The sequence below is a fragment of the Arachis ipaensis genome, chromosome B9, assembly GCF_059453495.1.
Source record: "Arachis ipaensis isolate K30076 ecotype BB chromosome B9, ASM5945349v1, whole genome shotgun sequence".
Lineage (NCBI taxonomy): Eukaryota > Viridiplantae > Streptophyta > Magnoliopsida > Fabales > Fabaceae > Arachis > Arachis ipaensis.
In genome coordinates this window covers 157,684,983-157,802,984 of record NC_142444.1, presented here as the reverse complement: position 1 = coordinate 157,802,984, position 118,002 = coordinate 157,684,983, and the positions used below count along the sequence as shown (strand labels likewise).

The 118,002-nt window shown below is 33.3% G+C and overlaps 13 protein-coding genes and 1 pseudogene across 22 annotated transcripts; 7 read left to right on the top strand and 7 right to left on the bottom strand.

Annotated features, from left to right (window-relative positions):
* Window positions 1-8,116: 8,116 nt before the first annotated feature.
* Window positions 8,117-13,069, top strand: LOC107616146 (actin-interacting protein 1-2-like). 4 transcript variants are annotated; one of them, XR_015899747.1, is made up of 8 exons: window positions 8,122-8,751; window positions 9,340-9,501; window positions 9,751-9,937; window positions 10,216-10,638; window positions 11,416-11,823; window positions 11,898-12,195; window positions 12,722-12,988; window positions 13,041-13,069. XR_015899747.1 is itself a non-coding variant. In XM_088499316.1 (7 exons), the coding sequence occupies exons 1-6, from the start codon at window positions 8,360-8,362 to the stop codon at window positions 12,153-12,155; spliced, it is 1,830 nt and encodes a 609-aa protein (XP_088355442.1). In that variant the 5' UTR covers window positions 8,117-8,359; the 3' UTR covers window positions 12,156-12,195; window positions 12,698-13,031. The 4 variants fall into 4 exon arrangements, 2 of the variants coding, with proteins under 2 accessions (XP_088355442.1, XP_088355443.1); XR_015899746.1 differs by having other exon boundaries at window positions 8,210-8,751; window positions 12,698-12,988; XM_088499316.1 differs by lacking the exon at window positions 13,041-13,069 and having other exon boundaries at window positions 8,117-8,751; window positions 12,698-13,031.
* Window positions 13,070-14,735: 1,666 nt separating this feature from the next.
* Window positions 14,736-17,364, bottom strand: LOC107617736 (Heavy metal transport/detoxification superfamily protein). Its single transcript, XM_016319580.3, has 3 exons — window positions 17,000-17,364; window positions 16,714-16,789; window positions 14,736-16,200 (listed from the first exon to the last, which is right to left on the bottom strand). Exons 1-3 carry the CDS (start codon window positions 17,036-17,038, stop codon window positions 15,059-15,061), a joined length of 1,257 nt encoding a protein of 418 aa, XP_016175066.1. The 5' UTR covers window positions 17,039-17,364; the 3' UTR covers window positions 14,736-15,058.
* A 15,258-nt stretch (window positions 17,365-32,622) lies between these two features.
* LOC107616585 (heavy metal-associated isoprenylated plant protein 20) lies at window positions 32,623-33,304 on the bottom strand. The gene has a single exon (XM_016318538.3). The coding sequence runs from the start codon at window positions 33,259-33,261 to the stop codon at window positions 32,818-32,820; it is 444 nt and encodes a 147-aa protein (XP_016174024.1). The 5' UTR covers window positions 33,262-33,304; the 3' UTR covers window positions 32,623-32,817.
* A 13,820-nt stretch (window positions 33,305-47,124) lies between these two features.
* Window positions 47,125-48,006, bottom strand: LOC148546914 (uncharacterized). Its single transcript, XM_088499437.1, has one exon. The coding sequence runs from the start codon at window positions 48,004-48,006 to the stop codon at window positions 47,125-47,127; it is 882 nt and encodes a 293-aa protein (XP_088355563.1).
* Window positions 48,007-54,159: 6,153 nt separating this feature from the next.
* Window positions 54,160-54,987, bottom strand: LOC148546913 (uncharacterized). Its single transcript, XM_088499436.1, has one exon. The coding sequence runs from the start codon at window positions 54,985-54,987 to the stop codon at window positions 54,160-54,162; it is 828 nt and encodes a 275-aa protein (XP_088355562.1).
* Window positions 54,988-55,607: 620 nt separating this feature from the next.
* Window positions 55,608-61,300, top strand: LOC107618096 (CwfJ-like family protein). 2 transcript variants are annotated; one of them, XM_016320031.3, is made up of 10 exons: window positions 55,608-55,779; window positions 56,141-56,204; window positions 56,342-56,902; window positions 57,771-57,974; window positions 58,091-58,255; window positions 58,401-58,769; window positions 58,872-58,951; window positions 59,281-59,647; window positions 60,257-60,469; window positions 60,711-61,300. In XM_016320031.3, exons 2-10 carry the CDS (start codon window positions 56,169-56,171, stop codon window positions 61,047-61,049), a joined length of 2,334 nt encoding a protein of 777 aa, XP_016175517.2. In that variant the 5' UTR covers window positions 55,608-55,779; window positions 56,141-56,168; the 3' UTR covers window positions 61,050-61,300. The 2 variants fall into 2 exon arrangements, with proteins under 2 accessions (XP_016175517.2, XP_016175516.2); XM_016320030.3 differs by having other exon boundaries at window positions 58,398-58,769.
* A 3,569-nt stretch (window positions 61,301-64,869) lies between these two features.
* Window positions 64,870-68,869, bottom strand: LOC107617697 (putative splicing factor 3A subunit 1). 6 transcript variants are annotated; one of them, XM_088499313.1, is made up of 6 exons: window positions 68,714-68,865; window positions 66,201-68,474; window positions 65,807-66,104; window positions 65,430-65,634; window positions 65,141-65,203; window positions 64,870-65,033 (listed from the first exon to the last, which is right to left on the bottom strand). In XM_088499313.1, the coding sequence occupies exons 2-3, from the start codon at window positions 68,388-68,390 to the stop codon at window positions 65,835-65,837; spliced, it is 2,460 nt and encodes an 819-aa protein (XP_088355439.1). In that variant the 5' UTR covers window positions 68,391-68,474; window positions 68,714-68,865; the 3' UTR covers window positions 64,870-65,033; window positions 65,141-65,203; window positions 65,430-65,634; window positions 65,807-65,834. The 6 variants fall into 6 exon arrangements, with proteins under 6 accessions (XP_088355439.1, XP_088355440.1, XP_088355438.1 ...); XM_088499314.1 differs by having other exon boundaries at window positions 65,141-65,182; XM_088499312.1 differs by having other exon boundaries at window positions 65,430-66,104; window positions 68,714-68,869.
* Window positions 68,870-69,200: 331 nt separating this feature from the next.
* Window positions 69,201-73,239, bottom strand: LOC107618669 (beta-glucuronosyltransferase GlcAT14A). Its single transcript, XM_016320796.3, has 4 exons — window positions 72,209-73,239; window positions 70,343-70,418; window positions 70,135-70,250; window positions 69,201-70,039 (listed from the first exon to the last, which is right to left on the bottom strand). Exons 1-4 carry the CDS (start codon window positions 72,690-72,692, stop codon window positions 69,525-69,527), a joined length of 1,191 nt encoding a protein of 396 aa, XP_016176282.1. The 5' UTR covers window positions 72,693-73,239; the 3' UTR covers window positions 69,201-69,524.
* Window positions 73,240-77,415: 4,176 nt separating this feature from the next.
* On the top strand, window positions 77,416-83,533 carry ABCG7 (ABC-2 type transporter family protein). The gene is made up of 12 exons (XM_088498115.1): window positions 77,416-77,935; window positions 78,175-78,365; window positions 78,458-78,608; window positions 78,905-79,037; window positions 79,301-79,502; window positions 79,882-80,164; window positions 80,562-80,693; window positions 81,180-81,400; window positions 81,834-82,046; window positions 82,181-82,265; window positions 82,825-83,119; window positions 83,191-83,533. The coding sequence occupies exons 1-12, from the start codon at window positions 77,654-77,656 to the stop codon at window positions 83,199-83,201; spliced, it is 2,199 nt and encodes a 732-aa protein (XP_088354241.1). The 5' UTR covers window positions 77,416-77,653; the 3' UTR covers window positions 83,202-83,533.
* A 507-nt stretch (window positions 83,534-84,040) lies between these two features.
* On the top strand, window positions 84,041-84,687 carry LOC107616149 (uncharacterized). Its single transcript, XM_016318145.3, has one exon. The coding sequence runs from the start codon at window positions 84,129-84,131 to the stop codon at window positions 84,576-84,578; it is 450 nt and encodes a 149-aa protein (XP_016173631.1). The 5' UTR covers window positions 84,041-84,128; the 3' UTR covers window positions 84,579-84,687.
* A 3,325-nt stretch (window positions 84,688-88,012) lies between these two features.
* Window positions 88,013-89,958, top strand: LOC107619721 (uncharacterized). Its single transcript, XM_016322016.3, has one exon. The coding sequence runs from the start codon at window positions 88,321-88,323 to the stop codon at window positions 88,753-88,755; it is 435 nt and encodes a 144-aa protein (XP_016177502.1). The 5' UTR covers window positions 88,013-88,320; the 3' UTR covers window positions 88,756-89,958.
* A 16,199-nt stretch (window positions 89,959-106,157) lies between these two features.
* Window positions 106,158-107,539, top strand: RPI2 (ribose-5-phosphate isomerase 2). Its single transcript, XM_016321143.3, has one exon. The coding sequence runs from the start codon at window positions 106,365-106,367 to the stop codon at window positions 107,163-107,165; it is 801 nt and encodes a 266-aa protein (XP_016176629.1). The 5' UTR covers window positions 106,158-106,364; the 3' UTR covers window positions 107,166-107,539.
* Window positions 107,540-109,190: 1,651 nt separating this feature from the next.
* LOC107616150 (calcium-transporting ATPase 8, plasma membrane-type pseudogene) lies at window positions 109,191-111,125 on the bottom strand (annotated as a pseudogene).
* A 1,218-nt stretch (window positions 111,126-112,343) lies between these two features.
* Window positions 112,344-113,791, top strand: LOC107616650 (exonuclease V, chloroplastic-like). Its single transcript, XM_016318604.3, has one exon. The coding sequence runs from the start codon at window positions 112,474-112,476 to the stop codon at window positions 113,587-113,589; it is 1,116 nt and encodes a 371-aa protein (XP_016174090.1). The 5' UTR covers window positions 112,344-112,473; the 3' UTR covers window positions 113,590-113,791.
* Window positions 113,792-118,002: the final 4,211 nt, after the last annotated feature.

Sequence of the window (118,002 nt, the reverse complement as noted above, 5' to 3'; positions counted from 1 at the left end):
ACAAAATTTTGTATTTTTATATTTTGTTTGGTAAACTAAAATAAATTATAAAAATTTAATTTATTTTTATTTTTTCCATTAAAAAAAATTGAGACGAAAAATATAATAATAAAAAATATAATTATAAAAAATTAACAAAAATAATAAAAGAAAAAATAAAAAATAAATTGTGTTTTTTATTAGTGTTTTTGTGTCCTTCATATTAAGATTGACACAAAATATACTAATTCAATATCTTTAGATACATTATCTTTATTTATGTCTCTTCTATTAAACACAATTTTGTGTCTCTGTATTTCTGTTTTAATATCATATCTCTATAAACAAACGTAGCATTATATATATTGTTCACTCGTTTTTATAGATTCCTACAGATAAAATCGAAACATATACAAAAGGAAAAAAAAAAATCATTTGCCAACATTTATTATTAACATCTACTTCTACCATATATAATATTATATTAATGTATGAGAAATTTGATATACAGTTTGTTTTTAAACATCATCCTTCATATATAATTTATTATACATTTTCTTTAATATATCTGAAACTTAAATCTAAGATTTTATGCTTAAATAAAAAATATTACTTGTTTTAAATAATTTTATATTTATTATTATATACTTTGTGTATATTTAATAAACAAAAATACTTTATATAAAAAATAATTATTAAATCAATCATTATATATTTATATATAAATATATTATTTAAAATTATTTTTAATATATATTTTATATTACAATATATATTTTATAGTAATTATTAATTTAGTGACTATTTTTTAGTATTTAATTGTTACATGTTAATAAATAAAAAGTGAATTAATATGTATGCTATTAATCTATTAGTTTTTATAAACAAAATCAAATTTCGCTAACTCAAATTTCAGTAGGCCTACTTTAATTTTAACCCTTGTTAAAGTCAAGAATAATGATTTACGTGACAATTTTTAATGTGATAACACTCTGAATGCATTTTTTTTTTTTTAAACTTCAACAGTTGGCAGTGATAAAAGGATAATATCCAATTTAATTTCTAAATTTATATGTAAATTTTAATTTAATTTTAATTTTTTTTTAATTTTATGAATATGACCCATTTTAATATCACAAATAATTTTGTAAAATAATATCGTTTTCAAATAGTAAAAAAAATAACATTATAAATGATGTTTATTGAAAATTTGTCTTCTAAAAATAAGTAGTATATGTTATAAAAAAATGATAACGTGGATGCCCATTCATTATGTGCGACTCACATTCTCAAAAGTGAATGATATTAAAGAGGTATTGAAAAAGTAAGTATTTTACCTCTATAAATAGTGAATGTAGTTTTACATACGAACACGCAGAAGCAATAAAATACTCATACTCCTCTCTTCGTATATATATAATATAAGTTTCTTTCTTTTTTCTATTTCTCTATAAGTATAAGCCGAAACATATAATATCAGTAAATATATATAAATTATTTTTATTATAGTGAGATAAGAGTATCGGTGAACATTAATACTAGAGTCTTCTATTTATATTTCTTTATTTTATGTTTATTTTTCTTTCTTATTTATTTATTCTACAACACGTTATCGACATTAGACTCTGATCAAAATTTAAGAAGACTCAGGTAATAAATTTTTATTATGTCAAAGCTCTTTCATCTTGAATTTAATACTCTTGATATATCTGAAAACAACTACTTATCATGGATACTAGATGCTGAAATCCATCTTGATTCAATGGATCTTGGAGATACTATTAAAACTGAAAATAATGCATCCCAAAATGATAAAGCAAAAACCATGATCTACCTTTGTCGTCATCTTGATGAAGGATTGAAAAATAAATATATCACACTAAAAGATCTTGCAGATATGTGGAAAAACTTGAAGAAAAGTATAATCATCAAAAGACAGTGATACTTTCTCAAGCCCAATATGAGTGGAAGCAATTACGTCTACATGATTTTAAATTCATAAATGAATATAATTCAGCAATGTTCCGAATTACCTCACGGATGAAATTATGTGAAAAAAAGATAACTGATAATAACATGTTAGAGAAAACTTTCTCGACCTTACATGCCTCGAATGTGCTCATACAACAACAGTATCGAGAAAAAGAATTTAAAAAACACTCTGAGATAATTTCTCGCCTTCTTGTTGTTAAACGCAACAATTAATTGCTTTTGAAAAATCATGAAGCGCGCGTCTAGCTAGCGCCACCTCATTTCCTGAAACAATTAATGCAGTAAATCATTACCCCAGAAGAGGTAAATGACAAGGTTTTGGTAACAAAAAAAATTACGGAAGGAAAAAAATTATGTTCACAAGAAATGATCTCAGCAGAAGTGGGATAAAGAAAGAAACAATGGGTAAAATAAATCAACAGAGGGTAAATATTTCTATTGTGGTGGAAATGGTCATTGATCACGTACCTATCGTAACGCGAGGCACCCAATTGATCTTTATCAAGCATTCTTGAAAAAGGATGACAAAGAAAAAGAGACAAATTTTGTTTTAAATGATGTTGCTGAAAATTACACCACTCATTATGAAGTATCTAATTTTTTTGAGGATCCTAAAGAGAATATTGATCATTTGATCAATGATTGAATAGTTTAATATGTGAGTTTGTTAAGTACTCATATAAATAAATAATGTAAGAAACTTTTTGTTAAGTTTTATCTTGAGTTTCAAGTATGAATGTATGATATATATAAACAATGATTAATAAAATATTTATATCTGTGAATTTCAAAATTATTAAATGTGCCAAGTTCTAAAATAATAATAATAAAATTTTTAGTATATGATATTATGTACAGTACTTTTTAAAAAAATAATTTCAATCAAGAAAATAATTTTATTGCGCATATACTTTTACTCATTATATTATTATTATTATTTGTCTTTGAAAAAAATGGTAAGGACATATAGTGAAGATGTTTGCCTTGCGGATAGTGTAAGTTCATATACCATTCTCAAAAGTAACATATATTTTACACATCTTGTACCAAAAGAAAAATATGTTAATACTATTATTGTCTCAGACAATGTGATAGAAGACCGGAATAGTTATAATTTTGTTTTTCGATGGAACAAAATTCATAATAAATAATGCACTATTATCTACCAAGTCTCTAAGAATTTGTTGAGTTTTAAATATATTCGCCGAAATGGATATCATATTGAAACAATAAATAAGGAAAATCATGAGTACTTATATATCACAACTCGTGATTTAAATAAAAATGTTATATTAGAAAAGTTACCCTCACTTTCATTTGGGTTATATTATACTAAAATTAGTGCAACTGAATTACATGCAATTGTAAACTAGAAGTTTACTAGCCCAAATGAATTTATAATTTGGCATGATCAATTGTGTCATCCGAAAACAACCATGATGCGGAGAATTATTGAAAACTCCCATTGATATTTATTAAAGAACCAGAAGATTCTTAAATCTAGTAAATTTTGTTGTGCTGCATGTTCTCAAGGAAAGCTAATTTTAAGGCCATCACCAATAAAAGATTGGATTTGAGTCCCCTAAATTCCTATAAAGGATTCAAGGCGATATATGTGAACCAATTCATCCACCATATGGGTCTTTTAGATATTTTATGGTTCTAATAGACGCATCTTCGAGATGGTCACATGTGTGCTTATTGTCTTCTCACAACCTGGCGTTTGTGAGATTACTTGCTCAAATTATTCGATTAAAAGCACAATTCCCAAAACTCCAATCAAAGTAATTTATCTTGATAATGCTGGTGAATTTATTTCCCAAGTATTTGATGCTTATTGTATGGCTAGCGGAATAAGCGTTGAACATCCAGTAGCTCATGTTCACACACAAAATGGGTTAGCAGAATCACTTATTAAACGCCTCCACTTAATTGCTAGACCCTTACTTATGAGAACAAATCTCCCAACCTCATATTGGGGGCATGCTATTTTACATACCGCAGCACTTATTCGTTTGAAGTCGACAAGTTACCATAAGTTCTCTCCTATGCAATTAGTTTTTGACCAGCAGCCAAATGTTTTCCATTTAAGAATATTTGGTGTGAGATATATGTTCTCATTGCACCACCTTTTCGCACCAAAATGGGATCCCAAAGAAAATTGGGGATATATGTTGGATATGATTCTCCCTCCATAGTGATGTATCTCGAGATACAAACAGGGGATTTGTTTAAAACTCGATTTGCAGATTGTCATTTTAATTAATCAAAATTTCTAACATTAAGGGAGAGAGAATAAACTTCTTGAAAAGGAATTTAATTGGAATGCATCAAGGGTTGATGCATTTAGATCCTCGATCAGTGCAATGTGAACTAAAAGTTCAAAAGATTATACATTTGCAAAGAATAGTAAATGAATTATCTGATATATTTTTTGATACAAAGAGAATAACCAAATCTTATATACCAGGAAAAAATACCCCAATTCGAATTGATGTCCCAGTTGAACAAGTGGACACTGAAACAAATTCACGTCAGAAGCGTGGTAGACATGTTGGTTCTAAAGACAAAAATCGTCAAAAAAGAAAATAGGTAAATACTATTCCTGTTGAAAAAGATAAAGACATAGTAAAGACATTTGCAGTTGTTCAAAATTCTGATATAATTTTGGCGCCATAAGACGTTCAGGTATATGAAAATTGTGAAAATGACGAGATTTCGATAAATTATACCTTTATAGGAGAAAAATGGGACCAAAATAAGACAATTATCAATGAAATATTGGCATATAATGTGACATTAAATATCATGCATAAAAGTAAGGATCTTGAGTTAAGAACAGTCAAAGAATGCCGATAAAGGAATGATTGACCAAAATGGGAAGAAGCTATAAAGGCTGAGTTAGATTCACTTGCAAAACGTGAAGTCTTTGGACCTGTTGATACATATGGGTATTTGTGAGAAAACGAAATGAGAAAAATGAAGTTGTACGCTACAAAGCTTGACTTGTGGCACAAGATTTTTCACAAAAGTCCGATATAGATTAGGAAGAAATATATTCTCCTGTAGTGGATGTAATAGCATTGCGTTATTTTGTCAGTTTATTTGCATACCATAAATTACATATGCATTTAATGGATGTGGTAACAGCCTACTTATATGCATCATTAGATCGTGATATGTATATGAAAATCCCTGAAAGATTAAAGATATCTAAATCATCCAATGAATACAGGGGGTTATACTCAGTCAAATCGCAAAGACCTTTATATGATCTAAATCAATTTGGACGAATGTGGTATAATCATATTACTAAGTATCTAGCCAAAAATGAATTCAAGAATGATGATATCTGCCCATGTGTTTTCATAAAAAATCTGCATCTGGATTTATTGCTGTGTACGTTGATAATTTAAATATTATTGGAACTCCTGAAGAGACTTCAACAACTATAAAAGCTCTAAAAGAAGAGTTTGAGATGAAAAATCTTGAAAAGATTAAATTTTGTCTCGGCCTGCAGATCGAACATACAACAAATGAGATCTTTATTCATCAAACAACATATATAGAAAAGATTTTGAAGAGATTTTAGATGGATAAGTCACATCTAATATGTACCTTAATGATCGTAAGGTCTTTGAATGTGGAAAAATATCAATTTCGTCCTAAAAAAGAAAATGAAGATATTCTTAATCATGAAGTACCATATCTTAGTGCCATTGGAGCGCTAATGTATCTTGTTAATAATGCACGACCTAATATATCATTTGCGGTGAATTTACTAGCAAGGTATAGTTCCTCTCCAACCAGAAGACATTGGAATGGAATCAAACAAATATTTCGATATCTTCATGGAACGGTTGATATGGGGTTGTTTTATCCATATGGATCCAAGTCACAATTAGTTGGCTATGTAGATGCAGGATACTTGTTTGATCCACACAAAGAGAGATCTCAAACAGGATACTTGTTCACATATGGTGGTACAGCTATATCATGGAGGTCCACAAAACAGACAATTGCAGCAGCATCCTCTAATCATGCTAAAATACTAGCGATATATGAAGCCAGTCGCGATTGTTTTTGGCTTAGGAGTTTGATCTAATATATTCTGTCATCATATGTACTGATTGATCATAAGATAGCTCCAATTGTTCTATTTGAAGATAATACAGCATGTGTTGCGCAACTTAAAAGTGATACATCAAAGGTGATAGAACAAAGCATATTTCTCCCAAATTCTTCTTCACTCATGATCTTCAAAATCAAGGAACAATTGATGTCCAACAGATCCGTTCAAGCGATAATTTGGCAGATTTATTTACAAAGTCACTTCCAAAATCCTCCTTTGAAAAATTGGTACATTAGATTAGGATGCGCCGATTTCGAGATATTAAATGATGTCGACAAGAGGGGGAGATTGTACTCTTTTTTCCTTGATCAGGTTTTTTTTCTACTGGGTTTTTCTTGACAAGGTTTTTAATAAGGTAGTCCCCATCAAAGGATGTTGTACTCTTTTTCCTTTACTAAAGTTTTTTCCGATTGAATTTTTCTTCAGTAAAATTTTAACAAGGTATAATCTTAAATGGTTATCAAAGGAGAAGTGTTGTGATAAAGATGATGATGTGGATGCCCATTTATTATGGGCGGCTCACATTCTCAAAAATGAATGATATTACAGAGGTATTGAAAAAGTAAGCATTTTACCGCTATAAATAGTGAAATGTAGTTTTATATACGTACACACAGAAGCAATAAAATACTCCTCTCTTCATGTATATAGTATAAATTTCTTTCTTTTCTCTATCTCTCAGTAAGTATAAGCTGCAACCTATGAAGCATGGACACTTCGCTGAATTGTCGTGTATGTATGTCGGACACGATACTCACTGACACTCGTCCGACACGCGTGTCTGCTGTGTCCAACCGTATCTTAATAAAAAGCAAAAAAATTCTTCTCCGAATATGATTGGACACACCTAAATACCATCACGTGTTAACGTGTCCAGTCTTATTCTTAACATATATTCTTGAAATAAATTTAGATATAGTATATATTATTATTTATTAAAATAAAAAATATTTTAAATACTTGATATAATTAAAATAAGACATTAAAAATAAGGGGTGAAAACTCAGGTGCAGTCAATTTCATGTGAAGTTGATAGTTGAGAGCTGTTAGATGACAATTCAGTCAAATCTGTCAAATTATTTAACGGTTTTCAACTATCAACTTCACATGAAATAGACTGCACTTGAGTTTTCACTTAAAAATAATTAAAAAATTAATTTATATTTTAATATCAATAAAATATCAAAATATCATTACGATTTATCTAAAAAAATACTTTATATTTTATATGTATGTGTGTCCTGGTGTCTTATAAGATTTTAAAATTCGCGTGTCGGCGTGTCTCGTGTCGTGTCCCGTATCCGTGCATCATAAGCTGCAACATATATAATATCAGTAAATATATATAAATTACTTTTATTATAGTAAGATAAGAGTATTGGTGAACATTAATTCTAGAGTTTTTTATTTATATTTATATTTTATATTTATTTTTTTCCTTATTTATATATTATTATATTCTACAATAGTATAACCTAATTTTTGAACTCCAAAATTAAAATTTTGTTATTTTAGGCTGCATTTTTTTTATAGAGACAGGACACTGAGAATCTGAGACATGGACACTGAGACATAAAATCATGTTTGACAGAGAAAATATAGATAGAGACTGTGTGTCCAAAGACACTAAATTAGTGTATTTTGTGTCCATTCTGATAGGAAGGACACGAGACACTAACAAGGAATACAACTTATTTTTCATTCTTTTTTTCATTATTTTTGTTAATTTTTCATAATTATATTTTTTTATTATTATATTTTTTATTTCAAATATTTTGAATGAAAAAAAATGAGAATAAATTAGATTTTTATAATTTGTTCTAATTTATCACAAAAAAAATACAAAAACACAAAAATTTGTATCTCTATCCATCAGTACTTATTCTGTCCTATTTTAAAAAACAAACGCAGCCTCACTGATTTTAACGGGACAACATTCTATTAATATTTATGTATTTTAAATTATATTAAAATTAATATGAGTCATATTTATAAAATTTTGAGTACTAAACCGAGACAATTAAAATTTTAATAACTAAATTAAAAATAGCCTGCAAAGTTTGCAGGAACCAAATTTAAAAAAAAAAAAAAAGTAAAAAAAGGGGAAATCTGAAATGCCATGGAGTTTTGAGCAGAAGAAGAAAAGTGATACAACTCGTTCAAAATCCATTCCTCCATTTCCGCACTTTGATTCACACATATTTCACTAACACTCGCACCACAGATCCGATCCATCACTACCACAACCCCAACACAATGCCCACTCTCTCGGAGACCTATGCCTGCGTCCCCACCACCGAGCGCGGCCGCGGCATCCTCATCTCCGGCGACCCCAAAACCAACAACTTCCTCTACTGCACCGCTCGCTCCGTCGTCATCCGCAACCTCGACAACCCCCTCAAAGTCTCCGTCTATGGCGAGCACGCCTATCCCGTCACCGTCGCCCGCTACTCTCCCAACGGCGAATGGATCGCCTCCGCCGACGTCTCCGGCACCATCCGAATCTGGGGAACACACAACGATTACGTTCTTAAGAACGAGTTTCGGGTTCTATCGGGTCGGATCGATGATCTCCAGTGGTCTGCCGACGGCATGAGGATCGTTGCCTGTGGTGATGGCAAGGGCAAGTCCTTCGTTCGCGCTTTCATGTATGTGTCTCTCTCATTCATCATTCTCGATCTGATTCTAATTTATTTTTATCGATCTATTTTTTTCTATTTGCTTAGTATCTAATTATGTTCCATTAATCAAACCTTTATATGTAATTAAAAAAGATAAAATGTTTGGTGACATAAGCACATGATGCTTGTAAATTGTAATGCGATCGTGGTAAGCTCGCACCAGTTGCATACAAACTTGTGTGTGGAGTGAGCAATACACACAGCGGGCACGCGCGCTTATTATAGTATTTGGTGATTGTATTGCCATTTGGTTTGGAATTTATTCTCTTCGAATAAATTGATTAGTTCACACTTGCTTTGGAGCTTTCAGATGAATAAAAGAAAGATGTAGTGCACGAGATCAGATATTCCACTCATGGAATTTGGGTCAGGGTAGATGTTCACGACTAAATGTTATATCTGAGTTATTTCTTTTGAAATTTAAAACAATTTTGGTAGAGACACATGAATAATTTTAAATTTATCAGTAATTTAACAGTAATTAGCATCTTCTGGGCTTCCAACGTTTCACCACCTTACCCCATTTTTCAATTTCATTTGTTTTGTAATTTCAAGGTGGGATTCGGGTTCTACTGTTGGTGACTTTGATGGCCATTCCCGGCGGGTTTTGAGTTGTGCATTTAAGCCAACAAGGCCATTCCGCATTGTCACTTGTGGAGAGGACTTTTTAGCCAATTTTTATGAAGGTCCACCATTCAAGTTCAACATGTCAATCAGGTAAGTATTATTTGCTATATGGCATTGCATATTTATCTTTCTTATTCAACAATAGATACATACTACAAGCTATCTATGAGCTTTTCCCTTCTTTATCATTTTCTCTTGGGTGCAGCACACACGAAAAATAATGCACATTATTAGTTATTTACATTTGATTTGAAAATAGTTCATAGTTTAACCATATTTTACTTTTTTTTTTTTTTTTGAGTTGAGTAGAACATAGTGATACTGTGTATTTATCTGCAGGGACCATTCGAATTTTGTCAACTGTGTTAGATATTCGCCAGATGGGAGCAAGTTTATTACAGTGAGCTCTGATAGGAAGGGAATTGTATATGAAGGAAAGACAGGGGCCAAACTTGCAGAGTTGCCTTCAGGGGATGGTCACAAGGGCAGCATATATGCTGCTAGTTGGAGTCCTGATAGCAAACAGGTCAGCTTTCAAGTTTACTCATTTTCTATTTTCCCTTTTCCCTCAGAACTGTGGTTTTAATGGTTAATGTTGTTTCCTTACGACTTGTCAAGCATTGTTAAGACTTAAGAGCTTAATCACTATATGTTGAATAGATTTTAATGGTGACACAAATGCTATTTATTTATTTATTTTTCTAATGACTTCTGCGCAATTGCCCATCTCAATAGAGTGTTTTGACGTTATGATTATGCTATTTGATTATATTTTAAATTTCATTACATTACAATCAATACCAGGTAGTAACTGTGTCTGCTGATAAGACTGCAAAAATATGGGACATTCTTGAGGATGGTAGTGCAAAGTTAAATAAGACTCTGTCTTTTACGGAAACTGGTGGAGTGGAAGACATGCTTGTTGGTTGCCTTTGGCAGAATGCTCATCTGATTACTGTCTCTCTTGGTGGCACCATTAACTTATATGACGCTAAGGATCTAGATAAAAGCCCTTTATCCTTATCTGGCCACATGAAGAATGTTACTGTTTTGAATCTGCTTCACAGAAGTGAAAAGATGCTGTTGTCCAGCAGCTACGATGGAGTGATCATTAGATGGATTCCTGGCGTTGGGTATAGTGGTAAGTTTGAGAGTAAACAATTTGGATTAATCAAATTGTTAGCAGCTGGCGAAGAAGAAATTATTACTGCTGGATTTGACAACAAGGTAACAGCTTTGCACCATTAAAAATATCATCAATATTTCTTCAAACACTGAGATTTTACCTGTGATAAGCTTAATAACCAATGAAACCAAGAACTAAAAGTAAATATTAACAGTTCTGCTATCAGCTAATGATCTAAGGTAGCGTTTGTTTTGAGGTATTGAGACAGAGACCGAGAGACTGAGACTCAGTATTATGTTTGTTGGTTCAGAGACTGGTACTAAAATTTCTGTCTCTGTCTCTAAAATTTCAGTATTTCAGTATTTCAGTACCTCCAAAAAGTAGGGATACAGGGGACTAAAATTTTTAGAGATGGAAACTGAAACTTTAATAACATTTTATACCTAAAATATCATCATTTTAATTAGTTAATTCCAATTTTACCCTTTGTACAAATTAAATTAGAGTTTCATTTTTGTTTCAATTTCTGTCTCCTATTTTGCACCAAACAAAATACTGGAATTTATTTTAATCTCTGTCTCTTAGTCTCAATCTTTCCGTCTCTGTCTCTCTACCAAACGCTACCTAAGTGTTGTAAAATTTAACTTTGTATTTTATTTCTTTTATCTTTACTCGAGAATAATACAAGCAAAATTGTTGACATCTTGATTTTGATAATTTAATCTGTTGAGGCAGCTGATCATCATTGGATGGTCAGACTTGTCACCAGCCAATTGTTTGTATATTTATTATTATTATTGAGCTTACTTTTGGTTCCAAAGCACGATGGTTATTGCCTTCAATTGATATGATATGAAATTCCATGGTATTAACTAAAGGTATCCAGAGTTCCTCTTCACGGGGATGATTTTGGTCCTGCTAAGCAAGTTGATATTGGAAGTCAGCCTAAGGATGTGAGTCTTGCAGTTAAAATCCCTGAACTTGCTCTCATTGCAATTGAATCTGGGGTTGTCTTACTCAAAGATTCAACAATTTTGTCAACTGTAAACCTGGGGTTTGTTGTGACTGCCTGTGCAATTTCACCTGATGGTAGTGAAGCAATTGTAGGCGGCCAAGATGGTAAGTTGCACATCTATTCTGTCTCAGGTGATACACTTACAGAAAAAAGTGTCCTTGAGAAGCACCGAGGTGCCATCAGTGTAATCCGATATTCTCCAGATGTTACCATGTTTGCATCTGCTGATTTGAATCGTGAAGCTGTTGTGTGGGATCATGAATCCAAAGAGGTAACTTGAGCCCAACATGATTACTGCTTCCTTAATCTGGCTTTATAAATATAACCAAAACATTTCTATTTCAGGTGAAACTTAATAACATGTTGTTTCACACTGCACGTATTAACTGCCTATCTTGGTCACCTGATAGCAGACTGATAGCTACCGGTTCACTTGATACATGCGTTATTATATATGAAATTGGAAAGCCAGCAGCAAGCCGCAGAACCATAAAAGGTGCTCATTTAGGTGGAGTTTATGGGTTAACTTTTGTTGATAATGACAGAGTTGCCAGTTCAGGCGAAGACGGTTGTATTCGTATGTGGACTTTAACTTCCGAGTAATCTTAGCTTCAGAACCTTCCCATACTTAATGCAGTTTGCGGTAAGAAATTCACAGTTCAGCTATCTTATGATCATATTCAGTATTCTGCAATGATTTTGGAGTGGTAAGGAGAGTTTAATCTGGGTGTATCATCCCCTCCTAGATTTCTAATAGGACTAGAAGTCGAGTCTATCCAAGCTAGATTTATATATGCAGATTGCATAGGCAACTCCTAAGAAATTAGAATTAACTCTTAGCAAAATACCATCATTAGTTGATGAATAGCACTTTTGGTTCGTTCATTTAGCTTAGACCAATCTTATTCCCTGTAGGTATTACAGTAGCAATCGAACTCCTGGCCTCAGTAATGGAGGGAACTCTTAATGGTTTGAGTAGCTATATATATATATAACACGAGGAGAGAGGATGGGAATGAATATTAACTTTTTAATTTTTTGGGACACAATATTAACTTACTTTAATCAACCTTGTCTATATCTTATTTATTTGCTACATAGTACATAGTATGCAAGTCATCATTAAAATTATGGTCTGAGTGCAGGAGATTGGCTTTCTTGTGTGGCAGATAAAGGTGAGCCCCCATATTGGAGAGAACAGTAGGGAGATGAAGACATAAGATAATGTCATTCTCATGGAGATGGAAGTGAGTCGCAGATGCTGTAGCATTACCATTGTTGTTTCTTCACTGTGTTTCCTTCTTAAGCCTATGGAATGGGCTTGAGAAATTCTCATCAGTTTTGTAATTTACGTAGAAAAGTCCGCATTACACACATTTCTAGACTAGACAGAGAGGCCTAATTCCATGAAACTAGACAGTTCTGCAAGTGTAGAGGTGAATTCAATTTGAATTTGAATTTGATTTTGTTTTCTGTATCTATTTGCAGTCTTTACTACTGATTAGTTGGCGCAGCAAGATCTTCTGTTTCAACGTTCTATAATACTACAACTCTAACGGTAAGAATAAGATGCGTTGAAATGGTACATGACCCCTGGTCAAAAGTCAAAACTCGTCAACATACCACTTAAAATCCAGTTAAACTTTTTCTTTTCTTGGGCACAATAAAACAAGTTCTAAATTATACTAAAACTCTTGAAAGTTAATTTTGTCGAGTGTTTTTAAAAAGATCTACTCTTTTCGGACAAGTTCTAAGAAAACTCTGTTTTCTCTTTTGAAAAGTTATAATGTGATCCCTCCCTGTGTCGCCATATAGAGAGAGAGAGAGAGAGAGAGAGAACTCTTAATTGGCGCTGATTTCTAGAAAAGTAAGGTTGGTATGGTATTGGGGCAAGGTTCTTAATTGAGAGCTGAGAAGAATAAGGATTTGGACTAGCAAGAAGATATTTATCAAACAACATTCAAATGTTTGTACATTCTGAGAACAGTTCCAGTGAGTGAAAAAGTGTGTTTTTCTCATGTCATTGTTGTCCCCCTCCCTGGCCCCCCAAACTTTATGGAGTAACCACTAGCCATCAAGTTATAATTCAGCATTTCAGCCTAGCGTTGCCCCAAAAATAAATAAATATTCATCTTTTCAAATTTTACAGTAATCTAGCTCAAAACAAATTGAACAGTACAAGACAATGGTTTATGCGTATGACAACCCCATTCCACTGAATGATTATTATTTATTTCTCTTTTTCATGGATTCCCCTTGTCTTGAGGGTACTGTTCTGTATTTCTTACAATCTTTTATACCAAACCAACCCTTCTACCAAACTGCTCGTATTTTTTTTTTATTTTTACATGTTTGTTCACCTTCCTTCATTGACCTCAAAACAGCTTGAGCTTTTTCATCCACGAATTATACCATACACAGTTGCTCCACGTACCAATATTCCAAAAGGGGCCCCTTTTATCGGATATTGTAAAGGGAAATCTCTTTTTTATAGACATATATTCTTCAACGGACCTTAAGTCCTTAACACAAACACAATTCTTATTTTGAAAATTTGAAGTGGCTATTTAGTATTTACTTTACAACATGCTTTATCCCTTGACCCCCCAAATTTGATGAGTACTAGATATATTGGCAAAAGTAGCTGTTCTAAAATCCAATGCTGTGTTTCAACTTTCAAGCTCCTTTTTTCCTAATTAGAAAAAGAAAAAGAAAAAAGGGTATGCTCAACTAATATAGTGCATGTGGTTTGGGTGTGCATATGAGCATCATGTGTGCATAATTAGCATAACTAGCTTAACAAATATTATATTGTATTACTATTATCATATCACAAAGCTTCAAGTTGCAATGTGGTCCTGTCGGTTACAGCATTACAAGATTACACACGTGACATACGCGTGCTTACCCACCTTATGTTTGCACAATACAATATTGAAAATTCAGAGAGCTATGAACATTGTCAACCCAACTGTTCCTACACACACTGTCATCATGTCTTCTTTGTGCACGGAAAAAAGTAACTCATGTCACCTTTGTCTATTTTGAGAATATCCCTATTAATGTTCTAATCCAATATAATAAAACTAGACCCATTTCTTAATGTATCCCAGACCCCAAAGTTAGGCTTATTAATTATATATTTAGCATCTAAGTTGGGAATTAGGATAAACTCAGAGGATATTCATTCATCAATTCCAAATAGTACTAAATACATTGATATGATGAAGTTAGTCATGAGATAGAACAAGCCACAAGACATGTATGTCTTTTCTTAAAAAAATAAAAATAAAAAAGGCAAACATAATCTTCTCAACTACTACACAGGACACTGATATGACTCAGTCACACATCCATGATCCTCCACCACCAAACACACACATCTGCCACACCCAAATCACACACGGTCAAACTCTATACTAGTTGGAACACAAAGGTCAAATAACATGCCTTGTTCCTCTTTTTCCTTTTTCTTTTTTCAACCTTTCTGGCTCTACACAATCCTATTACATTATGGAACAACTACTAGTATTGTCATCACTGAACATATGTGCTGCAGAGTTATCATCAGTTGCTGGACACTGGTGTGGGTAATAATTAGGCAAAGCATAAGAGTAATTTGCAGGGCTGTAGTTATTACTATGGTTGTAGTAATAGCCAGTGTTGGGAGGAACAAACGGGGATCTGTGATACATCATCTGAGGTTGTTGCTGCATGGCTTGTCTTGCCTGCATGTTCATGTTCATCATTAATGGGGATGGAGATGGGTGGTTATTGAAGCCATTCATGTTCATTAGCAGTGATGATGGGTATTGGCCGGTAGAAAAAGCACCATTTGGGAGAACAGCAGCTGTAGAACCTGGAGCCATGTTGTTAGACAGAACAGGAAATCCACCCAAACCATTGGAATTTGCCCCAAGAACAGTGGCATTGCCAACATTATTAGCAACATTGTTGTTATTATTCCCATTGAAACCAGCTAGATTCATCATTGCACCAATGTCACTAGCCCTTTTGGCTTCTCCAAGATTGAGTCCTTCACCACCCCCCATGTGGCCATTGTTCAATTTCAGTGCTGCCATGGTTTTCTGATCAAGAACACCACCATGACCATCCTTAAGTCCCATGTTATTACCAGGTCCTCCCTTTTTACCAACATTGTTGTTATTGCCAGCATTGTTGTTCATTTTAACATTGTTGGAACCACCAGAAATTGCTCCAACACCTTTCTTCAAGTTGTTTGCTTCTGCTGCTGCTGCTGCTGCTGCCTGCTGCCTCAGCAAATGAAGTTGGTTGGCTTTTTCCCTAATGAATCGCATCTCTTCGTCATCGTCTTCGTCCTCATCATCGTAGTCGTAGTAATCATCATCCTCTTCAGAACTAAAGGCAGATGGGAACTTCTGCTGCTGATTCTTGAAGGCCTCAAGACCCTTCACCAGTCCTTGCTGCTTTTGCCCCCCTTTGTTCTTGTCATCTTTGACAATATTGTTGTTGTTCTTCTGCTTTGGATTCTGATTTGTTTTCTGCTGAGACCATGGCTCAGCATATTTGCCAGCTCTGACCAGTTTCTTAATCAAAGTTGCAGCATCCACACTTCCTGAAACTGTTACTTTCTGCTGATCTGCATCTATTTGAACTTGGTAGACACCTGTAGAGACCAAAACTATTATTCCAAAATTTCATATTAACCAAAAGAACAACTCCAAAATATTATGTCCACCTAGTAGGAAGTGTATAAAGATGCAAGTTACTCCACTTTTCAGAGCATTCCAAAGTGACACAAAGCTTAAATTGTTAACCATTTGTAAGAGCACTTCAAATTGATTATTATATAGCTTAACTTTACACCTCTCTACATTTAATACACCAAGGTAAACTAAGACAGGCAAAGACAATTTTCGCTTTCAGTTTTACTATTATTTCCATAACTCCCAATAGAGTTGCCTTTGGAAGTGAGTAAATAATATTCCCACACTCAGTTTGATTATGATTAATAAACTATAAAATGTGCTATATAAGAAATATTTACCCAATGCTTTATGGACCGTACATCTTATCCTCAAGAATGAGGATAGTGAGAGCAATGTGAGTAAATAGTAAGGACAAGACAGAATATGGGAAATACTAAAAGAGATGAAAAGAAAGTGAGTGAGTGTGAGACCTTCAATTCTCTGAAGGAGTTTCTTCACTTTCTGCTTACACCCATCACAGTGAATGTTCACTTTGAGAACACAAGTCTGTAGATGTTAAAAATAAAAAATAAAAAGCAACAAAAGAAGAAAATAAATAAATAAGTAAAGATTCCTGAGGAAAAGACCAATGCCAAACTTTGCAGTGTTGATAGGAAACTAAAAACTAGAATAAAAAGGAAAGGGGGCATAAAAATGAACGAAAAGAGGTTCTCTCAAAAGACAGAAAGCATGTGAATGAATGGAATGGAGAAAGACCTGGATTTTAAGGAGCTTAAAGTCTTCTTCTTTAGTCATTTCTTCAGTGCTGTTTGCAATGAAACAAGTTCCCTCTTTTCTCTCTCTAACCCCCACCACTACTTCTGTTTGCAACCAAAAAATAAGGTTAAGCAGCAGGAGCCTATTTCCAAAACCAAAAGGGGTTGTTGCATGTGAGTTTCTACAAACTTATAGATTCTATGTTCTCTCTCTCTCTCTCTCTCTACTAAGTTAAGTAGCTAAGAAGCTTAAAGCTAGTAGCCACTCTTGTTCACTTCTTTTCAGTTTTCTCTCTCAAAAGCAAACAAACAAAAAACATTGGCACATGGGACCTGGGACTCTCTCCCATCTATTAAAATAATAACCAAAAAAGGTTGCAATCTAAAGACATGAGTGAAGTAAAAAACTAAAAAGAATTGGAGCCAAACGCCAAGGAAAACAGTTAAACCACCAATAGAAAATTGAGAGAGAAAAAAAAGTCAAGGTGTCAAGTCAAGAACAAAAGAAAAGTTGGAACTCAAATAGTAAAAAAAAAAAAGAAAATAAGAAAAAAGATAGTAGGAGAGAGAGAGAATTGCGGGATAGCTCTGAGTTTCTGAAATGGATGTGATTTAACGTTAAATACTGAGTGAGAGACAATAAAAAGAAGAACAGCGACTTGACATGCCTATTTCATACTCTGTACCCTTTGTCACATCTTAAATCGTACTCTCGTGATGATATTTCATTCACTTAATTATGCTTAGCATTAATTAAAGCAATACAAATAACTCTATGTTCTGCTAATTCTATTAAATTGAAAAAAGTACAAATTAAAGCATGGTTGGTACTTGGTTGATATCATGCTTATTAGTTAGTTTTGAATGATGCTCCACCGACAGAACTTGTTCTTCTTCCAATTGAATGCAGAAATTTCTTAACATGTTCTAACTTCTAAGAAAAATCAAATTGTTACTGTTTGTAATCATTTATGAAAAATAAGTAAATAACCAGGGCAAGGTGAGTGACATGATATATCTATGAACGGTAAATAATGTAATATCAATGATGTTGTTACATTCAGGAACGGAGCTAGATGAAATATTAGAGGAGCCAAAAATATTTACACAATAAAATAAGATTAAAATAAAATTTTAAGAAAAGATAAACTAAAATTTATATATAATTTACATGTAAAAAATTAAAATTAGGAGAGTCATTATCCTTTTTTATGTAAGTAGCTTCGCCCCTGGTTACATTCCTCTATGATCATGTTACACTTTCTGATAAGATTTTAAGTCCAAGTTTATTCTCTATTCATATTCATTGCTTAAGCTCAAAAATAAAGATGTGCTAATAATAATAATAATAATAATAATAATAATAATCTATGCACTCAGCCACTCATCATCAATAGATCAGAAACAGTTCAATGATGATAGTCATCATGCAGGGCAAGAATCTCAATTAATTAAATTTTTATAGCTTCAGAAAAATAATGTTTTTTCTTTAATTAATTTTGCCTTGGAATGAATCTTAGAACTGTTATTATGATGTACGAATATTAGACACGTCAACACACAATTTTAAAATTTTACAATTATAGGTTCATATATATATATATAATATAAAATATTTTTTTAAATAAATCATAATGATATTTTAATATTTTGTTGATATTAAAATATAAAATAATTTTTAAATTATTTTAATATATAATATTATATATTATTTTTAAAATCATTTCAACAATACTAAGAATAAGGCTTGACTTAAACATGTTAACATGTGATGGTCCAAACGTATTCGAAAAAGTTCTGATATCATATTATGAAATTACTCATCCCAAAAACTTAAACCGATGAAAAAATGTAACACTAATGGTTATATCTCTAATGTTACCCTAAACCTCTATTATATACATTGTACAACTATTCTATTAACTCCCTATACTTCCTCTTAATGAATATAATATTCAAAATGTATCCGACACACAAATACAATAACTCACTATAAAATGTCAGTGCTTAATATGTTATTATTAGTTTTCTTAGAACTTTCGTATGATATATATCAATCTTTTTAGTGTTAGAGTAATGATTTGTAAACACACAAATAAAGTTTTGTTAAATTAAATAATAAGGTATACTTAGGTGGTGATGATGACTTCACTAGTTATATAAGGATGGTGAAGAGTGAAGGAGCATCACCGTACATTGGAAGCAGTAGTCAATCCTTACTTTGCGATCTGTGTCTGAGACAAGTTATTCGCCATTGTCACGACTCGTTTGTCTTTCGGAATTGGGACTTACTTTGCTAATCATTCTCTACCAAATCAATCCATCGTTTTCCTACGCTGGACTTTGATGACACATATATATGTGACCAACTTTGAGACTGTTACCCTTACTTTGATTATATGCGTCACCATAATATATATAATCTTTCCAACTTAGAACAAATATGTGACATAATCATAGTATTTAGATGGATCAACCATGCTGGAACTAGCAAATGATAGTGTTTCAAATGAGCATGTTATGTTAACAACTTTTTCACTCAAGTGAATATGGTCTTGTTCTGCTTTTTTTTTTTTGTATAATTTAATTTTTTATTTGTTTATATTTTGGTTAAATTTTATTAAAATAATTTTGTATTAATTTTGTTAGATTATTTTTTTTAATAATATTTGTTATATTAAATTTGTTATTTAGTTTTAGATTTTTAATTATAATTATTTGGTTGAGACGGTGCTTGAATTGTTGATGGTGGTGGTTTGGTTAATATAGTAACTGTGTAGTGGTGACACTTATAATAGTTTGCAATAAGGATAATATTAAAATTTTAATAAGATTGAGATTTGTGTGTTTTGTCCATTTTTTATTTTTATTTTTGAGATTTTGGTGGTATTTTTAAATAAGAGTAAAGTATTGTTTTGTTCTTAACGTTTGGGGTAAGTCATATTTATGTCCTTAACGTTTAAATCCTCCTATTTGTATCCCTAACATTTATAAAAATGATTCAATGTTATCCTACTATTAATTATACTAACAAATCAGATTATATTTTTCAATTATTCTCACTTAGATATATTCATTCTCAATTAGGTCTCACTTGGATGTGTTCGATTTTAATATTATACCCACTATTTGTGTATAGATTCAATTATGTCCCTAAAAGAGTGAATTATATAAATGTTGTAGGAATTAGTTTCAACTTTGATGAGTTATATTTCGGAGTGGATCGTCGATTCTATCTCAGACATTTGTATTCTAACTTCAAGAAGAGATTTTTAAAATTCAAACTAAAGCGCATATGATGTGTAATTGACGGCAGAATAATATTGAATCACTTTTACAAACGTTAGGGATACAAATATGACGATTTAAATGTTAGAGACACAAATAAGATTTATCCCAAACGTTGGAGACAAAAACGATACTTTACTCTTTAAATAATGTGAAGAGTTGGTGTGTTTTTTGTGTGTAGATTATCATAAATGTGGATTTTAAAATTTTTTTATGCCACAAATTTGAGGGGGTTAGATTTGTGGTTTTTAATTTTTTTTAAATGCAAATTTGAGGGTTAAATTTGCATGTTAGTGTTAAAAAATATTTTAAACCTACAAATCGGACTCTTCAATTTGTTTGAAAGCGAAAAAAATTTATCTCACCACAATTTTAATTTGTGCACTATGAAAATCTGACCTTACGATTTATCAAATTTGAGGGTCTAATTTGTTATTTAAACTAAAATAAAAAATTTTAAATTTATATAAAAAAAAATACACCAATTAACTATGATACTGAATTATACATCATTTTTTTAATTTTAAAAAAATTAGCCTGTCTTGTACTTAAATACTAAACAAGTTAAAAAAATTTGTGTTTGTGTCTATATCTCTATGTTTATGTTTCAAAATAAACACAAAACAAACATAACTTTATATTCACGTACTTGAATTTTTATGCACCTTTTTATTGTGTGTATGTTTTATTTTCAATTCATAGTTTGAGAATCATGGACGCTAAAGTAGATGAATAATAATGTTAATAAGTCAAAGGGTATATTTAGTTTAATGTTTGAGTTACAAAACGCACGTTAGTAATTATCAGAAATAAAAATAATAAAATTTTTTAATTGTGATATAAAAAATTTTTTAATCATTACACATGAAATTTTTTAATCAATTAAAAGTTATCAAAAACAAAAAAAATATCAAAATTCTTTGAAAATAACACAAAAAAATTTTAACTATAACATAAAAAAATTTAACCAATTAAAAATTATCAAAAATAAAATAACATCAAAATTTTTTAATCATAGCGTAAAAAATTTTTTAATTACAACAGAAAATACAAAAAATAAATTTTAATAAAACAAAACAACACATAAATTTCGTAAAAGTAATACAGAAATCTCAATAGGATGAACAAAATATAAAAAATAAATCTCTAGTGGTCAAAATATATAAATAACAGAAAAAAAATTTTTATGACACAATATCTATGACAAAATATATAACATTCTATGACAAATAAATATATATGTTGTTTTCTCTTAATTTATATATCTATTTTTTATTCCTTTAAATTTTTGAATTGATGATAAATAATTTGTTCATCATAAAAATGTATCATGAGTTTTATTTTTTTTTGTTATTATTTTTTTAGTGAAAGAGAAAAAACAAAATAAAAAAAATGCAGGATAATAATGTAAAAAAAGACAAAGGTGAAAGAAAAGAAGAAAAAGGGAGACAAAGAAGACGCAAACAAAGAAAGAAAAGGCTATGCAGATTAAGATTGTATACAAGAAAAAAAATACGTGTATGCAAGTGTAATTTGATTCAACTTAGTTTAAAAATTATTATATTATGTTTGGTTGCAGAGAAAATGAATAAAAAAAATTGAATGAAAAATAATATTTTTTTGTTTGATTATCAAAGAAAATAGGAAGTAAAAAAAATTTGTGTATCCTACTAATCAAATTTTCTTTTGATCACAAGTAAGAAAATAAGAAAGAAAATGCTATATTTTTGTATTTCTAATACTATCCTTAGTTATATTATTATTAACAATTATTAATATAAATTTAGTTTTAATATATTATTATAATAGAGATTTATATTTAAATATTATATGTATTAAATAAATAATTTAAATCAAATATATAAAATTATAATATTTATAAAATGTAACAAAATATAAATAAATAAAAATATTTATACTTTATCAAAAGTATTGATATAATTTTATACTATTTTTTATTTATCCAAATAACATATAAATAATTATTTTTTTCTTATTTTTTTTTCATTTTCTTTTTTACATCCAAACAGGTTTAGGCTCACTTTTGGATATGCAGATTCTGTGTGTGTTGTGCATAGATATGGAGGTAGATGGTGCTAGACATGAATGTGGAATAATTGTTTTCTAAACCATAAAGTAAAGAAATTGGACTGTCCAATTTTTTTTGTTTTGAAAACAAAAATCGGATAATCCGATTTCATTATTAAATTTTTTTAAATTGTTTAAAATTAAAATCGGACGGTCCGATTTGTGTAATGCAATTTTTTTTAATTTTTTAAACACAAATTAGAGATTCCAATTTGCTCTTGACACTACAATTATATAAAACACTCATACACTCCATAACTATGTCCTACATCATTCCTCATTCCATACCTAAATTAAAAAGTGACAGGATTACGTTTCTGAACTAAAAAAATATTACTGAATGAATAACATGACACTCAAAGTTCAAACCAATAATATCAAAGCTATGCAACTGAAATTACTGAATCAACTAAACATTTTGATAAAAATCAGGTGCATGTAAAATATATGAATTATTATAATTTCTCGTTTATGGGTGACCAAGACCACTGATCATCCCCGCATGCAAAATCAGCCAGTGTCAACCACAGGAGCCCATCAAGGCATCAACGTAACTAAACATAAGAGCAATAATTCACCATATTAGAACTCTGCACCATTTTGTTAATGTTCTTTCACACTTTCAGTTTTCTTGTATTCCAAGGTAGACCACTTGGCCCACGATATGATATTATGATATCAGAAGGATCCTTACCTTTTATATTTAATTAAAAAATATATTTTAGGACACTTGTTAATCTCCTAAATTGTATTAAAATCTCTATTTTTTCATTATTTTATTTTAATTTTACACTTAGATCCAGTTTGGATAAACAGGTTAATTAAATTCTTTTTAAAAAAATTAGCTTAAATAATAAATTGCTATATTAAAAATAGTTTATAAATAAGTTATTTTATATTTGAATTTTTAGTTCTAAAAATGCTTATTTTATAGAAATGTGATAAAAAATAGTAATATTATGAGACCAAGTCATTTTTTTAACTTCTCTATAAACTCATAAATAGCTTCTTAGAAAGTTACAATTTAATTTTAAAAATTGTACCAGACATTAATACTACTAATTTTCATAAGTCAAAAAACTCAAAAAATTATTTTTAAAACTTTTCAAACAGGCCTTTATTATGCCTTTCATATTCTTGCTTTCCTTACATATTTTCAATACCTATTCCAAAATATTGTTTCTATTTTAAGTAGTTAAAAAGATGTAGCATCACTTTGTGTAATTTCATGATACAAAATAAATGAAAAATCAAATGCAGTTAACTTCATATGAAACTGATAATTGAGAATCATTAAATAATTTAACAAGTTTGACTAAATTATCATTTAATAACTCTAAACTATTAGCTTCACACGAAAAAACTGCACCAGAACTCACCTACAAAATACACAAGAGAAGAATGTTGTTGCCTTGTTGGGTTGTAAAATTGGAAACTGAACTACTTGAAAAGAGGCAGAGACTAAGAATATAGTGGGAAAAGAGAAGAGGTTAAAATACAAAGAATAAAATTGAAATTTTAACCTTATAAGGCCCTAGTTTCAAAACATACTTCCTGGTTATAAAGCCAATTATGGTAGGGATATGCATAGGAAATGAGTAATGGTGTTGGGCCTGTATGTGACACAAGTCACAAGGGCCAATTTTGTTTGATAGTTTGATAGATAGTGTGTTATAGGGTGATGCACGCAATCACACAAAGTGTAGGGTGGGGTTTGAGTCACCAATACGAGGGGCTTGTTAGGTCATCATTACTTGCTAGTCCCAACCACCTGCATCTGCATCTGCATGCTGTTGCACTTTCTTTTCTCTTCTTTTCTAACCAGTCACTACTATGTCTTTGCTTCTCCATCAAGTCTCATTTTTCTTCTGCCATATCAAATTAACTTTAACTGCCACTCAAATGCTACCACCCTTTTCATAAATATTTTATACAATTATTTAATTGTATTTATTATTTAAATTTAGATTAGATTACTATTAGTGTAATATTTTAAATATATTTTTAATAAAAAATTTAATTTATAATAAAAAAATTTTAATTTATAATCTTAATATATATTTTTAAAATATAAAATAACTAAATTTTTATTTTTTTAAATAATTATTTATACAAATAATATAAAAATAATTATTTTTATTAATATAATATTATATAATTAAATTTACATATAAAATTATCTGGATCAAAATTAAATTCATATTTAAAATAGCATTACACATATTTATTAGTAGATAAATAAATGCAATTGTTGCAGTGGAGCGGAATAGCTGCATAGGGCACTACCTCGTGTCTTCTGGTCTGCTCTGTTAAGAAGGCTAATGGCCAATGCTATGCTACATTGCATGTACCTGTTTATAGAATAAAGTTGTGATGAAAATATAAATGTTAATATGTTGTGATTAATTAAGATACTAATTTGTTATTGAAAAAATAGTAGATGAACAAATAATTTTGGTAAGTAAATTTAATTATATTTTTTTTATTTATCTCTTTCTTATTTTTAATTAAATTTTTATTATATTAATAAATTATTAGATCAATTTAATTAAATTTAATTATTAAAATAATTTGTTCAACGGTTTAGAAAGTGAGACTTTTACAATTAAGCACTATATTTACGTTTAAAATACTTTACTAGCATCGGATTTTTATTCTTCCCATGTGTGTGATAACTACTTATATAAAATTATCTCTATCTATATATATAAATATGGTAATTAAATAATTTAATATATTTAATCAAATTACATTCTAAAGATTCTTTACTAGCATTTTTATATAAGGATAAGTAATATAACCTCTTGTCTTGTTTAATAATAAAAGATAAAAAAGTGTCTTAGGTCAGCATGTGGGAAGGGTGGTAGTAATAGGGTGGGGTGGCACTAAGTTGAGTAGGGGTGAGTTTTTTTTAATAAAGGCTACACTTGATTTTAAAAATAAAATAAAATAAAATATAAAAAATAAAATATAAAAAATAAATTTATTTAGTAATAAATTAAAATAAATTATAAAATTTTAATTTATTTTTATTTAAAAAATTTAAAAAATATATAATAATAAAATATATAATTATTAAAAAATAATAAAAATAATAATAGAAAATAAAAAATAAATTATATTTTCTATCAGTGTTTCTGTATTTTTTTATTAGAATAAATACAAAATATACTAATAGTATCTTTAGACATAATATTTCTATTCATATCTCATATACCAAACATAATTTTATAGTTTTATGTCTCTGTTTCAATATTTTGTGTCTAAAAATAAATAGTCTTTAATCCATCTTCTCTTATAATAATCTACCTAAAATTTGTTTCATTTCTATTTGTAAGTAGTATAAAATTGACCCTAACCCATTTTTGTAAACATTCGTCTTTTTTCTATAATTATTATTTTATATATATAACATAAATAAAAATAAAAATTTAAATATAATATTATTAATTATTTTATATATATTATATATATCAAAACAAGTAAAACGAATATACTTAAATTTAATTTCATTCCACTAAAAATCTAACCCAATGTAAATAAAAATAAAATAAGTATCTGCAAATTCAGATAATATTGCCATTCTTAGTAATAAAATAGGGGAGGGATTTTGGGTGGCCTTGGAAGGGAGGATTGTTATATGAAAAAGTGATAAATGAGAAGAGATGGAGGGGTCCCCTGTCCCTTGTCCCCAGTAATGCCAGGTTTGAATGTGATGTGTCCATTTGTTTTCTTTTAGCATCTTTTTATGGGGAAAGAGAGGTGCATTTCTGGACACCACATTTTCCTTATTTTCACTCTTCCTAAATCCCACCTACCTGCCTCTCATCACACGATTTTAATCACCTTTGATATTCACTTTGTGTTTAGATTAACCTTTACAATTAGATTATAGATACTTGCTTTAACTTATTCTAGGAAAGTTAATCCAATAACGGATCTCACTTATTTCAACTCATGCCCTTTTTAATAATCAATCTATCCATTCATATTTTCAAATTTTACATCGGACTACTACATTATTATGCGCTACTAAGTACTAACATATGTAATGTGACCAATGAAAAATGATAACATGGATTTTTTGAGCGATTGCAATTTAAAGGTCGTGATTTTCAATTGGCAAATTATATAGGTAAAGTTTGGAAGAGAGACGGAGATTAAGAAATAAAGATTGAGATTGAAATAAATTTTAGTATTATATTTGGTATAAAGTAGAAGACAGATATCGAAATAAGAATGAAATTCTAATTTAATTTGCACAAAGGATAAAATTAAAATTAATTAATTAAAACGGTGATATTTTAGGTATAAAATATTATTAAAGTTTCAATATTTATCTCTAAAAATTTTAGTCTCCTATGTTCTCACTTTTTAGAGGTATTGAAATACTCAAATTTTATAGACAAAAACTAAAATTTTAATATCAATCTCTGAGCCAACAAACATGATACTGAATTTCGGTATTTTAGTCTCCATCCCAATATCTCAAAACAAACACTACCTTAATTATTGAATGTTGCTTAAACTACAATACATACAAAATGAAAAATCTACTTGTATAACAAAATTCAACCTTTATTTAGTCTTTAAATCTAATATTTTATTATTTTAATTTTTTAATTAATCATATTTTCTATTTTTAAGGAACTACTTTTATTTTAAATACTTATCACCGTAAAATTTGTAACCACTTGCAATACATTAATTTTTTGCAAACCAAACCATAAAACTCGTAACAACTTTTCGTGTACTAATTTTTAAAAAATTAGTGAAGTTTTCAAAATCAATTAAACTCACTTCAAATTTTTTTTATTCAAAACATTCAAAATTCATGTCAAAAACACATCTAAAATTAAATAAACATAAACATTCAAAATTATGTATTAACACATTTAAATTATTGTCATTGTAGTTCTAAATTACAAATTGAACATAGAAAAAATAAAACTCAAATACACATATAAAATTATAAGAATGCACTCTAAATATTTTATCAGCACATCCAAAACTTATGTAAAAAAAACTTATATATGTACATAAGAACATAATGAACAACATAAACACATCCAAAATTAAGTATTGACACATCCAAATTAGGTTAACATTACAACTTCCAAATCAAATATATGAGTGCAAACAAAATTATAATCACAATACATTAAAAAAAAAAGAAAAAAAAACACAGACACTTCCAATATTATACATAAATTTAAAAAAATAGAACTTTTTATTAAGCGAAAAAAAAGGGATAACATATCTTCATGAATTAACTCAACCAATTTTTTTTAGAATTTTGCAAGCAGAACTACCAGAGACAGAGGGAGTGCGACGTGGGGAGGAGACAGGGGGAGGCGCGGGAGAAGGGGGCTGTTGTGCGTGGCGCGAGAGAGGAGACCAGGGATGGGGAGGAGCCCATCGATGGAGGAGGCGCGGAGGTGTGCGCAGGGGAAGTGCGCGTCGTGGGGAGAAGCACGTCGTCGAAGGAGGAGACCGTCACAGAGGAGTGCGCAACGCGGGAGAAGACGAAAGCGGCCATAAATGAGGAGAGGGAGGCGCTGCAGGTCTGGATTTTACGGAGCGAAGATTTAAGATGATTTAAGATTTATTTTAGAATTTTAAATTCGAAATTTTAAATTCTAACTAATTTGATTTTTGGATGTGTATTTAAATTGTAATATATTAATAATTAAATATATTAAATCTGAAACAAAAATTTAAAATTGAAATTAAAATTTTAAATTTAAGTTTTATTTAGTTTGTATTTTGAATGTGTATTTAATTTTAAAAAGATACTAAATCTATTTATAATTTTTAGATGTGTTTGTTTTATTTTTTTTAAATTATTATAATAAAAAGCTGAATATTGTACAACTTTTAAAAGAAACGTAGTTAAATTGATACAACATAAGTGAGTAGTGATTTCACTGATTAATGATTATGAAGTTAACTTTTTTTTGTCTACGGTATCTTTCATTTACCTTCATAATAGTTTGATATGAAATGTTGGTTTTTTTTATTTTTTAGGCCTAAGAGCCCACCAAAAACTACTTGATTAGAAGTGATTGGACTGGGCTAACCAGTGGGCTTGGGCTCTTGTGTCTAGAGATTAGAGACTATGCTATTTTCCAAAATTTCATCCAAGAGCAATTTTGAATGTACTCAGACCAAAAACAAATGCTATCTTCTATTTATTTATTTTATATTAATATGAGAATCTACAAAAGGCAATTCCTTTATGAAAGAGTGGGGCTACTTTGTTATTCTACCTCCTACCCACACCCACAAAACTCTTTAACAATTGGAATCAAAGCATTTAAAAAAACCACTTTCTGCTGTTTCTTTTTGAATATCTAAAGTTGAAAATTATCAATGCCTATGCCAATAAATTCTCTCTCTCTCTCTACTATTCTGATTTATTTTATTTGGATTGCTTGCTTCTGTTTTCTTTATCCCAATGCTGTTTCTTTTTGGAAGAAAGGAAAGAATATGAAGGTTCTGAAATATTGTGGCTAAAAAAAAGGAACGAATTCATATTATAATTGCAAAATGAAAATAATTGATATACCGTTGGCATTCTATGAATTAAGAAATTATTATATATGAGTGTTATTGAACAACAATCTTAATAAAGTACTATATACTTGTGATTACGTGCGATTTATTTATTTATTTATATATTCAACATCTATATATGTTTGTATATGACTTGATCTTCTTTATTTATATATTTCTTGCAGATTAACATATATGTTAATCTTTGTTGATTGGTATGAATTTTTTCCCAAAAAAGTATATATATATAAGCGTGGTCACAAAATTGAAGTCCAAATCAAAGTTATATATCTCTATATATTTTTTTCTTCCTTGCTAAGACAAAGTTCATTCATGCATTGGCCAAAGAAGTCACAATAACTCTTAGTTGCGGTTCATGTTCCTTAGTGGGGGTATATATCCTGTGCTAAAAATCATAACTAGCTACTTTTTTTTTTTTTTTTTGAAGAGTAGCTAAATTGGACCCCTACTCTCCTTTTCACTCCATACCCAAAAGAAAATCATATAAAAATCAAAGCTTAACTTAATAAAGATGGATTGAAGCAATGTTATAATGTTGTAATGTAATAGTAATAATAACCCTTTAATTTACGGGATGCTCCATAAAGATGTATAAAATATCTTTTTTTTAATATATTTTTTAATAATTAAAATTTAACACATATAATTACTTAATAAATTGTGTTATTTTTGTTAAAATTATGTCAGATAAATTAATTTGATCAAAAAATAGTAAATTAAATTTTGAATCGGTCTAAATTAATATTTTTTTATAAAAAGTGATTACAATACCGTTATTATATAAAATGACTAAAATACTCATTATATATATATATATATATATATATATATATATATATATATAATAGGGATATTTTAGCTGTATTTTATAATAGGGATATTGTAATAATTTTTTATAAAAAATATTAATTTATACCGGTTCAAAATTTAATTTATTAATTTTTTTTTGCTAAATTGATTTGTCCAGTCTAATTTTTAATAAAAATAATACAATTTAATTGATTATATATGTTAAATTTTAATTTTTAAAAAATATCTTTTAAAAAAAATATTTTTAACATCTTTATGTAAGTGATTCTCTTAATTTATTACCATAAAAAATTAATAGCAAGAAACTATAATATAATCCACTTGGTTGAGTATATTCATCTGTTTAAATAAATATTGAATATTAAATTATATTTTGTGTAGATAAATTTTTAAATAAAATTTATATGAATAATGGATTAATGGTTCACCTGTCGAATTTAAAAAATATTATAAAAAAAATCAGATACTATGCATGGCACTTTGAATACCAACCTCATCATATTACTTGATGCTTATCATCAAATTCTTTTTGCCTTCACCTTTTAATTTATTAAGGCTGATCAACAATATGCATCTTATAATTATAGTGAATATGACATTGACAAAAAGATAAACAGCCTGCGGTAAGTAAGTGCAAAAAGATAAGTTTCATTTGAATCTCTAAAAGCTACTTTCATTAAAAAAAAAATATTAACTAATAATTTCATGCCAAGTGGAAGTCCCAATACTTCTATTTTCACATCACTTATTATCTATCCTAACATGTAATTATAGTAAGGTTTTACTAAGAAAAACTTGTTAAGGTATATAGGAGAATTTTAAAATTATTTGTATTTAAATAATAAAACTTTTAGTTTAATAGTAAAAAACATTTATATTATTAGTAATAAGTAACCTTATTAACTTAACAAATTAAACACTATTACTAACAAATTAATACCCATGCATGTTAATTAGTTCTTGTTGAACAAGGAAAAACCAAATTCGTTTTGTATGATAATAGAGTCTACACGTGTAATATATTGACATGCAGAAACCTATTTTAGAGACACAAGCTAGCTAGGTAAATTATAACCACATCCATAAGTTAGCTCACTCATCTATCATTGTCAATATGTGTGTTTATTTTCTTTTGTTATTATTAACACTCATTGCCAATTTTTAAGATAAGCTTGTGTCTAGGAATAATAATAATATGAGTGCTATGCAAATCGATAAAATAGACCATAAATCGAGCAAAGTCTAATATATGTGATAAAATTGCTTATTCTAAAAATTTTAATTAATAAAAAATAGATATGAATAATTATATTTTTAATATATTTTTTTATATAATTTTTTTTTTGAATTTGTCTAAATTTTGTATAGGTGTTTTTCTTTCTTTTTTTTATACTGTTTATTTTTTTTTTTAGAATTAAACAAAATCGAATTTTAAATCTTTTAATTACAAAAACTTTAATATTATATTATAAATTTTTTTAAATAAAATTAATAAAAAATTAAATAAATAATTATATCTCTAACAATACAATACCCTTTTTCAATCATAATATCTCTTACAACGTTTCCTTAATTTATATTCTGTAAGAGATTGGGTATGCAGTTTTGTGTTATCTAGGAAAATATAATATTAAAAGATATCTTTGGACTTTGAAAAGAATGAAATATTTTTGTCACAACCTCTAAATTCAAATAAAAAGGTGACTAATATTTGAAAATATTTGATAATTTAAAAAATTAATTAAAAATAACCATAATTTATCTTATTTAATATTTATTAATTGTTATAATAATTAATAAATATTAAATAAAATAAATTGTGACTTTTTTTTTTCCTTCCTAATATTATCTAAGAGAATCCTACTTTAGTAATGTATGTAATAATTTAGTAATTCTTGATTGATGTGGTCGTATGTTAATTGCTGTGATGAGATTTTACAGAATCAACCATCACCAGTGCATTAAAATTCCATCTTATTGCCTAACCCTCATTGTCCCTTTTGTTGTAGAATCTTAAGATTAAAGGAAATGAAAGATATGATGATGTTCACTGTTTGACAAACATGACAACAAATTGTTATTTTATTTTATTTGATGAAAGGAAACCTATTGTAACATGATGGTATGATCATAATTAAATTATTTTTATGCATAATAATCGATGAGGGTAAAAAGTCTAATTATTTTACACCTAGCTACATGCACGCTATTAATAAATCAGTGTATATGTTTAATGATTAATTTGATCCTCTGCCATCAATCATGGTTACTTGCTTTATGGTGGAATCAAAATATATCCTTTTGGGTATTGGATGTCTATTTTAAGAATCGTTTATTGGTTAAAGTGCTTTTGCTCTTGCAATTAAGTGCTTGTTGCTGCATGGCCCTATCTAGCTTCTATATTCTATTTGGCAGATACAGTAACAATCATATATATAGTTTGTTTGAATCATTACTAACTAAATAGTAAATACTGTCACTTATAAAAGACTTAGACATTTTCTCTCTTCTGCTTTTCATTCATCAGTTGTGACTTTAATTATTGCTTTGTAGATTTTGTATGTTGTTGTTAAATATATATAATTAGTTATTTATCTTTTTTTATCAATTTAAATATTTAGAAGAAATGAATTTACGATATATTATAATAATTTTTATAATAAAAAAATTATAGTTTAATTTTTATTAAATTCTAAAAGAAATTTTTAGTACAAGATAAATGAAAAAGAAAAGAAAGTGGATATAAATTTTATGTAAACACAAAAAAAAAATATAAATAGACGCATAAAAAATATAATTATTTATATACCTTCTTTAATCAGCTTAAATTTTTTTAAAAAATAATTTAGTTACAGAATAGTATTCATAACTTTCTCAATTAACTTAATAATATATATTCTCAAAGATATTAATACATATATATAAAGATGGATATTATAATAAGAATACTGCTAAGGAGCCAATGGCCTAAGCGTAGTAATAACTAAGAAAATGATGAGCAATAATATTAGAGTGGTTACTAGTAATAATAAGGAAGGATGGATAATTAAGAAGAGATTACATGATGGAACAGGAATTAGGATTATCATCACTGAAGAGAGTAGCAAGCTTCTCATGGGGAGCATTGGGGTTAGGGAGGGCGAGATCAGTGTTCTTGACATAACCAGAAGGAGCCTTCTTGTCATAAGCTTGAGAAATAAAAGGGTATGCAACCAAGTTATATTGAATGTATGGCCAGAACTCTGCTCTCTTCCCTGTGCTCTGCACTTTCTTCAGAACCCTGTTTCTATCCACATACCCTGTCACTGTTACCTTGCTCTGTTTCCTATTCACCTCCACTTGTTTCACTCCTTTCATGTTTGCAACTGAGTTTCTTACTCTCCTCTCACACCCATCACAGTCCATCTTCACCTTTATTTCCACCGTCTGCATTGGCTTCCGTTTCTTTCTTGGGGTCCTCGTCACTGAGAAGTAATCTGAAAGGAAATCAAGAGCACCCATTTTTATTTCTTCAACAACACAAGACTTGAGTTATTGTTTTCCACAAGCTATGGGAAATGCTCTTATTCCTTTATATATATAGCGCAAAGTTGTGTGCGCAAATTCTGCTCAATTTTAGGTTAATAATATTATAAAATCGACTATACTACGTGTACATTAAAATTAGTTACCAAAATTAGTTATTATTGTAAAATACATGTTAAAATATAAATACAAATTAAAATAAATTAAACGTACAAATAATAATTAAAAAAATATATAGAACCAAGAGGTGATCAGCTAAAAAGTAAACAATTTAACTAATTTATAATTATATTTAATTAATTTTATTTGTTTTTAATTTATAATATTTGATATTAATTGTTTCTTACCCCAAATTAAAATTCTGAATGATACATTGAAAAAATAGGGGTGGAGATCACGAAACTTCCAACAATCCCGATTCTTAGTATATAAAAGAATTTATAAAATATATAAAAAAATATCCATTTAATATAAAAAAGAAATATTCTGATATTTAGTAGAAGAAATATCTTAATATCTAATATAAACATCATCTACGTAAAAATTTTAGATTCATCAAAAAATATTTGACTGATTTTTTTACTGATACCGTCTTGGTTCCATTGTTGATAATAATTTTGTTATAAAATATAGTGGCTTAGATATTCACATTATTTATGTCGCTAATCATGTCCCTCTCCTAAGCAAGAGTATATATCAATCATAAAGGACAACTTGGTATTATTCACCTCCAAGCTAGCTATCTTATATTATTATTTTCAACTATGCTATGTTAGTATAAAATATATTTAAAATATAAATATATATTAAAAATAAATTAAACTACATATATTAATATACAAATATATTTAGTGACTAATTTTAGTATACGAATAATATTTTTGTATTTTTTTATATATTTGACAACAATAAACAAAAATGATTGAATTCAACACGTTAATTAATTAATTCGTGTGATATATTCTCATGTCGTATATAGCTTAGCTGTTTTCTTTTGCTCAAAGTAACGTGGCAATAACATACAGTTGTTAATAGAGTTGGTTTTGAAAAAAATATTTTTTTTTTTCTCTAAGTTGATTTTTCTCTTGGTAGTGATTAACAATTATTTAAATAACGTGTTCTAAAAAGCTTAAGTTAATATTAAAAGTATAAGATTGAATCAACAAGTAAATTAAAAAATTTAAGAGAAAATATAATTAAAATTTTTTAAACTAATAGATAAAAAATTAATGATTCTAATTATTATTAATTAAAATGATACTGAATTTCTTAAACTAATAGAAAATATATTTTTTTATAAATTTAATTTAAAAAATTCAAAAATAAAATAAGAATTATTAAACTAAAAATAGAACAATTAGTAATAAAAATTAATAAATTAAAATACAAATCTTCAAAATTTAGAAGAAAAAAATTATTAAAAAAATTATAAAATTATAAATAAAAATTTAACTCATAAAAAATTATTAAATTCACAAAATAAAAATAAAACAAAAGTAAAAAAATAATTTTATAAAATTTATAAAAAATGATAAAAAATAAAACAATACTCTATTAATTTTTTTAACAAATTTTAAAATTGGTATCGGAGTTAAGGTAATGATTTCAAGGATACAACAACACTTTATAATAAGAATAACACTTTTAATTATGCCACATATCAAAAGTTTAATACATGATAATTTATTTAATAGGCGAGATTAAATATTTTTATTTAAAAATATTTTAAAAAAAAATCTAGAGAGTTAGCACTCAACCAATAAAAAAAAAATAAGTAATTTCATACTATTAAAAACAATAATAATAACTAATTGATAACTATAAATTATAAAATTTACTAAACTCTTCTATTTTAAACATCTTTACTTGAATCTCCACAGTTTAATTAACCACATACACCAGCTGTAAATACCCCCTGCAAACACGCATGCATACAAAAAAAAAAAAAAGTTGGAAAAGGAAAAATAAATTACTAGCATTAATCAATCATTATCGAGTGGTATTATCTTTACCTAATCACGGCAAGGGGACGAAAACGATGAATAATGTTTCTAATCAGTAAATCCCACGTAAACTAATATTTTGAAGTGGCCGCCAATTCAAGGTCTTCATGCTAAACGTGTGAAGAAACGGAGTTAATATTGTTTTAAGAGAAAAACTATGACTAAAACAAGAGAAATCATCGTTCAATAATAATAATATACACATTAAAAATCAGTATTTATTTACATATTTTAATATATATTCTACGTTATAATTGAATTGAGATTAAATAAATCTAATTCAACTTAGATCTAATTAAAAAATAGTTTATATTTATAAATTATTTTACAGATTTTATTTTTAAAAGAGTAGAAATTGTAACAAGAGTAGTTAAGAGCAAAAGAACCCTCAATAATTATTTTCATCATCTACGGTGAGAAACTATAGAAAATTAGGACCGTCAAAATGGGCTAAACCCATCAGGCTAACTTATTTATTCATCTAAATGGGCGAACTTTGTCTTTAAAATTAAGCATGTTTAAATTATGGGCTAAACGGGCTGAAAAATGACGGGTTAAACGGGCTAGCCTGTGGGTTAAACAGGTGGTCCGTTTATTTTTTTTTACATTTTTTCAAAAAAAAGTAACATTTTTAGCCGATATTTCTTATGACCCGACCCGAAAATCTGACTCATCAACTAAAAAAATATATATTTTTAAAGGTTTTTATCTAAAAGTGGTATTTTTTATCAAAATATTTTTCAAAAAATAAAATAAAATGATAAACGGGCTGGCCCGTTTGACTCATCGGACTAACCATAAACAGTCCGAACTAAAAAATGTTGGACCGCGAATAAAATGGAATTAAACGGATCAACCCATTTAACCTACAAATTTAACGGACTGGGCCTAAATGGACCGGACTAACCCGTTTGACAGCCCTATAGAAAATCACGTCTATCCACGCGCTTAATTCAAAATATTTGTGGTGATTATTATGTTTTGATATACGTAGATTGATATGTATGTTGATGTTGCTTTCAAAAATTAATAGTTGAATCACAGCTGGTTAATGATGTGGAGGATCCGCAGATATCAAGTATGTTGCATTTGCATGCATGAGACGCCAGGGCACAATGAAAGGTTGCCACCACTTCAATTTTGATGGCTATTATTCCACCTTTTAATTTGAGTTGTAACTATGTTAGTAGCTACCTACATTTCATACTAACACAAAGTCTTCGTAACATAAATGCCAGCATTTTCCTATTATATATTTATATACCATATAGTATTAATACTCCATACAACTTGAATCGGAGTAGGTAAAAATGATTTGACTTTAATTACGTTTGATCATCTTGTAGTTGCGGCTTTGGCTCCAATAATTAATTTTTTTAATTAGAAGATTAAAAAAATTACTATACTAGTATATACAAAGCAATAGACTCTGTATGCCAGGTGCATTACGTAATCATTATCACCATTGAATCAAACAAAATGTTACTACTCATTCGGATTTTGGACTTTAATAAATTGAGAACACGTCAAAGCCATTGAATTGAAATGCATATATACATCTAATATGATATATGATTGTTGATTTTTGTTGTAACTTATCCCATGTATGTATATATTATGATATTATATATTTTGCTTATTATTGAAGAAAAAATTATTGATTAGAGATGGGTCCGTCTCTCTCCGTGCATTATATGCAGACACAAAAATACAGAATGGCAATCATTCAACTACATATGATTGTTGTTGTCACTGTCTCTTGTTGTGGCCTCAATTATTTATCAAAGTGTCACAATCCAATTACATACTGATATACATATTTCTGTACAGTATAGTATATAAGATAGAGCAACCTTCTAGGTGGTTCTATCAATCTATGTTTTGTTCTTCCCTCCGTATATCACAAATGTTATTAGGAGCATGATTAAATGTGTGAATAGGTGTGGCTAGCGCGGTGCCATTAAAGCAGCTTCTTATTCAACAATTCAACGATTCATATCATTATTGAATGAATGAATGAATGATCGATAGTACTATGCGTGAATATGATCCAAGAAGAATTCAAAATATATAGCACTACTTGCGATAAATATTTGTATGTATTATGTTCGTGTTTTAGAAACATTTACAACTACTTATTTATAATTTTATGGCTTAAAATTGAGTCATATTTTTCTATAATAATTGCATAATCGTATAGTTAACCAATTTCTCATATGTTCATTGAAGATATTGTGTGAATGCACAATACTAAAACAGTTATATTTAATGAATTTGTAAAACAGTTTATACGAATATTTAATAACATAATGTCATATCATAAAAAAAAATAATTAGTTTTATTGGCTGCGTAAATAGTTATTTAAAAAGATGCATCAAAATTAAATTCATATTTAATTTGCTAACTTGACAAAAATTAAAATACCTACTCAATTATAAATACTAGATTACATTTTTTTTTTAGATAGAAACCTGGGCCATCAGATCAGCCCAGGCCAAAACAAAGAATCCATGCCCTCAAATCAACCCGGTACTTGTAACACCCTAAGTTTTATACTATCGTGGGGGTCTTTAAAATAAGGTGTCACACTCGATTAAGCAAAGAAATGACTAAATCGTTACGCAAGGAAGAAGTAAATGCGCGTAGAGCGAAAAATGGGTAGCACTAAAACGTTGGAATTTTAATAAAAATGAAATAGCATCTTAACCGTGAGTATGAAATACTTATAGTAAACTAAAACAAGAAAGGAAACTAATACGTCCTAAACTAATCTCGTCGAAGAGGCTCCCATACTTGCATCCTATCCCATCCTTGATCAGGACTCTTCAGTTATTTATGAATCGAGGTACCAGGGGTCTCCCTCCAACACCCTTTCGCGCAGTGAAGACCCGGTTCCGTTGCGTGGGATGAACCAAAACTCGACGGGGTGCCGAAATGGGGGAGTAGGGCACGTATTCCACCTTTGGACTTCCACCAGGGTTCAACTTCTCCTCTGGGTCCTCCTCCATGGTGTCTTCCTTCTGGCCAGGGTTGTCGGATTTCTCTTCCTCGGTCTCGGGGTCGGACTCAAGGTGTACCACCTTGGATGACCGCTTCCTAGATGTTGAAGCGTCCCTATCTAGGAAGGTTATGACGGGCAGCTGGGGTTCTTCTTCTACGAGTTCTCGACCTAAGTAGATAGTTTGGAGCACGGTAGTAGTGGTCGCAACTACCCACGCGTGCTTCGAGGGGTCATACTCAGAAGTTACCCTCAGGGGCACTGCGTCGTCTCTATCCGCTGTGCCATGTTCCTCTGGAGATAGTATGGGAAAAGGAAAGGGAGTGAGAACCTAACGTCTCAGTAGGAGTGCTATGTAACACCTCCATATCCATCTCCAGCCCACGTGCGGGATTTTAAAAACAAGCGTATAACATGGCATGTAATATGCATCTTCTTTTTTTGTAAAACATGTGTGTAAAAGAAAGGGGAAACATATAGGAAAATAGAAGGATAATAACATCAACATAATCATAATTATATCTAAGAAAAACATAGAACTCAAGCTTTCATTCGTGCCTTCTTTCTTTCTTAATTTATAACTTATATGGAGGGTATTGAGCTCAAACCGGTATAAGTGGGAGTCCCCCTTCCCTTACCGAAGGTTCTTATTCCAAACGTTTTGGCGATCACCTTCCCTTACCGAAGGATCATCTCGATCGATCACCCTCCCTTACCGAGGGATCATCTCGATATCTTGTCTTTGGGGGTCACCTTCCCTTACCGAAGGATCATTCCCTCAGTTCAATTTACAATCAAGGTTATTTAGACATACACAAAAAAAGAGTTATATCAACAAAGGTATCTTTATTATATAAAATTGATGGGAGTCCCCTTCCCTTACCGAAGGTTCCCAAAGGTTTGCCGATCACCTTCCCTTACCGAAGGATCATCTCGATTCGATCACCTTCCCTTACCGAAGGATCATCTCGATTATCTTGTCTTTGGGGGTCACCTTCCCTTACCGAAGGATCATTCCCTCAATTCTTTAACAAGTACGGTTATTTAGGCATATACAAAAATGAACCATGCGAGAGGAGAGGCATATATCATGATAAAATAAGCATGTTTGAATAAGATTTTATACGAAAGTAGGTACTCTCGTCCCTAGAGGGGTATAAATTAAAAAAAATAGGATATTAATTAGCTGAATAAAACAATTATAAGAAAACATGTACTCTTGACCCTAAGAAGATATTAATGATATAATGTAAAAAGTATAATCTAAGTGCATATAGTAAGAAAGTGAGTATTTGAAATACTTGGATTAGATATTATAAGAAGTATGTACCCTTGATCTTTAAAATAAAGGAGCAATAATGATATAAGGGGTCATTTAGTTGCATATAATAAAATAGGGTTCCTTGAACAAGATATAAAAAGGAGCATGTATTCTCAATATAAAAGGAATAATAATAATGTAACGGTATCAAAGGTCATGTAAGGGCACATAGTAAAATTAGGAAAGGTTAAATAATTTAATAAAACGTTATAAAGGGGCATGTACTCTCAACATAAAAGGAATAATAATAATGTAACGGTATCAAAGGTCATGTAACGGTATCAAAGGTCATGTAAGAGCACATAGTAAAATTAGGAAAGGTTAAATAATTTAATAAAACGTTATAAAGGGGCATGTACTCTCAACATAAAAGGAATAGTGATTAAAGGGTCATGTAAATGCACATAGAAAAGATATGGGATGCATATTAATGGATTCAAGAGGGTATAATTGACAAAATAGATAATCATGCTCAATGTAGATGAGAGATAAGCAAAGAATAATTCATGCCATAAAATACATGAAAGGTGGTAGCCATGCATGGATGGAAGAAAACAAAATAAAGCATACTACATGCCAACATAAGTAAGAAAGGCATAATTCCCTACCTTCTTTTCTAACGCTTCTTTGAGCTTGCCTCTTGTGTTTGCCCACAGAATGTTATTTCTTTGTAGAGAGAGAAGGGAGAGGATAAGTGTTTGAGAGAAGTGATTTTCTACTTATGGGTGCTCCCCTATTTATATACATTTGGGGATGGGGTAGTTAGGATATTTTAAATTTCAAACTGAGGATGGTTACCAGGTTCCTATCCAAAATTTCAAAATTCTAAACTTATCTCCTAACTGATTTTCAAACTTCAAATTTAATTTTGTTTCTAGAAGGGGCGGTTGTTACATTATCACCCCCGTAAGAAAAGAATTTGTCCCCAAATTCCATGTCTGAACTTGGTCGATAAGGGTCATCTTAATTAACTTAGGGGCCTTACTGAAATTTTCTATTGTTGGGGAGAAAAGGAAATCCTCACCACGATTGTTACCTGTAAACAAATTCGGGAACTTCTGTCTCATGTCTGCCTCTTTTTCCCATGTGTAGTCTCTGGAATTGCCGCTACCCCATGCCACTTTTACCAGTTGTATCGTCTTGCTCCTTAGTTGCTTCATGCTTCTGTCTACAATCTCCATGGCTAGTAGTTCAAAAGTCAGGTCGTCTTTGAGTGTTACATCCTCTTGCTGCAACACATGGCTTGGATCGTGCTGGTATTTTCGGAGTTGGGACACGTGGAACACGTTGTGTAGTCTTGATAGATTTAGTGGTAGGGCAAGCTGGTATGCCGACTTTCCTATACGCCGGAGGATTTGGAATGGACCCAGGTACCAGGGGCTTAGTTTTCGTACCTTGAGAGCCCTCCCTACCCCGGTGGTGGGGGTGATTTTTAGGAATACGTGATCGCCTTCCTGAAATTCGAGGGGTTTTTTTTTTTTTATCGTTGATCTGCATAACTCTTTTGTCGACTTTGGGCGGTGCGTATTCTTTCTCTTATCCTCTTGATATCTTCTGTGGTCTGTCTTACTAACTCCGGTCCTAAGTAGCCTTTATCTTCTGGTCCGTACCAACATAAAGGAGATTGGCATCTTCGCCCGTACAGTGCCTCATATGGTGCCATCCCGATGCGACCACGGTAACTGTTGTTATAAGCAAACTCGATCAGTGGTAGGTGACTCTCCCACTTTCCTGGTCTGTCCAGGACACAAGCTCATAACATGTCTTCCAACGTCTGGATGGTCCTCTCCGTTTGTCCATCTGTTTGCGGGTGGTACGATGTGCTCAGGCACAATTTTGTCCCGAATGCCTTCTGTAGTGCGTTCCAAAACCTCGAGGTAAATCTTGGGTCTCTGTCCGAGACTATGGTTGTTGTAACCTCACGATCTCTTTGATATATAGCGTGGCTAGTCTTTCCAATGAGTCGGTCGCCTTGACTGGTAGAAAATGGGCAGTCTTTGTAAGTCGGTCCACGATGACCCATATAGCGTCACGCCCTGTTTGAGTACGAGGTAGTCCCATGACGAAATCCATCGATATGTCCTCCCATTTCCACTCTGGGATGCCAAGGGGTTGCAATACCCCTGATGGTTTCTGATGTTCAATTTTTACCTTCTGACAAACCAGACATTTATTCACGATCGTAGCTAAATCTCTTTTCATTCCTGGCCACCAGAACATCTTTTTCAAATCATGGTACATCTTTGTCATGCCAGGATGAATGGTAAAATCTCTTTTGTGGGCTTCTTCCGCAATCTTGCTTTGAAGATCGCCTTCCTTTGGGACACAGATTCGACCTTGGTATCTCCACACCTTGTCCTCTCCTTCGATGAAGCCTTTCAATTTTCCTTCTTTGACAAGGCTCAGGGTTTCTTGAAAATCGGGATCGGAACTCTGCGCCTTAGTTATTTGTTCTTTGAATTGACTTGTCACTGTTAGGTGGTTCAGACGTATGCTTTTTGGAGCGAGGGTGACTTGTAGGTTCATGTCTCTGAAATTCTTTATCAACTCTGCCTCTTTTATCATTAGTCATGATGCCTTGAGTACCTTCCGACTCAAAGCGTCAGCCACCAAGTTAGCCTTTTCTGGGTGGTAATTTAGAACAAAGTCATAATCTTTAAGAAACTTCATCCACCTCCTTTGTCGCATGTTGAGTTCCTTCTGGTCGAACAGGTACTTTAAGCTCTTATGATCAGAGAATACTTGAAAACCCAACTCCGTACAAATGATGCCTCCATGTCTTCAGCGCAAATACTATCGCGGCTAGTTCAAGGTCGTGAGTTGGATAGTTGGCTTCGTGGGTCTTCAGTTGTCTTGACGCATACGCCACTACCTTATTGCATTAGTACGCAACCCAATCCTTGTCCTGAGGCGTCGCAGTAAACTTCGAAGGCCATGTCGGGGTTAGGTAAGACTAGTATTGGGGCGGATGTCAAGCGACACTTTAACTCTTGGAAGCTTCTTTCGCAGTCTGGCGTCCAAGCAAACGGAGTATCCTTCCTGGTTACACGGGTTAACGGCAGGGCTAGTTGAGAAAACCCTCTTATGAACCTTCTATAGTAGCCCGCCAATCCTAAAAAACTCCTTATTTCTGTGACTGACGTTGGCCTTTCCCAGTTTAGTACCGAGTCTATCTTACTGGGATCCACTGATATTCCGTTGCCAGAAACCATGTGTCCAAGAAATTGTACCTCCTTCATCCAAAACTCACACTTGGATAGTTTTGCGTACAACTTTTTCTCTCGAAGGGTTCCCAGTATTACACGCAAGTGCTCCCTGTGTTCTTCTTCTGTCTTGGAGAAAATCAAAATATCATCTATGAATACCACCACGAAACTGTCGAGGTAAGGTAAAAAAATTCTATTCATGTAGTCCATAAAGACGGCGGGGGCATTGGTCAACCCAAAAGACATTACTGTGAACTCGTCGTGTCCGTATCTCGTTCGAAATGCTGTCTTCAGAATGTCTTCCTCTCTTACCCTTATCTGATGATACCCTGATCTCAGGTCGATCTTTGAGAACACTGTTGCACCTTGTAGTTGGTCCATCAAGTCCTCGATTCTTGGGAGGGAATACTTGTTCTTCACCGTGATTTTGTTGAGTTGCCTATAGTCCACGCAGAGACGCATGCTGCCGTCTTCTTTCTTCACAAACAATACTGCAGCTCCTCTAGTTAGTTCTTTAGTTCAGTGAGCTCCACTGGAGCCATCCGGTAAGGGGCTATGGAGATTGGCCCTGTCCCAGGCATCAATTCTATGGAGAACTTAACCTCTCGTGTTGGGGGAAACGAGGGTATATCTTCGGGGAAGACATCTGAAAAGTCGTGTACTACTGGTACAGAACTCCTGATAGGAGTCTGCTTCTACCGAATTTAGCAAGGCATATTCTTGTCTCGTACTGGTGTCTTCGGAGGATCTGGGAAGGTCACGTGGGTCTCGTATGGATTGAGAAGGGAAGATGACTTTTCTCTCAAAACAATCTAACAAGACTCGGTTTTCGTTGAGCCAGTCCATTCCTAGGATGATGTCTAATCCTACTAAAGGGAGGCACATTAGGTTAGCAAGGTATGATCTACCTGAAATGAGGATGCAAACCCTCTGGCAGACCTGCTAAGGGCAAAGACTCGTCCTTGACGTTGGGGTGCATCGGCAGAGGGTGGGAGAACTGTTGGACATTTCCTGTTTATGGATCACCATAGGAAGAGGCTTCATTAGTCATATCTCCTAGGATCGACTTTGCTCTGATACCAATAATGTAACACCCTAAGTTTTATACTATCGTGGGGGTCTTTAAAATAAGGTGTCACACTCGATTAAGCAAAGAAATGACTAAATCGTTACGCAAGGAAGGAGTAAATGCGCGTAGAGCGAAAAATGGGTAACACTAAAACGTTGGAATTTTAATAAAAATGAAATAGCATCTTAACCGTGAGTATGAAATACTTATAGTAAACTAAAACAAGAAAGGAAACTAATACGTCCTAAACTAATCTCGTCGAAGAGGCTCCCATACTTGCATCCTATCACATCCTTGATCAGGACTCTTCAGTTATTTATGAATCGAGGTACCAGGGGTCTCCCTCCAACACCCTTTCGCGCAGTGAAGACCCGGTTCCGTTGCGTGGGATGAACCAAAACTCGACGGGGTGCCGAAATGGGGGAGTAGGGCACGTATTCCACCTTTGGGCTTCCACCAGGGTTCAACTTCTCCTCTGGGTCCTCCTCCATGGTGTCTTCCTTCTGGCCAGGGTTGTCGGATTTCTCTTCCTCGGTCTCGGGGTCGGACTTAAGGTGTACCACCTTGGATGACCGCTTCCTAGATGTTGAAGCGTCCCTATCTAGGAAGGTTATGACGGGCAGCTGGGGTTCTTCTTCTACGAGTTCTCGACCTAAGTAGATAGTTTGGAGCACGGTAGTAGTGGTCGCAACTACCCACGCGTGCTTCGAGGGGTCATACTCAGAAGTTACCCTCAGGGGGGCACTGCGTCGTCTCTCTCCGCTGTGCCATGTTCCTCTGGAGATAGTATGGGAAAAGGAAAGGGAGTGAGAACCTAACGTCTCAGTAGGAGTGCTATGTAACACCTCCATATCCATCTCCAGCCCACGTGCGGGATTTTAAAAACAAGCGTATAACATGGCATGTAATATGCATCTTCTTTTTTTGTAAAACATGTGTGTAAAAGAAAGGGGAAACATATAGGAAAATAGAAGGATAATAACATCAACATAATCATAATTAAATCTAAGGAAAACATAGAACTCAAGCTTTCATTCGTGCCTTCTTTCTTTCTTAATTTATAACTTATATGGAGGGTATTGAGTTCAAACCGGTATAAGTGGGAGTCCCCCTTCCCTTACCGAAGGTTCTTATCCCAAACGTTTTGGCGATCACCTTCCCTTACCGAAGGATCATCTCGATCGATCACCCTCCCTTACCGAGGGATCATCTCGATATCTTGTCTTTGGGGGTCACCTTCCCTTACCGAAGGATCATTCCCTCAGTTCAATTTACAATCAAGGTTATTTAGACATACACAAGAAAAGAGTTATATCAACAAAGGTATCTTTATTATATAAAATTGATGGGAGTCCCCTTCCCTTACCGAAGGTTCCCAAAGGTTTGCCGATCACCTTCCCTTACCGAAGGATCATCTCGATTCGATCACCTTCCATTACCGAAGGATCATCTCGATTATCTTGTCTTTGGGGGTCACCTTCCCTTACCGAAGGATCATTCCCTCAGTTCTTTAACAAGTACGGTTATTTAGGCATATACAAAAATGAACCATGCGAGAGGAGAGGCATATATCATGATAAAATAAGCATGTTTGAATAAGATTTTATACGAAAGTAGGTACTCTCGTCCCTAGAGGGGTATAAATTAAAAAAAATAGGATATTAATTAGCTGAATAAAACAATTATAAGAAAACATGTACTCTTGACCCTAAGAAGATATTAATGATATAATGTAAAAAGTATAATCTAAGTGCATATAGTAAGAAAGTGAGTATTTGAAATACTTGGATTAGATATTATAAGAAGTATGTACCCTTGATCTTTAAAATAAAGGAGCAATAATAATATAAGGGGTCATTTAGTTGCATATAATAAAATAGGGTTCCTTGAACAAGATATAAAAAGGAGCATGTATTCTCAATATAAAATGAATAATAATAATGTAACGGTATCAAAGGTCATGTAAGGGCACATAGTAAAATTAGGAAAGGTTAAATAATTTAATAAAACGTTATAAAGGGGCATGTACTCTCAACATAAAAGGAATAATAATAATGTAACAGTATCAAAGGTCATGTAACGGTATCAAAGGTCATGTAAGGGCACATAGTAAAATTAGGAAAGGTTAAATAATTTAATAAAACGTTATAAAGGGGCATGTACTCTCAACATAAAAGGAATAGTGATTAAAGGGTCATGTAAATGCACATAGAAAAGATATGGGATGCATATTAATGGATTCAAGAGGGTATAATTGACAAAATAGATAATCATGCTCAATGTAGATGAGAGATAAGCAAAGAATAATTCATGCCATAAAATACATGAAAGGTGGTAGCCATGCATGGATGGAAGAAAACAAAATAAAGCATACTACATGCCAACATAAGTAAGAAAGGCATAATTCCCTACCTTCTTTTCTAACGCTTCTTTGAGCTTGCCTCTTGTGTTTGCCCACAGAATGTTATTTCTTTGTAGAGAGAGAAGGGAGAGGATAAGTGTTTGAGAGAAGTGATTTTCTACTTATGGGTGCTCCCCTATTTATATACATTTGGGGATGGGGTAGTTAGGATATTTTAAATTTCAAACTGAGGGTGGTTACCAGGTTCCTATCCAAAATTTCAAAATTCTAAACTTATCTCCTAACTGATTTTCAAACTTCAAATTTAATTTTGTTTCTAGAAGGGGAGGTTGTTACAGTACTCACTCCGCCTACCCATCTGTTGCACTAGAGAAACGGCTAAATTTTACATGTTTTGAAGCATCTTCTTCATTGCTGAACTGGCGTGGGAACCAGAAATCTGAGCGATGGTGGCGCCTTGTGGACAGCTCGCTGTCAGAGACTAAATTTTTTGGAGCCTCCAGTGTAGCCCATCTAGTCACCGCAGCAGTTTTCACCATTGCCCAGGAGGTTCGATTCACAACGCCCAGAAACCCCTGCCTCTTGTACCGCAGCCAATTCCTTCGGCATCTTCTTCTCCCGCATCGTCTTTTCCTTCTGTATCTCCGATTTTAATTTCAACCCCAACCTGTGGAGATGTGGTTGAAACTCAAACCTGGATATTTGCCCGTGAGACTGCATCGCCGTTGGATGCATGCAGGCTCTCTGCCTCAGATCATAATGATCCGGATTTAACTCATATTTTGCTGCCTCAAGACTGGTGCGAGCTTCTTCAAATTAGCCTCTTTTTTTCTTTTTTTTCCCCTTTTTGTTCTTTCTTTAATCTTTGGCATTCTTAATTTATGTTCGAATCTCACTCCTAAGGATGCTTCGTGTTTCTGCAGGTGGTTGACAGCTCCAGGTCGAATGTAACGTTTCTGATTCCGCAGCTTTTGCCACTGCATGAGCAAGCCGATTTCCATTCCTGGGAGTCCAAGTCATTCCTTTTTCAGGTAATTTTTCCATTAAAATTTGAATATCTTGGATGATAGCCGATGCTTCTCCAATGGTTGTCTTGGATTTGATTGTTTGAATGAGCTTTAAATTATCCGATTCTATTAGCATTTTACCCATATTCAAATTGTTCACTATGATTAAAGCTTGTCTTATTGCTTGGGCCTCAGCCACAGTGCTTGATTTAGCTTGAATCTTCCCTAAAAATCCTAATACCATGTTTCCTTTGCTATCTCTGATCACCACAGCTATTGCACCTGTCTCATTCTCCTTTCGAAAGGCAGCATCAACATTTGCTTTCAGCCAATCTTCAGGAGGAGGTCTCCATGTCACCGGGTAAGTTCTGCTCCTATTGGCTTCTCTTTTTTGTGTCTGCTGTTTTTCTGCTAGTTTCCCATAAACTGTCTCTAGTGTTCTTGCTTTGCTGATTGTCCAACTTGGATTCACTTCCTGTTGTTGAAATAGTTTGTTATTCCTGATTTTCCATATCTCCCACAAGAGAAATCCGAGCTTACTAATCCTCTTATCTTGATCGTCTCCGCCTCCTTCTCTTATCCTCCTTATACACTTTACCATCCAACTTTCAATTGAGTTCACTGTCTCCGGTGTTGGGGTCCATTGGCATTCCGCCCTGAACCATGTTGCTCTCGCCCAATCACATCGCAGTAAAGCATGTTCGACCGTCTCCATCCCATTTAAGCATATCTGACACAATGGATCTTGTGCCATCCTCCGTTTATACAAATTTGAGCCCACTGATATGTCCTGGCAAGCTTTCCATAAAAACATTTTGATTTTTTGTGAAACCTCCATTCTCCAAACCTCTTTCCAAATCTCCCTTTTGTCTTTACTTGTTGATGGATTTCCATTTTTCGAGTCATGCTCTATTTTTTTGCAGCATAATATCCAGTTTTTATGGAATAACTTCTGTCCTCCTTCCATGGCCAGTATAAGTAGTCATCTCTATTCACTACACTAACAGGAGTGCTAAGAATCTCTTTGCAGACTTCCTGGGAAAATTTGTTTACAATTATTTCTCTGTTCCACCCTTCCCCGTTTTTAATGAGATTTTTTACCTTCGAATCATCTGTACTGTTCGCATCCAGGAGCTTGCTTCTCCCAGTGATCCAATTGTCTTTCCAGATACTTACTTTGGACCCATCCCCTATGCTCCACTTAGCTTTTTCCTTTAATAGTTCTCTTCCATGCAATATGCTTCTCCAAACCCAAGATGCGCCTTTTTTACATTTTGCTGTCCAAAAGTTTTCATCCGGAAAATATATTGATTTGAGTACCTGGACCCAGATTGCATCTGAATTCTTCATTGCTCTCCACGCTTGTTTTGCAAGGTAAGCAGTATTATGTTTTTTGAGATCCTTAAATCCCAACCCCCCGCTGCTCTTGCTATCCGTAATGCAGTCCCATTTTTTCCAATGAATGCCCCTTTCTTTCCCGGTGGTTGCCCACCAGAATCGCGCCACCTTTGAGAAAATTCTCCTGCAGAAGCTATTGGGAAACTTTATAATATTCATGGCATATGATGGAATTGCTTGTATAACTGATTTTATTAATGTTTCTGTGCCTGCCTGATTCAACAACTTTTCTTTCTATCCCTCCATTTTACTCGTGATTTTCTCTTCAATCCATGCTAGCGTCCTGTTCTGAGACCTTCCTCATATAGCTGGTAGCCCTAGGTATTTCTCTGGCATGTCCCATGCTATCATTCCTAAAATTTCTTCAATATCTACCCTTGTCTTTATCGACACCTGGCTTCCAAAGGTGATACCTGACTTGTTTAAGTTTATCCTTTGTCCGGATGCCTCTGTGTATTCATTAAGAACGGTGATGATCTGAAAAATCTCATCCTCCCTTGCTTTGGTGAATATGATGCAATCATCTGCGAACAACAAGTGAGTGAGGACCGGAGTCGTTGAAGCTATCTGTAGATCGGTTATATGGCCTTTCTCCTGAGCCTCTTGCATTAGAATCGTGAATACTTCAGCTGCTAAGATGAAAAGGTAGGGAGACAGTGGGTCCCCTTGTCGAAGACCTCTTTGTGGTTTGATCCTCTTAGACAACTCTCCATTGACCTTTACCCTATAGTTTGCACTTCTGACATACGTCATTACCAATTCAACCAAACTTTCGATAAATCCTAATTTCAGAAGCACCTTCTCGATAAAATCCCACTCTAGTCTATCATATGCCTTGTTCATATCCAACTTGATCGCTATATTCTGGGATCCCTCTCTTCCTTTCTTGTTTAGGCTGTGATACACTTCTTGGACGATCACTACATTATCTTGTATGAGTCTTCCCCCCACAAAGGTGTTTTGAGTTGGTGACACTATATCCTCCAATATCCCTTTCAATCTTAACACTATAATCCTTGTTATAATCTTGTAGATAAAGTTACAGCAACTGATTGGTCTTAACTGATTAAGTCTTTCCTGATTCTTGACTTTTGGAATTAGAACAACTGTGGTTTCGCTAATTTCTTCTGGAAAACTCCCATTTCGAAAGAATTCTTTAACAACTGCACATACCTCCTTCTTAATTATCTCCCAGTGTTTTTGGTAGAATAACCCATTCAGACTAGGGGTATTCGCGGTGCGATTTGGTTCGGTTTTTTAGAGAAAAGTCATCCGATCCAATCGTTTAATTAATATGCGGTTCGGTTTGTTCGGTTTTTCAATCAAGGTAGGTTTTCAAGATTACACATCTTCCGGCAGTCACATAATTCTTGGACAGAGCATCTCCTAAGCTTTTCAAGTTCTACCTGATTAATAAAGCCACAAATTTACAACACGGAAAGCAGTCAATTGCAAGATTCTGACCACTGTTTATGCATCCCGCAGCTGCTTGTACCATCTCAAAACAATTACCTCGCTTCGTTCCATTAATGAAAGATACTTGATCACAGCATTATGCCAACAGTAGTGGCAGTGATAGTTCTCAACATGCTCACCAACAATGAACAAATACATTGAACAATCAGAAGCAATTTTCCTAAACAAATACATTGAACAGTGAACCACAGAACCAATTTCTCTAAACAAATACATTGATCAATCATAAGCAATTTCCCTAATCAAATAAATATACACATTCATAAGCTAAAACCCCCAAATACAACAATTAGAACCTAGAAACCTAACAATAAAAAACACACCTCCTTTAACAATCAGAACCTATAACCCTAACAATTAGAAATAATACACATTCATAAGCTAAAACTTCCAAATACAACAAACTGCATAAACAAATACAACCATCAAAAACAATTAGCGATTTCAAAATACACTGAATATAGAACATAAATTATTCAAACAGAAGCAGAAATTCAAACAAATCCAGCCGGTTGCGACATTCATGACTATCTGAGATACCATGAGAGCCGGCTAGAGCTGTAGATAAACCAGGAGATAGAGCTGGAGTTCGAGGATATATGCATTAAAAATCAAAATTGGAAACAAAGAATCATATAAAAGTTTAACAGAAGCAGCAGAACAACAAAATAAAATAGGTTCAACAAATAATCAATAACATTTCCAAAAAATCAACAATAAATACTCAATATGGAATAATAATCAATAAAAAACAAATCAACAATAAAAGAGGTTTAACACCAAGTCCCATAACTACATAATTATAACAGATTTTGAAAATACAATAAAAAATCATAATCCTAAACACAGAATTTGAATGACAGAATCATCAAAATAGAAATAAAAATTCAGAATCATAAACACAAGTTGAAACCCAAAATCATCAGAATTAAAAAAATCCTACTAAAGAAGACGGAGATGCTGGACAGGGAGACACGGTGGGTCGGCGGCTGCTACAGAGGGGACGAGACTAGACTGAGAAGGACGACGACACTCTTGGACTGGACTGGACTGAGATGTATGGCAGAGTAGTGGAGGACGATTATGACGCTGCAATCAGCAACCTGTGATGTCGAAGACACCACTGCAATATCAGAGACAGCGCTGTGCAGGGGAAAGGGAGGGGAGCTATGGGGTCTGGGCTCGCTATCTAACTGAGGGTTAGTGTGCGACGACGAGAAGGAAGCGCGGCGAGGAAGGGAGGGAGAGAAAGGACCACGCCGAGAAGAGGGAGCGCGATGCGGAAGGGCCGCCACGACGGTGCTGTCCGGCGAGTCAGATGCAGAGAGGAGGGTGGGAGGAGGAGTTTTGGCACTGTGGAGTGGTCGAGTGGTGAGAGTGGCGGCTAGCTAGGTTATTTGCTTGGGGGAGGAAGCTTTAAATATTAGGGTTTTTAAGTGAACCAGTTTGGTTCGGTTCGGTTAGGATTTTCACTGAAAGAACCGAAAACTAAACCGAACCACTGAAAAAATTGCAAAATATCATTTTTTCAGTTTTTTCGATTTTTGGTTTGTTCGGTTTTCGATTTTTCCGATTCGATTGGTTGGTTTTGTTTAGTTTGGATCGGTTTTGAACACCTCTAATTCAGACCATCTGGCCTTGGAGCTTTGAGGCCGTCCATGCTGAAAACTGCTTTTCTAACCTCCTCTTCAGTGACTTCTGAGATCAGCCCCTTGTTCATATCCTCTGTGACTCTTGCTTGTATTTTATTTAGAGTTTCTGCAAGGTTTCTTTTGCTGTTAGAAGTAAATAACGCTTCAAATTTTTCTTCTATGTGTTTCATGATTTCTTTCCTGTCTTCCATCCATGATCCCGCTTCATTTTTCAGTTTGTCAATTTTGTTCCTTTCTCTTCTTTGAATGGTTGTGGCATGAAAGAAAGATGTATTTTTGTCTCCCCATTTCAACCATTTCAACCTGGCTCTTTGTCCCCAATATTTCTCTTCCTGCTTCTATAGAACTATTATATTCTCCTTTATTAATTGTATCCTCTCCTGCTTTTCTTGTGTTAAGTTCGAATCTTGTAGCTTCTTCAATTCATCCTTCAATTTGTAGATCTCTTTATCTGCACGTTTAAAAGTCTTCTTGCTCCACTTCTTAAGCTCCTCTTTGCAATTTTCTATTTTTCTTGTTATTCCTTCCCAATCGCATCCATGAATATTCTCTTTATCCCAGCCCTTCCTTACTGCATTCTCACACTCGTCATGATCGACCCAAAACGCCTCAAATTTAAAATTCTTCTCCCTTCTTTGAATTTGATTGAGGTTTAAGACTATCGGACAATGGTCATAACTTATTGCTGGTAAAGCTATGAGTGACGCATGCTGGTACAAAGCTCTCCATTCCCAATTGGCTAATGTCCTGTCTATTTTCTCCCTAGTGATGAATCCATTCCTCATGTTGCTAAACCACGTAATCTTCCACCTTTTAGGTCTAAATCCATAAGACAATTCATATCCATAAATTGCCTAAACTCTCTTATCTGGCTTTGTGGCTTTGGATGTAGACCAATTTTCTCCGCTTGACTCAAAATGTCATTAAAGTCTCCTATGAATACATGCGGCTCTTCCTCATTACAATTGTTTGCTGTGATTGCTCTCCATTGCTCCTTTCTTCTTCCAAAGCGTGGGTTTCCATAGTTAAAATTACATGTCCATATCTTCTCTTTCCTATCGTCAATCCGAGCTTTTATATGATTATCACACCAAAAATAAATATCAATATTATATATTTCATTCCACAAAAAACATAGCCCTCTGGACAGTCCCCGGGGTTCTATGTGAAATACATTCTCAAAATGCACCCTTCTTTTCAACTTCTTAATAGTGTCTTCTCTAGCTCTAGTCTCTATTAGGAATATTATTGCAGGCTTTATTTGTTTGCACATGCTATGCAGTTCAGAAACTGTCGCGGGGGCCGCAATCCCGTGGCAGTTCCAACCTATCACACTCATGGTTAAGTTGGGGGCATGTGTAGGCCTGCCTCCTCATCAGCCATTGAGTTTCCCAAGTTGTCTCCTCTGTTCTGTGATTCATCCTCGTTAGCCATCTCTTCCACGAGGCCTCCGACCACCTTGTTCTTCTTGATAGCTCTCCACACCTTCGCAGCTTCCTCTTCTTCTTCCAGGCAATTTCCTATATGTCCCTGCTGGTCGTCTCCTCTTCTTCTTTTGAGTTTCATCTTTTCCTCCATTCTTCGAGCAAGTTCTATTTCATATTCCCTGGCCACTACAATTGCTTTGTTATTTTCCTGCTCTAGTTCTTCTTCTTCTTCAACTAGTTCAACATAGTAGAACCCTCCATCACTTTCTGTGACTAGCTGCTTGCTATTCTGTTCTGGTTTTTCCTCCTTGTTCTGATCTTGGCTTACTATCCCATCAACTTCCCTATTATTTCTATTTTGGGCCTCCTCTTCCACTTCCTCTTCTGTATTTCTCTTCCTTCCTTCTTCCGCCATCTTCTTGTTGAATTCCTTCAATAATTGTCCAATAGTAAGATTCCTTCCTTTTTCAGTTGGCCCACTATTAATTTGCTGGCTGTCCCTGTTGGGCCTTCAGCCCATGCCTTCTTTTTTAATCTGTCCATTCTTCTCCTGCTTGGCCCACCTTTCTCTATATACCTCATAGGGATCTTGTTGTTATCCTTCCCATTCTCCCCATCCTTTCCTAATTCCCTGACATCATTCACGTTTTCCATTGCTACTGATTCACTAGTTTGTTGTTTTTCTAGAATACCCTTTTTATTTTCCCCTTTCTCCTGGTATGCTGTCCCATCACCTAGATCCAATATATTATTGTCTTCATCACCGTCCATTTCTTCATCATCAGCCACTTCCTCCTGATCTTGAGCTTCCTGTGTTGCCACTTGTCTCCCTCCCATTTGCTCCTATGGATTTGCCAATCTGCCCCAAGATTTTGCAAAGGCACTGGCTTGAGAACTTCTTACACTCCCTTAATTTGACCCTCCTTCCTCCCCTTGTGATTGTCTTTTCAGCCACTATCTCCCTTGAAAACTTCTCTCACGCTCCTCCCATAACTCCTCCACCCAGTTGTTGTGTTCTTCCTTTCTCCTCCTAATTCCTGCCTTTCTTGTCTCATTCTCTATTGATCTCAGTCCCGGAGTTGAAAGTTCTGGTCCATATCTAGGAATTGTTGGGTTTACTAATGACATAGCCAGCTCTTCAATACATGCTCTTTTGTCATGCCCAATTTTCGCACATTTATAATAGTAATCATACAATTTTTCATATTTGAACTCAACCCATGAATGACTTCCATCATCTCTTTTGAGCCAAAATCCAGTTTTCAGAGGTGTTTGAATATTTATCTCTACCCTAACCCTCAAAAAGGATCTGAGCATATTCCCTTCAACAAATGGATTCTCAACACTTATGACTCTCCCTACTATTTCTCCTATTTTTTCAGCATTCTTTATATTAATTCTATCATAAGGTAGTCCATGTATTTGAATCCAAATAGGAAGCTGATTGTTGTTTACCTCTTCAATGGACAGGTTTGGACTCCACCACTGCAAGCTCAACATATGTCCTTCTATTCTCCATGGTCCACCATCATACGCTCTTCTTGCTTCCTCCTGACTTTTGAAGTTTAAGATGAAGGAGTTTGGTCCTGCATTGGTAATCACCAGTCCCTGTAGATCTCCCCACATGTTGAGAATCGTTTTACGCACTGTGACTGTATTTAGCACCTTTCCTGTTAATACTCTGCTGACTAGTTTCTGGTCTGGGTTGTCTCCTTGTTGAGCTGGGGACTCCTCCAAGTCTAGAACATCTCTGTCCATGCCTGCATTTCCGATACCTTCCATGCCTTGCTTATTTGTGTTCCTTATTATTGCTTCTCCCTTGGCTGATTTATGATTGTCTTTGTATTTATAACTGAATTGGATTTGAGAAGTTTGTTGACTAATGGCTCCGCTTGTCGAAGCAAAACAACTCCACTGTTGGAGAGCGTAAGGCTCCACTGTTGGAGAAAAGTTGCTTTTACTTCCAGCTTTTTGTTCTCCCTACAATTGGGATTGATGCAGGGTGAAAGTGGCACTGCTAGGTTGCATTTAAATTCTTACTCTGGGACAAAAATCATATAGAGAGAGTATAAATTTTTTTTTTTTACATTTTGCTATGCAGAGTATAACTTTCTTTTGTCTTAATAAAAAAAAGAGTAGTACTAAGAATTTTTTTTTGCCAATTATTATCTCACACAAATGACTAGGCCGAACACCCCAAAGCCCAAAGAAAGTGAAATAATTTTCAGTCCACAAAAATCCACATTTCACAATATTCAATGGGCCGGCTCATCCAAGATATATCATTTGGACAAAGCAAGTTAAAAAAAAGTTAGGTATCCAAGCAAAGAAAGCAAGTTTGTGAACCGGGTCGGGTAGAGGGCAGGGTTTACTTTCGGATCTGGGCCAGCCTATGGTCTCAGCTTTGACCCAAAAAAAAAAAAATATTGTTTGAGAAGTGCTACCCCACGAGCGACGCATCCTTCTTGGGTTCTTCCTTCTGTCTCCGCCCCCGCCAGCTACTGGTGTCTGAATTACAGCACCGCCGCGCTCTCCCCCTCGCAGCCATCTTCTGTGGATGCACATCTCGCAGAGGTATGTCAACTCCCTCCTGCTATTGTTCCTTCATCTTTCTACTACTGTTTTCTTTTTTTTTCAAAATTTTTTTTATCCTTTTTCCTTTGGTAGCATTCGTGCAACTCCGTGATTTTGTGTTTGGTTTTGAACTACTAAGCTCGTCATTTTTGATTGATTCACTTGGATTGGATGTATGGTTGAGAATTTTCATATTTCAATTTGTAACGTTGATGATTCCGAGTTCAGTAAGTTTTGGGAGCTATTGCGTATCTCTTTTTATGTAGTTTTTCTGTTCTACACTATTTTTCATGCTTAATTGTTTTGGTTTGGTGTTATGCAATTGATTGTTTTTGTAATTTTTACCATTGTTCTTATACAGGGATTGCAACAGTCTAACAATTTAGAAAATGCTTTCTGAGGTGAAATTCATTCCTCGTGACCAGGTCGGTAGGGTTTGCTTATCTATCATTGTGCCTTTGTTGTTATTTTCACTATTTCTTCCATTTTCTCGGATTCCATCTGGTGTGTGGCATTTCTGATTGTGTTTGTACTTCTTTTGGCTTAATTATGTGTCTGACAGATGCAAGACGAGGACTTGGTTTCTAAATCAGATATTAGGAGGAGAAAAAATAAGGGAAAAGGGAAGAGTTCTAGGAACAGCTCTTCTGATGATGAAGAACTTGAAAAGATAAAGAAAGGTTCTAGGAAGAAGTGGTATTCATCAGATGAAAGTTCTTCATCAGAGTATGAAAGCAACCAAGATGCAAAGAAGAATACGAAGAAAGCAAAAAAGAAAAGGGATGATGGTTCATCAGATGATTCTTGTAAAAGGTCAAAACGAAGATCAAGATCAAGGAGTGGGAAAAAAGGATATTCATCTGAGGAATTCTCATCATCCTCTTCCGATGTTAGTAAGGATTTCAAAGATCGAAAGGGGAGGCATCAAAAGACAAATAGAAAACACGGGAGTAAAAAGAGCAAGGTAAAAGGTGAAGCTGCAAATATTGCAGCAGATTCTATAAGTGAGAATGAAATTTCAAGAAAAGAAATGGGATTGGATTGGATGCTTAGGCCTGAGAGTAAGGGACCAACAGTTTCAGATACAGTGGAGAAATTGCCAGAGGAAGATCCTGTTGAGGAGGTATGAATCAGTATCGATAATTTTTCGCCCTTAAGCTTCTTGTTCTCCTGTTCAGTTCTTTATTTATCTTCTGATTGTTTGTTGTTTGTTAACATTTTGTTGCTTACTTGAATTTCGTCTTATTGAACAAAGTTTGGTGGTCTCATTTTTTACTATACCATAACAAGAATAAAAATAAAGGATGAACGAAAAGAGAAGGCAACAGGTAAACTAAATAGCATTAAATATGAACAACAAATGCGAGCAAAAAAAACACGTTATTATATTTCATCACCCCAGTATAACTTTTCCTGAAAATAAATATATGAGAAGAGCAAGTTGAAATGAAGAAAGCAAAGAAAGTGTATTAAAAAAAAATGTTGAAAAAGCTTTCAGATAACAGGGTTCAGTAAGAATGTACCTGCTGACCTTTTGGCTTTTCTAAATGAGAACAATGAGTATGTTGACATTTGCTAATATTATTCACAAAAGTAAATTTCCTGATTCTTACATATGATTTGATTTTGCTGTGTGTCTACAACCTATTTGGCTCATCTACTGTTGTATACTTTTATTTGAAGGAATAATGATTGACCAATATTTCACTTTGCTTTTGACACTTGAATACAAACAACAACAACAACAACAACAAAGCCTTGTCCCACTAAGTGGGGTCGGCTACATGAATCAAACGACGCCATTGTGCTCTGTCATGTATCATGTCTATAGAAAGACCGTTTACATGTAGATCTCGTTTGACCAATATTTCACTTTGCTTTTGACACTTGAATAGGTGAAGAATATTTCCATTTTGTTTGCAGCTTGTCTGCTCCTTTTATTCTCATGGCTATTGTAGGATTAAAAAGACTAAATATTTTTTTTCCTTCAGCCAATTAAGGTGAATCCTAAGGAGTTGAATCCATATCTGAAGGATAATGGAAGTGGCTACCCAGAAGAAAGTGATGGGACTAAAGTTGGTGCAGACCGACTTTTATCTGCTTCCCTTGTTGGGGATGGGGGAGCAAGTTGGAGACTTAAAGCTTTAAAGCGTGCACAAGAGCAAGCAGCTCGAGAAGGGCGTAGCTTTCAGGAGGTTTTTTTACATACTTTCCAGATATTTTTCATTTGTTTTGTACTCGCACACGCTAGAAAAATAAATCCTAGTCCATCTTTTAAAATTTTGGCTTTTTGCTATATGGATACACACAGGCTGTAGCTGAGAGGTGGGGTTCTCTTGGTGACTTGACTGCATCTGTTGCATCAAACGCAGCTGCCCCAGCTCGTGCTCATCTACGTGCCATAAGAAGTAGGCAAAGAGGTGAAACAGAAGAGAAATCAGATACCGATAAGCAAAGCCGAAGGGATTATAAAAGGGTAACAAATAAGAGAACTATTGCATTCTTCTTTGTTCAATGACTATTTCTTCAGAAACTTATTATAATATCAAAATCACTTTTGTTGAGACCGTGAAGTATATTCCGTTTCATTTCACTGAATTTTTATAATATAACAATAGCAGGACTACTTGAAGGATGTTTCTGTCCGGCATGGTGAAATGAAAGCACCTAAAGTTCGAGATTCTTTATCTTGGGGAAAGCGAAAAAGTCAACATTCTGCTGAGGGAGCTGCACTCATTTCTGCAGCGGCATCTAGCCTAAATAAATTTTCTAATGATGGAAGCTTCATGCGTGAATTTGTTAGCAACAAGAGTAGCAATTCTGATGGTTCTGCTGTAGAAGGTGTTGAGCCAGTAAATGATTCATCTGAAGCAAATGCACCTGGCAATAGCAGTGAAATGGTGAAGACTGGGATGACTGCAAACCAGCTGGCAGCGAAGGCTATGCAACTTCGTTTGAAAGGAAAGCACGAAGAAGCCGAGAAACTAATGGTGAGACCATAAAGTCATTTAATCGTCAAGGGAGCACGCCTTTCTAGTTTCAGAATTACTTTGACTGTATTGTTTTTTAATTAGTACTCTTTTGGTGGACAGCAAGAAGCAAAGATTATGAACACACAACAGGGAAATCAAGCTCATACAATTAGATCAAGATCTGAAGGGGATTCTAGCAGGTATTTTTACTATCTTGAAATCATACATACTCCCCCCCCCCCCCCCCCCCTTCTTTCCCTTTTCCTGTTTCTCCATATGCATGCAACTTATTCACTTCTGATATTATCAGAACAGAGTCTAAGGGGAAATTTCTATTATAGCAGCAAAAAGAAAAGAAGGGGGGGGGGGGGGGTTGTCATTTCTTTATTTTTCTGTGCAACTTTCTACGAATGTTATTATTTTTATCGGCTGCTAGTGTGTTCTTGTATATATATATATATATATATATATTTGTTTTTTTTTTATTATTTTCTTATGATTTCTTTACTGTGTTTTTATTTTATTCAAGATATGCTACACAAAAAGTATATGCTCAACAGAAAAAAGGAGAGGATGATGCTGACATGCATCTTGCTCGCAAGATCATGCAGAACAAGCAGTTTAAGGTTTCTAGTCGGGCCGATGATGAATATGACTATGATGATGGTCCAAGCAAAAAGAGTAGAAAGACACGTGCAGGTGATGATGATCACAAGATTATTCAGAAAAACAATCGTGAAAATCGATTCTTGACTCAGCAAGAGCGCTGCCTCTTTTGTTTGGAAAATCCAAATCGGCCAATGCATTTGGTGGTATCAATTGCAAATTTCACATATCTTATGTTGCCACAGTGGCAGCCTGTAGCACCTGGCCATTGCTGCATTTTACCCATTCAGGTTAGCTTATTCTACTAGTGTTCGTGTTCCTTTCAAAGGCTAGGCCAATTGAAAGCAGTATTACCTTGGGTTTCACTTGAATCACTTTACAGAAAATAATAATAAATAAATAAATAATGGAGACGATATTTTACTAAGATTCAGCTCTTGGAAGATTTTCCTTTAGGATGATAACCATTCTTAAATAAAAGGTGTGAATGAAATGTTGAAATGATCATAGTAATGAGGAGTGTATTTGATGCATTCTTCTGGAAATTGGGGTGATGACTTGTTCAGATGGATGAAGACCTTCTAAAGTGAGGAAGTTGGTAAAGTGGTAAAGTGAGGAGTTAATCACTCTTAAATTAAGATAGTGGGGCACACACTTCATGAAAATTACAAAATCAATGGTGATTAATTCTTCACTTTACCAACTTCCTCACTTTAGAGGATCCAAATTCGGTACGATTAATTCTTATATCGATCCTAACATTTAAGTATCATATATTTGATGTGAATTTAAAGAAGGTCCATATATTTTTGAGCTAGTTGATTTGTGCCATAAGGTGCTTTTTTCTTTTATTTTATTACTAAACATTTCCAACTTTGTCTTATCCTTTTATATTGCAGCATGAATCAGCTACAAGGACGGTGGATGATAATGTGTGGACTGAAATTCGAAACTTCAAGAAATGCCTAATAATGATGTTTGCAAAGCAAGAGAAGGAGGTGGTGTTTCTTGAAACCGTGATGGGATTGGCACAACAAAGACGACATTGTATGGTCGAGTGCATTCCGTTACCCCAAGATATTGCCAAAGAGGCTCCTTTGTACTTTAAAAAGGTGAGATGTCTAACATCATCTTAAGTTGTAATCAATGCTTTTTCATTTATGTGAAATGATCTGGGTTTCTTCATTAATTTTTTTGAACAAAATTTCCTTGTTTTTCTTAGAGATTATAATTATAATTATAATTCTTCCACAGCATCTATTGAAATCGATTTGATTTATTATCTTGTGTGGTTGCATGCGCTATGTCAAATTGAATATTGTAGAATCTGTCCTGACATTGTGTTCACCATAGGCAATTGATGAAGCTGAAGATGAATGGAGCCAGCACAATGCTAAGAAACTCATCGACACAAGCCAGAAGGGACTGCGGAATTCGATTCCAAAGCACTTTCCATACTTCCATGTTGAGTTTGGACTAAACAAAGGTTTTGTCCATGTTATTGATGACGAGAAGCAGTTCAAGGGCAACCTTGGCTTGAATGTAATAAGAGGGATGCTGAAGTCTGCCGAGGAAGACATGTATCGGCGTCGACGGTATGAAGCGGTGGATGTACAGAAGCAAGCAGTTGCTAGCTTCTCTAAAGAGTGGGAGCCTTTTGACTGGACGAAACAGCTTCAAGAAACATCTTAAAAATGATGTGAGGATCAAATTGCAATTTCTGGATGGAACAATTCCAAATCAACTTTATGATGAAGATCCAACAGGATGAAAGGAATTCTTGATGCACTCGTATGAGTTTGCCCTGATAACTTACCAGCAATTCCTGCACGATCACATTAATCAACCTATGTCTCTGTACAGTGCGTGTAACTATGCATGTGAAATAAAGTGTTCAAGTTAATACATAGAGAGATGAATGAAATTTTATTATATATATAAAAGTCTAAACTCTCTTATCTTTCTAATTTCTATAGGTGCGGCTTGAATGTTTAACCAAAGTGGAATACTCTTTGATCCTGGTCTTGTGATTTGTGAATAGGCTTGACTGACTAATGGGTAATGACTACTTTCAGAGCTGTGTTTTCCCGTTTTCGTGGATAACCATGCAAACCAAACCGTCTCTAAGTGGTTAATAATTTAATGAATGTTAACCCAAGTTTTTAAAATTTCACCTTTTTTTCTAAAAACAAATGGAAGACTTTAATTAGGAGGGTTTGTTTTTTTTGAACAAAAAAATGATTGTAGAAAATTTTTCCGCAGCTAGTTAAAATTAAAATATAGAGTAAATGGTCAAATTAATTTTTAAAAGATCACTCATTTTTTAAATTAGTTCTCGAAAGATTTTTTTAATCAAATTCGTCCTTTGAAGATTTCAAATTAGTCATGTTAGTCCGTCACTTTTTTTTGTTAATGGTGTCAAAATTTGTTAATATGGCATGTTTATTGAAATCCAACACATACCTAGAAGTCTTAACATAATAATTTTACAAAATTAGATCAAATCAAAATCTAATTGAAGAAAGAAATTGAGATATTAAAATATCTCAATTTGAAATTGATTTGATATAATTTCATAAACTAATTATTTTAATAGTCAATTAAGACTCTTAGGTGTCTATTGAGGTGCCACTTAACTTACCACATTAACAAATTTTGACACTATTAACAAAGAAAGTGACGGAATAACTAACATAACTAACTTAAAATCTTTAAACAACGAATTTGATGAAAAAAATCTTTCGAAGACCAATTTAAAAAATGAGTAATCTTTCTGGGACTAATTTGATAATTTATTCTTAAAATGTATATAAAGAAAATCAATGAATTAGAATTTGATATACTATTTTTACATATTCATTTATGTGTTTAGATGATTTTTTGAATAGAGTTGAAAAAATTTTTTTTGGTGGTAAATTGATAGCTATTAATTATCTGTGTAAACAATAACCGTACATGAAAATTAACTTTTTAAGATAATAAGATATTTTTTTTGGTAAACAAGATAGCAATATATGTATTTAACTATTTATTAAATGAAATTCATATTTTGGTCCACTAAAAAAATATTTGGAGGGATTATTGTGCGTGTGATGCTGAACAGCCCGGCCCAAGAAGAAGAAAAAGTAGGGCTCCACTTTGTGGCTATATAAATGCATAGCAAGTAGCGTTCAATTCACTTTTCAGTTTTCACACTAGTTTCTACTTTATAGTTTATACTGTGTTGAGTTGTTTGTGACTTTGTGAGTATAATGATTCATTCCATCCTTTTAATCAAGGGAATCACAGTTGAGTTGAGTTGAGTCTCTCTCCCGCTCAGAATCTCTACTGTGTTCCCTTGATCAAATAGATGTACTGGATCACAATCACTCCTGGTAGAACGGTTCCTTCTGTATTCTCTCGGGGTTATTTTATTTTACTTTACTCTTTCTCCTATGTCGAAACAATTCACGTGCCTCACATTGCAGCTGATCAAAATCTTTAATTTTTTTTTTTAACTTAAACAAAATCTATTTCTTGATGCCAAATCATCATGATCTGCGCGTTGTATTCACATGCGCTCAATCTCTTGTTTGTTTGGGGTGAAATTTTAATCTGGTGTAATAAATTTTTATAAATTTATTGTAAATGAAGTTTTTAATTTGAGTATATTAGTGACCGATGGATAAGAGATGAGCATTTCGAAAATAAATCTAAAATTAATAAATTAAGGATATAAAATATTTCCTGGAGAGAGGATGCTTAAATTTTGTTAAATTAAGCTCGCTTCTCCTTAATTTTTTCTTAGATTTGTTTTTCTTAATTTATTCCTTTTTATTTTAAATGTTAAAAATGCGTTTATGCCGCTATGCGACTCTTATCTTGTTATATTTGTTTAGGCGAGATGTTCTCTTCTCCAAAATGGTTTGTGAACTTTGCTAGCGTACAAGAACTGTGTTTGAAAGTAAAAGACATGGACACGGATTTTGAAGAGTGTACACAGAATTTTTTATAAATTTTGTTTTTTTTTTATTTATAAATATTTTTTATTATTCTATTATTATTTTTTTTATTTTTTTTATAATTAGTCTTAAAATTTTTGAAAAATAAATATTATTAAAAGTAAAATTGATTTTTTAAAATGTTAAAAAATATTTTATAAATTATAATTAATTTTATATAATTTAAAGAAAAATCACTCTTTAGATTAAAAAAAATTAATTTTCTAAATAAAAATAGATTTTATGTGCAAAAACTAATTTTTTTCATGTAAAAACAGATTCTTTTTTAAAACTGATTTTTTATTTAAAATTAATTTGGCATATTAACTTATGTATTCCTCCATATTAATAATAAATTTAAAAATAAAATAAATATATTTATAGTTTTTATTTTAATATAAATATTATTATATATTTTTTTATTAAAATTTTTTTGTCTCTTTTTCAAGTTTTGTCTGTACTCTTATGTATTCTCATTTTCTATTAAATTAATTTGTACTTGATATAGAAAATTTGGAATTATATGATTATTTTAGTCATTTCATATAATATTTTAGTTTTGTCCATGTATATCTAAACATAATACTGGACATTACATTAGTGTCTTGTATATTGTATCCAAACACAATACACAAACAATAATTTTTAGAATTTTTAGTGTTTCGGTCCTATTGTGTCTGTCATACCTGCGCTATTTATAGGATTGCGGATATATCCAAAAATAAATAATTTTTTTATATTTTATTTTAATCATATATGTTGTAATATTTTAATTTTATTGTTTAAGAAAAGTATGTTTAAGAGTAAACATTTTAAAAATATTTTTGTATTTTGCGGATATATTCAATATTCGAGCAAATGTGCAAACTAAATCGTATCCGATCCAAAGTTAAAAATATTGGATCTGATCCCATAACATAATTTTAGGGTGAATCGGATCGAAATTTTAGTTATATCCAATCCGCTTTCACCCTTAAACAACTAGAAAGGTGAGTGTAATTGTATTTTAATAAATTTTCAATTTAAGAATAATCAAAATTACTTCTATCACTGATATTGTCATGGTGATTTATGCATGCATCATCACCACCATTAATCAACACACAACGAAACAAAGGAATCCAAGTAATCGGAATGGAGTAGAAATAGACTTGGAATTGAAATTTTCGTCTGTCACCCAGTTAATACAAGCTAGATCAAAGGAATTGATATGAAATTTTAAAAATTCTTAGTACGATGGTATCTTTATTAAACAACGATATTTATCCAATTTTTTATGTATAAAGTGAACCGCTTTGTATATTTCTCTTTTATCCATAGACTAGAAACAAGGTAGACAAAATCTATAACGAAGACCTATGGAGAACTCCTATTATTAGTACTTAATTTAGAATACCAATAATCATCACGCATAAGTAACACCAATAAAAGCCTACCCATCAGAAATATTAGCACTTAGCAACCCCAATGTGACTCCAATCAAGGGGTCATTAGATAAGATTCAAGCCAATAGACGAGAAATAAATGGACACAGTAAAAGTAGTTTATATAACCCTTTAAAGAACTCATTATAACATAACTACCAGATAAATCTTAATCAAGTTTTGGCATCAAGTAATCCTGAATATTCATAGGCCAGGAAGATTGATTACACATGAACGAGAGCCTTGCTATAAAATACCAAACCATCTTCATTCTGCAATACATTGGCAGGCACAAATTGCCATCAGAATTTAATATTGAAAATAAACTCAATACAAGGATTATTACTGCACCGAGAAGATTGTAGATCATTCTACCTACCTGAACCCATTAAGACATATCAGCCTAGCTGCACAGCACTTCCTACAGTCCAGGTAGAATTTTCTGTTATGACAAAACGCCCAAATCAAAAAGAAAAAAAAAAAACAACCATCCCAATACTGCATGAAATCATCTAGATTATAAAACGACACAAAACTACTCTCATGATTATAGCCAAACAAGGTGGCACTACTCAAAGTAAGATATGGTGACAAAAACTAAACACTAGTAATGGACAACAAGAAACACAAATCTTCACGCTGATAAGTGTTAGAATACTAGGACACACCAGAAATAAACACTCATGATTCCTGTCCCCGACCGCAAAGAAGCTTCATATAAAAATAAATCAGTAACCTTGCAAAAAAACCACATAAACTGAAATGCAAGAGTAAACAATAATCAGTGATGCAAAATGTTTAGCTTGAGCAGGTTAGATAAAGGAACTCCACTACTTCCCATTCCCCTTGAGACCTGCGCCAAGGTGCCAAAATCTGTATTCCAGAATTATCATCAGTTTCTAAGACAACAATAAAAACTTCAAAAAAAACCTCACAATACAGCAAATATAATGTATCCAACATAAAATTCTAAGATAACAACATGTAGTCTATCAATAATATGAGGATCCATATTCCTCAAAGAGGGAGTTAAGGTTACAACAACCTTCTTGAAATGACAACAACTAGTATGCTCATCTCTTTCTACCACCACGCTCTCTTAAGCTGAGAGTAAGTATTTCTCCTCCACCAACATTGTAATGGGCAAGAGACATATTATCCTTGAGAAAGCCTGGTTTTCCGCTTAATTTCTGCTTGTTAGCAGGGAGTTGTATCTCCCCTGCAATCTTTTCCTTCAGACTGCCAACAGTTTCAGACAGAGATTGCACTGTAATTTCCAGAACTTGTCCTTTAAGATTTCCTTCATCATGGTTTGGAACAGACACACTGATCCGGAGAGGTCCCTGCAAAGACAAAACCGGTTAGGAAGGACAAATAGAAATGATGGTACATGGTAAATAAAAATTAAGAGTAAAAAATGAAGATTGTCTAGAAAATACCGGATGTTGAGCCAGAAATTGATCTTCAGGAATCAGTGCAGAATCATCAAGCTTCTGCCTCTTTGGCTCTGGTTCCTCTGGAAGTGGGGGAGGAGCTTCTTCAGGTGGTGGTGGCGGTGGTGGCACTCCTTGAGGCATAGGTGGTGGATGCATCATAGGCATACCTGATGGTGGGACAGAGAAAGGAACAAAAGGTCGGGGAACAGGTATAGGAGTGTACTGAGATCCTGGAGGTGGAGGTATGGGAATTCCTTGGCTATTCATAGGAATTGATGGAGGCATTGGGGGTGGTTGACCAGCCATAACCGACTGCTGCCCAGAAGACATTGGCATAGGAGGAGGTGGGGCTGGCCGAATGTTAGGATTAGATTGCATAGATTGCATCATGGACATTACTGGTGGCCTAGGCGGAGGAACAGAAAGTCCACCACTGTTTGGAGCAGAATACTGGACTACATTGGGAGGAAAACGGGGAAGATGATTCAATGCTAATCCAGCTGGTGGTGGAAGAGGCCGAATTGAAGGCATACCAGGCCTAGGAGGAGGTGCAGCAGGACCAGGAAGGTTCTTGGCTTCATTATTAGATGGATCATTTTGATCCTCACCACCCATATTCTGAGACAAGGCTATATTTGCAGTGCGGCCAATACTACCGGTGTGACCATCCCATATAACTTGCTTAGGTTGCTCGTCATTTTTCTTCTCAATCTCTGCCTTGACCGCATTCGAAACTTCTTCCTCTGTTGTACCAAAGATATCAGGACGGGTTCTAGCAAGTCCGACAATGTTTCTTGAAATTTCATCATCCTGAGCCAGAGTTGTCTCTCGAATTTTGGCAAACATCCTTTCTTTCTGTTCCTTGTACTTGGGATCAATAAGGGAAATTCGCATATGTTCTGACATTTCACTAATAGGAATCAGTTCACCGGTGATAGGAGAAACAACAAACTTGGTTGGATCTCTTTCTGCAGAAATCCTCTCCTCTGGTCTTTTCCAGTTCTTCACAATTTTCATTGGTGGCTCAGGTTCTTCAGTAACCATGGCTTCATTTCTCTCATCATCCTTGTCTTCTAAACTAGCTTTTCCCAAGCCCTCTGCAACAAGCTGTGCCTCCTCCTCGTCCATTTCCATTTCTACCTCCTTTCCTGGCTCTACAATATCTTCTTCTGAGGCTGACACCTTGCTTCTCCTAATAACCTCTTCAATGGTCATTGGAGGAGGTAACTCTTCATCCTCATCATCAACAAAGTCTATCGTTTCAACCACCACAAAGTCATGCCAATCAATCATAGCCATCTGTATCCTTTCCTGCTCTATCTCATCCTCGGCTTTTTGCCTGGCTTGCTCTTGTGAACGCTCCCATTCTAGCCTATTCACACACCTCTCAAGGACAGTTGTCATGTCAGGAACACTCTTCTTCAGCTTCTCTGTCAAACCCTTTGGAGGCATCAAAACCTTTGAATATGCATCCGCAAGGGATGTAAAGAACGTAAACATGCTGTGGGTTGGTTTCAAGAAATGGAACTGTGGGTTATTAACTTCCCTACTAGTTAATCCTGTCAAAAAAGATTTCCCATTTCGAGCCACAAACTGTGCCGTAAGCTTTATGATATCCAGCTCTTCACCTGTAATTCCTTCGGGAAGCCGAACAGTGTACTGCTCGGCTTCAGGGGGTTCAAGCACTTTCTTAACAGGTCTAAACTGGGCAGAAATATCAGGCTTTTCAACTGCCACTGTGCCATTGCTATCAGGGGCCGGTGCAGAGGGTGCAGATTCAGGAACAGACGAGTCAGGAGGCTGCAAAGGTGGTTGGGCACCAGAAGATTGATTCTGAGCACGAAATTCAGCCAAACGGTGTTGATAATACGCATGATAGGGATCTGATGCGTTGAGGAAATTGAACTTGACATTGCCAGTGTTATTTGCAATAATCCTCTTCTCAAATTCGGGACCATTCTTGGCAACAAACTGGGAAGTTTTATCAACGATGGTTCTAATGTCAGGAGGGGGGTGTATAATTCCTATAGTTCTAGTATGGGTAGCAACCGTTGCAGGCGGCGGAGGAGGAGCTGAATTCGACTTGTTCTCCTCCTCCCTATCGTCCTGAGGGAGCTGAGACTCAGGGAGAGGACCGAGATTTCCATCAGAAGGAGGAGCAGGGAGAGGCAGTATCGGCAATGAACCTAACATGATGTGAAAACCCCCTAAAAAGCTCAAATATTTTCTATGCGAATTCACAAAAAACCAAAATCAAAAGGAAGCACCAAAGCAGCCCTGCAAATGAGAAACAGATTTTTAACCTAGCGAAAGCTAAAGGAAATGAAAGCCGCAAAACTAACAAGAGCAACACACGCGTGCCTAGGGTTCATTTCGATGTATTTGAAACCTATTAAAAAAAAACATGATTCTGTAGGAAGCAGAAAGTAAATAAGCTAATAAAGAAAAGTGAATTCAGGAGAGTAATTAGATGAGTGGGTGAGTACGAAGTGGAAGAAAAGGAGGGAAGAGCTTACAGTGAAGGGGCTGGGATCTTGTGAAGCTATTCCGAGAGAGAGAGAGATTGAAAGGGGATGCCCTTTTCTATGCATAGATCGATGATCTATCTCTCATTTCTGGCTGGGTCGGTGTATTCGCTGCCCTTTCTAGCGCTTTAAGGCCCAACCTCTGTTAATTTCGTTTTTTTTTTAAATCAAAGATAGGAGACTCGAATCCGCAACCTCTTAAAATAATTAATCCGCAACCATTTGAACTATAACTCATTGGCTATTTTTATTTTCTTCCCTTAACATAAAATAATTCACTTTATATTTTCATTATATAATTAATCAAATTAAATAATAACTAATTTAATAATTTTTTCCAGTCATACTACATAACAAGGTAAAATAACGATAACATTACAATATATATATATCATTTTCTTAAAAAGAATGAAGTTTATGTTTGTAGTAGTCCAGAATTGAGATTCCCTATGGTAATTTGGAGAAATACAAAACATACAAGATGATGAAAATGGAAGCTGGAGGAATATCCTCCTATTCATTGAATGTATTGGAGCATCAACAACAAACATTAGAGGCCCCTCAAACAATACATATATTCCCTTCCCCACCCTCCAACTCTCGTGTTTGCTATGGACACTCACTAGCAAAAACAAAAAAAAAAAACAAAAGAAAAAGAAAATCCTGCTATCACAGCAGTTCCTCCCCCAACTTCCAAGATCCAAATCAAACTCTGGTGACCAAAGAATGTGTTCTCAATAAATGGCAACTTCTACCGGTCCATGAATAGCGGTTTCCTAAAATGTTTCTATTACCGTGTCGATCAATTGCATACATTGGTCTGCAAGTTCCAGTCATCCAGAAGGCCAGAAATCGAAGCCTCGAGCTTCTTGGCCTGAGGACCCGGCTTCAGTATATTGACGTCGCCCCACTGGGAGCATGGATCTGACCACCAGCTCCTCTGCCCAGAACACCACGCGCCTGGCACGACTTGTTTGCGACCGCGGTGAAGGATCTTTTCATCGATCATGTCCAGCACCGGGTTATCAACTGCGAACTGCCTTGCAAATGCAGCTCCACTATCTACCATCCGATTAAAATCGGATGTATTAAGGTAGTGTGGTTCCATCTTTGGAGGATTGTCCCAGATCATGAATCTTAGGTCCCCATTTACAGTTGTGTTCTTAAACTCTGGTGCATTGCAAATAACTGAATGAAAGTAGCCTTCTTGAGATAACTTCACATTTGTGAAATACATCAGCAGTACTCGAGGTAAATTATCCCAACCAAAAATGCAAAATTCGAGGAAAGATCGGCTCAAAATTACCCAAGATGAACCTGCAAGGAAAGGAAAGCAGTCAACAACAAACATAAGCAAATCTCATAGGCATAGGTAGTGTTGTTACACAGACAGCATGAGAGGAAAGAATTGCCTGTGTAGAGTTTGAACGCATCAGGGGTTGACCGTTTCTCGGTAGCCTGAAAAATTTGACTTCTCCTTGCTAAATATAGCCCTGGATCAACTACTATAGGATGGAATCTATCGCCTCTGCACAAGCAAACAAATAAATGATCTAAGACCAATTGAATAAGTACCACAAAGTACAGGCTAGCAGAGAGAGTTAACAGTAATTGTCATACATTTTCCATCCAAGGTTGCTAGTGTGATCAATGAAATTCAGGTCTCTCCTAACAGAAGAGAAAACATGAGAAAGATCTGGAAAAATAAACAAGCACAGATCAGTAATATAGAAACAAGAGTTGAGAATATGAAAGATCCACAGAAGTTAAAACAGGAAAAAGTATGTAAGGTTCTTGTCACCTATAACAAAATAAAGTGAAAATACTGTAAATGTTATTGGATTTTAAAAGCAAGATGTCTATGATTGAAGGCCACACTGATGAACCCTAAAATGGAGGACTTATTGAGCCTTCAAAAGCCAACCTATGTAGTTACAAACCAGCTTTTTCAGCATACCTCATATTTCAAAATAAAAAATATTGCTTAGTTGCATTCTTTACTGCCTTCTTATTAACAAGATGGTCCAATATCAAAGGATGTACGTCAATGATCGGCACTATGCAATAGCATGTGCATACAAAGAGAAACAGTGCCCCCCCCCCCCCCCCTCCTCTCCTCTTCTTTTTTCCTTTTGGGCACCATAATCACAAAGAAAATGTTTGATATATGAAACTCTTATATATATGCCATAAAGTCCAGCTTGAAACTTGTCAATAGCAAACTGTTATTTTTGTTACTTGTGATAAATTCCAGTAGCTGATGTATATTGGAGTTTAACATACCCATTTCCCTTTTTCTCTAGAAGCATAAGAAAACTGGTTGAAACTTGAAACTAGTATTTAAGCATCTAAATATGCTGTCAGCACCTCCTTTACACTTTAAATCCTAATATTCACATACTATCTTTTGTAAACTTCTTTGGCTCAAAAACTATTGACTGTTTATGCAATAATAGGATTCCAGCATAGAGCCAAACTCTTCAACTCAGACATTGATATGCAATGGCTAAGCAGCTTGTCAAGCAAGCACAGATAATATTGATTTTTTTTTTTCTTTGGTGGGGCTTAGAAATGTAAACTGAACCAGATCACATGACGAATTTCAGCTGAATTTCTTTGGTATGTAGGAAGGCTTGAAGAAGTCCTTAGAATCTGTTGTTTCATTTAAGGAAAGAGCAGTACCTTCTTTCTTTTTACTATAAATCACAACAGGCGTAGCCAATGGGAAAAGTGCACCATCTACACCTCTCCTTCCCCACCCTTGAGGTAGTAAACATTTTACAATCCAAGCCCTCCCTTCCCCTCCAAAATCCTAACTCACAAATAACCATCCCTAATTCCTCACTCCTCTTAACTTTCACATGCCTATGTATGACTAACAAATCAGTTAGAAGACCAATCTTTTCACCTTGTGTCCTATATAAATTCAATTCTACAGCCTAACTCATGATCACCTCCCAGAATAGTGTAAAATTATATGAACAACCAAACTCAGACTAACACAAGGGGGCAGCCCGGTTTAAAAGCATGCTACGCAGGTTCGGGGAAAAGCCACACCAAAGGGGGTAGTGTAACCAGCTTAACTTGACCAATGGCTGATTCCACTCAGAGTAACACAAGAATGATACTAATTACTAAATTGCATTTCATGACCCTATAGCAACCAATTCAAAATTCAACGATAATACCATCTATGAAAGGAAGGTCATTCATTTGGATATTAATTATTAAATCTTAAGTTTCTAATTAATGCCAGATCTCAAACTCCATAAAGCGAGCCTGACTAACAGAAAATGAAAATAAAGCTCCTTAGAATCCGCATAAACTTCCCAACAATAATTACCAAGCCACTACACACAAATCACCTAAGAAGACAGGTCAACTTCATAAAATTGCATTTAAAAGCTTGTTGAATTGAACTTTCTTCTTTCAGTATAATGATTCGGTTATCAAATATAAAAATTCATAACAGAAAATTTGGCATACCATCCTGAGTGATGAGAGGATAATCACGTGCACTCAAAGTAATGAACCAATTCCAACCAGAATCCAATTTCAACATGATGGCAGCAGCACGCAGCGTGAGGGCAACATTGGATGAACCCAAGTACGTGATCCAATCAGCATTTCCAACCACATCAACGTTCCCAAAAGCCCGAATAGCCGGCACCGCCATGACAGCGGAGACAAGGGCCAGCCTCTCGTCATCTCCGGCGTCCCTTCCAAGATGAAGGAGGTACCGATTCCTTGGGTGATAAACCGCCAGCATCAACCGCAAGATCCGATCCTTATCTTGGTGCCCGCCAGAGATAAAGTACGCAAAAGAAGGAGGGTAAGGAGAACCATGCTGAACAAGGGAAGGAAAAGCCTTTGGGGAGCTAAAGGAAGAGAAGGAAGACATTATCAGAACCATGAAAGTGAGGAACACCGCACTGAACAGCGTGAAAAGCCATTTTCTCTCAGCTCCCATGATAGTGGGTGTGGCTTGCGGTGGCGTTGGGGCATATGGCGTGTGGGTGGTTCCGGTGAAAGGAGGGATTTTTGGAATCCGATCGGGTCAAAGCCCGGATTTTGAGATCGTTACGGTTGATGGGGTAGTTCAAGATCTTGGCTTTTCCTAGGTTGGTGTTGTTTGCAGGTTGATGATGATGATGGGCATGGAAGATATCAAACTAACTTACATTAACAACAAATTAAATAAATGGTGGTCGGAACAAACAAATGAAAGCTTAGCTCAGAAAGTTCCAAAATTTTGTTGCAAATAGAGATAGAGAAGTTGCAGTTTGTCACTTAATCAATGATGAAATAAAATCCCAACCTTGCTGTGAGAAAAGGAGGAGCTAGGTTTTCACAAGTTAGATGGGGGAAGATGTTGGGAGTTTCAGAGATCACGGATTCATGCCTCTCTTCTAATGTTTCACATTCTCATTATTGTCATTCATTCATCTCCAAATTCACTATTTTTTTTATTTTTTCCCATGGAATTACTAAGAGAAATGAAACTTTAATATATAACTCTAGCTCAAATAAGACATTAATTATAATAATTAAAATTAATTTTTTTACAAAGACTGTTATGTCTATTGATAGAATTTTGAATTTTCTACTGTTATCCAGGTTTTTTTTTTTTTCTTCAATATGTATATTTTTGTTTAAGGAAAGTTGGTGTGAAAAGGAGATTTATTCCAATAATAAAAGCATTGGATTTTTTGAATGAAAATATAATTTTATTAATGAAATAAAACTGAGATATGTCCAAAACTAAAAAGAGAGATTTATTAAAGCTTCTAGATAAGAAATGAGATTAAACATAAAAATAAGAGAAAAGCTAAAAAATAGCAACTAAGAAAAGATTAAAATGTTATATGTAATAGAACGAGACATATAATTATTTTTTTTTAATGACGTTTTAGGGAATGAATTTTTTTTATTTTTTTAATTATTTAATAAAATATAATTTCTTATCATTTAATATTTTTTTATATATATTTTTTATCAATTTTACTGTTCTACCATTAACCCAATCTTTCTTCTATCTATGGACACTATTTTTAAATACTTTTACAAATCCCAAATTTGGGATGTGATGAAAAATAAGAATGTTATTTATATACTAAAATCGGTCACTAAAATTAGTTATTAATATATTTATGTATAAATATATGTGTAATTTAATTTATTTTTAATATGTATTTATATTTCAATTTATATTTTATACTGATGATTAATTTTAATAACTATTTTTGATATACATTTATTATAGTCAAATAAAAAATTATGTTTTAATATTGTGTTTTTTGTAGATAAACTAAAAAGTTATTATAACTAATTAAATTGATTGAATAATCAATTTACTCGTCTGTTTAAATAAGTATCTAAAATTTTAAGGTGAAAACTTATGTGCAGTCGACTTCACGTGAAGTTGATATTTGAGAGCTGTTAGATGATTTGACTGATTTGACTAAATTTTCATCTAACGACTCTCAGATATCAACTTCACGTGAAGTCGACTTCATCTGAGTTTTCACCAAATTTTAATGATGTATTGTATATATGGCAACTCATTTTTTAAATAAAAAATTTAAACAATACACAAATTTAAAGAGCTAAATAAAATTTTTATTTGTTTATACATTTGATAATAGATATCTAAAATTTGAACATTTTTCATCTTTAAAATTTGGAACATTTACTGGCTGTTAGATTTGTTCAGTTCACTACTAAACATGATAAAATTTAGTTCACTAATAAAAATGGATGAAATTTAGTTGAAATTTATGTAAGGCCAACTTTTTTTTCACCTATAGGATAAAAAGGTTTGATACAGTTAACCAAAAATAAAAGATTCATTTAGTAATCAAGTTGGGTTGGTCTAGTGGTTAGCTCACTAGTCCGCTTAAGCAAGTGTCGGGGGTTCGAATTCCGCCGCTAATCCGCTTAAGCAAGTGTCAGGAGTTCGAATTCCGCCTTGTGCATACAGTAACCCATTGGCCAGCGACAAATCTTTAAATGGAACTCAGTACCGCGATGGATTAGTCCTTGAGTTGGGAGATACCGTGAAAAACAAAAAAAAATTCATTTAGCAGCTTCTTTATTTATTTATTATTATTTTTTCTTTCTTTAAATTTCATTAACGAGTAAAAAGACAAAAGAAATTGTTTGATTCAGGACTTGTTATAATATTCATAAAAAAATAAACCAAAAATTAATAAACTTGTTCTTTTCAAAAAAATAAATTTGTGGTGACGGCTATGCATAGAAAAACCCTATAAAAAGTCAAAGAGAATTTTTATTTTTTTTCTAGTCACCGAAAAAAAAAAGAGATTTTTCCCTCTTATTTCATTTGGATTCACTAAGCACAAATTTTTATCTATTTTATTTATTAAAAGCCACCAACTAATTTCTAAATTTATCATAATTTATTTTTATAAAAAAAATTGAACTTAAAATAAGATCTTTGAATACCCTAAACAACCACATTTTATCAACTATATATTAACTTAAGACACCAAAAAAACTATATATTAACTTCTCTTTCCTTTTTTTATAAACCCAAAAAATCACATGTCCCTGACCAAAATAAAGTAGTTGGGTTAGATAAGTCAAAAAAAGAAAACAAATCAAATATGAGTTGTTGAAATTTGAAAAATCCGTAGGTGATGGTTTCATACTTCATATGTTATAAATTCTAAATTATTTAACTCAAATTTAAGAATAAATATATAACGATCCAAGAGTTTAAAATAACGGAAAGTATTGTTAAAGACGTGTAGCAACGTGGAAGTATTAAAAAAAAAAGCGAGTTCGAAGTTGGTCAGAACATTGTTCCGTACAAATATGAATACGATATATAAGTATTAACTAAGCATAAATCAATCTGATAAAATTAGAATCAAACTAAAATTTTATCATGACTGCATTTTCTTTTATTTTTGTTGACTTTATCAAGTGTCAAGTGATATTTTTCTTGGTAAATGGTGACATTATGGAAGCATAGTTTTTCAAGTTTAAGTATACAAGGGCAAATTGTGATTGGCGAGTTTTTTTTTTTTTTTTTTTTTCCTTTCAAGAAGATAAGTTGGACAACTCCTGATTTTAACCATTACACATAATAACACTCATGCATAGTCGCATACTACACGTTTACACTTTACACACTCAACACCCAAGATTCTCATTTGTTATTAGCTTTAGTTAAGTCTCCAATTCAATTGTATAAATTATAAGAAAAAGATCACTACCATTAGACTTTATTTTTCTTGGGATCTTTTAAATTCGGTAGATTAAAGATTAATTCGTTGTGAATCAAAACTTCATTTAAGAATTTGTTGATAGCCAATGGGTTACTGCATACACAAGGTGGAATCACAGCGGGCAATTTATACCCTATCCGCGGGTACCCAACCCGATCCACTGCGGGTAGGATAGCCTGATAGGGTACAATCCGGGTATATCTGTGGGTAGGGTACGGGTTTAGGGTGTAGGGTGTATCCTACCCTACTCTACCCGCACCTCATATATAACACATTACGGGTATCCAACCCGATCCAAACCGTTTGGGTAGGGTAGACTACCCGATCCGCTGCGGGTAGGATAGGGTACGGTCCGGGTATATCTGCGGGTAGGGTACGGATTTAGGGCACATTTTATAAAAAATAGGTATATATTGAAGGAAGTGAGAGTTAAAACCACAATCTCTCATGTAATAACTTACAATAAATGAATAACCACTAAAACTAATTAGTTAATTTAGTAATTTAAAGCATTAGTTTCTTATTTTTTACAATAAGTGAGATCATTCTATATAGTTTTTTTTTTTTTTTTTTGGTGAATGAGATAATTCTATTAATATTACGGATAAACAAAGATCATTCTTGCCAAGTGAAATTTTTGTGTGTTGTCCTTAATTATTAAAACAAAAATACACAACCATTCCAAGTCCGTCAAGAACTCGAATCGGGCCCAGCCCAAATGACTAACCTCCACATGATCGTTGGGGGCTTATTTCTGGCCTTATTAAAACACAATTATGTTTTTGGACATAGCATCAATTTTTGAAATACCATGGGTTCTTTTGAACCCAACAACGTTTAATTAGAAAGTAAAGTATTTATAATATTTTACCAAAAAAAAAGTATTTATAATATTGTTTTATTTTATATAAGAGTTTATTTATTTTGACACAGATTACAAAATAATTTTTTATTAAAAATATAAATTGTTTTAATCTATTTATTTTATATTCATTAAATAAAAATATTTAAAATTTTTTACTAATAATAAATTTATCATGTATTTTTAAAGGACATATTAACTAAATTCTTTATATAATATTATTATATACACTTAAAAAATAAATAATAATGTAAATTGATAGGCACTCATTACTAGAAATAATAATAACAATTTGGGTGATTACAATTAGTTTCAGTTTAAAAATGAAAAAGTTGATGTCCAAACTGATTTAATTAGTCTGTCTTAAATTAAATCGAGTCATGAAATTTGTTAAATAACTCAAGCCAAACCAATGTAATTACGTTAGTTTAATATCTTAACTACTTCCTCATATAAATATAATTTCACGTAACTATCCAGTTATTTTAAATATAATTAAGTTGGTTTATATCTCTCTTGAGACGTGTTCAGAGAGATAAGAAAATTGCTTTCATCTCAATTTGGAGAACGAAAAAAACAGAACCAATTGCTTTCATGTAAGTTGGAAAAAGAAAAAAAAAAAAAAAAAAACAGCACCATTTCTCCAATCCCACACTATCTTATCTTCAACTAAAACTAGACACGTGTCACGCATGCCATTCACCTCAAAACGCCGTCGTTTTGCACTCAGATATTTTATCTTTTCCTTTTGAACCCATGCACAGTACTGCTGAGTTCACAGTTTCAGTTTCAGAGTGAAGTGAAGGGAAGACGATAATGGTGGCTTTTGGCGGTAAAAAGATGCGCCAAATGGTTGTTGGCTTCGGTGGAAGTGGCATCGGCCAGGTCGTTGCCGCCGTCACCGTTTCCTTCCTCCTCCGCCTCTTCACTTCTCCCGGTCCCGCACTCCCTCCGGACGATGAAGATAATGACGGCGGCTACGATGTGCCGGAGAACGGCATCCACGACGCGGAAGCTCCGCCGTCCGGAAAGGTTACGCCGGTTACAATCCGATGGAACAACATCAATTGCTCCCTTTCCGATAAATCGTCCAAGTCCGTGAGTTCCTGTTTCATCTCTCGTTCATTTTTTCTTCATTTCGTTAATGCTGAGCTACTGTTTGGTTGCTGAGAAATTCTGAGGAAAAAACTAGAGTATATGTCTTTGATATATCGTGATAATTTGAGAACTGAGAATATAATTTGCTGCACTTGTTAGTTCGATCTGTGTAATAGTCATATTGTTTTATTCGTTCTATCTGTTGCTTTATTTGTTGATCATGATGTTTTAATGAGCAGGTGAGGATTTTGCTGAAAAATGTGAGTGGAGAAGCAAAACCTGGAAGGTTGCTAGCTATAATGGGGCCTTCGGGTTCAGGGAAGACAACTCTGCTTAATGTTCTTGCAGGCCAGTTGGCAGCATCGCCTCGGTTGCATTTGTCAGGCCGTTTGGAGTTCAATGGAAAGCCTAGTTCAAGGAACACTTACAAGTATGCTTTTTAGGAAAACTTTGATTGCTGCAATTTGAGTTCATTGAAGTAACCAAAGAAAGAACCATTCGTATACTGTTGTATTGCTGTAGGTTTGCTTATGTGAGGCAGGAGGATCTCTTCTTCTCACAACTCACTGTTCGGGAAACATTGTCTCTTGCTATAGAACTCCAGCTTCCCCACATTTCATCTGCAGAAGAGAGAGATGAATACGTGAACAATCTCCTTTTCAAACTAGGCTTGGTGAGAGTCCCTCATATTCCTTGACTGCTGGGTCGTATATGTTGTTATATAGCAATATTTATTCTTTTCCTAAAACCTTTACAGTTTCGAAGTTTCCTCTTACAATGGATGTTGATTTTTTCTTCTACTCTGACATGTTTTGTAATAAGAATCGCCATTACAAGTTACTTTGTGTCTCTTATATAACTAGTTTTAGCTTTCCGTTTCAAATTTTGATTGAAAAGATGCTACAATTTGGATACCCTATGTTGCTGATATTACACGTTTTGGCAATTGTGTGTTTTTCTATTCAAAAGGTCAGTTGTGCTGATACCAATGTTGGTGATGCGAAAGTTCGTGGAATCAGTGGTGGTGAAAAGAAACGCTTATCCTTGGCATGTGAATTACTTGCAAGCCCATCTGTTATATTTGCTGATGAACCCACAACAGGTAACATGGATCTTTAAAATTTGTTTGCTTCACAGTGAATTTGAACAATATATCTGTAGCATACCTTCCTGCTAGCTCGTACTCAATCTGGATAGCCATTGACATATAAAGTATACAGTTTAAAAGGTGCAAGATAGCACTTCTTTTTTATTAACTCTGGTTTTTATGTGTAAATGGGCTGCTGGCAAATGTGGTCAATTTTCTCACACAATCATAGCATATTATTTTCCCTCTTTTCATAGAGTTACATGATCTGCTTTCAGGACTTGATGCCTTCCAAGCTGAGAAAGTCGTGGAAACTCTTCAACAACTTGCCCAAGATGGTCATACTGTAATTTGCTCTATACATCAGCCAAGAGGTTCAGTGTACAGTAAATTCGATGACATTGTCTTGCTAACAGAGGGTTCACTTGTGTATGCTGGTCCTGCCCATGATGAACCGTTGGCATACTTCTCAAAATTTGGGTAATCATCTCACATTCTGACCCTTCTTTATCTTATGCTGTCTTATACTCTTCACACTTAAGGAATTTTCTCTATGAAATATTATTTCTAGGACCATGTTATAAAACACACATGCATATGAATGCTCTACATTCTTATCTCACAATTATTTTCCGTAAATTTTAGTGATCAAATATGTTTGCCTCCCAAAAGGAGAAAAGGATCTGAGGCATCAAATTTTCAATGTTTGTGTGCTTGATTGTTTAACATCGTCTCTCTAAATTTTATGTTTCATTGTTACAGATAAGAAAAAAGTGGTAATTTGATTTTACTAAAGTTTTATTAATGATCTTATGGCTGTTAGTACCTAGCAATTGGCTGATAATTGTCGATATAACAGGTACCACTGCCCTGATCATGTGAATCCTGCTGAATTTTTGGCTGATCTTATATCTGTAGACTACAGTTCTGCTGATAGTGTTTATTCCTCTCGAAAAAGGATCGATGGTCTTGTCGAGTCATTCTTGCAAAGGCTATCTACATCTTTTATAATATATGCAACTCCAATTACTGTAGATGAGCTCTCAAAAAGTAGAAAGAAAATCAGTAGGAGGACTATTGTGCAGAAGAAAGGAGGTTGGTGGAAGCAATTTTGGTTGCTTCTTAGGCGAGCATGGATGCAGGTCTGCCTTTTTCTTTTCATTGTCTGGCTAGTCATTAGAAACAGGGCCTGAATAAAGTTTCGTTTTTCAATTTTTTGTCATGATGTTTCTTAACAAAAGACTTGCAAGATTCGCTGAAGACATTTGGCAAAACATAATCATAAAACTGGCAATCCAATGTTGTTTATATATCTTGTGTCTGGTGCAGTTTAACTGTTTAATTTCCAATCTGCTTTTAGCTTCAACAGTATCACGTTTGTTTTAATTTCTTCATCCGTATGTGTAAGTGTTGGATTGTTCTTTTGTTTTGGGCACAGAGAAGATGTGTTTGTATAAGTAGTTTATTTCTTTCAGATTGTAAGGAGAGTGAAACTTATATTTCTCATTCTACTTTATTCATGATTCTCTGGCTGATTAGGCTTCCCGAGATGTACCAACAAACAAAGTTCGAGCAAGGATGTCAATAGCATCAGCAATTATCTTCGGTTCAGTTTTCTGGAGAATGGGAAATTCCCAGACTTCAATACAAGACAGAATGGGATTACTTCAGGTTTGTGATGTTCTTGATTCATGTAACCTGTTTCTCATTTGACCTTGTAAAACAATTTTGAAATGTTTGTATGTTAATTGTTATAGTTGATTTATGTCCTGGTTAAATTGGAGAAAATCTTATCAACATGCTAGCATGATCTTCTGTGACGGGTTATGCCTCAGCTATATCAACACACAGTGGAAAAAATGTACTAAAACTTTTGTACACTAAGTCTCATTTTTGGTTTACACATGTTTCTTTGTTTGGGTTTTCTGTGCACTCTATATAATAAACAACCTGTGTAAACGAACCCTTTTCTTCCTATGTTAGCAAATCATTTTTTATTGATATTAAAATCATATAATGTAGTCAAAACAATTGAACATAATAGGAAGGATATAGTAATGAAAAGGTGACTAACCTTTTATATTTTTGTTATGCTATTTAAATGAAAGTTTCATTGGACAAAATTTCGTTTGCTTCATTACATGGATGGACTCTCAGGTAGCCGCAATAAATACAGCTATGGCAGCTCTCACAAAGACTGTTGGTGTATTTCCAAAGGAACGTGCCATTGTTGATAGAGAACGTGCAAAAGGCTCCTATTCTTTGGGTCCCTATCTGTTCTCAAAATTGTTAGCAGAGATTCCGATTGGAGCCTCATTTCCATTGATGTTTGGTGCTGTTTTATACCCAATGGCTCGTCTTCATCCTACTTTGCTCAGGTCAATTTCCTTATAGAGCCTTAAAAAGGGAAAATTTATCTAAAGTACTCTTTCCTATAGGTTGTTAAAATAAGTGGTTCCCCACATATGAAGTTTCCATGATTTCCTAAAGGCCATAACTTGAACCATTTATCCTTAAAACTATAGAAGACCTATAAAGCTAACACATTGAGATAAGTGATAAATGAATGTTTTGTAGACAATAAATAACATCTTCTACCCTTTTCTCTGGAATTTTTGTTTGTCTTAATTTTATGGAGGAAAAAAAATAATAAATAAAAGGCTGAATTCTGGGGAGTAGGGAATAGAGATGCAGAAGTTTAGTCTCTGTCATTCTCTTTCCACTTCCCTTTTTGCCTCTGTTCTTTGGATCACTTTATTTCAGTTTTCTTTCGAACTTATATATTGTTGATTTACAAGTTTTACATTTTAGATTTGGGAAGTTCTGTGGAATTGTCACCATGGAGTCTTTTGCTGCATCTGCAATGGGTCTCACTGTTGGTGCTATGGTTCCAACCACCGAAGCTGCAATGGCGGTAGGCCCATCTCTTATGACAGTTTTTATTGTATTTGGAGGCTACTATGTCAATCCTGAGAATACCCCCATCATCTTCCGTTGGATTCCCAGCGTTTCTCTAATTAGATGGTAAGCACATTCTGATTCTAGATGTTAGAAGAGTTCCATAAACCAGAAACACAGAGCTGAAAATCTTACCAAAGTTAAGCATTGGTTTTTTTAATGGTACTATGACTTTCTAATTGACCCATGCACACTTTCAGGGCCTTCCAAGGACTTTGCATCAATGAATTTAGCGGTCTTCAATTTGAGCATCAGAATTCTTTTGACATTCAAACTGGAGAACAGGTGACAATAGAGTCCTGGCTTCTTTTTTTTTTTTTTTTTTTTTTTTTTCAAGTGGAAATATGATCATGTTTAACCGAATTAATAACAAAGTCAAAATTATATACATTATGTCGTGCACATCAAAGCCAAAGAATTTTTTTTCAAGTAACGAAAAATAAAATAAACGCAAAGGGAAGCTTGACAACATGGTAACTTTTGGATTTGAAAAAGGATGGGGGGGAATTTTTTCTAAACTGATCTGATGGTAGAACAATACCAATAGCTGTGGTGCGTTTGCTTTCACCTCATCTCTTACTTAAGCTAAAATTAGTATGTCCATACTCTTGTTAATATTGCCATCATTTCCGCTTCAGTTGTGTTTAAATTAACTTGTGATCTATTGTCTACTTTTCGTGCATAACTATTTTTGTGGAAGATATTTTCACACATTTACCATGTAGTTATCTGATTTTCTACTTTCAGAATATGTGGAAAGATGGTAATTTAATGGGATCTACTATCTTGAATGCTGATTCAATTTCCTCTTTCTATGTTCCCCTTCCCTCAATGTCTTTTGCAGGCACTTGAGCGCCTTTCCTTTGGAAAAAGTAGGATTAGTGATACAGTGTTAGCACAAAATAGAATACTGTTCTTCTGGTATTGCACCACCTACCTTCTCCTTGAGAAAAACAAGCCTAAATACCAGCAACTTGAGCCAATCCCACTTGAACAAAACAAAACACACTTCAAACTCGAGGAATTAAACCCTGAACAAGTTGATCAGACACTTGAATCTCAACCTGTCAGCCAAGATGGATCCAACCAGCCTCTTGAGTCACCTGAAGTGGATCCTATTGGTCCATTTGTCTTAGAAGGTTTGTAATCAGTTGGGCACTAATGCTGTTCTTATCAGATATCCACCTATTTATTAATTTATACAATACAGGTACTAAGTAAAGAGATACATATCTTTGCAAAGGATGGCCTCCTGCAGTCACTGAGGCCCTAAGCCGTTCCCCATAAACATGGACCACACACAATCAAGATGTGATTATCGAACATACAAAAAGTCAACTTTTCTTGAAGGTCTTTACTTGTAAAAATAAAATGAAAAATTAGAGTGAATTTTGGCCTCTTGAGCTGTATCATGTTCGATTTTACCAGCTGTTCTCCATTCAATAACAAGCATATGTCGAAATCATCCATGCAACGGGTTTTGTTGAATGTGAATATTACTGTAATTAACAATACGTAAAGGTCCAAGCGAGTAAAGGTTTTCTGTTTATGAACTTAGGATGGCATTAACAATTTAACATGTGCCTAATTGATGGCAGGTGGAAGCCTAGTTATTCCTAATCGTTCGTTCTTAGGCCTAATTGATGAGTTGTTTTCGATTGCATTAGTGGATTTTGTTGGCTTCCTAGTGTCAGTAGTGTGCTTGTTATTATTATTATTATTATTATTATTATTATTATTGTGTGTATTTATCATTATTAGGATTTGTCTTTCCAAACAGATTTTTTTTAAAAGATTTTTTTCATTGTGTTACGTTGATTATTGGAAGCAATTGAATACGCCAAACAACGTGAGAAAGATTAAGACTTAAGAGAGAAGGCTCTTACTTCTTAGAAGCAAGGAAACACACACGCTACCCTTTATTCCAAATATGCGGTGTGACGTATACGTATGTATTATTATTGATTGCTACCCATTCCTCTGGCTCTTTCTCGGAAAACAACTTGTATATTTCGCCCTAACTTCACTCCAACGTCCTTCAATTCCCTCACGCTGCATCATCAACAATATATATATACACACAACCTGGCCACATCATAATATCATATCCATAATAACGTCCATCCACTATACAAACTAAAAAAAACAATGCAATCAAGAACTTGTCTCTTCTCTCTTGGCCTTCCATCACTCCCTCCTCCTCCACGGCGTAATTCATCACTACCCTTTATTTCACACACTAATAGGAGGAGCTTTATATGTGCATCATCATCATACGGGCACCACAATTACAATGATGGGAAGTTGGTGGATGAGGACATGATCACTCTTAGATGGAGAATCCGGGAGATTGAGATGGATGAAAATAACAACAATGAAGGTCCTTCTGATTGGATGAGCAAATTGGAGAAGAAATACTTTGCAAACTATGAGTCAGATGTGTGTGAGGCAGTTGGATTCTTACAGAGAATGTTAATGGACACTAGACCTTCCTTCGCATTCGCCATGGTCGCTCTGCTTATGCTAACCATGTCAACCTCAGCTTCACTACTACTCTTTAATCTCGTCCATTATTTATTAGCCAACCCAATCATGTAATCTTTCAACCAGATATGTATATAGCATTAAATTCTTCGATGCTCAACTAGCTAGTGTTGCATGTGATGTAATGAGATCTTAGAAATAAATAAATGTCATGTTGTTATTAGAGACACTAAATCACTAATAGTAGGTTGAATCATTTGGCACTTTAAGATTATAACAAGAAGTAGCAGAAAAACAGATGCTAAATTCTAGAAGTGGAACTTCTAGATACTATACTCAAGGTTCCTAATTAAAAAAGGAAAAGTATAAAAAAACTAAATTGGTTCGACTTGTCTATAACGCCGTTATATAGTTGGCAAGTAATTAATTAATTAAGATTAATTAATTATTATATATCATCATAGCTCCACTAGACAGATGCATGAGAAGAGTGGTTCTGATGTTGGTTCTAGATTGTTGAGTTTAATTTCTTGGTACCCATTCTATACGTGCCGTTTCGGTTGTATTTAACTACAATTTTTTGTTGACAATGTCAATCTTTCTAGACACAATTGCAAAATAATGTTTAGTTGTAACCCGAATCTTATGCTGCTTTTTGAATCAAACTTTGTTTCTTCCTCAAAATTCAAGGCCAAATGATGACACTTCCAGTTACAAGCCTTGCAAGGGATGACCCCGTCAAATATTAAATTACTAAAAAATAAAAAATTAAATAAATACATATTTGATTTTTATTGGTGAGACATGAATCAGAATATAATAGTATTTTTTTTATATTCACACTTGAAAATTGAAAAATGAAAACTCATTATTTCTTTACGATAAAATCAAACTATACCAACTGGTAAGTTAATTAGTTGGCCATCTTACTATTTAAAGAAAACTTTTTAAAAAACTTCGAACAATATTATTATAGACTGAAAATTTGGTGCAGGTGATAAAATTGTGAAAGAATAGGAAAAACAAAGAAAAGAACTTTTATTGATTGTTGATTGAATTGAATTGTACTGAAGTGTGTTGTAAACTATGAGGGTAAAACTAAATATATATAGAGTATTGTCCTATGAAAGATAAAAGCAAATAAAGATAAGATAAGAACAATTAAAGATAAGATAAAGATAATATAATAAAGACTAAAATTAAAATTGAATTTTTGTATTCTGTTGAGCTGAATTTGTGGGTCACGATACTTCTTTATTGTTGTCATGGGCTAAAGTAGAAGAGTAGTTTAATAGCAGGTAACATTATTGATTTAGCATAATATAGCGATGATAATAAAGGGAGTAGTTCAATGCCAACTTCTATGTTGAGAATAATATGGATATAGAATATATAATTATATACTGAAATTATTATATGTATTCTGCAGGTTCCATGCAAAATGCATAAACCGAGACTCACATGTTAACCATTAGGTCGGCGTTGCCCATAATAAAAAATTATTTGAAAAATTCCTAATCATATATATTGTTATTAGATTATTAGAAACAGTTGAGGCAACGTTGAAATAGATAGTAATAAAAACAAAAGCGCCGTCCTTTGTTTTGTTTATTACTAATATCAATAATTAATGTTAAAGGTCAAGCCTCTTTTATTTCTGCTCCATCACTTTCTCTTCTTCCTTTGCCCCACACTCTATAGTCTATACCTTCTTCGTATTTTTCCATTACTTTAATTATTTCAGCTCGTGCTATATTATGCATATAATTCAAATATCTCACCTAGGAGTGTTTGCGGTATAGTTTGGATCGGTTTTGAGTAAAAAATTTATCCAATTCAAACACTAATTTTGCTTGCGGTGCGGTTTGGATTGAATGACTTTAAAAAATCTGATCCGATCCGATTCAATTTCAAGCTGTTTGGATTGGATTGGATTTGTGGTTTTGTAAATTAAAAAAATTAAATACATATAACAAGTCTTAACATCAAATTTTAAATAATCAACAATAACATAACAATTCTCAACAATATTTTTAAAAGCCAACTATAACATAATAATAGAAATAAAATTATAGGTTCGTTAAAATAAATAAATAAATAACATTTTGAACATAAAATATTTATTAAATAATAATAATACTGAATAATATAAAAATGTATAACAAATTGAAGGCTCAATTTTTTAGTTATGGAACCGTTAGTGTGCTTTCCTCGGATATGGAAATAGGAAGAAATAGACAAAAAGGTGGGACAGCTTTATATCATTTTTAGGTGAAAGAACTCGGAGGGTCCGAGTTCTTTGTTAAGCAAAAATAAACAAACAAGTCGGAGGGTACGACTTGTTGATGGCTGGAATTTGAATTTGAATTTTAACAATGCAAAACGGACCGTGAGTTTTGTATATATATATTTTTTATCAAGCTGAAAATGAAATCGTAGGTCCGAGTTCTCTTTTTTAAATATTAATTTGAATCTGCCAATGGTAAATGGTAGGTCCGATTTAGGTTTATTGAAAATATCAGATTCCGTGTTTTTTTCTCCTTCATGGTATGTAACCCAAAAATTTGTTAGTATGGTTTCTGTTATTATTTAATAGAATAAGAAAAATGGATAATAGAGTACTTTTGAAAATGTATTATTTTGAATGATAGAGTACAAAAATAATACACATTTCTATTCAGCTTCTAATAATAACAACAGTAATAATAAACTTCCTAACAATAATAATTTTAATTATAAAATATTAAAAAAATTAAAAAAAAATCTATATCTGATAAAAATGATAATAATTCCTAAATTCAATTTCTAACCACAACAATAATAATTAGCCACCTAACAATAATAATTATAATTATGAAATATAAAAAAAATTTAAAAAATTTAAACGGAGAAAGGAAGAAGAAGAAGGTGGAAGCGAAGTTGAAAGTGAAATCTGAAAGTGATTGTAACCGGATAATGAAAGTGGATTGCATGAGTCTTTGTTTGATTTCAGGGCACCGTTAGGGGAGAAGCTGCTGAGCGATGCGTGTCCAGGCTGCATCAAATCGGACCGTGCGTATAGTGAAACGCAATTCGGACGGTCCGTGTGGTAAATGGGAACTCGCAGGGTCCGAGTTGTGGTTTTACTGACACCACAAAATTGTAAAGCACTTCTCTCCCCCATATCAGAGTCCAACGCCATTCATGTATCCATATGCAAATTAAATAGCGCAAATTGAACATGTTATAAGTATAATTGTAAATATAATAATAAAATAATAATATTATAATACATTATGCGATTTAGATTGGATTGGATCGGATATAAAAAGTAGATCCGAAATCTGATCCGATCCAGCGATTTATAAAAAATAAAATCCAATCAAATTCGAATTAGTATAATTTTAATCAATTTTCAATTTGAATTAAATTGAATGAACGATTTAATTTAGGTCGGTTTGAATTTGAACACCCCTAATCTCACTTATATTATCATCAGATTCTTACTTGTGACAAGAATTATTATTCATGCAATGCACCTTATAATAACAGGGACTGATTACCTGGTGTTATTATATTTGAGGGACACGCGTCACTTTCCAATAGGCCGCCACATATAGAGAGACGCGGTTTGAAGCAGATGTTAATTACCTGTCAATAAAAAAATAAAAGAAACACGGTTTCGCCACATTACTTAATTAGCTTGGCTTCTTCTCTAATTAAGATTAAGATCAGATCCTTAATTTACACCTCCTTTTCAATTATTCAATTATTTCCCAACTGTGCTTATTATAAATATCATCATCATAGGAATTGAATCCACTTCATAGTTTATAGTAAGAAAAACATCATCCAACACATAAATATATACTTGATAATGCAATCCACTTCTCTGATAAATTATTCCTCATCAGCACCATATTTTCATGGAAGGAAATTAGGGAAATCTTCACTCATAGTTATGGCATGTTGGAAGAATAATGATACCAACAATAACAACTACTATGGTGGTAGATTGGTGGATGAGAGCATGATAGTGCTGAGGAAGAGGATCCATGAGATGAAGATGATTGAGAGGAACTACGAGGCACCTTCTGATTGGATGGATTGGGAGAAACAATATTACACAAGCTATGACTCCATGGTGTTGGAAGCCATGGCCTTTCTCCAGACACAGTTGATGAACACAAGGCCAAGTTTCGCTCTTGGAGCTATGGCTCTTCTTGCTCTCTCTCTTCCAACTTCTGCTGCTCTTCTTTTCTTCCATCTTCTTCACTTTACCAACTCTCTTTTCTCTCCTGGGATCCATTAGATACATTCATACAATACAACTAGTACTTAGTGCTTATAGATTAGAAATATTTGTTTGGAAGCATACTATATATTAATTTGGTATATGAAAGCAAAATTAAAAATTAAAAGATCATGAGCGTCCCTAATTTTATGCACACTTATTCATGTCTAATAATTGCATATAACTGTGTCAGGCACTCTCCAATTTCTTACAAAAAAAACTTCCCAAATATGGTAATATATTGTCTAGTCTAGAATGTATAATAGTGGTGCAGCAACATATATATATATATATATGAGATAACAAAAGAAGAATTGAAAAAATTATATTGAATTAGTTGGATCCTTGACAAAACTGTATTATAAAGCCTTCTCTTAATCCTTTTATTAGATATGAACTTAAGTAATTAGTTTCTCTTAAACTTGAGAAATGTTGTATTAGAAGATGGATGAATAATCGATATAAATGAGAAAATTTATAGTGTAAGATTGATAGAAAGAATGTATTATTAGGTCCTTACTGATATATGATTAGCATGCATGCACAGAAACAATGATGGATGATTGATCATGATTATTCATGAGCAACACAAGCAACTTGGCTAGTTATTAGCAATTCCAAGGTTGTTCTGATTCTCTATCTTTTTGCTGTCAAAAGATACACACATAATTAATTAGAATAATCCAGAAAATTATTGGAATTAACCACAGTACTAGTACACTACTTTTGGTATATGAACGAATGAATATACTTATCGTACAGAAATTAAATGGTGGATGGGAGATGAGATGGAAGAGGCCCCTTCAGTCCAAGACACAACAGCGAGAGCTAAACAACAGCTCCTGCATCGTCGGATCAGGATCACACCATGCGACCATGATGGTATGCTCTTGAACCGACGAGTCAGCAGCTGTGTTTCAGCCCTCTTCTACTGCTTCGGACTGGACTGAAGTGAGCCCCTTCTTCTTCTTACTCCCCCCTCCATTCATCACAACAATGATAATATTATCATCATTGGTTACAAACACAAACATGCATATCTTGTGTGTCTTCTAGGGTATTTTATTCTCAAACAGAATTAACCTAGCTACTAGCTAGGGTTTTGAGTATTCCTGAAGAGAGAGTGTGTGTGAGTGAGATCTGGTACGAGGAAATTGATTAAAGCCAATGAGGTGTGAGAAAGCTAGAGGGTGGGGTTTGTTTAAATAATAAAGAAAGAAAGGAAGAAGCTAAGGATATTTTGGGGACATGGAAATCTAAAGGCAGGCTGAGATGAAGATTTTGGGGCAGTAGTAGCTAGCTTGAGTTGAATTATATATAATGATGATATGGTTGAAATTGATTTGAAGAAGAAGACTAAGACTACACTATCATTATTCCATCCATGACACTATAGTACACTAGTGATGAGGAGGCCAAGTTATATCTAATCAAAACAGCTGGAAGGCCTTAACATTATTATGTATGTGGCACAAATTCTTAGAGAGTAGGAGTAGTGAATCAAATGGTGCAGCAGAATAGCTGTCCCAGTTGCATTTCTTTGCATCACAGATATATGTATCCTTCCCCCCTACATCAGACCCCATCTAACAACTTGTTCTTTCTTACCTAACCCTAACACTCTCATTACCTTGTCCTTTCTCCCCTTATTAACTACCCATGGTAAATTTCAATTACAACTTCAATCTCTCTTTGACTTATTAATGACCTCACATCAATGCTATCTTGCATGCATGATGTTCAATTCATTCCAAATACTTGATTGATACTTGTGATTAAGAAATAAGTATAGTTACCATCTTATCTAATCTTAGGAAGTGTCATGCAATGTTGCTTCCCAACCAGTGATTATAGATAGGGTTCTGTGTAGTTAGTTGAATCCCAACAATTTGTTTCATCAAATATATATATAATAAAGTGGAGTGATAATTAGGATTTTTTGTTTTAATATGGGAGAGTGAAGAGAGTTTTACGTTAATGTTACAAAAAATAGAGTTTTACAGTGTTCTGGGAACGCTGTTCTGTGCAAACACAATACGCAGAACATGTATTATACTGACAATACGCAGACTGTGTATTTACAATACACAAACTGTATATTATAATTTAATATTAAAATAATACAATACGCAGTTTGTGTATTGTCTTTATAAATTAAAAAAAAAATTTGATCTGACAATTCGCACCTGCAAATTCTATAGTCTCCAGAATTTTGTAAAACACCATAACTTCTAATATTAAAGAATTACACCCATTTTTATCCAATATCCAAAAAAATTAACCTGATAATTAATGTAGTTAGTTACTGGTCCCTAAATAATGAATGTGATGAGTGGTGTGAATATGAATAGAAAGATGGGGAGGCCGTACTGAACAGTAAAATAGGTTGAATGACAGTAAGCTAGCTAGATAGCATGTAAACTTTGGGAAATGAACACATGCATTGTATTGTTTACTCAATACCTGAGTTATGAGTTATGAGCCCCAAAAGATATGAAAACACTTCCTTTTATAAAGAAAAAAATAGGAAAGTACTTTCTTCGTCATTTTCGGGAACCTTTCTTATATTTGGGTGATGGCGGGTTTTATCATCATGACTTATCAGCCATTCTCACTACTCAATAGTCAAATGGGAATCTTTTTCTCTGTTCAGTACCGTCTTGTCTTTTCTTTTCACTTCCTTTTTATATCTTTTTCTGTTTTTTAATTTATTAATAACATTATCTTTTTTTTTGTTATTGGACTGGAACATTATCTTTATTTTGGGCTATATAAATAGGGTCTATCCCAATACAATTTAGGCCCAAAGATGATGGGCTAACAGGCCCAATTGACCAAAAATGTGAATGAGAATTGAGGATGTATGTATGTGACCAAGAATAGCATGCATGCATGACATCTTAAAGATAAAAAACAATTCATGACCCAAAAAAAAAAAATAGAAAATAGAAAATAATCTATTTGTATGTTACCTAAGTTCTTCTATCTGTGCAAGTTTAAGTAGATTGAATTACAAGAGTAGCATGCATGCATGACATCTTAACAATCAAATAATAACAGTAACACCTAGATAATTAATAACCTAGTAACACAGATAGTTTGAATTTAGGGGAAAAATAGAAAAAGAAAAACTACCATCTACTCTAGAACTTTATTATTATGCTGCATCGTCATAATATTATATATAGTTCTAAAAGTGCTTATTTAAAAAAAATATATAATAAAAAAAAAATATAAATAATCAACAACATTTTTAATAATGTGTAAAAAATATGAATTAATAGGGTTAAAAGAATAAATTAATCTTAAATTTAATTAGTAGCATTAAATTAGAATGTAGTGCATTGTTATTTGATTAATGATTGTTCATGTTGTTTAAGATGATCATTGTTTATCTAGCCAGGGACGGATCCAAAAATATTATCATGAGGGCAATAACATATATAATATTAAAAAATTATGCAAAAAATTATATAATATAAAATGTATTTGATGGTTTCAGTGGCTAAGAGAATGGAGGTTGAATCTTAGCCCCCTTTTTGCTTAGTAACACTTGCTGGCCTTTGAAATAACTTCAGGAGACTTTTCTGTTTTTATCTCGTCCCTAGCCACGAGACTTTTTAGTTTTATCTCGTCACTTGGCACGAGATATTTTTTTGTTTTAGCTCCTGTGCAGTAGAAATAGAAATGGAGTAGTAGAGAAAGAAGATTACACCCAGATATATCCTGGTTCAGCTGCTAAGTGCAATGCAGCCTACATCCAGTCTCCATAACAACAATGATGGAATTTCACTATAATCAACTTGATTACAAATTGTAAAGTGCTAACCCAACTTACAAGGGGATTCCCACAGAATCATGAAATACAACATAGACGTACAAAGGAACTCTAAGGACATCTATGGCTTTTTCTTTTAATTTTGCACTCTCTGCCTTTTTCCGCTCTATGGCTTTTTCATACAAACCTCACTGTTTGCCTTTTTCCATGAGACTCAAGACATGACAAAATTAAACAGAAAAAATACTAAACATAATACATTGAAGGAGAAGAGAAAACTGTTAGCTCAGGTAGCTCTAAGAATTCTGTGCCTTGCACTCTCACACTTTCGCCTTGCTCCAAACAGTGGCTGTTCTCTCTTCTTATAGAAGAGGGAAGCCTCCACTTTTGAAGCCAAAAACCAAGCCAATTTCTTCTTCTCCAAGAAACAGATCCGGTTCGGCCACACAGAAAGAGAAGAGATAACCATGTAAAACCCAACATGCAATTACCTCTAGTCCTTTCTAGGTCATCACTCTTCATCAATCCGAGCGCTCCATCCTTGGCTTGCTCTCCAAGATGGATTTCTGGCCCTTGATGTTTCATGATGATGATGACTTCATCTGCTCCAATCTCTGCCTCTTCCTGTCTTCCATCACTTCGCCACTCTAGCTACTTCCTGTGGTGGTTGAGCAGAATCAAAGACAAGTCATGCCTCCAAGAATCTCTACCTTGCTGGCCGAATATTTTTCTTTCTTTTTGAGTATGAAGAGCTCGAGATTACCTCACCAAATCTTACCATTTTTCGTGAATATCTTAGCCACAGCATACTTTTATTTTGTTATGTTTTCTTGCCATCATTGAGATGGTCTTGTAGAGTGTTCTTCCTTCACTTTGGTAGCTAATTTTTGCTTTCATGGTTTTCTGGGTAATGACCGAAACGGAGAAGGAAAGAGATGAGAGAGAATAAACAACTTGGAAGGAAAGCAATTAAATGAGTTACTCAATTTAATTCAAAAGATGTTTTTACTTCCCTTTAGAGTGGTGTGTAGCTTAAACACATCAATCATGTCACTCATTTTCTCTCTCTCATTTATGTTTCCAATGCTACCAAAATGAAATTTGAAATCCATCCTTAATGAAAGTTGGAATCCGTTGAAGAGCATAAAGCAAATAATAACATTTACTTTCCTGATGGATTTTGGATCAAACATTGGATCACTTAACATAGATCTTGGGTTTGTAATAATAAAATCAATTTGGCCCATTATAACAACTAGCTTCAGCCACAAATTAATTTGGACATTCAAAGCTAAGCTAATAGTAAAACACTTGGGCTTGTTAATTTTCTTTTTTTTCGGCCCAAAATCAATTCAGCCATACTCATCATGTATTCTTGCATTAAATCAAGACTGAGTATAATTGGGCTTGCACCAAAATTTTATTTTCGACCCAATTAAAATCTGCATCACAAAATTATTAATTAACATATGTTAAATAAAAATCAAATTAATAATATTGTGATTAAATATTTCAATAATGTTTGTTCATCATCAAAATTAACTTGAAGTTTTTCAAACTCATCAATCTCCCCCTTGATGACAAACATTATTAAAATTGAAATGGAAAGAAATTTAAAGATTGAGTAAAGAATACTCCCTTTGAATTTGAATTTCTCCCCCTTTCAAGTTGTCACATGGCTCCCCCTTAATATATACCATTTTTACCAAGGGAAGCACTAACCTGTAACATTTTAATCAAGTTTCAAGTAACAATGTTATTTAGCATATTCATTATATGATGCTAAATGCTTGATTTATGAGCAGAGTTGTATGATAATCAAAACTCTTTTGTTATCAATAAATTGATTTTCTCCTCAAACTCATTAATTGAGTACAAAGAAAATGTTGTTCAAAAGATTTTCAAATATTTTCCATTCAAGATATCAGAGCAGTATTATTATGTTAATGAAAATATTTTGAAACACACATGATCACATCAAAACACGGCAGCATATACATATCAAAGTTTAAAGGAACTACCAAAAATAAGTTATCAAGCCAGCATGTTTACCAAGATGAATCGGAATATTCCTATTTCAATAAAGGCATGTTCATCAAGATAAATCAACAACCAGTCATTCATATAATCAAAACAAATGCATTGTCAAACATCATCATAAACCAAATGCCAAATGCATTTCCAGCAGTAGTAATCACAGTGAAACAAATGCAATAACAACATGCATCCTCATCCTTTTAACAAGGGTGATCATGAATTTTCAAACTGAAAATTTCATCCCCTGTTTTTTGCCTCTGTTTTTCAGATTTCAATTTTCAGTTTTTTTCCCCTTTTTGTCATCAATGGGGTCCTGCAAAATAAATGAAAACAACATACTAAACAGCAGAATATTTATTTTCCACCAAAAACTGTGTACAAGCTCCAAAGGATTCCTAAAAGATGAAAATTTCAAGGATTTGGATCCTTTAAGATTGAATCATATTTTCACAAGGAAATATTTTTCAAACATCTTAATAAAATTCCATATCACACATGCATTTGAGCAAATAAATTTATCAATGATAATCAAAGCTCAAGTCAAAATTAATCCATAAAGTGCTCAAAAACAGAGCCAGATCAAAGCAAAACAAAACAGGACAATAAATCAATGAAACATAGCAAAGCAAAACATGGCAACAAATCAATGAAACATAACAAAGCATCAAATATACAAAGAGCAAAATAACAGAGTATTCAGCAGCAGTAGCAGCAACAGGGAGTATTAAATGCTGAATGGAGAGAGAAGATTAGGTGGTTAATGACCATTAAGTTGAGTGGAGAGAGAGGGTTATGCACGGTGATCAACAAGGAAAGATTTTAAAATTAAAACTGAAAGGTTAACTCCTAGAATCAAGGGATGAGGGAATGGAAAAGATTTGATTTGAAAATAACCACTTCCAAAAAGATTTGATGACAACCAAGAGATTTTGTGATTTTATTTTTCAAATAAAATGAGGAACTAACAAAACTGTCATGGCGGGGTCAAAGATATTTGATGGGGCCCATGAAATTAAATTCTGCATTGCCTCCCCCTTGATCATAGTCCTTCCATCATGCCCTCATTTTTATCTCGTCCATACCTGCGAGACAAAACTGAACAGAATCAAATATTCACAAATTATCAAAAGAACTTAAATCAAACATTCCCAAACTTTTTCTCAATGTACAAAATCTGTCTTCATAGAGGGGTTTTGTAAAAATATCAGCAATTTGGTCTTCAGATTTTACAAATTGAATATCAATAGTACCCTTTTGCACATGTTCTCTAATGAAATGATATTTTATCTCAATGTGCTTAGTTCTTGAGTGCAGAACAGGATTTTTTGATATGTTTATAGCACTCATATTATCACAAAATAAGGGTATACTATTGATTTTTAATTTGTAATCTTCCAATTGTGTTTTCAACCAAATTAATTGAGAGCAACATGCAGATGCGAAAATGTATTCAGCTTCAGCTGTGGATAAAGCCATTGTGGCTTGCTTCTTGCTTGACCACATGTTGAGTGAACTTCCAAGGAAGCAACACATGACAGATGTGCTCCGTCAATCCACTCTATCTCCCGCATAATCTGCATCACAAAACCCTACTGCACAAAAGTCATCAGATTTAGGATAGCACAATCCATAATCACTAGTTCCCTTAATGTATCTAATGATGCGCTTAACGGCCGTAAGATGGGATTCTTTTGGGTGAGATTGAAACCTTGAGCATACACCCACACTTTGGACAATATCCGGTCTAGAGGAGGTAAGGTACATAAGTGAACCTATCATTCCTCTATACCTTGTTTCATCTACATCTTGACCATCATCATCCTTTTCAAGTTTTGTGTTAGGATGCATTGGTGTACCCATTGGTTTGGAGTTTTCTAGGCCAAACTTTTTGATAAGTTCTTTTGCATACTTTCCTTGGTGAATAAAGGTACCACTAGGAGTTTGTTTAATTTGGAGGCCAAGAAAGAAAGTTAGCTCTCCCATTAAACTCATCTTAAACTCGCTAGTCATGAGTTTTCTAAACTCTTCACACAAGGATACATTGGCCGATCCAAATACAATGTCATCAACATAAACTTGAATAAGGAGTATATCATCATTAGATGCTTTAATAAATAAAGTGGTGTCGGTGGTACCCATTTGAAATTGATTTTCCAATAAGAAGGCACTAAGCCTTTCATACCAAGCTCTTGGAGCTTGTCTAAGACCATAAAGAGCCTTAGATAGTTTATAAACATGATTTGGAAATTTTTTATCTTCAAAATCGGGGAGTTGTGTCACATACACTTCTCTATCAATAAAGCCATTAAGGAAAACACATTTAACATCCATTTGAAACATTTTAAAACCTTTATGGGTAGCATAGGCAATAAGCAACCTAATTGCTTCCATTCTAGCTACTGGAACAAAAGACTCATCAAAATCTATACCCTCTTCTTGATCGTAACCTTGAGCCACTAATCTAGCCTTGTTACGAACAACTTGTCCATCCTCACCAAGTTTATTTTTAAATACCCACTTAGTACCCGTAACTTTCTTACCATCCGGATGGGGTACTAGTGTCCAAACCTCATTCTTGTCAAATTGAGCAAGCTCTTCTTGCATTGCCTTAACCCATGATGGATCCTCAAGAGCTTCTTTGACATTGTTGGGCTCCATTTGTGACAAGAGGGCAAAATTGCTTGGTTCGGGTTGCCTTTTGGTGGAGGATCTTGTTGTTACTCCTTGAGAGGGATCACCAATTATGAAGTCATGAGGATAACCCCTCATAGACTTCCATTCTCTAGGCTTCCGAAGTGATGTTGAGCTTTGATGAGTTTCTGGTGGTCTCACTGTTTTAGTTTTTCGTGTCTGCTCAGGAGATAAAATGGAAATGTCTCCTCCAATCTAACGAGACAAAAATGGACTGGAAGATTCTTCATTTTGAGCAGATTTAGGATTTTCTTTACTTGTTCCAGCCTCTTCACCATCTGAATCATTATCTATCACAACATTGGGAATTAAATTAGAATCACAAAAAGTAACATGTATGGATTCCTCTATGGTTCTATGCTCTTTGAGATAAATTCTATAAGCCTTGCTTGTGGTGGAATATCCAACAAACATTCCTTCATAGGATTTTGGATCAAACTTTCCAAGGTTTTCTTTATTGTTAAGTACAAAGCATTTGCATCCAAAAACATGAAAGTACTTAAGATTTGGAGGGGTTCCTTTCTATAGCTCATAAGGGATTTTTTTCAACCATTTTCTAATGATTGTCCTATTCAAAATGTAACAAGCTGTATTCACAGCTGCAGCCCATAAAAATTTAGGAATCTCATTCTCACAAAGCATGGCCCTAGTCATCTCTTGAAGGCTTCTATTCCTTCTCTCAACTACCCCATTTTGTTGAGGTATTCTAGGGCATGAAAAGTTATGAGAAATTTTTAAGTCATCACAGAATTTTTCAAAATATTGATTTTCAAATTCTCTTCCGTGATCACTTCTCAAATGAGCAATTTTTAAATCTTTTTCATTTTGAATTTTCTTGCAAAGGATTGAAAAAGCATGAAAGGCATCATTTTTATGAGCAAGGAAAAGTACCCAACCAAATCTAGAGTAATCATCTACCACCACAAGACCATAGTGTTTACCTCCTAAGCTTTGTGTTCTTGTTGGACCAAAAAGATCAATGTGTAACATCTCTAATGGCCTTTTAGTAGAAATTCCATCCTTTGTTTTAAAAGAAGATTTTACTTGTTTGCCTAATTGACAAGCATCACAAGTAAGATCCTTATCAAATTTGATATTTGGAATTCCTCTAACCAAATTTTTCTTAACTAGCTTAGAAATTTGGTACATGCTAGCATGACCCAACTTTCTATGCCATAGCCATTTTTCAGATTCAAGAGATGTAAAGCATGTTACATTTTGTTCTTTTAAGTCCTCAAGAGTTAATCCATACACATTATTGCATCTTTTAGCTTTAAATAAAATATCCCCAGTTTTCTCACAAACAACCAAACATACAAATTTCTTAAAAATAACTTCAAAACCCAAATCACACAATTGACTAACACTAAGTAAATTATGTTTCAAGCCATGTACAAGAAGAACATCATTTATACAAGATGAAAAAATTTTACCAACTTTCCCAACAGCCACTATTTTCCTTTTGCATCATCACCAAAAGTGACAAGTCCTCCATCATATTCATCAAGCTTTATGAAGAAGGTTGTCTTTCCGGTCATATGCCTAGAGCATCCGCTATCCATATACCACATATTCTCTTTCCGTTTGGATGCTAGGCACACCTACAAAACAAGCTCAAGTGACCTTAGGTATCCAAATCTTCTTGGATCCTTTCACGTTAAACCATCTCCTATGTCCCAAACCATTGTAATAAAAAACAACTTTGTAAACTTTATCACCAATCATTCTTTCACCAAAAAAACATTGAATAGGAAAATGACCGTTTCGGTTGCATAGCCTACAAAACTTTGCTGTTTTGTTAAAATAGGTGGGATCTTGAAACCTTGTGTCATTAGAAGATGAAGCTCTATTTTCAAAAGAAGGTTTCTCATCAGATTTGTAATACCCCAAACCAGCTTTATCAAAGAGTGGTTTTTAATTAGCCAATATTTGATTTAAATTTTCTGAACTTTGAGTAAACTTGGCTAAATCATTTTCAAGATTTCTAATCTTTTTCAGCAACTCTTCATTCTCCTTAAAACAATTTACATAGGCAACAATAGAATGGTTACTTTCACAACTTCTAAGTTGGGCTTTTAACTGCTTATTTTCTTCAACAAGATCACAAGCAGTTTTGGCCTCCCTTACTTTATCTTTAAGAAAACTGTTTTCAGCTCTAAGAATGATGATTTGTTGTTCAAGTTCTTGATTTTCCAGCAGAAAACATCTTATTTTTTCAGAAAGGTGGTCTATCATAAGATGAAGATCTTCAGTGTTAGGGTTATGAAAGACTACCTGATCTATGTGATCTGCCATGAGACATGGTTGTGACTTGGTCTCGGATTCCTCATCATCATTTGAGTCATTTTTCAAATCTTCCCATGAAGCCATCAGTCCCTTCTTCTTTCCTCTTTTCGGCTTCTCTTCCTTCTTTAACTTGGGACAATCAGATTTGAAATGCCCCAATTTCTTGCAGTTGTAACAAGTTACTTTGCTGAGGTCTTTCTTCATTTTCCTTGAGCTGCTGCCTTTGCCTTTGAGCTTTACCATTTTCCTGAATTTTTGGCAAACAACACAAACTCATTTTCAGAAGAGTTATCACTGGATTCATCATCCAGAAGGTTAGTCACAGAAGAAAAAGCAATTCCTTTCTTTTTTGGATCCCTTTTTAAATAAGTATTTTCAAAAGCAAGAATGTTTCCTCTCAAATCATCACATGTCATGGAATCTAAACTACTGCTCTCAGAAATAATTAAAGCATTTGTTTCCCACTCTTTTGTGAAACATTTCAGCACTCTTCTCACAAGCACAGAATCAGGATATATAATTTCCAGAGCATCTAAGCCAACAATGATGATGTTGAATCGTTCAAACAATTCATCAATGGACTCTTCTTCCTTCATTGCAAACATTTCATATTCTCTGTTCAACATATCTGTCCGAGTCTTCTTTACAATGGTGGTTCCTTCATGAGTAATTTGCAATTTGTCCCAGATTTCCTTTGCCGTTGTGCATCGTGATACCCGCCGGTATTCTTTGAAGCTGATAGCACAGTTGAGCAAGTTAACAGTCTTGGCATTTAGCTCCACCTTCTTCCTATCTTCCTCGGTCCACCTTGCTTCTAGCTTAAGAGAGACTATTCCTTCAGCACTGGTGATAGTTGGAAATTGAGGACCATCCAGAATGATCTTCCAGAGTCTGTAGTCTACTGCTTGCACAAAAATCTTCATTCTCTCTTTCCAATAGGTATAGTTTTTCCCATTGAAAAGAGGCGGTCTGTTACTTTACTGTCCTTCAGTAAGGTTGTAGGACACCATATTAGAGCCACTGCTTTCTGCCATCTGAATCTTTTCTCCAAGCTGCAAAGCTTGATCTCTTTGAGACCAGGCTCTGATACCAATTGATGGTTTCAGTGGCTAAGAGAAGGGGGGTTGAATCTTAGCCCCCTTTTTGCTTAGTAACACTTGCTGGCCTTTGAAATAACTTCAGGAGACTTTTCTGTTTTTATCTCATCCCTAGCCACGAGACTTTTTAGTTTTATCTCGTCACTTGGCACGAGATATTTTTGGTTTTAGCTCCTGTACAGTAGAAACAGAAATGGAGTAGTAGAGAAAGAAGATTACACCCAGATATATCATGGTTCAGCTGCTAAGTGCAATGCAGCCTACATCCAGTCTCCATCACAACAATGATGGAATTTCACTATAATCAACTTGATTACAAACTGTAAAGTGCTAACCCAACTTACAAGGGGATTCCCACAGAATCATGAAACACAACATAGACGTACAAAGGAACTCTAAGGACATCTATGGCTTTTTCTTTTAATTTTGCATTCTCTGCCTTTTTCCGCTCTATGGCTTTTTCATACAAACCTCACAGTTTGCCTTTTTCCATGAGACTCAAGACATGACAAAATTAAACAGAAAAATACTAAACATAATACATTGAAGGAGAAGAGAAAACTGTTAGCTCAGGTAGCTCTGAGAATTCTGTGCCTTGCACTCTCACACTTTCTCCTTGCTCCAAACAGTGGCTGTTCTCTCTTTTTATAGAAGAGGGAAGCCTCCACTTTTGAAGCCAAAAACCAAGCCAACTTCTTCTTCTCCAAGAAACAGATCTGGTTCGGCCACACAGAGAGAGAAGAGATAACCATGTAAAACCCAACATGCAATTACCTCTAGTCCTTCCTTGGTCATCACTCTTCATCAATCCGAGCGCTCCATCCTTGGCTTGCTCTCCAAGATGGACTTCTGGCCCTTGATGCTTCATGATGATGATGACTTCATCTGCTCCAATCTCTGCCTCTTCCATCACTTCGCCACTCTAGCTACTTCCTGTGGTGGTTGAGCAGAATCAAAGACAAGCCATGCCTCCAAGAATCTCTACCTTGCTGGCCGAATCTTCTTTTTTCTTTTTGAGTATGAAGAGCTCGAGATTACCTCACCAAATCTTATCATTTTTGGTGAATATCTTAGCCACAGCATACTTTTATTTTGTTATGTTTTCTTGCCATCATTGAGATGGTTGTAGAGTGTTCTTCCTTCACTTTGGTAGCTAATTTTTGCTTTCATGGTTTCCTGGGTAATGACCGAAACGAAGAAGGAAAGAGATAAGAGAGAATAAACAACTTGAAAGGAAAGCAATTAAATGAGTTAATCAATTTAATTCAAAAGATGCTTTTACTTCCCTTTAGAGTGGCGTGTAGCTTAAATACATCAATCATGTCACTCATTTTCTCTCTCTCATTTATGTTTCTAATGCTACCAAAATGAAATTTGAAATCCATCCTTAATAAAAGTTGGAATCCGTTGGAGAGCATAAGGCAAATGATAACATTTGCTTTCCTGATGGATTTTGGATCAAACATTGGATCACTTAACATAGATCTTGGGATTGTAATAATAAAATCAATTTGGCCCATTATAACAACTAGCTTCCGCCACAAACTAATTTGGACATTCAAAGCTAAGCTAATAGTAAAACACTTGGGCTTGTTAATTTTCTTTTGTTTCGGCCCAAAATCAATTCAGCCATACTCATCATGTATTCTTGCATTAAATCAAGACTGAGTATAATTGGGCTTGCACCAGAATTTTATTTTCGACCCAATTAAAATCTGCATCACAAAATTATTAATTAACATATGTTAAATAAAAATCAAATTAATAATATTGTGATTAAATATTTCAATAATGTTTGTTCATCATCAAAATTAACTTGGAGTTTTTCAAACTCATCAGTATTACAAAAATATACCGATAGAGAATATATTTTAAAATACAAAAAATATGTATGTATTTTTTATTAACGAAGTGGTCGATTTTTCGTATCATAAAATTCATCGATAATAGAATCTTTGTCAAATTTTTCAGCAATTTTTTTTAATATAATTAAAAGACAATTAGCAAGAAATTCATATTTCATTTTGTTTCTGAATTATTCTTCACAATATTCATAGATGAAAAAGATCTCTCAGTTGTAGTAGTTGAAACATAGAGAATTAATACCAAATGAATAAAGAAGGACGCTCACAAGAAGAAAAAAAATCCACTTTATGAGATTTGAAAAATTTTATTTAATTTAAAAATATTAGTAATAATATCTTTTCAAATTTTTTTAATATTGTTACTTACTTTTTAGATATTAGAAATCATTAATATTTAAGTTAGATTAGACTTTTATTTATATTTAACTAAATACTAAATAAATTTTTTAAAAAATTAAATCATACTTAATAACTTATTACTATTAATCTTTTTTCAAAAGAGCTGGGGCCAAGGCCTCCATTCGCCCCCGTATGTCCGTCCCTGTACCTAGCACTCCCCTAAAAAAAATATATTATTATGAGAGAAATCATTTTTTTATTTTTTATAAATATTTAAATAATTTTTTAAAAAATTATAATTTAATTTTAAAAATTACACCAAATATTAATACTACTAACTTTTATAAATTAAAAATTAAAAAAAAAAAACTTTTAAAACTTACCAGACCCGTAATTATAAGCACATAGATTGTGGAATTGGAAAGCCAGGTATCAAGCTTTCAAGCATGTTGAATGTTCCTAACCAAAATTTTGACCAAGACCATGACTAATAATGCCAGCATTTAATTGGAACCTAATACTAGTGTTTTTCATTTTGGCGTAATTTCCACGTGGAAAACATGGGTCATTTCAATGCTTACGTGTGAAGTCAGAGTAATCTCTCTGAATCTCTACTACTACAATTCAATTTCAATTGATGTATGTTATTACTCGGGCTTTTGATTCATGAACCAAATCTCGTGATATATTTTGAACGCATGAATCGCCATATTTTATATTATCTTTAACTTTAATATTATTAATATTTAAACTCTTCAAATTTATATCTCTTGAACTAAAGGACTCATATAACTCCATTAGCTTAATTATTTGCTTTTCATTTTCTGTAAAATAAGAAGGTAAAAAAGAATTGCTCCATAAAACAAAAATTGTTCCCTTTCATAGACCATATATTATAGACTATTTATGTATATAAAAAATGGCAAGTTGCATTGACATGCAAGTTTCAAAAATATATTCAAATTCGCGTCGGTTGTTTGTGCACCTTACAAAATGCAGACAAAAGAAAGATAATCCATTATTAGCCAATGGATGAGACCGAAGCTGCGCAGCATAATCATTCATAAATAAGTTAAAGTATCATAAATAAAAATATAATAAAGTCTTTTTAGATGGTAACAAATTATATAGAACAACATTAATCCTATATATTATTTTTGTGTATATATTTCTTACAAAAGGAATCTAAAAATATAATACAAAAATTATGGCTCACACGCACCATGTGTCTTTATCGAAGAAGTCAAGTGGTATTGTCTAACCGCATACCCACCAATCACCATATCCTTCAGACTTGAGAGAAGAAAAAGAATCTTATCAAAAGAGAAGTGACAGAGAAAGAGCAACGAATAAGGCTTTTATGAAAAAGAAGAATAATATAATAGTAATAAACTAATAACATCAAGAATCACATTCAATTTTTTTATATTAAACAATTTTGTTATAATTAATATCATATATATAAGACGTAAAATTTATAAAGTAGTATGGATTGTACATCATACTATGAAATAATAAAAGGGCAATAATTAAGTAAATTTGAAATCTGAAAATAAGTGATTATAAAAAAATTGTTTTCTGTGCACAAAAGTAATAAGAGATCATAGATAATATCCATTGAAAAGGAATATGCGGAGATTCGTAATAAAAGCAAGCCTCACGCCTAGTTTCCCAATGCATCCGACTGTTTGGATTATTCCATTCACACTTCTTTAAAGTATAATAAATAAATAAAATTAAAATGTAAAATAACAATCAGTTTACATGAGTTTTTTGTTTAGCTTACCGGGAATTTTGCGAATAATTTCTGTCCAATAAATTTGTATTTTCACGTTATAGGGAGTCTCCTAAAGAGTAAAGACTATGAAATTGAAAGTTGAATGTTTACTGTGGATTGTGTCAAACTTGAGGGTTTGTTAATAGAATATGTATTAGAGATTGGACATGAATTGCACCTTCTTTTTCTTTACTTGTTTGGTTGAACTCTCCTAACCTTAAAAGAATTCTCATACCTTTCAAGTTTTAATTTTAAATGGAATGGAGCTCATAATATGACATATTATTATAAAAATATAAAAATTTATTATTTTAACTATTATTTTTAGTTATTAATTCAATTTTTTTTTTAGTTTAGTAATTCAATTTTAATAGCTATGTATCATTTTTAGAAGAAAAATGTATCAATATATTATCAATCAACTTCATAGATATAAACACAGAGTTATAAGTTTAATAACAAGTTTAACTATTTGTTATTAATTATTTTATTAAAAAATGATAATGCATATAAAAAATTAATAACTTTATATTTGTGTATAAATATATATAATATTAACTAATTTCTAACGTATATTTTATACATATGATTAATCTATTTTTTTTGTATACATCTAACATATACAAATAAATCATGCATAATTTTTAACATTTGGGAAGTATTTTTTAAATTAAAATATTTTATGATATAAATCTCAAATAATTAGTTAATTAAAATGTTATTTATTTGAGTGAAAATATTAATTTAAAATCTCTAGCTAAATTGACCAAATTTCTTAATATAATATGTATCAATATTTTAAGTTATTATCTTCGATAAAGATATTTTTATATGTAAAATATTTTATACAATTATTCAATCGTATGTATTTTTACGCAGTTAATATAAAAAAAATATGTATTAAAATAAGACCATTTTGACGTTTTTTTTGTTGTATTTTTACTCAAAAAAGTTTAATTTATTCTTTTACTTAACGTTATTTTGTTTATTCTTAATTTTATTATTTTAATACTATTTTTATTTTATTGGTTCATAGATCAATTTTTTTTAAAAAAATTTTGTACTCTTATGTACTCTCATTTTTTATTAAATTACTTTATATTTGATCTAATTTCTAACATTTGCGAAGTATTTTGGAAATTAAAATATTTTATGATATAAATTTTAAATAATTAATTAATTAAAATGTTATTTATTTATGTGAAACATAAATTTAAAATTGTTATATAAATTGACCAAATTTTTTAATATAATATATATCAATATTTAAAATTATTATCTTTTGTAAAATATTTTTATATATAGAATATTTTATACAATTGTTCAATTATATATTTTTTTACGTAATTAATATAAAAAATAATTTTTTTATATTATGAAATTAAATGTATGTATGAAATTATATTAAAAGTAAATTAATAATAAATTAGGTAATTAAGATGCATAGCTTTGATTCCGGAGGATTAGGAGGGGTGTGTTGTGTTTCTTTGTTGCTTCGCCGCGCGAAAGAAACAGTGAAACACATAAATTGCCCACAATTGCAAGAAAGCAGAATTGAGATTTGAGACACACTACCACTTGCATCCCCTTCCTCTGTTGCTTTCTCTCCATATATAAACCCCCACAACCAAACACGCCCTCTCATATCTCCGCCCCCTCTCTTCTCTTCTCATTTCTCTTCCGCAGGAACCCTATCTCCACACATTAACTCATCACCACACATTCACATTCATTCATTTCCCCCCAAACCCAATTCAATGGCAATTCCCTGCCCCCATTTCATTGCCTCCGAGAAAGCAGCCATGGAAGCTGGCCTTCTTCTCCCCTCTTCCTCTCTCTCTCAGCTCATTCTCACCCAAGACGATTTGAAGAAAATCGCAGCCTACAAAGCCGTCGAGTACGTCGAATCCGGTATGGTTCTCGGCCTCGGAACCGGCTCCACTGCCAAACACGCTGTCGACCGAATCGGCGAGCTTCTCCATCAAGGCAAGCTCAAGGACATCGTCGGAATACCCACTTCCAAGAAGACGCACGAGCAAGCCCTCTCTCTCGGGATCCCCTTGTCGGATCTGGACTCTCACCCCGTCGTTGATCTCGCCATTGACGGCGCCGACGAGGTTGATCCTTACCTTAACCTCGTCAAGGGACGCGGTGGCTCCCTCTTGAGGGAGAAGATGGTTGAAGGTGCTTGCAAGAAGTTCGTTGTAATCGTCGATGAGTCCAAGCTCGTTAACTATATTGGTGGTAGCGGTTTGGCTATGCCCGTTGAAGTTATTCAATTTTGTTGGAAGTTCACCGCTTCCAGGCTTCAGAATCTCTTTCAGGAATCTGGTTGCGTTGCAAAGCTCAGAACTTTGGGCGAAAAGGCTGAGCCTTATGTCACTGATAATGGCAACTATATAATTGATTTGTATTTCAAGCAGAGTATTGGGGATTTGAAGGCTGCCAGCGATTCCATTCTGCAAATCGCCGGTGTTGTGGAGCATGGAATGTTCATTGACATGGCTACCACTGTTATTGTTGCAGGTGAACTTGGCCTAACTGTCAAGAATAAGTAGTAGCTTAATTCAAACACCATTAAATGACATGAACAATAATGTAGGTAAAATTGGAATAGTCAGGGAGGTAGTTTAATTTGTAACGGTTGATGCTTTGACATTTGGGGTGGCCCTTGGGGGGTTCTAACATACGATACCTGGTGTAGTTGCAATTGCTGGAGAAAGTATCTTAATTTCTCCGCCAATTTTGTTATTTTTGACCTGGTTTGAGCAAGCAAGCATAAGAGAATTTTATAGACTTGCTGGGAATTGGGATTTTCAGTTCATGTAATGTGTTTTGTACACAACTTGTTATTGAACTGATATTGTTTAACTTATTGAATTAATCCAATTCAAATTTTGCTCCTTTTCCCCTCTTTGATTTGGGGATTTTATATTTTGGTGCTTAGCCTTTGTCTGGTTCTGAAGTACTTTTCCTTTAAAATCAAGATGTAGCTGCTGTTCATAAATCACCTGTAGTGTGTTGTTGCATCCATTTAATTGCTATTTGGGGTCCAATAATTTGTGATTGTAAGTACACTTGTTAACAGGGTTTGTAAATTTTTGCAAACGTGGAAACACTTTGTGGTAGGTAGATCATAACTATCCCCATCCATTGACTTGAAAAAAGATTAGTTGTTCTGTACTTCTCTGTCTAACTGTCTTATGGCATTGCAAAAGGCTATAAAATTGTCGTCATTCATGCATTAAAATCTTTCAATTATATTGCCATGATTATTCAATAGTGTGAATGCTCGAGCAATTATATTGTCCTCTGCATTTGCTTGTACTCTATGAAAAGGAGACTTCAGCTGCCTACCTAACTTCACACATGTCGTGTGATCAAGTTGTGTTCTTAAGTGGTTGATGCTTCTATTAACGTGTCTATATTGATTTTACGGATGAGCATTAACATAATGGAATATTGTCTTGTTTTCACCACGAATTCTTCCTCATTAGAAACCGTTGAAGCTTGTTATTTTGCCTTTAGATTTGGAAAGATGTGGCAGCTCTCGCAATTGCTGGTATTATTTCATATCAGTTGTGTTGTATTTCTAGCTATCAGATTATTTGAGCTAGGAAACGCTTCTTGTCAGTAATAGTATTCTGTGATTAATACATAATGATTAAGTCATGATAACTTTATTCATGTAAAATTGGTGAAGTATGTTAAGTTTTCCATGATTGTTTAATATTTTATCAGAGTTATGATCATCTTTGTGATCATTTATAGTATTTTATCATTGAGACCGATTCCTAATTCTCTTCTTACTACCTTCAATATTATCTACTTTTTTGGTTTACTGCAATTTAATGTTGGATCAATAATCTGATATACTTTTCTTACATGTTGGATTTAACATTAGATATTTTAGATGAGATCAAACGTTCACTATAACTGCTTCATTGATAAGTCATAACTAGGCTGCAATACTAATTTATTTGACATTGGGTTGTGAGTATATTTAATCATGCCCATACTTGAGTTCTTTGAAAATTAATAAGCTTTAGCATAGAAGATGCCAAAGTTATGGGTATGATGCTTGCAGTTGTTTGTAGCGACCAAGTAAACAAGTTACATACTGGTAATATTCTTGGTTATCTTAGAATTCTTTAATTAACAATGCCGTGACTAGTGTTCTTTGGAATATGCTGACCCCAATTGCTAGGTGAGTTTCGGTTCTATCATCACTGATCTAGACCATTTCAACTTTTGTAATTGACCATTGCTTTCTTTCTTGAAATCAAAGGTCAGAAACATGTCCGGTATAGGAGATTGCTTTAGAACACAATTCTAAAATTTCTTTGTTTTATCTTGAGTCGAATTTAATGTGGTGATTAAATTAGGTACTATAGTTTATCTTATCCATTTGAATGAAGAACTGGGGCGGCATAAAATCCCTTTAATCCCGGAACTGCATGGATAAAATAGAGCAATTGTGTGTTGACTAAAGGTGTGTCTACTGCCTTAGACACCAAACAAGAAGAAAAGATTTGAAGAAGATATCACCACCCCTGCTTCCCATTCCCATTATTATTTTGTTGCGACATGTTTTTTTTTTGGCTAAAACAGTATGCTATTTTTTTTCTTAAAAAAAAAAAAACCAAGCATGTACATCGTCCAATAAGAGAACGATCCGTCTTTAAAACAGCACGCCTATATGTTGCTATTGTGAGGCCTCAGGTTCCTTTCTTCAACCCCGAAATCTTGAAAATACATTGTTGATGGGAGTATTTGGAACTGGTATCAATTTACCAACCACAGCAAGAGGCCAACTTATGAACCCAATGATGACAGAGATCAGCCACTGCTTCCAATTAAGCCTGACTGTTGAAGTGAACTCGCGGATTTGAGACAGAACAAATGCATTGAAGATCAGAGTGTTTTTCACTTTAATTGCATGATCATTTTTGTCATGTGTCAGACCCAGTATGCTCCTACCTCGGAAATTCAGAACAAGCAACACAGATACTTGGTACATTGCCTGTATCAGCAAATTTCTCCACATAATATTTGTTATGAGAGGTTCTCTTCGGCCCACTGGAGGCCAACCATAAGGTGATCAGTTGGTGGTTCAGTTGCCAATGCTAGTGCTCCCAAAGTATCCATGATAAGATTTACCCACAAAAGCTGCACTGCATTCAGTGGGACATCACCAGAGGAAACAGCAGCAACAACATTTATAACAAGAGCTGCTACATTTACTGTAAGCTGAAACTGGATAAATTTCTGAATATTTGCATACACAGAACGTCCCCATCCACAACCTTTACAACTGAAGCAAAATTGTCATCCAAAATAATAATATCAGAGCTTTCTTTTGCAACTTCAGTTCCTTGAATACCCATTGCAAGACCTATATCAGCCTCATGTAGTGCAGGAGCATCATTTGTTCCATCCCCAGTTACAGCCACAACATGTCCCTTCCTCCTCAATGCTTGCACAAGCAATAATTTGTCATTAGGAGATGACCGTCCCATAACTGATTGCTTCAGCTATTTCATCTCTCTGTGCATCTGTCATGGCACGAAAAATTTTTCCTTCAATGATGATTGGCTCTGTAGCTTCAGCAAGGGAATTAAGTATTCCACTCCACAGCAATTGCTTTTGCAGTTTTGACATTGTCACCAGTGACCATTTTTACCTTAACCCCAGATTTTTGGCAAAGCTCCACTGAATCTTTGACTCCAGGTCGACAAGGATCCTTCAGACCAACAATAGCTAACAAAACAAGAGTATCTTCTGGTAAAGACCAGTGAACCCGTTCTTCTTCAGTGGCTGGAACATTCTCCTTTTCAAATGTTCTATATGCAATGGCAACACAACGTATACTCTTCAATAGCTTTTCTGAAAGATACCATCTTTTCCTCATCCATGTCTACCAACTGGTCATTTGCATCAATGTACCGTGTACAGCAGGCTAGGACAATCTCAGCAGCACCTTTCCAGTGTATGTGAACTTCAGAGTCAGCCGTTTGTACTGCAACTCCGGCTCGTTTTTTCTCAGAATTGAAAGGGAAAACGTGAATAATTGATGATTCCTATCTAGTAGAGTCGAAGTTCATCCCAATCTCTAATCCCCAATGTAAAATTGCCTTTTCTGTTGGTGATCCGGAAACCTCAACATCGTTAACACTGCCATTAGTGTTCTGTGCAACACCTTCAATGAGCAAAGAGTGGAGCTTGGGAGAGAGCTCTGACTTGTTACCAGGAGGATCATTCTTCTTCCCACCAGCATAAGCCTCCACCACAGTCATCTGATTCATGGTCAACGTGCCAGTCTTATCACTGCAAATGGTTGTTGCATAGCCCATTGTCTCACAAGCGGAAAGCCTCCTCACCAAAGCTTTATCCGCCATCATTTTCCTCATTGAGTACGCCAGTGTTAAGGTAACACAATATGGTAGGAATTGGATGCGCCTCTCAATTGGGCTATTTAATGGGCTGAAGCCCAATTTTGAAAGAAACAATCTGTGCATGAGCGTCGTTGCCCAAAACGTGGCACAAATCCAAATAGAATGTGCAAACTCTTCTCAAAAGTGTAAAATCACACCATAAAAACAAGCTACTAGGGGAAAAAAAAAAAAAATCATGTTTTTAGTTCCTTAAATACATGATCAAACATTCCATTAAGAGCGCAACTAGGATTCGGGGATATAAAAAAACATTTCTTTAAGGGTGGAACATAGTTAAGGGTGGCAAACGGACTAGCCCACTCCGCCAAAAGTCCATCATTTGGTGGGTTAGTTCGCCTCGATATCTACTAAAACGGTCCCAAATTTCTACCTGCTCTGCCTAACGATAAATTGGCGGGTCGAGGTGGCCTAAGCCCGCTAATTCTTTTTTGTTGTTTTGAAAAAATTATTGAACCATTAAATATTAAAAAATATATAATTTCACAAATATTTTAATAAACTTATAATTTTTAAAGACAAGAAAAATTATAATTTTTAAATTTACAAACATTAAAGTCTTTAATTCTAAATAACTAATAAACATAATTATCAACTAAATTCTTTTAAACAAAATAATGAAACCAATATTATCCAAAACATATAATTAAACATTGTTTAAGACTTTAATCAATCAAATATAGTTCAAATTATAACTTCAAGTAAACCGAACAAATATTCTAGATAGTAAATACAGGGACAGAAGTAACGTTCCAAATTCAATTATCATTTTAAAGTCAAAATTCCATCCCACCTCACCAAAACTCATGGATTAGCGGTGCAGGTTATACGAGTTTTTTATTGTAGTGATCTCAAATTTCTAGTCAAAGTTATCTTTTTTGACGAATTATGCAAGCTGACTCATCGAGTTTCGATCCGATTGCCGCTTCTAATTTCGACCCTCTCAATTATATTTTTACATGTAAAATTCTTTATTTTTATGGTTTTTCTCCTCTTAATTTTATTTTTTGGCCTTTTATTTAGTTATATCTTTTATGCTAGCTTCCTTCAAACAAAAGTTCTAGCTCTGTTCCTACATTCCATATAATTATCAAGCATCTCATATTATCTTATCTGAACTTTTGACATCCCTATGAAAGCTATTGGGCAAATGAGAAAGTAGGAAAAGGAGAGAGTAAGTAAAGGAAAAAGGAGTGAATACTGAATAGTGAGTGAAAGGAAAGAAAGGAAAGTTCACAACATCTTTCACTTTATCTATGCTCCTTTGTGCTGCATTATCATGCAAAGACTATTATTATTGATGTGAAACATAGTTAACAATTTGCTTACCCACCAAGAAAACTTAGTAAAAGTATTTTATACACTGCTCTCTGCAATCATTTATAATAACTTGCTTCAAGCTTCATAATACATCATGGCCGGATCATCCTCCAAAACCCCTCGTTTCTTTAAAACCAAATCCATTGACTCAGTTTCAGCTAAAGCCAAGCGAAGTCTATTCACCTCTCCTGAACCTGACATAGAGGATTATGGCCATTTCTTTGCTTCAAAGAAGAAGAAGGTAGCTGACACGTTGCTGGAGAAGTATAGGAACAAGAGGGGCTTGTTTGTCACCGATGTTAGCAAGACAGAATGGTGCCAAAAGCAAATGGAGTTTTCTCTCTTCTTTGATGATGAAGAATGCAATAACAACAACAGTGATGACAAGGAATGCTTCAGCTTCGTTTATGAAGGAACAGGGAAGAACAATAACCATTATCAGGCTATGAAAGCTGGCATCGATCGCCATGTTGAACTGCGAAACGAGGTTCTGAAACCGGTGAGAGTGGAGGTGAAGTCAAGAGAAGATTGCATGGCAGTGAAACTTGTTAACTTCATAAATGGCGTGAATCAGTTGTTGTTTGAAGGACTCACCCGCGAGCTTCCAATAGTAAGCTTTGCTTTCGAACAAGGGATATGGATGGTGGGACGCATCGACGAGGTTCGAATGCATAGCACTGATCACAAGGCAATACTCGTTGAGACGAAGACTCGAATCAGCGACACAGTTCCTTCAGAATCACAGAAAAGAAACGGTAGGATTCAGTTGATGTGTTACAAGTATTTATTGGACAATCTAGTTTCCAATCCATTCCCTTTGAGAGAGTTCTATCATTACTTCGATTTAGAACCGCAACGAGCATTGTGTGAAGATCTGAAGAAGGCATGTTGTTGTTCTGGTTTCAATGCAGTGACGCTTAATGAAGTGGTGTTGTGTTACCAAACAGCGTGTAAGATGATGCCACGTGCACATGATGATGAGTTAGTGCTTAGATATGAGTCTCAGAGAGATAAGTCAGTGGTGCTTGATGAAGACAAGTTTGCATACAATTGTGGATGGTTAAAGGGTGAGATTTCGAAATGCCTTCAGTTTTGGCTTCAACAGAGAGAAGCTAGTTTCGTTGCTGTGGAAGACCAATGGAAATGTGCCTACTGTCGCTTTTCGTCTCTGTGTCCAGCATACCCACATGATGATGATGATGATGGATGATGACTCGTTATTATATTTGCATCTCAAATAGAAAATGGACTGTACAATAAAATTTAGGTTTTTGTCAATTTTTAATATTATTTAATTATCTTTTAATTAAAATATATTCTTATTTTTGTAGTGTTAGAAATAAAAGACTAGACTAGAGAAATGATTTGTGTGTCTATTCAAGTTGTGTGGAATGATACAATATAGAAGTGTATTTATAGGGGCTAAGAGAATCGTAATAATAAAGACGTAATCTTCTATAATAAATATTCAGATATACTAAATCATACTAATTAATCCTAATTGATCTTAATTATATTCTAACATCCCCCTCAAACTCAAGGGACAACTTGAGTTTGAAACATATTTAAAACAACGAAATAAAAAACTGCATAAACTGATAAAACGGGTGCAGACGAAACTGCCGGAAGGAAGCGCTGATGGAACTGCCGCTTGTCTGAAGGAAGCGCAGATGGAACTGCCGGAAGGAAGCGCAGATGGAACTGCTGCTAGTCTGAAGGAAGCGCAGATGGAACTGCCGCTTGTCTGAAGGAAGCGCAGATGGAACTGCCGCTTGTCGGAAGGAAGTGCAGACGGAACTGACGGAAAGAAACGCAGACGGAACTGCCACAAGGAAACATAGACGAAACGCAGACGGAACTGCCACGAGAAAACGCAGACGAAACTGCCACTAGAGAGCAAAAACTATATGATTTCTTTATGAGAATAGGAAAACAACAGATGATATTGGTGTTTGATCATTCGACTCGAAAAGACACAAGACGGAGAGAATAGACTACTCGGTGAGGTGAAAAAGTATCAAAGGAGTGACAAAAGGTAAAGAAAAAGGGCATAGAAACAAAAAGTGCAAAAACTAGGTGATTTCACCGCAAGGAAAACAACCTATCATCTTCAAGGAGGATACATGGCTCTGATACCATGTTAGAAATAAGAGACTAGACTGGAGAAATGATTTGTGTGTCTATTCAAGTTGTGTGAAATGATACAATATAGAAGTGTATTTATAGGGGCTAAGAGAATCGTAATAATAAAGACGTAATCTTCTATAATAAATATTCAGATATACTAAATCATACTAATTGATCCTAATTGATCCTAATTATATTCTAACATGTAGGATATATATTTATAATTAAAATTAATTTAAATTTTAAAAATTAAAATTTTTTTAATTTCCTACCTACTTTATAGTTAGTTATTATTTTCTTCTTTTACGTTTCTTCTCTTTGTAACACGATTTTCTTCTTTCTTTTATTCTGCTACAATATTTTAATTTGTATATGCAGAGTCGAGGACCAGCGCGGAAGAAGAAAGTGGTGCAGATGAATGACGGCAAACGATGACTTCTCGATGTGTGCTTTTGAGATTTTTCATGTGCACCAAGGATGACTTCTTTGAGTGTTTTGTACCGATTTAGTTAATAATTAGATGATTTAAAGTTTATTTTATAATTTTAAAATCAAAATTTTAAATTTTGAATAATTTTATTTTTAGATATGTATTTAAATTATAATATATTAATAATTAAATATATTAAATATGAAACAGAAATTTAAAATTTAAATTTTAAATTTCAATTTTATTTAGTTTGTATTTTGAATATGTATTTAATTTTAAAAAAATAATAAATTTATTCATAATTTTTAGATGTGTTTATTTTAATTTTCTTTTAAATTTTTATAATAAAAGACTGAATATTATACTATTTTTAAATAATACATAGTTGAATTGATAGAAAATTTATACTAAGAATTGGCATCTTAAATTTAGAGTTAGCTGTGCATCATGAATGAAAATACAAACAAAATTTTGAGTTAACAGTCTTTTTCTTTTTCAATCATACTATATCAATAATATGTGGACGTACAAGAATTTGTCACTAAATCAGTTATTAGTATAAAATATATATTAAAAATAATTTAATACATGTATTTATAATTTATACACAAATATTTAATATAGTTAATTCTATATATATAAATAATATTTTTTTGTAGCAAAAAGGTATGGCCTGAGGCCCGCTCTTGTGTCGGTAAATGAAAAGCAGACTAGGCCCACACGCTTTTCCGGTGGTGGCGTGCCTGGTCTTTCAAAGCCCAATTCATAGCTTTCTGTTGTTCAGGTTCAGGGACCCACTACTTTTTCCTGTCCAAAAGGAAAAGGAACCCACTACTTTTTAAGTCTTCAACTGATTTAATTATTTTGTCACCTGTTAGATGGTGAAATTAAGTAATTAACAGAATGATGAACCTATCGCACTATATTTGTTTTTCTTATAGAAATACTGTAGGAAAATTATCACATGTACTCTGACAAAAAATGGAACATAAAGTTTATGTATATGAAAAGTTATTTAGTAGGGATTTATTTTTTATTGAATGGAAAAGGACTAAATTAACCATATTTAAAGAGAAAAAATGTAAAAAAAAAAGATAACTTTAAAAGCAGGTAATCAGTTTGTAGCTAATTGATATAAAACAAATGAATCTTAAAGATATTGGGCCATTAGAATCTTTTTAAAGTCCAATGCTACTGCTACTTAGTTACATGATTATTGAAAATATCAATGCTACTATTTACTGTGCAAACTCTACTAGATTAACTTCACTTGGCTTTTTTGGGTGAGGAATTAACTTTATTTTAATCATATTGAAAAGTGGTAATATTTATATTTGATAAATTAAATTAAAAATAATTTTAATAAACATAAATAATAATAAATATATTCGATAAAATAATTTTTAAATTTTAAAAGTATTATAATAAATATTAATATAAAAATTAAATTTAGATATTAATTAATAGACGAGATTATATTAGACTTTTTAATTTTGATAAGTATAAACTAACTTTTAAAAACTCTTTTTAAGTACTTTTAAAAAAATCAAAAATCTCTAAGTAAAGATAAAAAAAATTATGTTATTTGAATTATAATTTGTTGGTTACCAAACACAAACCTTAAATACACTGTACTTCTTAAACACATTATTCGTTAAAAATATTCTGACACATAAAATATTACTAAAAAATTATTAAATTAGCAATGCAAAAGAAAAACAACGTGGAAACATTAACAGCAATTAAACTATCTTCGATTTCTTATTATGTTTTCTTTGCAAATAAAATTAACAACATGCAAAACTATTTAATTTTAAATATTTTGCTAACTCTATCAAACTTATCCTTCTCAATTTCAAATTTTTAATTCAAAACTAACTGATTTTTCCTCATAAAAAGGGTTTTCAAATTTTAAATTTCATTTTTACTTTAAACATAACTTCCATATAATTTAAGAACCTGTTTGGTCTCAAATTATTTTTGTTTTATTCAAATCTCCATTTCTCCAAAATTTTATTTATACCATTTCCGAAACCACATTAATATAAACTACTTTCATATTATTAATGAGTTATAACTCAAATGGCATAATCTTTCCATACTCATTTAAGAGGTCGCGGATTCGAGTCTCCTTATTTTTGATATATATAAAAAATAATTTAATGATTCATTAATGTGATAAGAAAGAAATTAATTGTGTGTTTTGTAATACTTTTTTTTTCTCCAAAAATAAGAAGACTCGAACTCACAATTTCTAAATAAATATGGGAAGATTATACTATTTAAGTTATAGCTCATTGGTGTGTGTTTTGTAATACTTAATAACTCAATATTTCATTCATTTATTCATTTAATTTAAGTTTTAAATATCTTAAAAAGTACACTCATTCCATTTCACCATGACTCCATTTCAGTCCATCATTACCCAAAAAAACTTTCTTCCATAATAACCAAAAACATACCTAAACCGAACAAACACACTTGGATAAAGTAGAGTAAGCCCAAAAAATTTACAACTTAGCTAAAGCTAACACGACGGCTTGGCTTAACATCACCTTCACAGTACACAACGACCTTTTACTGTACATGGTCAGAGGAAAAATTGAACGATATATAAAAGTTGATACCAACTCTCTCCACAATGAGTTTAAGTCATCTTTTCTTTGCCAATGATGCCACATCAGCAATTCTAATGACTTGGCAAAAGATGAAAATCAACCAATCACTATTTAGTAAAATATTTTAAAAAAATTAAAACAAAAAACTCTTATCTATTATTATTCAATTGAAACATCAAGTACTAATTAAATGCAATAAACATACATTAAAAGTGTCATAATAATAATAATTATAAAAAATTTCAATTACAAATATTCAAATTCTACAACTTATACATATTAAGACTCTTATTACTCTTCATTTCTTAATCTCTCATACTAATTGTCAAAAATTTCTTAAATTTAATATAATATTTTTATATATTTTTTATTCTCATTTATTTATTTTTTTAATTATTTACAAACAAAAAAACCGCAAAAAAAGACAAAGTGTAGCCATTAATGCAAA

Excerpts from the sequence above, each read along its gene's own strand:
- ABCG7 (XM_088498115.1), top strand. The coding sequence starts at position 77,654 with ATGGTGGCTTTTGGCGGTAAAAAGATGCGCCAAATGGTTGTTGGCTTC. Across the intron at positions 78,609-78,904 it reads TCCTTTTCAAACTAGGCTTG|GTCAGTTGTGCTGATACCAA; the intron begins GTGAGAGTCCCT and ends TCTATTCAAAAG. Across the intron at positions 79,503-79,881 it reads GCATACTTCTCAAAATTTGG|GTACCACTGCCCTGATCATG; the intron begins GTAATCATCTCA and ends TCGATATAACAG.
- LOC107616585 (XM_016318538.3), bottom strand. The coding sequence starts at position 33,261 with ATGGGTGCTCTTGATTTCCTTTCAGATTACTTCTCAGTGACGAGGACC.
- LOC107619721 (XM_016322016.3), top strand. The coding sequence starts at position 88,321 with ATGCAATCCACTTCTCTGATAAATTATTCCTCATCAGCACCATATTTT.
- RPI2 (XM_016321143.3), top strand. The coding sequence starts at position 106,365 with ATGGCAATTCCCTGCCCCCATTTCATTGCCTCCGAGAAAGCAGCCATG.
- LOC107616146 (XM_088499316.1), top strand. The coding sequence starts at position 8,360 with ATGCCCACTCTCTCGGAGACCTATGCCTGCGTCCCCACCACCGAGCGC. Across the intron at positions 9,502-9,750 it reads AAGTTCAACATGTCAATCAG|GGACCATTCGAATTTTGTCA; the intron begins GTAAGTATTATT and ends ATTTATCTGCAG. Across the intron at positions 10,639-11,415 it reads CTGCTGGATTTGACAACAAG|GTATCCAGAGTTCCTCTTCA; the intron begins GTAACAGCTTTG and ends TATTAACTAAAG.
- LOC107616650 (XM_016318604.3), top strand. The coding sequence starts at position 112,474 with ATGGCCGGATCATCCTCCAAAACCCCTCGTTTCTTTAAAACCAAATCC.
- LOC107616149 (XM_016318145.3), top strand. The coding sequence starts at position 84,129 with ATGCAATCAAGAACTTGTCTCTTCTCTCTTGGCCTTCCATCACTCCCT.
- LOC148546913 (XM_088499436.1), bottom strand. The coding sequence starts at position 54,987 with ATGGAAGGTATCGGAAATGCAGGCATGGACAGAGATGTTCTAGACTTG.
- LOC107618669 (XM_016320796.3), bottom strand. The coding sequence starts at position 72,692 with ATGGGAGCTGAGAGAAAATGGCTTTTCACGCTGTTCAGTGCGGTGTTC. Across the intron at positions 70,419-72,208 it reads TCCTCTCATCACTCAGGATG|ATCTTTCTCATGTTTTCTCT; the intron begins GTATGCCAAATT and ends TTATTTTTCCAG. Across the intron at positions 70,040-70,134 it reads TGCGTTCAAACTCTACACAG|GTTCATCTTGGGTAATTTTG; the intron begins GCAATTCTTTCC and ends CTTTCCTTGCAG.
- LOC107617697 (XM_088499310.1), bottom strand. The coding sequence starts at position 68,390 with ATGTTAGGTTCATTGCCGATACTGCCTCTCCCTGCTCCTCCTTCTGAT. Across the intron at positions 66,105-66,200 it reads AATTTCTGGCTCAACATCCG|GGACCTCTCCGGATCAGTGT; the intron begins GTATTTTCTAGA and ends TTGTCTTTGCAG.
- LOC107618096 (XM_016320030.3), top strand. The coding sequence starts at position 56,169 with ATGCTTTCTGAGGTGAAATTCATTCCTCGTGACCAG. Across the intron at positions 56,903-57,770 it reads AGGAAGATCCTGTTGAGGAG|CCAATTAAGGTGAATCCTAA; the intron begins GTATGAATCAGT and ends TTTTTCCTTCAG. Across the intron at positions 60,470-60,710 it reads CTCCTTTGTACTTTAAAAAG|GCAATTGATGAAGCTGAAGA; the intron begins GTGAGATGTCTA and ends TGTTCACCATAG.
- LOC148546914 (XM_088499437.1), bottom strand. The coding sequence starts at position 48,006 with ATGGCACAAGATCCATTGTGTCAGATATGCTTAAATGGGATGGAGACG.
- LOC107617736 (XM_016319580.3), bottom strand. The coding sequence starts at position 17,038 with ATGACTAAAGAAGAAGACTTTAAGCTCCTTAAAATCCAG. Across the intron at positions 16,790-16,999 it reads TTAAGCTCCTTAAAATCCAG|ACTTGTGTTCTCAAAGTGAA; the intron begins GTCTTTCTCCAT and ends TAACATCTACAG. Across the intron at positions 16,201-16,713 it reads ACTCCTTCAGAGAATTGAAG|GTGTCTACCAAGTTCAAATA; the intron begins GTCTCACACTCA and ends TGGTCTCTACAG.